This window comes from Myotis daubentonii, chromosome 16 (assembly GCF_963259705.1).
Source record: "Myotis daubentonii chromosome 16, mMyoDau2.1, whole genome shotgun sequence".
NCBI lineage: Eukaryota > Metazoa > Chordata > Mammalia > Chiroptera > Vespertilionidae > Myotis > Myotis daubentonii.
The window spans coordinates 52,898,958-53,021,411 of record NC_081855.1 but is presented as its reverse complement, the minus strand read 5'-3'; the positions used below and the strand labels follow the sequence as shown (position 1 = coordinate 53,021,411).

Sequence of the window (122,454 nt, the reverse complement as noted above, 5' to 3'; positions counted from 1 at the left end):
TTTTATGTAAACCCCTTATGCTTACGTATTAGCAACTAAAATATATATTTTTATATTTTATATTATATATGTATATATATACATATATATGGGGTGGGCAAAAGTAGGCCTACAGTTCATATGGAAGTAGACACGCAGGTTATGATCATTACAATAGCTTTATGAACCCAAAAGAATGTCACAGTGCAACTGTGGACCTACTTTTGGCCACACACCCCCCGTGTGCATGTGTGTCTGTGTGTATACGCACATATATATGTACACACACATGTATAAAGCACTGTTGTGGCAGATTGTATCTTGCAACAGCCATTGCAGCAGCCCCTCCCTCTCATGTGTTCTCCCATCGAAAGAGGGGCCATGCTCCCTCCTCCTTGAACCGGTGGGGCGGGACCTGTGACCACAGCACAGTGATGCTACGGGACTTTCTAGGCCAGGTCATAGTTATGGGTTGAATGGTGTCCTCACAAAAGATGTGGACATCCTGCCCTGGCCCGTTTGGCTCAGTGGATAGAGTGTCAGCCCGCAGACTGAAGGGCCGTGGGTTTGATTCCGGTCAAAGGCATGTGCCTCGGTTGCAGGCAACCAATCGATGTGTCTCTCTCACATGGATGTTTCTCTCTGTCTCTCCCCCTCCGTTCCACTCTCTCTAAAAATCATTGGAAAAATGTCTGCGTGAGGATTAAAATAAAAAACAAACCCAGATGACTTCCTAACTCCCAGCATCTGTGAATGGGACCTTATTTAAAAATAGTCTTGCTGGTGATTGAGTCAAGATGAGGTCATTTGGCTCTGATCCTTACAAAAGGGGAAATTTGGACACAGAAACAGATACGCAGGGGAAAGAGGGCTGAAGGCAGGGAGAAGGCCGCGTAAAGACAGAACATCAGGGCGCGCCACCGGGAGCGAGAGGGCGGCATGGAAAAGAGGCTCCCTCACAACCCCCAGCAGGGTCCAACCTGCCGTCAGCTTGATTTGGACCTTTTTGTTTTTTAATATATTTTTATTGATTTCAGAGAGGAAGGAAGAGGGAGAGAGAGATAGAAACATCCACGAGAGAGAATCATGAATCGGCTGCCTCCTGCAAGTCCCCCACTGGGGATCAAGCCCATAACCCAGGCATGTGCCTTTGACTGGAATCGAACCTGGGACCTTTCAGTTCGCACAGGATGATGCTCTATCCACTGAGCCAAACAGGCTAGGGCTTGATTTGGACCTTATAGCTCATCCGTGGGCAAACTACGGCCTGTGTGCCGGATCCGGCCCATTTGAAATGAATAAAACTAAAAAAAAAAAAAGACCGTACCCTTTTATGTAATGATGTTTACTTTGAATTTATATTAGTTCACACAAACACTCCATCCATGCTTTTGTTCCGGCCCTCTGGTCCAGTTTAAGAACCCATTGTGGCCCTCGAGTCAAAAAGTTTGCCCACCCCTGCTCTAGCTCCTGAACTGTAACTGTTAACTCCCTCAGCTGGTGGTACTTCATCGTGGCAGCCCTAGCCTTTCGGCCGGTTCTCCTGGGCATTTGATCTTGGCACATGGCTGCCGCCTCGAGCAGAAATCCACGCTGTTCCACGTGGAGAAGCCACACACAGGTGTGCTGGCTGCCGCCCAGCTGAGCATCCCACTGACGGGAGTGGAGGTTGCCCAGGTGACTCCAGCCCCCGGCCACTGAGTCACACCCACCCCACAGCCCGCCTTTAAGTCTTCTCAGCTGAGACCGCTTACATCATGGAGCCTGGACTTCACTTCTCAGAAACGCCTCTGACCTGGAGCAGGGGCCTGCTGCCTGACACAGACTCGTCGTTGTTAGCTGACCTGACATGTCTTTGCCTTCAACCACAACTGCTTCCTGGAGGGCATCCAGCTCGGGGAGGGGACAGAGGGCTTGGGGAGAGGAGAAAGCTAGCGTCAGTCCGGGAGGCATCAAGCATCAAGCTGGGGAAATGTAAATTAGCCTTGACAATGGGCTAGATGAGTTATTGTTATGACTCAAAGGCTTCCGCAGGGGCAGAGGAAGGGCACACACATACACACGCGCACACACGCACATACACACATACACACGTGCATACACACGCAAGCCAACAGGATACTGACCACTCTGGAGAAGAGAAAACTCTGATGATGAGCTTTGACAATGACACCCCGCTCGCAAACACGTGTATCTGCACCTCTTCTCCATTCTCTCCACGGTCAGAAGGGACACAGAGATGCCAGGCCCTTCTCCATTCGTGACAGCCATTGACTCAAGACACCATCCTGTAGGCTTGAATGTGGGAGCAGCAGTGTCCAGTCGGGGGGCAAGGCGGCTACCTTGCAGAGCCCTTCCTTGCGAGGAGGCTCCCACGGTGTGCCCAGGGGGCCGGGAAACTGTAGGGAGACCCCCGAGTCAGGCAGAAGTACACAACATCAGATGCTCAACCCAAGGGTCTGGGATTTGGGGGGACCCCGTGCAAAGGGAGGGAAGGCCTTGGGAACAAACACCTCAACAAAACGCACAGGCACAAGAACCCACTGACGGGAGGCACTGCTCCTTTAAGCACTGGGAACGTCTGGGCGATGTGTCACATCACATTGGGACGGACAGGATGCTGAGTGATGCCTTCAGCTCCAGTCACCATCCTCTCCCCCCTGGGCCATGTGCTGAACTCCAGGAAGGAATGTAATTGGGGTCTTTGGTGTGGATGTGGGCTGGGGAGGTGGGTGATGAAAACAGAGGGGGACATGACTGTGGCCTTGTAAGAACCGCCTTGAAGCAGGTGCATGGGGTCTCGGGGAAACAATGTAGGACCTTCCCAGGCAGGTAGGCATCTGTCTGCTCGGTAAGACGGTGCCCATCTCCTCTAGCGACCTCCCCTTGCCCGCCCTGGGGTTTTCTCATCTGAAAATGGGGACCACGTGGGTACCCACCTCATGTCTTTGGCGTGATCACTCATGTAGCGAGATCACTCACACTGCAGCCAGAATCTGCTTCCTTTCCTGCCGTCTCGTGGTTTTGTGGCTAAAACTGCAGGCTCTGGGCCTGCCTGCTTAGCAGTTTTCAGTCTAGGAACCGTATTTAGCTGTGCCATCTCGGGCAAGTTATTTAGCCTTTCCTGTGTTTAATCTGAAAAAAATGGGAGTGAGATGCGGAATCCGAGCCTACGGTGAAGTACTCAACGAGCCACAGTGGCCGGCCTCCTCCGGGCTCTTACTGAGGCCACACGTGCCTGCAAGCTGGCCTCTCGGGGAGAAGAGGAGCCTTCTCTGGGCACAGACAGACCCCCTTCCCTCACCCTCCCCTCACCCCCAGTCCCTGGTCTCACCTTCTCCCTGGGGGCCCAGGAGGCTGCCCTCCAGCGGAGAGGATGACAGAAAGTCCTGGAAAGCCGGGGGGCCTGGCAGACTCCTGTTTCAGGACCGGGACTGCGCCTGCAGATAACAGGCTCGTTTTTTCCCTCTTAGCTCAATTCTAGGAAACACTGCAGGGCGGGCCCACTCTGTGCCCGAAGATGCCCAGCAAAAACATGGTTCCAGAAGGTCACCTTGGGCCCTTAATTTGGAGACAGGCTGGTGGCCATGTGGGGAGCCCCCATGGGGTCCCAGCTTTATGCTGACCTCTGACCTGCATTATCTAACAACCTCACGCCAACTACAGGAGATGGGTACCCACACGGTCCCCGTCTACAGATGAGAAAACCCAGCCCCACGGAGCTCAGGTGACTGCTCTCAGGTCCTAGAGGGAGGCCGGGATTCGAGCCCAGGACTGTCTGACCCAGGGCCTGTGTCCTTGTCCCGATCTTCCGGCCCTCGGAGCACCAAGAGGAGACGTCCACTGAGGGGCCAGGTTTGGCTCTTCCACCTGTCACGGGGGCACTGGTGGGTGAAGCTCTGGGCTGGAGACGTCTGGGAACCACACACAACATTCCTTCCAGGGTCCCCGCTCCCGAGACTCCCTGCCTTTAGCTGAAGTTCACGCTATTTGGCTGCGGAGCCCAGAGCTCCGGTTACATGGTTCTCCCCCATCCTGTTCTCCCTCCCAGATAAACAGGACACTGGGTGTCATCTCCCACCTTTGGGATATGTCCCCGCTCAGGGTTCAGGGGCCGCGTGTTAATAACACGACGATGCACATGACAGACAGGTGGGGTGCGGGGGGCCTGTGCCACATGTCCTTCCCCTGGCAGAGGATGGAGGTGACACCACAGGACCCAGAAGCCTCAGTAGGACTTAGCAACAACAAACCAGTACCTGGTCCCTGGCATTGGACTTGGCAGTTCACAGAGCAAGGCCATGTGCTTCATCTCCCGCAATCCTCAGGTGACCTCCTGTGGGTCTGGACTGTTACCATCCCCCCCACAGACAGGACTCGGAGAGACAAGTGCATGCTCAGGGTCACACCACCCAGGTATTCTGACCCCACGCCTGAACCCCTTTCTAGTAACTCGTGGCTCTCTGCTCTGCTGCTGCCCCTTGACCCACATCATCACCTTCTCAGCCCTAACTCAGCCTGCTGATGCCTTCTGCCCACAGAGTCCCAGACTGCAGAGCGGCCCCTCTCCCTCTAGTCAGCGGCCCACTGACACAGCGCCTCCCTCACCCCAAGCCTGGGAACGCCATCCTGGGAATATGTGTGACCCTGTAGATGGCCCAGCAAGCTCATTTGGGGAGGTGGGGTGGGGAGTTACCAAATGTAGCTCAGTTTGGGGCTGGGGTTAGGCGGGAGAAGGGAGGGCTCTGGGGCTCAGGACACGGCTCATTCATCCATCCAGCCGACATTCTACATGGAGACTCCAGTCCACATGGAGATTCAAACACCAACCAGCCCTGGCCTGTGTGACTGGGTTGAGCATCATCCCATGCACCTAGAGCTCGAACATGCCTGGGTTGTGGGTTCGATCCCCAACAGGGGGCGAGCAGGAGGCAGCCAACTGATGTTTCTCTCTCCCTCTGTCTCTCTCTCCCCCTCTCCCTTCCTCTCTCTCTAAAATCAATAAAAATATATTAAAAAAACAAAAAACCAGCAACCGGACACCACACCGTCCTGACTCCAAGGAGCCGTGGGGGGACCTGCTGTTTTACTCTCGGGGTGCACTGGCCGCCCCAGAGCCCTGATGAACGTCAACCCCCTCACAGGCAGGTTCATGGCTGGGAGCCTGGGTGGTGGGGGGCCTTGTCCTGACCCCCAGGTCGGGGATCCTGGGGGATTTCCCAGGCTGCTCGGCGGAGGAGGCCCTGCCCACGAAGGGGCTCCAGGGGCTTCCCAGGAACAGGGAACCGAGGAGTGAAAGCCTCTGCCCAGCGGGTGGCAGTGAAAGGTCCGGGGCGGGCAGGGCCTAAGCTCACGGGGGCTCCACTCCAAACTATGCCAACAGCAGGCCCTGGGGACACCCTGAGGTGTCCATCCAGGAGGGACCATGTCTGACGACCTCAGTGCGGGGGAAGGTTGGGGGTGGGGGACTCGGATAGAGATGGGAAGTCGCAGAGCATTTGTGTGGGAGGGGCCTTAGAGATTAGCTCATTCCAGACAATGAAATGTCCTGCCAAGAGTCAGGCGTTATGGCAAGCGCCAGACTAGAGCGAGTGGGGCCTCCCGCTTTTCTATAAGGAAATAGGATGACCCCCTGGAACGGATCCTGGTGGGGCTGGGGCAGAACCATTCGAGCTCCAGTGCCCAGAACCCCGCGCTAACACACGCTGGGAGGTAGGAGGCCCCTGGGGTTGTAAGGATCACGTGTGCCCAAGTTCAAGGGCTGGCCGAGCACCTGGGGCAGGCAGAGACGTGTGCCCAGGCCTAAGGGCTTTATAGGTCAAATGACACCAAAGCTGCAGCTGAGAACTGAAATCCCTGTCCGGAGTCAGGGGCTTAGAGTTTGCCAGAAAGTGTCAAGGTGGGTGTTACTTATGCAAGTGGCAGGCTTTGTTGTTGCTGTTAATTTCCCCTGCTTACCCATAGAGAGCTCTAGTCTACAACTTCGCCTCAGTGGATGCCTAGGAGGTTCCCCAAATTCACAGGCCTGGGGTCCCAAATCCCAGAGAAAATGAGCACTTTTCTTCCAGTCAAGCCTCCCTCCGGCGTCCTAGCAGCGCAGGGAGGAGCAGCTTCTAGAAGCATCCGAGCTCCTTCCCTGGGCAGCCTGTGCCCACTGTGGGCCTGAGGTCTGGATCCGGCTTCCTACAACCACAGGCAAACCGCAACGAACGCTCAGTGTTGGTGGAAGGGGCCTCAGAGGCAGAAGCTCAGATCCAGGAAGGGCGGAAGGATCCCAGGGAGCGCGCAGGACTTGGTTCTGGGGAATCTGCTCAATTGACAGGTAATCTAACCGCGAGGGCCAACCCAGACACCTGTGGAAAGAACAGATTACCGTCAGCGAGCCCTAAGGACAAAACACTTTGTTTTAAATGTGGGGAAAGAGAAGGGCGGAAGTGCCTCCGAACCCGGGACCTGGGAGTTTTCTTGGGACAGATACGACTTGAGTTTCTAAGGGACCTGGGACCAGCGAATGGGGGAGGGGGACGGTGGGGCGGAGTGGGGGAGGGTTGACAACTAGCAGCGAAGAGGGGAAAGCACCAGCGGGAAGGGGCCCACTGAGGGTCCCATCCAAGGCCACGCGGGTAGGAGGGAGCCCGAAGCCTGCACTACCTCCACCCCCTCCCTTGAAACCCCAGTTGGGAGCGGCTAACAGCAAGGGAGCCTTGACGTGCTGTGCCCTCTCTCCTGGGCAATAGTCCACCACGGGCCTCGGGTGGTGGGTGTCCTTTACAAACGGAGACTATTTCTCTAAAAAGAACCAAACCCAAGGCCTGCTTTTCATAGGATGCGGACCCTGGGACTCAGAGTTCATCCCCTTAGTTTCACTTGGAGGCCCGGAGGCGTGGCTCAGTGGTTGCGCATGGACCTATGAACCAGGAGGTCACGGAAGGATCCCCGGTCAAGGGCACATGCCCGGGGTGCAGGCTCGATCCCCAGTAGGGGGCGTGCAGGAGGCAGCCTATCCATGATTCTCTCACCTCTCCCTTCCTCTCTGAAATCAATAATAAATTTATAAAGTTTCATTGGGAGAACTTGGCCTCCGCAGACAATCAGGCAAAGGGCAGTCGGAGAGGCAGGAAGATCAAAGACCGGCCACCTGCCGACAGCCTCCTCACGCCCGGCCCCTCCTCTTTCCAGGGTCTGGGGTGGAATCCAGGACCCAGACGGCGCCTCGGGCTCCCATCTCCGGTCTGTCCTGGGCCCAGGGGCGAGCAGGCGGGGTTGGGGGTGTCTGGTCGCTGCTCCGAAAGGGACGAGCCTCGTGAGTTCCACGTTGAGCCCCCCGGGGAGAGTCGCGCCCCAGGTGGTACTGGGTCCACGAACGCAGCGAGGCGGGGCCCCCGAACCCCTTTCCCCCACGGCCCAGGTCCCCGCCCGGGCCGCCCCACTCGAGCTCGGAAAGTCTCAGGCTCGCAGATTTGAACCGCGGAGGCCGAGCGGCTGCGCTGAGGTTCCCAAAGGCCATTGGCTGCGGCGGCGCCCGCGCGGAGGGTGCGGGGCGGAGGCGGGCGGAGCCTGGAAGGGGCGTGTCCCCGCGGCTACGGCCCTGGAAGCCGGGGAGGGAGCGAAACCGACGCGGGCGCGGACATGGGCTGGCTGTCCCCGCGCCTCGCGGAGCCCACCCAGCGGACAGCCCGGCGGAGCCCGCCCCGCGCTCGCTTCTCCGGGGACTCAGGTAGGCGACTGTGGCCGACACCTGCGCCCTGCGGGGTCCCGGTGCGTTCGGCGTGGGGGGCGCGCGCCTCCTGGGGGACAGAAAGGATCGAGAAAGCCGCGATAGGGGGCGTGGGGCGGGGACCAGGGCGCCGAGACCCCCTCCTCCGCGCCGCTGCGTCTCACCGCGCCCGTCCGTGGGCGGCTGGGCCGGGGCCGAGGCCGGGGCGGGAGTCTGGCTCCCTGTGTCCGAGGAGAGCGGGGTTTGGGGGGGAAGGCGGGGTGGCGGAGAGCCGGGCGATTTCCTCTCCCCAGATTGGGGCTCCCCGGCCCGGCCGGAGCGCTGCTGGGGTGGGGTGGGGATGGGGGTGCGGTGGGACGGGGGCCCGCGCGTTAAGGGCACCCCCTGCCCGGGCGCGGGGTGTGTGTTGGCACCAGCGTCGCCGCGCGCAGCCTGCGGTCTCCCCGAGGGGGGCGTGTGTGTGCGCCGAGTTCTCCATGAATAAAAAGCCGGATCATCCGCCGGCCGTGGCGGAGGCGTGCGCGCGCTCTAACCGTACACACACTGCAGCGCACGCCGGCCTGTGCCACCGGCCTGGGCAAGGGGGGAAGGAGCTGCCTGGAAGGGAATGGCCGAGACACTCTCCCGCCTCCCCCCGCCCCCGACGAGCCCTTCCTTCCCCGCCCGATGCGCCCCGCCAGCCTCCTCGGAAAAGCCGGGAAGCCTAGGCGGGAGAGGCCGGCGGGGTGGGGCTGGGCCGCGCGGGCGGCCCTCGGGAGCCTGGGAGGGCGCTCCGCGAGCGACCCGCACGCCGGCTGCTCCCGGGGCCCAGCGCTCCTGGCGAGGCCGCGGGCCCGGGGCGGGTGGCTAATGACTTAATCTCCGGCTGGGGGCGCAGGAGCTGCGAGGGGGCGTCTCTGGCTCCGCCCCCTCCCTGGAGCGCCCCCCGCCGGGGGGACAAAAAACGGTCCCCTGCCCTCGGGGCGCCCCCCACCGGCTGCCCTGCGTGCTGGGCCGCCGCCCGTGACTACCCCCGGCCCAGAGCGCCGGGTGGGAGCCGGGGGCGGGGGGCTGAGGCTGGGCGAGCTTCCTGGGAGAGGACCCAGCCGGAGCCTGGGGTGTGCGTGAGACCCGGCCGGGCCGGGGGGAGGGGTGCCCTCCGCTAACTCAAACCAGATTCCCTGTGTTTCCCGATGAGAGACGGCAGCGCGGGCTCTGGAACTTTTCTTTCTCTCCCTGGGAGAATGGAGGGGGAACACAATGCTTTTTCTTTTCTGGTTGTCACCGCTTGCAATCTGACCGGCTCCCACGGCCTCCGCTGGCGGCCACGGTGCCCATTCTTCGCCCTGGTGTCTGCGCCTTTGAATGGAGACAGGGTCCCTGAGCTGTGAAGCCCCTCTCCTCTCTAGGGGGTTTGGGGTGCTAGGGGAGACTGCCCCTCATCCTCGCCCCCGGCAGCCATCTGGACCAGAGCGAGCCCTCCCCATTCAGCCCCGTAAACAATGAGCGGCCGTTGCAGGAGGGCCTCCCGCAAAGCAACTTTGCACAGTCTGGGTTTCTAATAACTCCCCGCGCCTCCCTCCGCCCCTTTCTGAGGCTGGGGTGGAGGAGGGGACCACCGCCAGGGTGGACTGGATTTTAAGAGAACAAAGAACAGGGCACAAAGGAAGGGGGAGCTGCGCTGTGGATCCCCCCCAAAAGGGGAGTTTGTGGGGCCAGGGCAGGGCCCAGCCAGACCTCTCCCTGGTCTCAGGGTTCCTGAAACAATAAACGAGGCATCTGCAGGCCCCTGGTGAGGCTCTGTCCTCGTGGGGTAGCCAGGACCCCCGCTGTGAGTGTGCCCCGAGTCCGGGGGTGCCCTGGGGTTCCAGCTTTCATCCGCTGCCCTGTGAACAGCATGTGACCAGCAGATTAGAGTGGTTTATCTCCTCCCAACTTGGACTTCACCCCTGCCCTCCTCCTTGAGGGCAGCTGCTCCTTCCCACAACAGGGGTTCAGGACATCTTGGGAGGTACCCAAGCTCCTTCTCCTGTCTTTCGAGGGTTGGGGGCGGGGGTCAGTATGAAAAAATGAGCCTGCTCCCAGGAGGTGGCGGTTTGAGGGAGTCCCAGCCCCTCTGATACCTCTGAGTGTACAGGCCCTGGCCACTGACCGCCGTGTGCTCCTGTCCTCTGCTAGCTGCGGCCTCCCCTTGGAGCGTGCCTTCCGTTTTCTGAGATTTCCTCCCTTTTCTGGGATTTCCGCCCTTTTCCCCACATTCTCTCCCACACTCATTTACTGGTGCTGATGTCCAGACCCAGCCAGGAGGCCCACGCAGATGAGTCTTATCTACAAAACGGGGCAGAGGGAACACAGGCAGAAGTTGATCTGGGAGGAGAGGATCTAAGACCCTCTGGACACGTGTTGGGAGCTTTCCCAGAAGGGCCTGGGCTTGGCTCTGGCTCAGGGAGTCCTACCTCCTCCCTCCACTTTTGAGTGGTTGGCTGATTTCTGTGGCCGGGACAGGCTGTGCCTAGGTGTGGCAGGCAAGGTGTTAGCAGCCTCTCTCTCTCTCTCTCTCTCTCTCTCTCTCTCTCTCTCTCTCTCTCCCTCTCTCCCTCCCTCCCTCCCTCCCTCCCTCTCCCCCCCCCCTTGGGTTGGTTGGGACTGGAGGCTCCCAGGCCAGAGCGCCCAGGACTGCTGCTGGGCAGTGACTCCAGCTCCTTGGCCGGACTTCCCACGAGCGAGCTCCGAGGAGCTTGTCCCCGGTGGGGGAGGGAGGAGTCTGTCCCTTGGAAGAACAGGATCTGGGCTGATGCCAGAGATAAGGCTTGGGCGGAGGGAGGGAGGGACGGGGTTGAGCAACTGTGCCCTGGAAGCCGAGAACACTGACCCCACTCAGGTCTCCTGACCTGTGTACCGGAAGGCTCTTCTCTGACCTTGGGACGAGGAACCAGACCCTGAAGGCTAGATCCGGCCAGTTCTCCCCCCAGGCCCGCTCGGCACAGGGACTTGAGTGCGTGGTCGGATGTGTCCCTTCTCCGCTTGCAGCGCCTTCGGAAGGAAGCTTAGCCATTGGTCTCCCACATTCCCCGAGCCACAGCTTGAAAAACGCCTCTTGGGGAGCCTTGGGCCTCCTTCCGGTGAGGAGCACCGGAGGCTCCCCCAGACCCGGCCAGCTTGCACTCGGGGCTCCAGGCCCGGTAGCAGCCCTGGCATCCGAGCCCTCCTTTGCTGGGAATAGGGCCCTGGTGGTCTCCACCAGCCGTTCCCTAAAATGTTGCCCAGGGCCCTAGCTGGTTTGGCTCAGTGGATAGAGCATCGGCCTGCGGACTGGAAGGTCCTGGGTTCGATTATGGTCAAGGGCACATGCCCAGGTGGCGCGCGCGATCCCCAGTAGGGGCGTGCAAGAGGCAGCCCCTCAATGATTCTCATCGTTGGTGTTTCTATCTCTCCCTCTCCCTTCCTCTCTGAAATCAATAAAAATATATTTTAAAAATAAAAAAAATGTTGCGTAGGTCCTGCAGCATCCAAAGGGGACTGGTGTCCCCCTTCCCCATGGGGTTCATGCTCAAATGACGGGGGTAGAGAGGCTGAGAGCACAGAGAACCCCGAGGGCTGGCAGTACAACTTACGGGCACCTGTAGTGAGAACCTGGTTAGGTCCAGAGGACAAGGCTGTATTTTTTGGGGGGGGTTGAGCGTGCTGAGGTTTTGTGTATTATTTGTTGCTGGTAGTAGCACCCATGGGCCCCCCAAAATCCTGAGCTATGGAGGAGAACTCTTCTTCTCACCTCCACCTCATTTATCCGGGTCAAACTGAAGTCAGAGTTTCAGTCCTGCCTTTGAGAATGGGCCCCTGCATTGCCCTGCGTCCTGGCAGGTGACAGGTGAAGAGGGGGGGAGGGAAGCCAGAGGGGGCTGCAGTCTGCACCTGGGCTCCAGAAGCTTGGAGCACCCCTCTCCCCCACAGTGCATCCTAGGGACCCCCATGGATGTGGAAAGGGTCAGCCCTGGAGACTTTTGCTTAGTGTCCTCAGGCAGCAGTGGAAGTGTGTGACCCAGGTTAATAGCGTGTCCTTAGGGGAGTGACAATGGCCAGAGCGTCCCTGGAGATGCTGGAATTTTTCTCCTACTTTTCAAGGGGTAGACGCAGGGCAGCGGCGGAGAAAGTGCCGTCCAGCAGCATAGCCTTATGCACCGGGGTGCTGAGGGCTCGGCATACATTAGCTTATTTAATCCTCACACTAAGGCTCCGGCATTCATAATGTCACCAGTCACTTTGAAAGCTGGTGAGGAAACGGAGGCATCTTGCCCAAAGGGGCTGAGCCAGCTCCAGTAACCCGGGGAGTCTGGCTCCGGGGGTTCCTGCTCTTCAACCCCCAACCCCTGCCCCCTTGTATGCTCTGGCTGGACCAAGACCTGCCAGATTTGCTGCCCTCTCTGGAGAGAGTGCAGGTCGCCCAGCCCCCCTGGAGTCCCCAGAGTGTCCTTTTAGTCGCGACTCCTCAGCTGAGCCCTGAGAAGCGAAGTGAAACCAACCGGGCCTGGCAGATCCGATTTCAAGCCCAGCTGCTTCCTCCTGAGGCCCTGGGCAGGAGGGGGAGCCTGGCCACGCCCAGAGGAGGGAGACCCAGCTGCGAGGGGACTGGGAGGCAGTAGGCCTTCCCCTTTCCTGGCTGTCCCTCTGGTGGCCTGTGTTGGGGCGGGCTTGGTGGTGGTTGGGGGTGGGAGGGAAGGAAGGCGGGGAGAATGCCTCTCCAGGAAGAGCCTGTAAACAAGCAAAGTTGCAAATGTCCTTGAGTCACTGGCTCTTCATTGGCTTGACTTCTGATTTGTCGCTTCCTGTCACTCCTAGGTCACTGCTCACTCCTTTCCCTTCCCTTCCCTTCCCTTCCCTTCCGAGCCAGGGCTCTGGGGTGAGGAGGGAGGTGGATGCAGGGACAAGGGTGAAGGAACAGTGGGGGGAGAGGCCCATTCCCAGCCCTGGAGGGGTTCCCTGAGGGGGGAAGGGCGATCTGTATTTCCCAGGACTTATCTGTACTTTCCCTGGAATGGTGGGGGATGGGGTGACCAGACCAGAGAGATTTTAACCTGAAATTCTATGCAAAACTATGCGTCCTGTGGGTGTTCATGCATCCGTAACCTCCATCGGACCTCAGAGGCCTGGGCCCAATGCAGTGACCCTCCTGAATCAGGCAACCTGGACTCCTCCTGCTCTGCCCTCAGCAGCCCTGTGACGTGGGCAGATCCCTGAACGCTAAGCCTCAGTTTCCTTGTGTGCGTGTGCAGGATGGGAGTGATGGTAAGAACTCCGGGGGATTGTTTGGAAGACTGTATGAGCTGAAGTCTTTCCAATGCGAAGACAGGGTATCCCTTGCGAACTTTTTTAAGGCAGTCTATCATCATAAGGCGCAGAGTCAAAGCTCAGTGACTTCCTTCCCTTTCTCATACTTCCGCGGGGGGCGCGGGGAGCGCGTGTCCGCCCGGGGTCCACGGGAAGGGTCCAGGATGCCATTTCCCAGAGGGGGTTCCTCCGCACCCCGTCTGGGTAGCTATCAGAGCCCCTCCGGGAGGTGCTACTCCACAGCTCTCATTTCTCACGTTAAGAACTACCGACAGGGGAGGTTAACTTGAATGTGGTACTTAGCCGCGTGCATCCAAAGTATTGTCATTGCACCATGTAATCAGAAAAATATTAATGAGATAGTTTACATTATGTCTTCATACAAAGGCTTCCACATCCAGTGTGTATTTTATACCCATAGCGCGTCTCAATTTGGATGCTCAATTTCATAGGCAATCAGAACTTGGAGCTCCTAAAATGTACCGTTGAAAAAGTAGATTCACATACTCGAGCTGTTTTAGACATACTTGGGATTTCCATGTACTAAGTCAAGCATCAATTTTTACATTTAAAATAAGTAGAATTAAGTAATATAAACTATTGAGTTCCGTAGTCTCACTAGCTACACTTCAGGTACCCAACAGCCCGTGTGGCTCGTGGCTGCTGTCCTGAAGAATGAGGTTAGATTATCACGGCAAATGCCTGAACCTCTAGAGATGTCCCGAGTCAGTGGTATTATTCAACATTGTATTTGCAATTGTAGCAAATAGAACAATTTGCTGATGAGGAATGGAGGGGGCAGAGTTACTATTAGTTGCAGAGGATGCAAAGCCATCTAATCATCAAGTTGATTAGGGCCCTGGCTTGGGTGGCTAGGTTGGAGTGTCGTCCTGTTTGGTACACGGAAAGGTCACGGGTTCGATTCCCGGTCAGGGTGCGTGTGGGAGGCAGCCGATCAATGTTTCCCTTTCTCTCTCCCTCAACCTCCCTCCTCGGGGGAGGATTAAAAAGAAAGGTTGAAAGCTAAGGGGAGGATGCAAAACCCATTCACAACAAGAGACCATAAAATAACCCAGAATAAACATGACAAGAAACGTGTAAGACTCGGAGGAGAAAAACCCACAAAGTTTAATGGAGAATGTCTGAATAGATGGATATGAGGACTTGATGTTGTGCTAAGGCCTGTTCTTCCCAAGGTAATTTATTGTTTCCTTTCAATTCCAATGTAATCCCATCAGGATTCCTTTTGGAACTTAACATGTTTCTAAAGTCCATCTGGAATAGCAAAGCCCAGAAAATTTTAGGAAAACATTAAAGGTAGGATATTACCCTACTAGATAAAAGAATTTCACATCCGATACTTAACTCACGTAACAATTCAGTAAAGAATCGGTAACATTACTTTTTGTTACATTTTAATTTTTTTTATTTTAAAACCACCCACAATCTTACAAGCCACAGGCCTCTCTAGTTTGGTGTACTACATTCTAGATTTGTTTTTCTGAGTAGTTTTAAATTGCCTGACAGTTTTCGAAGTGAATATTTTCATAAAGTTGGGAGTGGGCATGTCTTTGCTTCAAGATATTAAAGCCAGAGACCATAAAACAGATTTGACTATGCAAACATTAATAAGCGCTCTCTGGGAACGAAAACAGCCACATCACCATCTGTGAGTGGGTGGGTGATAAATTTGCAACATCTTTGCAAAATATGACGGTCAAAATGGAAGTAGCTTGCCCTGGCCGGTGTGGCTCAGATGGTTGGAGCATCATCCTGTACACCAAAAGGTTGCAGGTTCGATCCCCGGTCAGGGCACATAGGGAGGCAACGTATCTATGTATCTCTCTCTCGGCGCGCGCGCGTAGATATTTTTCTCTCTCTCTAAAATCAATTTTTAAAGTGCTCATTACCCTCATTAGTAAACAAAGAAATGCAGATTACAAGTGAGGGTGGCGGTGATTGTGTTCATCCCCTGTTAGTGAGACTGTAGCTTGGTAAAACCTTCTGGAGAACAAGTCAGCAAGAAGAAGCCAAAGTAATTCTACTCACTTGGAAGTATGCACCCTCCGGAAATCGTTAAGGACTTGAGCAGACTTAGCTGGAAGGATTGTTGTTACAGAGTTCAAACAAAAACGAAACAGCCTGGCATTCACCCGGGGCCCACTGGATGTAAAATTTAGGCCATTAGGATTTAATTTCCAATACCGTAACATGATTTACTAACATGTTCATATTTTCACCCAAATGTAAACAATGGTTGGCTTTATTTATTCACCTACAGGGGGAAGCACTGCTTGTCCCATAAAAGGGGGAAATGTCTAAATCGCCACTCTGCAATAGAAGGATCGTGTGAGCCCCCTGGGGAGCTGACATTCTTAATAGCTACATAAAAAGTAAAACAAATTAGGTGACCAACATTTTATGTAACCCATTATAGTCCAAACTAGAGGCGCGACGCATGAAATTCGTGCAAGGGGGCTCGGCCCTCGCAGCCCCGGCTTCGCCCAGATGGTCGGCCACCTGGTCTAATTAGCATATTATACTTTTATTATTATAGATATTATCATCTTAACGTGTAATCAATATAAAAATGTGAATGAGCTGTTTCACATTCTCCTTTTAGTATAAGTCTGTGTGTACCCTTCGGCACGTGTCAATTTGGACCGGCCACCTTTCGAGTGCTCTTTAGCCACGTGAGGCTGGGGCTGCCATATCGGACAGAAGGAATAAATTATTTAATAACCTCTAGAGAGGCAGCAGAGAGTGGAAGTCGCTGAGAAGGTCTGGCCTGGACTGTTTCTTTCTTCCATGTGCAGTGCACCCTCGGAGCCCTGCCCGGCAAGAGCCTGGTGCCGTGATTACCTGGGACAGGCCACGCCCCTCCCCAGTCACACTCCTGTCTCCTGCCTCCCAGCAGCCCTGCCAGGGAATGAGTGTGAGCTGCAGTGGGAAGCAGGTAGTGAAACCAGGGCCTCGTTCACTTTCCTTTTCTTCCAGGAAGAGGGACCGACGGAGCAGAGAATGTTTATTTATCTCCAGGAAGTGGGATGTGCCAGAGTGTGTGACTCGCCAGTGGCACCCCTGTGCCAACGGGCCAGGTCTGGGTTGGCAGGCAGGCGGGGAGGGTGGAGCACGCATGGGGCCCCCGGGGTTGGGAGATTTTCGGGAGAGCGTTTGGGTTAGGGTTTTGGTCTTCTTGGCAGGTGGAAGTACCAAGGCTGGCAGCTGGAGCGGGACAGGCATGGAAAACATTGGAAGTGTGGCCTCGGGCCAAGCCCGCTCCTAACCATGTGGGGAAGCCCAGGCTGCTGCCTCAGGGCGGAGAGGCTCCTCAGAGCAGGAAGCTGGAATGAGATCCAGGCCAGGAGGGGCCCATCGGAGCCTGGAGCACCCCCTCCCTCTGTGTGCACGTTCTCAGCTGTGGCCAGAGCGGGGTGACCTCCTACAGAAAATGATGTGTTTCAAGGGCCAACAGAAATGGGTCCAAATTATTGTTTCGTAGCTGTGGGAACGAGTGACGGAAATCGCCCTGTCTGAGCCTCAGTTTCCCTTCCTGGAAAGTGGGGGCATGCATTTACGATGTCCCAGCACTGCCTGGTGGGCAGCTGCTTCTGCGCTCGGCCAGGTGGTCTGCAGCATGGGGGCGCTGGCTGTCCTGTGTGACCCCCGCCCTTTCTCCTTTCCTCTGCTCCCTGCAGCCGTCCGGAGGCCTGAGCTGAGGCTGTAGAAGCCGCAGAAGTAGAGCCTTCACCCACCCACAGCCTCTGGGATAGCATCCCACCTCGGGTTGCCTGTGGGGGAGGCTGGCCTCCAGCTTAGAGCTTCAGTGTCACTGGAAATGCGCCAGTCTCCGGGGTGGGGGTGGATAGTCATCTCATCTCCTGCTCCGTTGAGGCGGCTCAGGCATCAGGATGCAGTTGTTGGGCAGTGAGTTCTTTCGGCGGAGTCCTCGGCCCCCTGTTTTCCCCTGACACGGTGCATGCTGTAATGGACAGCCTTAGGGGTGTGCACGAAAATCCACTGGGATGCGGGCAGGAAACACCAGAACTCAAAAGACGTCGCCTTGCATGGGGTGGTCCTGAAAAGGGGGAGACTAAGCCGTATTCTCCGATGCGTGGCGTGACAATAGACACAAATAACCTGTAAAAACAAACGTATGCATGTGTACTTGTAGACGTATGTTTATACACGCGTGAATTACGTGTTCCAGGTTGTTTATATGCTGTGGCTATTTGCCTGGCTAGCGCCCTGGTGTGGGAACACAGTCCTGGCATCAGTCCATGACCTAGGGCAATGATGGCGAACCTTTTGAGCTCAGCATGTCAGCATTTTGAAAAACCCTCACTTAACTCTGGTGCCGTGTCACATATAGAAATTTTTTGATATTTGTAACCATAGTAAAACAAAGACTTATATTCTTGATATTTATTTTGTATATTTACATGCCATTTAACAAAGAAAAATCAACCAAAAAAAATGAGTTCGCGTGTCACCTCTGACACGCGTGTCATAGGTTCGCCATCACTGGCCTAGGGCAAGTCCCTTAGTTTCGTCTCTCCGTCTCTGAGCGTGTGGTCGCTCCGCACCCAGTGTTTTAAGGAGACACTGACACGGGTAGATGCACGGTGGCACGGGCTCGATAATAGTGGTGATCGTTTCCCGTCCTGAGCTTTTTTTTTTTAATTGTGGCTGTTTGGGCTCAAATGCAAACAGAAACTTTCAAACTCTAGGGTTTTGGGTGGAGCATGTGGAGGAGCTAAACATTCTGCAGAACACTAAAGTCCGCCAGAAGCTCAGCACAGCCCCACGGGGCCCCCGCGAGGGCGAGAGGTGGTTCTGTGGGCCAGGGCGTCACACCGCCTGCCGTTCCCGTCGGCCATCGGGCCTGTCACTGGTGGAATAAAACACTCTTCCGCCTGCCGGGGACTTCTTATCTTCGCAGGATAAGGCTGCTGAGCTTTCCAGGAAGCACCGGCTCTTCCCCTGGCGACAAGAGCCGAGTCCCTAGCCTCTTAGAGCCGTGGCGGGTGTCACCCAGTGTCTTGCACAACCCCCTTTTGTTCCAGCTGACAGACCTGGTAGCAGAGTGCCTCCCCGTTCTGGCAGAGTTAAGTTCCACCTGGTGGTGGCGTGTTGGTTGTCCCAGAGAGAAAGGTCCATGGCCCACCAGGCGAGACCCGCCCCTGGAAAAGGGCGCCGGGGTCCCCTTTGATTCTGTCCTTTCTCTCCTCCTCCATCTGGGCCCTCGCAGCTCCCGGTGTCTCTGCCTTCAAAAAGTACCCTGGCCCGGCTGCCGTGGCTCAGTGGCTGAGCGTCGACCTCTGAACCAGGAGGTCGCGGTTCGATTCCCGGTCAGGGCACATGCCCGGGGTGCAGGCTCGGTCCCCAGTGTGGGGCGTGCAGGAGGCAGCCAGTCAGTGATTCTCTCTCGTCACTGATGTTTCTGTTTCCCTCTCCCTCTCCCTTGCTCTCCGAAGCCAATAAAATATATGTAAAAAGAAGAAGCAGCAGCCTGGATGACCTGCCCGCTTAGAAACTGCTGCTGGTTACCAGCCGTGTGGCCCAGCCCTCCATCCAGGCGCCTACCTGGCTTACAGAAGGGCAGGCCCTGGGTCCCTGGGCCCTGGGTTTTCAGTCTGTTCCTCAAACGTCACCAGCTTGCTCCCACTCCGGAGCCTTTGCCTCTGCTGTTCCTCCCACCGAATGTTCTCGACGAGCCTCGGTTCCTCTCATCCTTCTGTTCTCAGCTCACAGGTGCCCCTTCATCAGAGGGGCCCCCAGCCCCCCAACTCTCACCCACGCTCCATCTCCTTGTTTCCGTCTGGACAGTGAGGACTGCGAGGTGCCGTTCTGTTTGCCTGTTTACAGCCTGGCTCTCTACCCCCCACCCCCCCACACACACACACACACACTCTGTTTGGGGAGGGCAGGGGTGTGGCCAACCCTGTTTCACTGCTGTGTCTGCAGGGCCCAGAGGAGTGTGGGAAAATGGATGGGTATGCAGTGAATGAGAGAGGGAGTGGGAAAGAGCGAGGCAGAGACAGAGTAATGAATGGCCCAGCCGGTGTGGCTTGACCTATGAGCCGGGAGGTCATGGTTCCATTCCCCGTCAGGGCACATTCGAGGGTTGTGGGCTCAATACCCAGTAGGGGGCGTGCAGGAGGCAGCCAATTGATGTTCCTCTCCCTTCCTCTCCCTCTCTGAAATCAATACAAACATCTTTTTTAAAAAAGAGAGAGAGAGAGTAATGAATGAAGCCTCCTGTGGTCATTCTGAGCCACGAATGACGCTGTGCCCGAGGCCCCTTCTGTCCAGCCACGCTGCCAGGTGCTGGTATCGGGTGGAGGGTTGGAACAGCCGGGAACCTGTGGAGGGGACTGGGCAGGCAGTGGGTGTGCAGCATGTGTCCTGTGTGTTCCGGGGTGAGCTGCGGGTCAGCTGGAGAGTGGGAGGCCTGCTTGGCGGCCCCAGGACTACCTCCTGCGCGGGCCAGGCTGCCAGGGACAGGCCCCTGCCCGGAACTTGGCCTGCTGTGTGCCTAGTGGCTGTAGGACAAGCTGATGGGAAGACCGGGGGGAGTCTCTGGCCCCAGGATGGGATTGGAGCGGAGCTGAGCCCAGGGTGTGGGCTGAGTGGACCAACCAGGGGGCCTGGCCTTCAGTTGCTTCTGCCTTGAAGGAATGTTCTGTGGTCAGTGGGGCCGAGGGTAGAGGAATCTGGTTCCACCAGAGGCCGGGAGAGGCGGAGAGCTGTGGTCACCGCCAGGAGAGTGGGATGTGGCTTCCGGGGTGGGTGGGGGTGTCCTGCCCAGGACCGGCCCTGGGGAGTGGCCGCCCTGGCCTCTGAGGCCCATTTCAGCCACTTCCCCAGAGCTGAGTCACAGCACTGAGCCACACCCCCTCCCGGAGCCACGGCTCCCTTGGCAGCGCCCCTTGTGGGGGCGGGAGGGCACCGGGCCTCCTGAACTTGGCCCCAGGCCTGGCCCGGGCCACCTGCTTATATTTGAACCTGTGTTCATCTCACCCTCACATCCTTCTGTTAGAGCAGTGGTTCTCAACCTTCTGGCCCTTTAAATACAGTTCCTCATGCTGTGACCCAACCATAACATTATTTTCGTTGCTACTTCATCACTGTAATGTTGCTACTGTTATGAATCGTCATGTAAATATCTGATAGGCAGGGTGGTCTTGGGCGGCCCCTATGAAAGGGTCATTTGACCGCCAAAGGGGTCGCGACCCACAGGTTGAGAACCGCTGTGTTAGAAGCTTAGGATGAAGTCGTCACTCGGGGGCCTAAAACAGCCCCATGAGTTCCCACCAGCCCTCAAGCCTGGCCTGTCCAGTCTGCTCTCCAGCTCTAGGGTCACAGAGCCCCAGCCCCTCCCTGGGACTAGTAGGTCCTGCAGCCCCTCCTCACTGGGCTGTGGGACCAGCTGGGCCCCACCTCTCGGGACCTTTTCATGCTGGATATGGAAGATGGCTGGTTTTGCACAAGTCGCAGGGCCTCGTGCCCGCCCCCAGAGAGGCCAGACCTGTCTCTGCCTTCTTGGGGTGTCGGGCCCTGCAGGGGCTGGTCTAGGGGTTTCCCTGCGGACCCGTCACTCCGCTGCATAGCCCTGCCGGGAGGGTGTGCTCCGAGGAGACCCCCTGTCCTGTGGCCGTGTGGCCGGGGCACCCGATCCCTGTGGGTGGCCACAGGGTCCGCGTCATCCCGCTGAGCCCTGGGCAGCTGGGCCTGCGGTTTCCCTTTTGTTCTCTAACAAGCACTTGAGATCGGAAACCACAGGCTGCAAGTTGCTTTCTGGGCCTGGGGATTCCTGCCCATATGTCGAAACCCTTGAGGGACTCTGGGCGTCATGTCCCTGTTCGCACCAGTCTGGCTCTTTATGTCCCCTCCCGCCCCTCCCCCTCTTTTTCTCTTCCTGTTTGTTCACCTTTGTTCACCGGCTTTTTTTTTTTCACCTGCGTGTCCTCACTTCCGGGCAGCAGTTCTTAGACCAGGGGTGATGCTGCCCCCCAGGGGACACCTGGCCTTTCTGGGGGCGTTTTGGTTGTCACGGCTGGGGAAGCGATGCAATTGGCATCTGATGGGTCTCGGCCTGGGATGTTGCTTAACATCCTACCACGTACAGGACAGCCCCGCCACAAGGAATGATGGGGCTCCACTGGCCAGATCTGCTCCAGGGTTAGACTAGAACTTTCTCCAGGGAGCAGCCGGGCCCCTCCCTTCTCCGGACTCCGCCCTCCCCAGCCGGAAGTGGGGAGGGCTGCTCCTTGGGTATTGGCAGATGACCAGGGACGCTACCTCCCGGAGGCCTGGAGCACGTGGGAAGAGCTCTGGGCCCGGAGCAGTGGTGAGGGGAGGAGCCCACGGCCAGTGCCCTTCATGTGTCTGATCTAGGGGGTCAGCCAACTATGGCCCACAGGCCAAATCCGGCCCGCCGCTTGTCTTGGGAAATGAAGTTTTATTGGGACGCAGCCACACCCGTTCGTTCACATGGAGTCCGATGCTGCTTTCCTACTGCAAAGACAGTGCATAGCTACGGCGAAGACGCTTTCAGGCGCAGAGCGGAAATCTCGACTGTCCGGCCCTCCGTAGAAAATGTCTGCCAGCCCCGCCAGTTTGGCTCAGTGGATAGAGCGTTGACCTGGGATCTGAAAGGTCCCAGGTCCGATTCCGGTCAAGGGTTATGGGCTCGATCCCCAGTGGGGGGCTTGCAGGAGGCAGCCCATCAATGACGCTCTCATCATTGATGTTTCTATCTCTCTCTCCCTCACCCTTCCTCTCTGGAATCAATAAAAATACATTAAAGGAAAAAAAAAGAGAATCCGTTTTGGGGTGGTTTTTAAAAAAAAGAAAGAAAGTGTCTGCCAGTCCCTGGTCTGGCTGCTCCCGGCTAATTGTTGAGAGGCCAGGTCCCAGGGCGCGGGCAGCAGGAGGGTGCAGGGTAGGGTAGGAGAAGCTGCTTTTCCTGGGGTTGGGTAGGAGGAAGAAGAGAGCGAGGAGGGAGAGCTGCCCGGCATGGTGGGTCATGCCAAGGCCTTCCGGCACGGTCCTCACCTGGCTCCGAGCCGGCCAGGTCCCCTGTGCTGGCGGCAGGGCTGCCCTGGGGCCTGGAGAACTTTGCTGGAGTGAGGAGCAGTGTGACTGCCTGTGGGGAGGAGGGGCACTTGCTGGAGGGGGGAGCCATGAGACTGGCCTCAGCAGCTGGGCCCGGAGGAGAGCGTGGGATAGGGTTAGAGGACACAGAGAGGTCAGGCCGGGAGCCTGGAGCCGGGCTGTCGGCGGAAGCGAAGCCAGCACTGTCCTTGGCCTCGAGAAGGCGAAAGGGAGACATTCGGGCTGGGGAGGGGAGGTGTTTGAGGCCAGCTGTGTCATGCACTGGAACAGCGGGCACCAGCCTTTCGGACCTCAAGGACCACCAGTGGCCCGTGGACCACCGGTTGGCGACCGCTGCACTGGAAGGTGGGATCCGGCGGTGAGCAGGCCTGTCGGAACCCTCTGGAAGCTCCCAGCCCAGGGGGGGGTTGCAGTCCGGCCGGCCAGCGGGTGGGACAGTGTAACGTGCCTGCTGCCGGGGAAGGGGGGATGGAAGGAGAGGAGGCGGGCAGGACTCTCTACCTGGCTAAGGGCGATCTCCCAGAAGGGGTGTCTTGGCGGAGCCCTGAAGGATGCTGGGTGAGCCCGGTGATGGTATCCCAGCGGGGACTGCGTGTGTCCAGTCCTGGAGCCCAGGAGAGGGCCGGGGCAGAGTGCGGGCATAGGGGAGCAGCGAGCGGTGGCATCGAGTAGGGATGCAGCGACGATGCTGGACCAGGGCATCTGCCCTGGGGAGTCCGATAGGGTTTTGTTTTAGCTAATGGACTAGAAAGGGACACGAGCAGCAGGGAGGCCTGCTGGGCTGATGTCGGGGCAGGTGGGATGCGGTGGCCCAGCTTGGGGGAAGTAGCGGGGGCTGGGAGGGAGGGAGAATTTCGGGTGGGCACCCACGGGTTGAACTTGGCACGGGGGAAGGATGGGCCTGCAATGAGGGTGCTGTTGAGAACGGTGCTCTTAGCAGGACTGGTGACCCAGAACCCCCTCTCACCCACATATTTTGCTAAGTCCCTGCGCCGATCTCTCCCCACCCTGCTCGGTCCTATGCTGTTGGGTTTAGCATTTGGGGCAGGTCCCTCCTGAGGGAAAGGGGTCCGTTTGGCTCCAACACTGAACTTGAACTTGACCCTTGCCAGGAGCTGCCTGGGTGATGCCTCATGCTTTCAGGCGGCCCTTTGCCATTCCACAAATCCCAGGGAGCTGGGTCATCTGAGGTCCCCACCTCCTTGCACCCCTAGTGATTAAAGAAATCGGGAGAGAGTCTCCCAGTCTTGATCTCCCCCAGGGGCAGAGGGTGGATCCTTGACAAAGAGCTTGGGCCCCACGATGGAGACATCGCAGGCGGGATCCTCCTCTGAGGGACACCCAGCAAGGACTGCAAGGCTGGGGAGCTGGTTCTGTGAATCCTGCAGCCAACCCCACCCCAATTCTGATTCAGAAAGTGAGCCGGGCCGCCCACGTGGGTTGAGGTGCCAGGCAGCAGCGCCCTGGGGCCTGTCCTGTCCTCTCCCTCCTCTGAGGACGGTGACTCAGGTTGAGGTGTCCACTGACTTCACAGGGATCGAGGTCAGGCAGCAGGAAGAACTTCCCGCGTGTCTCCAGACGCGCTGCTCAGAGGAGCCGAGTTTCCTTCACTGCTTTGTGACCTCGGGGCTGCACCTCCACCTCCTTAAATGCAGTCCTGTTGGCCCTGGCAGCATCCTGGCTGGGCCTGGGCGGAGGTGTGGAAGGCGGGGGCCAGTATAGTCCTTTGGAAGAAAGCTCTCTCTCTCTCTCTCTCTCTCTCTCTCTCTCCCTCTTTCTCTCTCTCTCTCTCAGGTTTCAGGGAATGTGTGTCTGCGGCTCCTTGAACTCCAAACAGCTTTGCAAACAGCAGTCCCCGCCCCTGAGAACCTGTGGGTGAAGAAAGAGGGCGGGGTTATAGCTTTGATTGCTGGCTCCTGTCCTATTGTTTCTTTTGGGTGGGAGCTGGGGTTTGAATAACAGCCCCGGGGCTGGCAGATGGGCTTTTGTGCAGGAGGCCAGCCCAGGTTAACCCTCTCCTGCTGTTCTCTTCTTGCAGCTCCATGAGCCCTTCCCCATCGCCCCCTCCACCCGCCGGACCTCACATCTGACGCCAGCCTCACCTGCAGCCTCGGAGGCCCTGCCTCCCCCCCTCGGGCACGATGCCCATCCTCAAGCAGCTGGTGTCCAGCTCCGTGCACTCCAAGCGCCGTTCCCGCGCGGACCTCACGGCCGAGATGATCAGCGCGCCGCTGGGCGACTTCCGCCACACGATGCACGTGGGCCGGGCGGGGGACGCCTTCGGGGACACCTCCTTCCTCAACAGCAAGGCTGGGGAGCTGGAGGGCGAGTCCCTGGACGAGCAGGCGTCCACCTCGTCCTCCAAACGCGGCCTCCTGTCCCGGAAGTTCCGGGGCAGCAAGCGGTCGCAGTCGGTGACCCGGGGGGACCGCGAGCAGAGGGACATGCTGGGCTCGCTGCGGGACTCGGCCCTGTTTGTCAAGAACGCCATGTCCCTGCCCCAGCTGAACGAGAAGGAGGCCGCGGAGAGGGGCGCCGGCAAGCTGCCCAAGAGCCTGTCGTCCAGCCCCGTGAAGAGGGCCAGCGTTGGGGAGGGTGACCCGGAGGCGGCCCGTGTGGAGGAGGTGCCCGGGCGGCCGAACGGGGCCACCTCCCCCCACTCCCTCGACCCCCTCCTGGACGAGCGGGCCTTCGGGGACCTGACGGACCTGCCCGTCATGCCCAAGGCCGGCTTCGGGCTGAAGCACGCGGAGTCCATCATGTCCTTCCACATTGACCTGGGGCCCTCCATGCTGGGCGACGTCCTGAGCATCATGAACAAGGAGGAGTGGGATCCGGAGGAAGAGGATGGCGGTTACCACGGCGACGAGGAGCCGGGCAGTCTCCCCAAGGTTCCCCTTTCTGGGTCGGGGGCCCCTCTCCCGGCCAGACGGGAAGGCAAGGCCAGCCAGGACTCGCCCCCGCAGCCCCAGGCTCTGCAGGACGAGGGGTGGGCGGCGGCCGCCCCCAGTCCCGGCTCCGCCCGCAGCATGGGCAGCCACACCACGCGGGACAGCAGCTCCCTGTCCAGCTGCACCTCGAGCGTCCTGGAGGAGCGCAGCCCCGCCTTCCGGGGGCCGGAGGGGGCCCGGGCCGCTCTCCCCAGGCAGCCCGACAAGGAGTTCTCCTTCATGGATGAGGAGGAGGAGGATGAGATCCGAGTGTGAGGCCGGCCGAGGTGGCTCCCCGCTCTTGGCCCCGTCTCCCTGCCTCCAGCCCACCCCCTTCCCGTCCAGGGGCAGCCAAGAGCCCGGCTCCTGCTACAGACCCTGGGCCTCAGGGATGAGGGGCGCTGGCCGAGCCTGGGGCCCGTGGAGGACTTGGGGAGCTGGCCCTGGTGCCTGACGTTGCCCCACAGCCCGGCCTCCCTGAGCTCCGTAGGAGGGGACGGGGCTGTGTTCTTACAGCAGGAATCCGTTTCCTTTCCTCCCCGTTGGCCTCAGATGACTGCCAGATGTCCACCTGAGTTCCCGCCTGCCGCCTGCAGCCGGGCAGGTCGGCTCAGCTGCGACCTTTGGCCAGGGCTAAGGACACAGCTCTCCTACCACCCCCCTCCCCCTCCCCCTCCCCCCCCCCCCAGCTCTGCTGTGGCCTGACAGTGACTTCCCCCGGTAAATGTGTGTCACGGGAGGCATGGGGTGGGCACGCGTCCCGGCCCCTCCCTCCCCCGCCTGCCCCAGCACAGGAAGCCCGGAGCCCTTGGAGTAAAGCCGGACTGACAGCCCTGAACACTAACCGCTGCCCCTTCCCGGGGAGGAGGACAGGGTGGGGAGCTGAAGCCCTGGGCTTCTTGAATTTGGGGGGCGGGGCCTTGCCCGAGGACAGACTGTGGCGGCCGCGCAGCTCCCTGGGTTTCTTGTTCGCTCTTCCTTGGTGGGTGCCGTCTCCCCGGAGCAGCTTCAGGAGCAGCGACAGATCTGCCATCAGAGGGAACATCCTTTCAGACACTTTACTCGGTGCTTCCGAACTTTACCTAGAACGGTATGGGGTGCGTGTCTGCGTGCAAGTCCCCCTCCACCCATAGCTGTTAACAGCGGAAGGCGTCCAGTGTGTTAGAATATTTCTGAAAAATGACTTTTTTTAAAGTAATATATCATTCCTGGGGGGGGGAGATAAATGCTTTTTTTTTTTGGACTGAGTTATTCCCTCTTCTCCCCCCTCCCCCCTGACGACTTCTTCCTTTCCCAGGCCTCTTGCCAGCTGCTGGGGCAAGGGCCCTGCGGGTAGAGGTAGCAGGGTGGCCAGATTTAGCAACAAAACAAAAGGATAGTTTTTCGGTATAAGCATGCCCCCTTGCCATACGGAACATGCTTATATTAAAAAGTTATTTGTTGTTCCTCTGAATTGCAGATGTCAGCCGATGTCCTCTAACCCTGCTCAAGGGGATTGCGTAGGAGCCTGGGTGTGAGTCCCAGGGTTAACTGATGATGGCTTTTCTGTCCTGGGAACAGGCTGACCCACCGCCTCTGTCCCCTGGCAGCCAGTGGGGGCGGGGCTGGCTGCCACGGGATCCAGCCGGGGCGGGTGGGCGTGGCCGCTCCAGCCTCCCATTTTCTGCCAGATCCTGACTCAGACACTAACTTGTTCCTGATCCCAGTGCCCTGTGGGTGCTTGGTTTCCAGTAGTGCAGCCCCCCTCCACTCCCCCGGCTGCCCCTGAGCCCCATCCAGATGGTGGTCCGTCCCAGATTCTGAACTGTATATTTTTTTCATGAAATTGTTAAAACAGCGAGGCAACAATAAAAAAGCCCTATAGCATGTCTGGTGTTCATCTCTGTTTCTGGGAGGGCTTATTTCAGGTTGTGGGTGGGTAGGGGTGAGGGAGGGGTCCTCGGGGGCCTGAGGTGGCTTCTCGCAGCGCCTTTGGGGCCTGGGCAGGCCTCAGGGGCTCTGGGCCTTTGGGGGCCCTTGGGCACTTCGCCGCTTTGTGCCCCAGTGTCCTCGCCTGTTACCGGGGGTCCTGCTGCTCCCACAGGGCGAGGCTGCAGACATGGTCCCCGGCCTGGTGTTGGCACGAGGGAGGCTGTGTTCTCGCAAGCCCCAGGGGCCCACACACATGGGATGTGTCGCCACCAGGACACAGCGGGTGCCCTTTACCCTTGGACCTGGAGAATCAACCTAGAGGCGGCGGGTTCTCCTTCAGCCTCTGGGCCCAGGAGGTAGACGCCGGTGCCCCCATTCTATGTGCTGAGAGCCCGGGCGGCCACGCTCTCCGATCACCACGTCATGGAGTCAGGACGTGGCTGGTTCAAAACGCGCGTGTGCGCCCGGCTGGCGTGGCCCAGTGGTTGAGCGCTGACCTATGAACCAGGAGGTCACGGTTCGGTTCCCGGTCGGGCCCATGCCCGGGTTGCAGGCTCTCTATCCCCAGTCGGGGGCGTGCAGGAGGCAGCCATCAGTGCTTCTCTCTCATCATTGATGTTTCTATCTCTCTGCCCTCTCCCTTCTTCCCTAAAATCAATAAAAATATATTCAATAAACACATTGGCCTCATCACTCAGGCGCCTGGAAGCTCCATCACTCGGGAAAGTGAGGTCAGGGGTGTGTCTGCCCTGGGTGGGGACCCGGTGACTCCCCCACCCACCTGCCTCACCACCTTCCCTTCCTGGCACTGGCACCCACCTTCCCCTCCGCCCTGGCACCTCTGAGAGGAGGAGTCAGCTTGGGCAGGGCTGGCTCTGCCAGCTGATGCCCCTCGCACGCCCCTCCATGTGGGGCCTGTGGGGCTGAGCCCCTGGAAACCCTGTCCCTCTCGCTGGCGTCCACAGAGAAACGGGCGGCACTCATCCTCGTCCTGGGAAGCGGTGAGAAGCACAATTAAAATGTTCCCATGTCCCTAGTCTGGCTCATTAGAGCTAATGAGGGACGCGGCTGAGACGGAGGCAGGAGTCAGGAGCGGACGTGTGGTGGCCCTGGGGGCGGGGGTACTGGGGCACATCCCCAGCCCAGCACATCCCCTGGGCGCTGCAGCCTAGCTCTAGGCCCTTGCAGAGGCGAATGCAGGGCCGAGGGGGCCCAGGCAGGTGAGGGGGGGCTGTGCTCCCAGACAGTGTAAACCCCCATTCCACCGGCAGCCACTGGCGCAGGGCTCCCGAGGGTCTGGGAGAAGCAAGCCAGTCGCCCCGAGCCCCAGGCCTGCTTACTGACTTGATGGAGAAATGCCAGCCACTCAGGGCGCCCCAGGGGCCTGGGGAGAGACCTCACTAGACCCACACCTTCAGCAGCACACACCCAGCCACCCCCTCCTCTTCACCAGGGTGGCCATGTCCCCAGAGAATGTGGACAAAAACGAATGGAGGATCAGCACACGAAGGTAGGGGGTTCTCAGCATCTTCAAACCTCAGGGTCAGGTTCAAAACCTCCGTTTTTTAAAAAATATTTTGTTATTGATCTCAGAGGAAAGGAGAAGGCGAGAGAGAGAGAGAGAAACATCAATGATGAGAGAGAATCTTTGATCAGCTGCCTCCTGCATGCTTCACACTAGGATCAAGCCTGCAACCCAGGCACATGCCCCGACCGGGAATCGAACGGGGAATCGAACCATGACCTCCTGGTTCATAGGTCGATGCTCAGCTCAGCCACTGAGTCTCGCTCACCAGGCCGGCCCCATCTCTGTTTTACAGAGATCGGGAGAAGAAGGCGCCGGCCGAAGTCCCATGAGTGAGCTGAGCGGAGATTGCGAAAGGGACCGGGCTGGCTTTGAGCCGGTGGATAGTATGGGGCGCAGCTGCTCACAGGGCCGGGCGTGTGGTAGTCGTGGGGGTGGCCAGGGGGGCGGGGTGGGTGGGGTGACCTTTTCAGGTGTTTGCTGCTCTCCCCACCCCTCCCTGGCTCACTCAGCCTTCACACACAGCTTCCCAAAGGGCCCGACTCCCACAGAAGGTGCAGGAGCGGACAGTGAGGAATAAAAACAGGGCCTTGTCTGTCTGCTTCCCCTGTGCAGTCTCCTCTGGGCCCCGGGGCCGCCTGCCAGCAGCCAGATGGGAGGCTGGAAGGAACATTTTGGGGAGAGGGAAGGTATTTGCAGGCAGATGGGTGTTGGTGGCGCTGCCTCTGAAACCTGTTGCTCTAACTCACTGAGCTGTTGTTCGAGATGAGACTCCCGGGAGGGGCCAGGAGGGGCCACGAGGGGCCTGGAGGGGCGGGGGTGGGGGGGGCGGCCGGAGAGCGGCCTTCCCTTCCAGCAGGGCTCCAACCCTGAAATGACTTTGGCAGCTTCAGACGTACCCTCAAGAGGTACCCTCAAGGCCACAGGGCTCCTCCGAAGCTTGTTTTGATTTGATGCCCCGCTTTGTTCCAGAAAGGATTAGAGGCGCTTACATAACGGGGTAAGTCACAATAGGATAAAAATAGATCAGGGGAGAACGAGGCTGCAGCCAACAAGCAGAGGACGAAGAGAACTGGTCCGGGGTGGGCCTCGACGATTCTCTGAGGCGAGCTGGAACTTGGGCTCGGAGCTTCCTGTCAGTCAAAGCGAAAAGGGAAACCCGCCTCTGGTGAGACTGGCGATGGCCCCAGAGGCAGCTCAGTGTTTTCTGACACTGGGTCTGCGAGAGCCGGGCTCCTGGGAGGCCCTTGGAGGGGGCAGGGCGGGGGCTCCAGGCGACAACCTGGACACCAGTGCCGTCGAAGAGACAGTCACCCGAACCCCAGAGGCTGCCTTTCCGCTCGGCGTGACGCGAAGGCTTGAGGCCAAGACACAGATCAATAAAACCGACTCTCCAGAGGGCCAGCCCCCAGCCCTCCCCCAGTCACTCGCCCGAGACACACAGTGTGGACGCTTCCGGAGCAGGGTTCCCCAGCCTCCGCGCTACCAGCCCTGGGAGCCCCGTCTCTCCTTTGTCGGGAACTGGCCTGTGCCCTGTGGGATGGTGAGCAGCATCCCTGGCCGCTTCCCACTCGACGCCAGCTGCTTCCTAGCAACCCGTCATGTCAATGCAACATGTCCCGGGACATTCCCAAGTGTCCTGTCGGCTGCTGAAAACCGCTGCTCTTACAGGAATGAGGAGCTGCCTATTTTTTTTTTTTTTTTTTACCATAAGGGCCAATTTAAGACAAAAATGTTTCCAGGTCACGGGTTTTGGGTTCAAAGCCAAAAAAAAAGGGGGGGGTCTTATGAAACATATATACTTGGGGAAGATGTGTATTGGTGCATCGTGGGGAAGATGTGTATTCGTGCATCTTAAATAACCTGCTTCATTGAGAAAACTGGCGCTTCTCTTCAGGCAATGACATTGTTACCTGAGGGTGCTCTTCGGAAATAGCCACACGGCGGCGCTTTCTATGTCTCGGCGGCGCTTTCTATGTCTCGTGCTGAGTCAGAGCAAGGGAAGTGCGGACAGGGCGGGCGGCCGGGGCCCTGGTCTGCTCTCTGTGGATGGAGGGCGGTGAGTGGCCCGTGTCATCCCCTGGCTGTCTTGGAAGATGCCGTAGCCTCTATGTCACTTCCTACAACCAAGGTTCCTCGCCCGCTCCCCCCGCCCCCCCCCCACCTCCCCCAGCCAAACCAGGGCTGAGGACAGAGAGCTTGAGGCTACATTCTCTGAAAACAGAAATTTACTGCACAGATTCATCAGATAGTCACTGCGCACCTACTCTGCGCCAAGCACTCTGAGAGGCTGGGGTGGGGGCGTGTGGGGGGTGGGGAGTACACAGGCGGCAGATGAGACAGACACGGCCCCGGGGGGCACTGTGCCTTTGTGGGCCCCCTCCCCCATGAAAGTCATTAAAATGACATTTTACAACCACGTTACTAAGAAAGGTGAGTGCAATCATGTCACATTTTAAAACTTTTCCTTTGACCTAAAGGTTCATGTGTTTTCTTCAGATATTTGTGTTGTTAACCCTCACCCGGGCATATTTTTTCCATTGGATTTTAGAGAGAGCGGAAGGGAGGGGGAGAGACAGAGAGAGAGAAGCCTCGATGTGAGAGAGACACATCGATTGGGTGCCTCCCCCACACCCCCTCCCAAGGAACGGAATCTGCCAGTGACTCAGGGCCCCGGAGCTGTGAGGCATGAGCGTCCGTGATTGAAACCCCTGGACTGTGCTGTTTGCTACTGTCCGCCCCCCCCCCCCCCCCAGCCTGAGACAGCGGGCACCTCCCCCTGTGTCTGCAGCCGCACAACTAGGTCGGAATCTGTGGCCGAGACTGAGTTCGAAGACAAGCCGGGAAGCGAGGCCCAGGGCAGCTCTCTGGTTTTGACGAACACAGGAGAGACAGTCAGGACTGGGAGCTTCCCCCTGCACCCCCCTGACTCTCCCCCCCCACCCCCGCCCTCGGCCCCAAGCTGGGGGTGGCTCATCCAGGCTGGGGCCCGGGAGGGGCTGCCCTCTGCTTGCCCGCCACGGCCCCTGGGCTTGGAACACAAAATGGGCCCCATCGACTGACCCCCTGTGATCGACTGACTCCCTGCGGACCGCCAAGGCCCGGAGGGTGTTTCCGTCCGCGTCCCTCCGCCCGGTGACCCAGCATCATTTAGCGATAACAGGCTGGAGGGCAGTCTGCGGTGATGGAATGAACTTTTCCTGCAGACTCCATTGACCTAAAGGCAGATCAAACCTGTGACCTCGGCCCTCGATCCATCAAAGTGAGCGCCCAGGCTGAGGCTGGAAGAATTCATCCGTGACCGTCCCCTGGCCAGGGGGCGGGTCCCGGTTCCATAGCAACCCTCCTCCCTCTCCTCCAGGGTCCACCGCTCCAGGAGGGACACAGCCCGTCCCTCCGGACCTAGGGACGGACATGAGAGCTTAGCTAATGATTGTGGCTTATCTGGACCTTCCACATTTTTCTATTTTACCGGCACAGACTCCTTCGGGGCCTTGGGGAATAGAGTGGGATCCTCTTTCCTGCGGCTGTTTTTCAGCCACGTGTGGATTCCGCACTTTTGTTCGCTGCTGGAGCCCCTTCTCCTGCCCTTCCGTGGAGAGTGGCCCCGGGTTTGCAGCCAGAGGGCTGTTTTTTGTTTTGTTTTCTATTGATTTCAGAGAGGAAGGGAGAGGGAGAGAGTGATAGAAACATCAATGATGAGAGAGAATCATTCATCGGCTGCCTCTTGCACGCCCCCTACGGGGGATCAAGCCGCCACCCAAGCATGTGCCCTGACCCGGAATCGACCTGTGACCTCCTAGTTCATAGGTCAATGCTCAACCACTGAGCCACACCAGCCGGGCTAGACGGCTCTTTCTAAAATGCAAATCAGACCCAAAGCTGAAAGGCTGCTCCTTCAGTGACTCCCAAGGCCTCGGGTTCAAGGCCCTTCCCTAGCCAGCTCCCAGCCCCATGCGCCTCTCTCAGCAGCGGACTTGCCCGAGAACCAGGAGTGGCCTCCCCCGGGGACCGGGCTGCTTCTGCTGGGAACAGGGTCCCCTACCGCCGTGGCAACGCTCTGCCTGTCCGCAGCTCTGCCTCACTCCGCCCTCCCAGGGACCTTTCCTTGACACCCAGGCCGGCGGGAGGGAGCGGAGTGGTCTGGTGGCAGCTCTGCACACACCTCCATCTCCCAGACTGTGTGGTGTAACTGCCCCTCGAACGGTTACTTTCTGCTACAAAGTTACTAGCTTCGAGCAGCAGGCATTTCTTATCTCCCGGTTCTGGGGGTCAGAAGGCCGGAATGGCTCTCACGGAGCCAGATCGGGGTGTCAGCGGGTCTGCCCTCCCGGTTCTAGGGCAGAGCTCGCGCCCTTACCCCTCCAGCTTTTAGAGGCCACTCGCTTTCCTTGGCTCATGGCCCCACCCTCCATCTTCAAAGCCAGGAGGGTAGCATATTGGAATCTTCAGGTTTCTCTCTCTCTCTCTCTCTTTCCCTCTGGGGCACCAAGAGCAATGGAGAGAGCAGGACACACTGGCTCATTGCTCCTGGGGCTGAGCGGCAGTAGCTGTGGGTCACTGGGGCTCCTCCTGCCCCACCCCCTCCCAACACCATGGTACCCAGCTGCCAGGCCCATCCCTAGTGGACGGAGGGCAGCCCCCTCAATAGCATCCCAACAGCCTGGAACCCCTGTCCACAGCTCCTTGGGAACAACCACCTTGAAGGAGGGGAGGCGTCAGGGACCTGGGGCAGGACACCTGGGGCCTTGAGCACAGGCCACACCCGGTCTGGGTGCCTCACAGCACGGTCCTCCTGGGAGGAAGGACTGCTCCCTGGTGTCCTACAGCCACTTAGCAACAGGATTTGAACCGGGCCTGGCCGATGCCACCCTTTCAGGGTGCCGGAGTGGGGAGTGAGGCGGACGCACAGAGACCGGAAAGGAGGGTGGGGCCCCATTCTGCCCAGCAAAGCACTGGCCGGGGTTGATGAAGGCCGGGTGGCTGGGCACAGTGGCCTCTGCCAGTTCCCGGCGGCCGGTGGATTCTAGGGCTCCCGCACCCCTGCTTTCCAGAGCAGCTCGTCTATGAAGGGAAGGGGGCCGGTGATGACTCAGGAAACCTGCAGCTGGAGGTGGATGTGAGGCTCATGATGATGGTGATTAAAACTGACACCACCGTGTGCACAGCGATCCACACCTGCACTCGGCAGCCACCAGGTCATTAATCAGCGCAGACACCGGGCGGGGATGAGCTCAGGGCTGGGATGAGCTCCGGGCTGGGATGAGCTCCGGGCACAGAAGAGCAGATTGTGAGGGTCCAGAGGGGATGCCCCGGAGCCCCCCTCCAGGGCATTGCCAGACAGTGGGCGCCGGCTCACCTGGGAGCCTGAGGTGGTCATATACTAGTAAACGGGGGGGGGGAGAAGGGGGTACAGCCCCCCAGGTCTGAGCAAGAACAGAGGGCCTGCGGGGTGGGAGACCAGGGCACCTCCCAGTGGACACCAATCAGCTGAGGGACCTTGGCAGGCACCCAGCTTCTCTGTGTCTATTTGCTGGTCTGTAAAAGGGGCCAGGTCCTCTGGAGCTGAGTCTAAGTGAAGACGAATTCGCTTCCCGGGGCTGCCCACAATGGTGGTGGCTCAAAACCACAGGCATTGATTGTCTCAGTTCTGCAGGCCCGAGGTCCGGGATCAGGGTGTGGGCAGGGTGCGTTCCTTCTGGAACCTCTGAGAGAGAAGCCGGCCCAGGCCGCCCTCCTGGCTTCCGCGCTGGCCGGCCTTCCTTGGCCTCCCTCGGTCAGCGGCTGACCCGCCTCCTCCTGGGTGTCTCACCTCTCCCTCTTGTCCTCCGTCTAGGACTCGCCCTAATTCCAGGGTGATCTCACCTGGAGATCCTTAACTACATCTGCAAAGACCCAACTGCCAAATAAGGTCACGTTCAGACGGGGGTGGGGATTGGACTCTCTCTCTTTTGGGGTGGGGGTGGAGGGTGGGGGTGGTGAGAACAATTCAACCCACGACAGAAGGCATTCATTTTGCAGAAGCAAAACCCAGGAATGTCATTCTCAGGACGCACCCTCGGGAGGAGGGCACCCATCATGAGGCTTCCTCCCCACACCTGGCCAGGCACAGAGGGAGGACGGAGGTCGGGCAGAGGCGAGACCTTGACCAGAGGAGGGAGGACGCTGCGGAGAGTCCCCCTCAGCCCTCACGGTGAAGGCTCCGGCCAGCAGGCTGGGAGGACCTCGGCTGCCTCGCCAGGGCTGGATGACTAGCTGTCACCCCCTAAGTACCCGCTGCCCCTGCCTCTGCCCACAGATCTTCCCCAGGGGGCTGAGTGCTGCTCTCCCAGCTTTTTCCAGTCCCTCCACTGGCTTCCTCCTTGATAAAAACCGAGTCCTCCAAGGCACTCCCGGCCCCGGTCCTGCTCACTTCTCCAGTCTCGTCCCCATCATGGCCTTTCTCTAAACCCTCGGTTGTCCCCTCAGCCTGTGTGTTGCTGCATGGCCCAGTGCCTGGTAGAGCGGGCCCCTGTTCTGGAATGTTCTCTCCCATTGTCACCAGACTCTCCCCCGAGAGCCCTCCCTGCCACCCCTCTCTGCCCCTGCTTGGTGGCCCCCCTTACCAGGATCACACTGTCGCCAACCACCCCCTTGTATAATTGTGCTGCTGAGTGTGCCCCCCTTGACTGGGTGGCCCCTGAGGGGCAGGGACACAGTCCTTTGTTGGGGGGGTCCCCGGTCCTGGTATAGAGAGAGGCTCCTCGGGTGTTCACAGAAGGAAATCATCAAGAGACGTGGATTTTGCCCGGCTGGCGTGGCTCGGTGGTTGAGCATCAACCTATGAACCAGGAGGTCACAGTTCAGTTCCCGGTCAGGGCGCATGCCCAGGCTGTGGGCTCGATCCCAGTGAGGGGCCGTGCAGGAGGCAGCCCACCAGTGATGCTCTCTCATCATTCATGTTTCTATTTCTCTCCCCCCCCTCTCCCTTCCTCTCTGAAATCAATAAGAATATATATTTTTAAAAAGAGATGTGATTTGAATTCCATTATTGCCACCCCCCAACCAGGTGCCCTTGGCTTTGCTGGGTCTCCGTTTCCTCCCCTGCCTGCCTGCCAGGTGGGCGCGCGGGCCTTAGAGGAGCCCGTGTTGACCGATGAGCGTCTTCCTGGACTAATCAGGGCCCACAAATAGGGCATCTCTCCAGGGACCCCCGCCCGCGGCCCCCAGCTCTGCCCTGGGCCGTCCTGGGAATGTGGCTGGAGGGAGGCCCACGCTTCCGGAAACTCTGGCTCCCCTCCCTGCCCTCCCGGCTCCCTGGCCTCGGGTGTACCTCTCCAGCTATTTTCCTTTCGGATCAGAGTTCCCAAGAACAACAAACCAGGAGCGCAGGCCCGGGAGCCAGGAGCCAGCAGGCTCCTTCTTGTTGGCCCAGCTGCGGGCCTGCAGGGGCTCGAAGGAGGGCATTGGGTTCTGTGGGCACGGGCTCCCCTGTGACTCAAACACCAGCTCCAGTTAGAGGGAAGCCAATGAGGGGGCCTGGGCCGGGGGAGGGGCGGGGGAGGCCTGTCCCAGTTAGAGCCCCACAAAGCTCCTTTGAAAGCAAGTTCAGATGTCCCCAGGCCAGGGGGCAGGGGAGGGGGGTGGTTAATAATAATAAAACAACATTTGCATAGAGATTTCGGGTACAAAGCACTTTCTCAGGGGCGGGGAGGCGCCGGGGTGGCCCCGCCGAGTGCTGGCGGGGAGGCCAATGGAGCCTGGATGGGCCCCACCCCCCGCCCAGCGTGCGGTCGTGCGCGAGGCAGCGAGGCAAACAAAGCGCCATTCATCCAACTTTTTCCGATTCCTCCGAGTTTCAGCGTCGCTTCCCGCTCTCCCAGGAAGAGCTCACCGGGGCCTGTCACTCAGGGCAGAAAGGGGGTGTCAGGAGTCCCGGAGGGAGGGGTTGGCTGGGGCCCGAGGGGAGGGAGGGGGAGGCAGGGGGGCCCCGTCGCTCTGCGCCCCCGCCCCGCCCCGCCCCCACACCCTCTGGCTCCCCAGCGCCTGCCAAGCCGAACAGCCTGGCTGTGGTTGGTTCGCGCAGCTCCTCTGGCCAACCTGGGCCGCGTCTTCATGTTGGAAGTATGAGCTCAGGTTTGGGAGGGTCGGTGCATATGCTGCGTGTGGGTTTGGGAACAAGCAGAGATGAGCGCGTGGGGCTCTGCGATCCCTCCCCCAGCTCACACAGTGTGGGGTGAGGGGCCCTGGGGCGGCTGCACCTGCAGGGCTGCAGGGCGGCGGGAGGGGGAGACAGCTGGGCCAGTCTGTAGCCTGGCAGCCACCTGGCCCCTGATCAGACCCTGGCCCTTTAAGGGCTCCAGAGCTTTATAGGGTCCACCTGCAGGGACTCGGGCAGTTGCTAGCAGCCCCAGCAGGGGATGGAAGATGGAAGAGGTCATTGCGGGGCTGGAGCGGTTCACCTTCACCTTGGAGAAGGATGTAGAGATGCAAAAGGGCATTGAACCCCTGCCTTTCCAGGGCATGGACAGTGAGTGAGGAGGGTGCCAGCCGTCCCTCCCCCTCCCCCTCCTCCTCCTCCCTGCTCCGCAGGCCTCTCTGCTCAGCATCTGCTGGGCAGCTCCTGCTCTGCTGCTCCCCAGGGGGCTGAACTGGGCCCACAGCCTGGGATTCCCAGCGTGGCCCCTCTCTTCCCAGGGGCTGGGGCCTCCCCTCCTACATCCTGCGTGGGGTTCCCTGGAAAATAGGGCTGGCTCCCCGGCTCCCCGGCTGGCCTCAGGCCCCTCCGTTGCAGACTCGGGGGCTCAGGTGTTGAGGTTCCGAGGCTGGTTCTAGGGGCCCGCATCCAAAGGCAGGACTGGGGGGGGGCTTTTGGGGAGGTTGCTGACGGAGGAAGGGCCCTCGGGGAAGCTGCCGCCTCTGTTTCCTCCCCCTTCTAGAGTCGAGCTCAGCTGTGTGCAACTTCTACGCGAAGGGGCTGTGTGAGAAAGGTGGGTCGGCAGGCGGGCTGCATCCAGGCCACTCTGGGCTCAGCGTAGCCTCAAGAGGGTGTTGAATTCGCACCTGCGGAGGGGAAGTCGGGATGGGGTAGAATATTTTTGTTTTTAATCCTCACCCAATGTTATTTTTACCATTGACTTTTTAAAAAAATATTTTATTGATTTTTTACAGAGAGGAAGGGAGAGAGATAGTGAGTTAGAAACATCGATGGGAGAGAAACATCGATCAGCCGCCTCCTGCACACCTCCCACTGGGGATGTGCCTGCAACCAAGGCACATGCCCCTGACCGGAATCGAACCTGGGACCTTTCAGTCCGCAGGCCGACGCTCTATCCACTGAGCCACACCGGTTAGGGCGACTTTTTTTTTTCTTTGAGAGTGGAAGGGAGAGAGAAAGGGGGAGGGGGGGAGAGAGAGAGAGAGAGAGAGAGAGAGAGAGACAGACAGATATGAGAGACACATCGGTTGGTTGCCTCCTGCATGGGCCTTACCACGCTTGTCCTCTGAACCCATGTGGGGCCGCCCAGCTGTTCCAGATGCAGGAGACCAGGCCCCTTAGAAATGTGGGGCCTGGGGTGTCCCTCCTGCTGATGGAACAGCGGCTGATGACGGCGATAGAGCTAAATCTCACATTCCCGCTTCCTCACGGAGCTGGCTCTGACGTCATCCTCACTCGTGGTCACGCTAGGCCTCAGGAGGCATAATTTTTTTTTTTTTTTTAACACATGAACCCAATAGGCCCTTAATGAGCACGGACTATGTGACAGGGACTGTGCTGTGGGGGGCGGGGGGCAGGCCTGGGGACCATGCCTCTGCTCTCTGGTGGGAGCCCCACTGTGAGCCTGGAGGAGAGGGGGTGTCCCGACAGCCGGGGGCTTCCTGGGGTTTGACGGGCACCACACCAGGCAGAGAGGAAAGTCCGGGCAAAGGTGTGGCCGTGGGCACAGCCATCTCTTCAGACCATAGCAGGTCCCCCCCTGTTGCCTCTGGCCCCCAGTTCTAGCCACTGCCAGGGTCCAGGGGAGGGGATTAGAGGGGGCAGCTGGGTCTGAGCCCAGGGGTGAGAGGGCCACGGCTGGGGGTGGCGGGGGCTCCCAGCTGGGCGCTCTGGTCCCCAGGGAGGCTGTGCCCGTTCCGGCACGACCACGGGGAGAAGACGGTGGTGTGCAAGCACTGGCTCCGCGGGCTGTGCAAGAAGGGCGACCAGTGCCGGTTCCTGCACCAGTACGACCTCTCCAGGATGCCTGAGTGCTACTTCTTCTCCAAGTTCGGTGAGGCCCCCTGGCTCCCGCCCGTTCCCCGGCGATGGCGGCAGCGGCTGCGGGATGGGATGCTTGGGAGGGACCCCAAAGGAGGCCTCACGTGTCTCAGGGGGGGCAGGTCAGGCCTGCCTGAGCCTCAGGCGCCTGCCTCTCCGACCGACGCCCTCGAGAAAGTGGAACTGAACTCTGGTCCTGGGTTATCTGCCCCTGCCAGGCTGGGGCACACACTCCCACCCAAGGGAAGGAGAGGGCGTGGCTGGATCAAAGGCCGAGCACTTTCCCTCCGCAGCCCTGGCCAAGTCACACCCAGACTCACTGTCCGGAAACGGCCTTGAATGGGCCATCTCTCGGTCCGGGGTTTGGGAGGGGGGGACCAGGCCAGTGGTTCCCCAGCAGCAGGCACGTGGGGGCCCCGTTCCCGTGCTCGCCACTCCCACCAAGCACTTGTCCCTTGACCTGCACCAGCGTATAATTTTCCAACTGCTTCGCTATTTTAAACTCGCACTTTAGAAGAAAACCGTATATTCGTCCATAAATGGAAAGCTACATCACTCGTTGGCAATAAAAGGTCACTGGAAAGAAACAACCCTGAGGCTCAGAAGGGGAGCCCCCGAAATGATCTTGTGTGGTCAGGTCTGGGCCTCAAGTCCTCCTGTTGTCATCCAAGGGCTGCGGGGGCAGGACCCACACCGCTTCCTGCCTCATGTAGGCGTGGACTCTGTGGATATTTCCTTCTCCCTAGAATTCTACAGCTCCGTGCTTTCCAGAACAGGAGCCTTAAGGATGGTCTAGTCCAGTGGTGTTGGAAGTGTGTTCTGAAGAGTGACCTGGAGGAGGGAGAGCTGGGACAGCCTCCGGGGGTGCCTCTGACGGTGGCGGTGGCGGTGGCTGTGGCTTTGAAACTGAGCCAGCATTGGGGGCAGGTGGGGAGGTCCTGCAAGAGCTCCTCCCAGGCCCAATCCATTTCCTGCCTGGTCCTCGGAGCTGAGAGCTGTGGCAGGTGACGAGGGCTGCCCGCACATGTCCCTTCAGGACAAAGTTGATCTGGGGCCTGGCTCCCCTCAGTCATCGCGTAAACCTCTTTCCTTTTGAAGTACCACTACTGACTACTTCAGTAACCCTGGTTTTCTTTTGGGGATACTGTGCTGGACATGGATGCAGGAACAGGACCAGGTCCCCTTCTGTGCGTGTAAACCCATGATTGCAATGCTACGACATAATGTGTGTTTTTGCTCTTGGAGTAAATGAATGAATGTCTCTTTCTAATCGCATGCCGAAGTAATTATCATTCTTGTAGGAAGTAAGTCGTTTTGTTTTTAAAGAGATTGTTGGGGCGTGTAGGAGTGGGGAGGGGTGAGGAAATCCGTGGTCTTTTGACCCTGTTCCTGGCTGTGCCCTTCAAAAAGGTACCCGGGTGTCTCTGGAGGGTGAGGTGCGGGCGCCACCTGCTGGCCATGAGAGGAATGCAGCGTCGTGCATCCAGGGCAGAAAGGCAACCCCAGGCAGGGCATAGGGTGACTTCCCGCTGTCCCCATCTATCCGGTGTTCCCCAGCCCCTGCAGGGGGTTGGGGGCGGGGGAAGATGTCCCTTGGATGCCTTAGAAGGCCCAGCGTCAGATGCACGCTGGCGATGAGACAGCGAACCCCCTTACGATGTGAGGAGCCTGTGAAAATGGACATCCCACCTGCCCTGTCTGGTCACTGGCGTCTTCGTTTGTGAAAGGAGAGGGCTGGGCAAGAACAGAGGCTCCGGCCTCTTAGGGGCCAGTGGGTTCTCCTGCAGGTGGGCCCTTGCTCTGCAGAAGCCCAGGGTACGAAACAGGTCTCTGAGCAGTTTGTAAACCAATGGCATTGGCACCTCGGAGCACCTTTCAGCGCCGAAAGGCACAGAGTTGTAGGCCTTTAAGGAGGATGAGATGGGAATCCCCTGCCCCCTGTTCCCTCCCCCCACCCCCTGTGGTGCCTTCAGAGTCCCTGGGTCACTAAGAGACATCTAAGAGGGTCCTCCCCGGTGACTCTTGAGTAGTGTGTCCCAGTCCGGGGAGCCAGGTGTGTGTGTGCGTGGGGGCGGGGGCAGAGGTAACCGTGACCATGAACCCGCTTGTTTAGAGAACGCTGGGGTTTTCAGGTGAGTGCAGCAACAAGGAATGCTACTTTCTTCACATGAAGACAGCTTCCGAGGCCCAGGCCTGTCCTTCGTACGACCAGGGTTTCTGCAAAGACGGTGAGGCCCCGACAGAGGGAGCAAAGGGGATGTGGGGGGCCAGGTGGGCGGTCGTCCGGCAGGGAGGTGGCATGTTGGGGTGAGGTCCACCCTGGGTTGGAATCCCAGCAGACGTCCTTTCCACGGTTCTCAGCTCGCTCCCAGGAGAACCGTCACACTGTGACGCGTGGGCTGGTGTGGGCTGGCGGGCTTCTTGGAGCAGGCGTGGGTGCAATCCCAATGGCTTCGGGGTGTGTCGGCTGCACAGCCTTGAACTGCTTGCTTCCTCACTTGTGGAAACAGGAGACGGCTCCATCCTAGGGTTGCCGGGCCACTCCCATGGGGGACCCCACGGGTAGCCCTTGGCATAGGGTCGGGCCTGTAGGGCACTCAGTTCACCCACCTGGGGGTATCCTGTCACTTAAGCACATTCCACCTGCCCCATTACAGTCAGCCACTGAGGGGACAGGGACCACAGCAGGGTCCCTGCTGAGCATCCTGTGTCTTCAGGTATGTTGCTGAGTTCTGGGCTTTTGTGGGGGGGAGGTTTGCAGAGAAGGGCCACCGATGGAGGGTTAGTGAGATGTGGGGTGAGCCTTGCCTCAGCTGTGCCTCCCATGGCTAAAGGAATACGAGACGGCAAATGACCATCTGCATCCTTCAAGACAGCGTGTTGGGGACACTTCCGACCCTACACCTTCCGGGGTCCCCTTCCCATCTGTCACGGGGCTAGGAGCAGGTGCTCAGGGCGGTACGGACAGGGCAGGCAGTTGTACACCTGTGGCGTGGACTGCGGTGACCATCCCTGGCCTGTGTTCCTCCTTTGCTAACACAGATGCTTCCGGCCGTGTCTCTGCCTGGCAGGTCCCCTGTGTAAATCCCGCCATGTCAAGAGGGTCATGTGCACGAACTACTTCGTTGGCTTCTGCCCGCTGGGACCCGAGTGCCAGTACGCACAGTGAGTGTGATCCCCGGTGCTGGGCCCGCCCTCTGGCTTCCGACCTGGATCCTTCCGTAGCTCCTGACCCAGGTGGGGAATGCAGTGCCCGGCAGCATCTGCCCAGTGTTTTCCCTGCATTGCTCCCTGGACACCCACCCCTCCCTCGGCCACACTGAACCCTGCCCCGGGCTGTTCATGTATGTGCATGCCGGGGACGGGCATGTGGCTCTTCACAGACTGTTCTAGAAACAAGGGTAGGAATGATGCTGGGAGGGCCTGAACTCTCTGCAGCCCTCCCTCCGTCCCCGGGAGGGTCTGGGCTCCTTCCTGGGTCCTCACACGGACGGTGCCTCACGTTAGAGCAGGCGATGGTGAGCGGCCCGGGTGTAACGCCTCTCTCTGCTTCCTCAGCCCCAAGATGGTCCCTTTATTCAACCCAACGCCCCGAGGTGAGTGCGGGCAGCAAGGGCTGTGTCTCACGCCGGCTACTCACTGTGCCCGGGGACCTTGAGTCCCCAGCACTGCCTGTCCCCACTGCCCTCGCTCACGCCATCCGCCGTCCCCGTCCTGGGGAAGGCACACACCTTTGCATGGGTGGTACATACGTGTGGCGGTTCCTCCCAGGCCCCTCCAGCTCTGTGACCTCTGCTTCAGGTGGGACTGGTCAGCTCTCAGCCCTGAGGCCTCCCCTCCCCCTTCCCCTTTGCTCCTCACACAGCGGGCGTGGTGTTAAAGAGCAGGGGCCAGTCACTGTGCTTCAGGCCCTGGTGGCGTGGGGTCCCTGTGGGAACAGCACTTCCTATGGACGCCAGGTGCGGTTGACGGCCTCCAGGAGGGTCAGTAAACCATGGCCCGCAGGCCAAGTCTGCTCCCCCTCCCCTTCCTGGTTTTTGGGCAGCCTGGACCGAGGAATGATTGCTGCTGAGCTCCTGTTCACTAGCTGGCCAGGCTGGGATGGCAGTGGGCGGGACGAGGGCGCCCTCTGCTGGTTCTGAGTGGCATCTCCCCTAGAAGGTGGGGAATTCATAAGCCCATTTCTAACTTTGGTCAAATGTTGTGTTTTCAGCAGTGAGAATGGTAAATAAAGGCATTTCAAAGCCTGGCTTATGCCTGAACGCCTGGACGGGGCCGCACCCTTGGTGAGAAGGGGCTGCGTCTGCACAGAGGAATGTCTGCAGGAGCTCTTTGTACCGTACTCTCCTGCGTCCCCTGTATCTGCAGCTCACCTGGCCGTGGGCTCAGCACCTCCTGCTTCTATCCGGCCACCTTGAAAGCCCCCTTTCCTAATGGGGTGCCTGCTTCTCCCTCTTCCATGGCACCTCAGGAGCAGCTGCTCTCCTACTGCCTGGGGGCCAGGGCGCAGGAGCAGGGCCCTTCAGCAGGAAGGGGGGGGGGTTGTTTTCTGTCCAGGGCTGAGGGCGGGTGATTAGCTGCATCATGTGTGACTCCTCTCCTGCCAGATAAGAAAGCCGCACCAGGGCTTGGGAGTGGGAGGGAAGGGAGGGGGACAATGGTACCCCAAAGGTATGACAGGGACGTGGCAACCACCTAATCTTGTTCTTGTTGCCAGACATATTTCTTTAAAAGGCTAGTAAGGCCCAGACTAGTTTGTCTCAGTTGACAGGATGTCAGCCCGTGGATCGAAGGGTCCCGGGTTCGATTCCGGCCAAGGGTATGTACCTTGGTTGCAGGCTCAATCCCCAGTAGGGATGTGCAGAAGGCAGCTGATCAGTTTCTCTCTCATCGATGTTTCTAACTCTGGATTCCTCTCCCTTCCTCTCTATAAAAATCAATACATTAAAAAAAAAAAAGGCTAGTAAGTTTCCATGTCTTATTTCGCTGCCTACGAGTCCTCTGGAGTTATTTGTGTACAGTGTCCGTAGGATTTGGGGGGCAGAGTGGGCAGGCAGCACCTGGGTTTCTCTTTCGCTGTCCTCTGGTTTATCAGGACATCATGCTTCCTCACACCTTCATGCGATGCCTCTAACTGTCCTGAACTCTGACCTCTCTGTTCTGCCAGTCAGTCCCGTCAGGGTGAGAGGTAAGGGCAGACCCTCGCCCTCCTCCCACATCCGACTTCCTGGCCTGAATCTCCAGGCCTGTTTGGGCCTGAAGTGGGGCTTCACTGACGAGCAGAAGCCACCAGGTCCGCGGAGCCAGCTTTCTCCTCTGGTTCCCTGGACAGCCTAGGGTTTTTCTTTTGGAGTCTGAATTGACAAAAACCAACGCCACTAACCTTTTCTCTTTCAGTGTGAAAAAATGGGCCACTCTGCCATCAGCTGCACAGACTGAACAGGTGAGAGCTCTCCGAACGCAGCCCCTGGGCTGTCTGGGGAGCATGGGGCCTGCCAGTGAGGACCCCGTGCCCATTCTGTGGGCTTCTGTTCCCAGCGTTCCGAGAGCCCGCCGTGGCCTGAACAGGGTGCGGCACTGAGGGGCCTGCTCAGGTCGGTTTACTTCCGCCCATCCTGCCAGTGGATGGGCTACGGAAGGTGCCACAGGACCGGAGGCAGTGACTGTGGCAGGAAACAGGTGTGCAAGAGCGGAAGCTCAAGTACCCGGGAGCCAGTCGGGGCTGCGCGGGCAGGTCCTGTGCACGGGCTTCCACGGCTGCTACCAACTGGCAATTCACACAAGCGGGGCTCCTTAGCACGCAGCTGCATCCCCGCGTGGCTCACGTCTAAGGCTATCTTCATGCCTGCCTGTGCGGGGAAGTGCCGAGAGGTAGATATATGAACAAGGCTTACCCTTGTACAGGGAGGCAGGACGTGACATGGAACTAAAGTTTAAGGCTGTAGATGCCGACACCAAGGCACTGAATCTGCTGGGAGGAATGGGGGCGCTAAGCTGTGCCTTTTGGGGAAATGGAGGAAAGAGCTATTCCCTCTGTCCCATAATAATAGTAGCAGTTGATGGATGTAATTTGTCCCATAATAATAGTAGCAAAAGAAAATAAATATAGAACGCAACATTTATTATCAAAAAACTAGATTAAATTAAACAATAAATTAAAAATAGTACTCCTAATTTTTATTTGAGTGTTCAGATAGCTTCTGGATTTTTTTTTTAAAATATATTTTATTGATTTTTTACAGAGAGGAAGGGAGAGAGATAGAGAGTTAGAAACATCGATGAGAGAGAAACATCGATCAGCTGCCTCCTGCACATCTCCCACTGGGGATATGCCCGCAACCCAGGCACATGCCCTTGACCGGAATCGAACCTGGGACCTTTCAGTCCGCAGGCCGACGCTCTATCCACTGAGCCAAACCGGTTTTGGCAGCTTCTGGATTTTTCAATAATTTCGTTACTGCATTTTAAACTTGTAGGTAGGATCCGCTGGCTGCGAGGCTTTGCTCTCCCTGTATGCGTGAGCTGGAAATTATTGGAGCCATCGTTCTTCATTGCTTCCAGCATAACTTGTTGAAGTGACAGAAACGTATTATCCAGTATTTTCGGGAGAAATATTATCAAAGGCTAATATGGTGCCTCTTCTGCTAAGAGGAATATGTCTAAGTTTTTCAAGTTTTTCTCCATAATCTTTGCATTTACGTCCAGTTTTGTTTTTTCAAAGAATCAGCATTAGCATAAGATTCTCCTTGACAATTATTTTCAGAAGCACGTTTCCAAATTCTTGGTATGGTCATTCTGTTGCACTTAAATTGTTTTGCAGCTAACGTAATTGCCCCTTTCTGCAACTTTTCCTTTTTCTTTTGATGCATCAAGAACTGGACAGTCGCAACTCGATCTTTGCTTGAAAACTTTTTTTTTCATCTTTTATAATGGGTTGATATTCAACTGAAATAAAACAATTGATTTCGATCAGCAGATGAAATTAGAATAGTTATAATTCGTAATTAGATTAACCTAAAAATTGAAAGATGCGTCAAAACAAATGACAGATGTCATGAAACATTGATTTTGATTGAAGGCTTCGCAATTTTGCACTACGACTTACAGCTGCATTCGCCAGTCATTCCCGTTTAAATACTCACTTGCTACTATTATGATGGGACAGAGGGAGTACAGTGTAGGGCGTGTGGCAGGACTCGGCCTGCCCGTGGCAGGTGGAGACAGCTCCCTGCCTGTCAGAGCCGGAGCGAAAGGGTGAGGCAGCCTGAGGGAATGCTAGCCCTGGGAATCGGGTCTGGGAGGTCCAATGGCCAGCTCCTCCAGGGCTGCTCTGTGACAAGTAGCACAGTTATGTAGGCACCTTACCCTCCCAAGTCTCATTCGGAAAATGAGCACCACAGCACCTGCCTCACGGGAGTGGAGGAAAGGAGCCTGCACAGCACTTGGCTCTGACAGGGCGAGCGCCCAATGGCAGCTGCACTTTTGTGTGGGTTATGGTGGGGTCTCTCTTGCTTGGTTCAAGCTCAGAATCCGAACAGAATACACCAGCAGAGGCTTTAGAGGAGCTGTTGTTTTCACTCCCACTGTCCAACCTTGCTGGAATTAACAGGTGCCAGACTTCTAATCTCTGTAAAGTAGGACTTTTCAGTCTAGACCAGTGGATCTCAACCTTCTGGCACTTTAAATACAGTTCCTCATGTTGTGACCTAACCATAAAATTATTTTCGTTGCTACTTCATAACTGTAATGTTGCTACTGTTATGAATCGTCATGTAAATATCTGATATGCAGGATGGTCTTAGGCGACCCCTATGAAAGGGTCGTTCGACCGCCAAAGGGGTCGTGACCCACAGGTTGAGAACCACTGGTTTAGACCAAGGAGGCTCCAAGAAGGAGGTAACTTGCCCAAGGACACAGGCGAGGGTCTGGAAGAGGCAAATAATCAGAAGAGGAGCATAGGGTGGAAGCAGGTATGGAGAGCAAGTAGGAAAATCTATAATTCAGGAAGAAATGGCAGACCAGGGGTCATACACATACACACACACACACACACACACACACACACACACACACACACATACTAGAGGCCCGGTGCACAAAATTCGTGCATGCACGGTTAGGGTCCCTAGGCCTGGCCAGCGATCAGGTTCCCCGCTTCCTTCTTCCCTCGCTCCCGCAGCGCCCGGCCAATGCTGGTTGCCTGCCATGTTTTGTGCCGCCCCCTGGTGGTCAGCATACATTATAGCAAGCAATCAAACTCCCAGTCTCCCAGTGGAACTCCCAAGGGGACACTGCATATTAGCCTTTCATATAAATATAGAAGATATATATATTTATACACACACACACATACTTTTTAGGTACAAGCATATCCATATGTGATATATAATCACCCCCCGTGCTAGAAAAGGGGCTGAAGAAAGTTATGTTTTGGATATTTATAGACACATTTTTCTATCTGTAAGTATCCAAGTTACTCTCTAGGGGCCAAAACAGAAGTCATAAAATTAGAAAACTGAATATTTTGATGGGGGAAGAGTCACGGAAAACCCATCAGCCCCAAACAACCCTAACAGAGTGAAAGGAATGTTCTTGAACAGGGACAGGGCAGGATTCATGTTTCCGGGACGAGAGGATAAACTGAAACTATTTGCTCACTGCTGTAGTCACTTAAGATGTACAAGAGGTGAGTCAACGTTCTTCTCAGTGCACTCTTTGCAGCAGCTTTACAAATACGTCAAGAACCTTTCACAGGCCCGCCAGCAACTCTGCACCCACCCTATCTGCTTTTGTTTCTCAAACCTGCCCAGATCTGAGGGCCAAACCATTCCCGAGGGGAAGGGCCAATGTATGCAGATTTTCTGCCAATGCAGCTATCTATACAGGCAGTCCTCGGGTTACCAAACTCGATGTACGTCGTTTCGTGGTTACATCGCCATCTCCCACTTATTTATAAAAAAAAAAGTTCTGTCATTTCAACGTATGTACATATGTGCTTTGTTTTTTATTATTTATGTACCACAAGTACAAGTCAGGAATCATTATCTGATTTCTTTTAATTTTTACTATTTCACTTCATTACTGCTGTGTATGTGCTCCATGTGAGTGATGTAGGTGCTTATGTAGGTGGGTTCCGACTTTCGGTGAAAATTGGGTTATGTTGCGCCGTAGGAACGAATCTCCGACGTAACCCGAGGACCTACTGTATATATAAAAGGCTAATATGCTAAGTGTCCAACTGTCCGGGTAATGATGTCACATAGCAACGCCCAGCTTCCTCTCCCTAGTGATGACTAGCCTCCTTGCAGTTTCGTCAGCCCAGAAACACAACTTGCTTTATAGGCAGGTGGAAACATTTCACACTTGAACCAAATGTCTGTGAAGCGTTTTCCCATGCCTCATCTCATTTGATCCTCACAGAAGTCCTGGAGTAGGTAGATATCAGAAAGCAGGACTAATTAAAGCAAGTTTATTTTATATATATAAAAGGCTAAGTTGACTCACGCATGAGCAATACATATAAAGCTCTCGCTGGCGCCAATTGCACGTGTATTTCCATCTGTCATTGATCGTGAATTTGGTCGACACTTCTATTATAGAGAAAGGGTGAATAGCGATATTAAAATATTTCTTTCAATTAATTTCCTTTCAATGTGCACGAATTCGTGCATTGGGCCACTAGTTATTCTATATCAGTATATATGTAGCTCAGTATCTAGTGTAGATGAATAGCAGTAATATGTCAAAGTGTAGAGAATTTTAGGCAGAGAGACTTAAAATGGAGATATTAGTCTTCACAGAAGATTGGGAAATCACTAAAAATTTAACGATAAACTTTGTCATCATCATGTCTCCTTGAATAACATCAGCCTTTATGAACAAACATACTGATTTTTCCCGGTAACTTCCAGTGACTTTTGAGAGCAAGCCAAAGAAATATCCAGACAGAACCAGATCTGTCCACATGTAAAAAAATACTCCTAAATGACCGTTTTCCATTCAATAATTTATTCTTTCCCTCCCTCTTATGCCCCGACACAACTTGAACTTGTGAACCGTGCCTGCAGTCGTCTCCAGAGTCCTCTCCAGTGCACTCTCGTGGAGCTCGGGTCAACGTTGCTTCCGCCAGCCAAGCTCTTTGGATAAACAGATAAATGTAAGGATCTGGGAGGCCACTTGAATTGACTCTTTATCTCTCCTCTCTACAGATCATGCTGTTAAACTGAGATGTTTGGGAATTCTATTGGCTATTCATGTTAATGGTTACTTTGTACTTTTACACCAAAAGTTTTCATCTGAAAGTCTTGGGCCTCTTTTTTTTTAAATTATGGGAAAAATACTGGGCTCTTTTAATATCTTTCCATGTTTTTTTAAACTTTTAACTAAAAACATGTTTTTATAAAATAATACATTAAAAAATGAGCAAAAGTCATCTTGAACTGAAAGAGAAATGAACCAAGCATTTGGCACAAGTGGAAGTGCCGACCCAGCGGGAAGTGCCTGTGACAGCTACAAGCTGGCAGACTGACAGCTGTATCCTGTTTCTCCTCTCTTTGGGGGCAGAAAGCTGGTTTCAATCCTAAAAAAAAGTTCTTAGGTAGGAAATAAAAAGGCACCCCTGAGAAGAACCCCATCTTCCAGGGGCAAACAGATCTCCATAACAACCTTAACCGAGCACAAAAGCAATTATGTAAATCTAGTCACAAAGGCCACTGTAACCCAAACCTTTCACTAGAAAGAACCCCAGCGCCTCAGGCACTAGCTCATCCAGCAGGGCACTCAGTGCCAAGCTGTAATGCTATAAAAAGCAGTCGGAGGATCCCTGGGAGGTCCCTGTAACGGGATGTGACCTGTAACTGAGGCTAAAAATATCGAAAGGCTTACTCAGCTGCTTGAAACTCCAGCTACAACAAAGAATGAAGTATCCAGTGAAGAGCATCGTGACGCCACCAACTCCACTCTTCACCGTGGTGCTGCACTTGATCCAGCCTGTAAGAAAGAAACAGGGGTGCCGGGACCTGTGCCTGAGGCTTACCTGCGAGCTCTCCATTAGCTGGGGCGATGGAACCATGACTCAAAGAATTTACATAGCACTCCTTATGTATGTAAACAGGTGAAAAGGCTAAAGTCTAGAAGACCTCAGTTTTAAAAAATTGTTACTCTTGCTTCTGGGATTTTGGTTAAAATCCTTACTGAGGAGGAGACTAATACCTCTGGTTGGTTAACATAGGTTTAGAGTCCTCCTGGTTTTGGGACAGTCAATGTGGGCAAGGGAGACATGGTGTAGGTGGCAGAGAGGCGGGGTAGGCATTAAAAACCGAAAGCTGTTCAATAAATGGCAGCTACTACTTTATTAACTTTGGTGCTTTTGATGATGTCAGACTCCAGAATGAAAGCAAACAGAGGAGCAGGAAGACAGCACATTTCTCTTTTCTTTAGCCGTGCATTACGTAACAGTCACGGCTGAAGTAGAAAAATTCTCCCAAAGCTTGGAACCAGCAACAGAACCCAACAAGTGATGACTGCGCCTCACCTTTGTGAACAGCTCCCAAGAGCCGCATTAGAGAGACGTTGGAGGTGGTAAGCCTGGCCGGGGGTTCCCAACTCCACAGAGCAGTCGAACTTCTTTCCAACAAAGGAACTGCGGTCCCAAACAGAAGTCACAGTGATAGTTCATCTGAATTCACCCTCTTCCCCAACACTCAGTACCCGAGGTTTCTGGGCTAGGCCTCCAGAAAAGCATGTCCTAAAGAGGTGCATGGGGCTGCAGCCACGCTAAGTGCTCCAAGTCAAGGCAGCCGCTCAGTCAGGAAAAGGCTCCCTTCGACCTGATGCATCTTCTGCCCAGATGACCTATGTTATGTGCTGAATGAAACAAATTGCTCTTATTTTCTATCTTCTGCCAAAACATCTGAGCAAAAAGCATGACTGTCTACACTCAGATTAACGACAGCTACTTGTCACTGTATCTGCAGTCAACAGTTCTGTTCCAGCAGCCCATCGCTACTGCTGACAGCAAACGTTTCTTATTTATGTTCAAAACACGGCTAACTAAAGGAGAACCCGCAAGGAGGGTTTATGCTATGCATTTACATTTTTCCTGTTCCTGTTTTTCTCTGTTTAATGACAGACAGGAAATCTCTTCTATCGTTGGTTCTCTGGTCTTGGTTTGGTTCATCAGGATAAAGGACAATTTAAGCATATATTTATGACCAATTTAGCAGGCGTGGTAAAAGTTGATGTGGATGTAAAACTACCTAAATGGTCATCCAAATATGTAAAAGGCTAATATGCTAAGTGTTCAACCATCCGGGTAATGACATCACATAGTAACGCCCGGCTTCCTCTCCCTAGCAACTAGCCTCCTTGCAGTTTCTTCAGCCCAGGAACAGGACTTGCTTTATAGGTAGGTGGAAACACTCTACACTGTAACCAAGTATCTGTGAAGCATTTTCCCGAGTCTCATCTCATTTGATCCTCACAGAAGTCCTGGAGTAGGTAGATAGGCGACTCAGTGGAATCCTATTTTCTTTTCATTAGGAAAATGGAGATTTAGAAAGTTTAGAAACTTGACCCGAATGAAAAGAAGAAATGGACCTTGAAAACGACTTCAGGTTTTCTCACTGTGCAGAATATAGTCAAACACGGCTGCAGTTAAATATTTTACCCTTTGTTCTCCCTGCGTGATCTACAATAATAATCTGCTTTGTGTTGATATTTACTGCTGTGTTGCTGACAATTAACCTGAAAGAGAAGTTGGGGTGCTTCACTGGGCTGGAAAAAGTTTAGCTACATCAGAAAGCAGGACTAATTAAGCAAGTTTATTCTATATATAAAAGGCTAAGTTGACTTGCACATGCACGATACATATAAAGCTCTTGCTGGTGCCAATCGCACACGTGTGTTTCCATCTGTCATTGTCAATCATGAATTTGGTTGATACTTCTATTATAGAGAAAGGGTGAATAGCGATATTAAAATATTTCTTCCAATTAATTTCCTTTCAATGTGCACAAATTCGTGCACGGGCCACTAGTCAATTAATATTAAGTAACCATGAAAAGAACAGAGCTATAGTGTCCAAGAAATGACACAGAAGATAACTCTCTTGTAAGGTGAAGACTAGGGTCTTTAAAAAAACAAAAAAAAAACGAAGCAGGGCATAACCCGTTCATCTTGGAAAAAATTTGAAAAGGTGAGGTGAAGCAACTTCATGAAATTGTAATTGTACAACTTCCTGAGTAGGTAAGGGTGGCTCCTCTACTTTGTTCTTTCTCCATTCAGCTGAGCCTACTGACTTCCTCGCAGGCTGCCAGACTTACGTGCAGGACATCAGCTCAGGCCCTGAGCTGGGATACCGAGCCCAGGAGAGGTCAGTTCAGAACCCACAGTCCTTTGACAGTTTTCGTCTATGTCTTCTTGCTGCCCAGCTACTCTGGGTCTGATTTCCATCCCTTTGGGCCTGGGGCTACGAAGATCCACTGCCTTGCCTTTGCCATCTCCTCTCCTAGACACTCTTTCACCTGCTGGTGTCCATGTCCTTACATTTAAACCCAATGACTATGGTGAACCTCTTAGTGACACTGGCCCCACTCTCTAATACAACCATGGAAAACCCTCAGCCACCCTCTAGACCTCTAACATTTCCCATCATCCCTCTGGAATCCCAGACCTAGGATTTGACTTGCCCCTTAAGTCTCTGGCTGTTGATTATTCACATGCTCCTTTACCTAAAACACCCCTTTTCATGGACTCCTCTGGCTAACAGGGGACCTAATCCTGGCTGTAAACAGGTACAGGTAAAAAGCATCTTTTCATATTCTTGCTCAGGTTCTGAGTCCTTCCCCACATGTGCCCCATTTCAGACATCTCGCACGGATACCCTATTGATGGAAATGCTGTTTGAAGATTAGAGAAGAGCCTCTATTTAGCTGTTACTTGCCTTTAAAAAACCCATGATCCTATCAGGTTTCCTCACTTTACCTCTGGTGCCCCCCTCAGCCAAGCTTTGCTTTTGGTAGTTATATGAACTATGTTTTTTTTCAAACTACCCTCCCCTCCCCCATCATCGGTTCGAGACAATTCCCTGCTGGGCCGGAGGCACCTGTTCTCATGCCATCTCCTACGTCAGCAGTTCTCTAACTTGGCTGCTCTTCACCACTTAGGAAATGTCTGGAAATATGATTTCTAGACCTTGACTGCAGACCCAGTCTCTGGGGATGATGCCTAGGGATCCTGAAGTACCTTGAATTCTGCAAAGGCTTGGCCAAGTGTACCCAAGGCCACGGGGACTCTGAAAGCTTTCCTTTGGACAATGGGAACCAGTTCCTTTTGCTGAGGACGCTCCGGCACTTACACTTGCTAAATCTCTTTGAGACTGAAATCCTGAACTTACAAATTCTATTTTCTTCAAGGCCAGGAAAACTAATTTTTGTAGTAAATCCATGAAAACCCTTCCTGAACCTCAAAAGATGGCTCCTGTTGTTGAATTCATAAGCCAAATTCTTACTCCTGACTTACTAAAACTCTATGGCATCCTCAGAACTACCAGTCTGCACTGGGACCTCCTAGCCTCGGCCACCAAAATATACCCATTTCCATCAGGTCTGAGAGCTTTAGGTTCCACCTGTGCCATCAAAATGACAAGGTAGTTTTTTATGCCTCTCAAGGCCCTGGTGGAATCATTTTACCTAGGTTCACTCACAGGTATCCTGTGTGGAAGGACTAACTGCTGGTACAGGTTTCCCTATGTAGGAAAGCTGATCTGACACCATTTCAAAGCCCAATGTCCAACAGAAGAAACACTGCCTGGAAAAGCTTGGCAAAGACCATCAACCGAAACTTGATGCTGGGCAAGTTATTTCCTCTCTGGAACTCAGTTTCCTTGTCTATAAAAGGGGTTAAGACCAGTCTCCCAGGACTGGTAGACATGCAGGCATTATAGCTGACATAGAGTAAACTCAGTAATTGTTAGCTCACTGGCCCCGCCTGTAGCAAAGAAATGAGTTGGCTTCCTGAGATCAAGGCCAAATGGTCTACCAAAGGTCTTGCCTGAGCAAGGGAATATAGTTCACACTGCTGCAAAGATTCCATGAAAATTCAATTTTAACTTGCAGTCACTGGAGGTAGCCAGTGTCTGGTAAAATAACAAAGCTGAGGAGCCACACTGCCTTTTACTTCTTGTAGATTTGGATGGCCTTGCTGAAGTCGTTGGCCAACTGAGGAATCAGGTCCTGACCTGACTGAGATCCTAGGGTCTCTTTCAGTGGCAGCATTAAACTCTGAACATTAGTTGTGAAATTAAATTCTAGTTTCTCAATTTATAACAGAACTAGAGGCCCTGGGATAGCCACACATTGTCTGATAGAAATCAAACTAATCACTTATAGAGTGGCACCAGTAAGAGAACAAAACAGTTCTAACCACATTGTGGAGGAACTCATTGTTGAAGGATTATATTTCTCCCCCATAGTTAATCTCACAAGCCTAGTGATTTGATGACGTGTTACTGTATCTCTTACCGTATTACTGTACTCTTGGGACCCATTCAAGTGAGTGTGTCATCTAATAACTTATATCAGCCATGACATCAACCACTAAGTGCCCCAAAGAGTAGCCTGAGGCAGTTTAAAGACCATGGATGTACAAGTGAGATGGACCTGGGTCTGAATTGACTGCCATTTACCATATGAAGATGTCGGGGGCTCAGATCCTTCACCTACTGAAGAGGGCGGGTCAGTGACATCACTTCAGAGTTCTTATGAGGTTATTAGGTGAGATAATAATGCACTGTACCTAACCTAGCACAATGACTGAAATGGTCACCACTGGACAAACACTGGTTCTTCCCTTTCTCTTCTTTTTTTTTTTTTAAATATATTTTATTGATTTTTTACAGAGAGGAAGGGAGAGATAGAGAGTTAGAAACATCGATGAGAGAGAAACATCGATCAGCTGCCTCCTGCATATCTCCTACTGGGGATGTGCCCACAACCCAGGTACATGCCCTTGACCGGAATCGAACCTGGGACCTTTCAGTCCGCAGGCCGACTCGCTATCCACTGAGCCAAACCAGTTTGGGCCCCTTTCTCTTCTTAAGTGAAAAGGGGATGTTTCAAGGAAACTCCTTAGTGCTATCAAAGGTAGAACAGAAGGAAACAAGTCCTACATGCTAGGAAGGGGCTTGAGACTACAACTTGGTGAAGAGAGCCTAGATGTTAGACTGCTTGTAGAAAAACCAGTCACTGCTGAGGCAGTTGAAGAAAATGGAGCTTTAGCTAACACTCCTTACCTAATGTTCTTCCATTTTAAAATCTTTAGAAAGGGATAATTTAAAATACAAAAGAAAATGCTTTTGAGACCAGATAAATTGGTGTTTAGTGAATATGTGGTCATTTATAGAATATACCAAAAAGAGTGGACGCTACAGTTAACTCTGCCTGTAGAAAACCTAAAAAAGGGCAAAAAACCCCAAAGCCTCCTGATGAGGAAAATGAGACTTTCTTGGGTCCTATATTCTCTGTGGACTACTTTTTCTAGTGCGTGGACTTCCACACCTTTTTTGCAACACCCTCTATTCCTGGTACTCTTCTCCCAACCCTCCACACTTCCCCGGTATCTGCCTAGACTGGCGTGCCTCCCTGAACAGTTAGTTTTAATCCCATCCTGCCCCCAAATCCAAAGATAGTGTCTGCTTGTACCTTCTTTGCTATTCTAGATTCTCAGATGTTGCATCTAACCATAAACCTGGAACCTATTTTGTGACTGAAATCTGAACAGTGCTGCTGCTTCTTAGGTGGACTCTAAAGTCTTTATGCTTGAGTCTGTTCGGCTTGAATACCCACCCAATTTCTTCTACTGGCCATGTCCCTCCCCCGTGTAGAAATTCAACTATCCACATCACCAGCCAGCCTGGCTTTCAACTACTGGTGGAGGGGAAGGGAGAGGGATAAACCACTGTTACCCTTGGAGCAAGAAGTATATGTATATTCAAAGAATATATTCAAAGCAACCCTAAGTCCAGTGCACTTAAATGCCCAGGTTAAAATAAGCTAACTGGGGGGAAATATTAGTATTGTGAATCTTATTACTTCAAAAGGCACACAGTAGTGTGTATGAGCGGGAAGGCCCTGGAAAATGAGCATATTTACCTTGTGACAGTCTTTCCCCCTGGGGACTGATGAGCTGAGGCTTCTGGGACATTGAATTCCAATACTGAGGCTTCCCTGGCAACACGCCTAGTCCAAGGTAGCCGGGATAGAGCTCTGGAAACCACTCCAGCCCCAAGGAGCCATGAAGGGTCTTCCGGTCGGCAATTTCCACCTGCCCGGTGACGAGGGTTTTGGAAGTACAATGCTGGGTTGAAGGTAAAGACGGCAGGCACTCAGGGTGTAAGGCTTGGGGCCCACAGCCAGATCTGGGCTCCAGAAAGGCTTGCCCCTCCCTTTCCATCAATGCCTTCCCATCAAGGACTCGATTAGGATCGCAGGCTGCTGCTTTCTCTTCTTGCAGAAATTTTATAGCCAGAGACGCAAGACTTTGATTATGTGGCTGTGATATAGAAAGAAATTCATTGCAAATCGTCTGCCTTGGCATGAACAAATCTAAACCGGGACCTTCGCCTCGAGATTTCTTCTCTGTGGCTGGTGCATCCATACTGAAGTCCTCAGAGCTGTGGTTCCTGGAAGGGCGCGCCTGCATTTCCGTCACAGATACAGTTTCCTTGGTGTGTCCTTTGCTCCCACATGCCTCTACTCCAAGGTCAAGTCCTTTTCCCGGGTTGTCCTGGACTTGGACTTTACCTAAGGGGCTGACTTGAAAACCTAAAATTTGTGATTCCGTGTTCTTTTTCTCCTTCTCAGAGTCTCTAACATCAACATACATTTCTGAGAGGTGGTCCTTGGCCTTGGGATCTCTCGCGTCACTTGAATACGACGTTCTTTCTCTTTCATCTCCATAATTGAGCTTCATGGGAGAACTATGATAATCACCAGTCGGCATATCTAGTAATTTTACTAGAAGCTTCTGTTTTGAGGGATCAATTGTGTCCAAGTTTAAGGCAGCAGGAGTGGCTTGTGCATCATTAGGTAAGGCTGAGGAATATTTTCTATCTTGATTTGACAAAGAAGGTTCCAGTGGGCCAAAAGGTAAAGATGCTTTCGTTTGTGACGGATAACTTCTACTCTCCCCTGATTGAGGCAAGTCTTTTGCCAGTTCCCTTTTAGGAGTAGCGTTCTTTAATGCATAACACTGAGCCTTAGCTTCTTCCTTGAAAGTAATCTTTGGTTCAGGATTTTTTGCCATTGTGAGGGAGAGTGGAGTTTGATTTTTGGTGTCATCATCACTTGCCTTTGAATCACCTGCTCTTTCCAGACCAATAGCTGGTAGTGGAAGGGGCTCAGCAGTCCATTCTGGTTTGTCCCTCATCGACTTACTATTTCTTTTCTCACTCTTTGTCCCCAACTCTCTCTCTTTAGTTTTAGTTAAGTCTTTGATTGGACTTTTCCTTTTCTTAGCATGTGGGAGTGTAGCCTGCTCAGACTGACAAACATTTTGATCGGCAGGTATAGTTAGTTTTATCATCTTACAGTGTGGCAAATGGGATTTTAATCGTTTAAAGGGCTTCTTACAGTAAGGACACACGTCCATTCTGGTGGAATCTCACTCTCCTCTACCTGAAAAAGGTACATATGAGATTATGAGGAGCACATAATTTGTAAATGCCAACATTTCATTTATTTCATACCTTTTAAATTCATTTGGTTAAAGATCATTTATCTAGGTTAAAGATAATTTTTTAAAGTTTGTTTCAATCTATTCTTTTTCTTATGAAGATAGAAAACAGAAGACACAGGTTGCTTTTTAGAAAAGCATCCCCAGTTCCACTTAATTTACATTAGGAAGTCTTCTAGGAAGCAATCCTTGCAGAAGACAATCAAATCCACATCCCTGACTAGGAGGTAAGGAAGACCGACTTCCATCGAATGAATTAATGGTTAGTGGAAGGAAAAGATGTTCAAATAACAGTCAGAATTAAAGGTTTGCTACTGAAGGGTGTAGCCAGTCCACTGGGTATCACATGAGTGTAAAAAGAAAAAATTGTCAAAAACCCTTAAACACATCATTCAAGCAAATAATGGTGAAGAATAAAAAACTCAGGCCAGGATATGAAGGTGGCTGATTATAGCAGTGGTTTCTAAAGTGAAATCTATGGAAGAACCACAGGTGCAAGGAGAAAATAATTATAACTCCCATTGTCTAAGCATGAGAATCGAAGCGCTAACAACATTTAACATATCAGTAAGTTCCAGGGGGCAAGGACATGTGTAGTCTGCGCACAGCTGTGTTCTCAAAACCTCGCACTGAGCCTGGATGTGATACTCGCTCAGTGAAAACTTTCTCTGCACACAAACACACAAGTATCAAGTGCTGTAAGTATGAGTATCTTCTAACCCCTGGGTCAAAGCGGGAGCTTCCGAAACCGCTTACAAAATAAGGAAGTATAACCTTGGCCACTGCGTGCATCATCCAAGTAACCAACCCACCAGATGCCACGTGAAGTCAGGCAAAGCTGTTTCCTGTCGACAGACTTACACAGTGGGAGGCAACCCCTTTGACAAGACGATAAAAGTTACGGGCCGTTTACTTACAAAAACACACAAGTGAGGCCAGTCCCTGCGCCCTACTCCACCCTCACCCTTAACGCCGCTAGAACAATCTCTTTATCCACAGATGGGAACGTCTTACCGCGAGTTTACAACTGCTTTCTTACCTGAGCTGCTTTCCGTACGCGGGTGCTAATTCTGCGGTGGTCTCTCCCGGATCCCCATGCTTCCCGCTCGCCGATCCCGAGTGTAGCAGAATCAAATTAGGTTTCCACGTCAGCCTGTGCAAGACACCATCAGAGAAGCCGGTCGGCTGAGCCGCAGGCAAACCCCCGGGTTATCAGTGGGGCAGTGCTCCTCCCGTGTTCGGGAAGCAGGGAGTTAAGCCTTCCCCCGCCTCCCGGGCACCGGGCCGATCTCAAGGTTACCCCAATCTTCGCCCTCACCGCCTGCGCTCTCCAGCGGACCTTTCCTTCCCCGTCCCGCCTCCCGGCTCCCTTACTCTTCGGAAAGCTGCCGGGCAGCTTCCAGCGGAGTGGGCGGGGACTGCCAGGCAGCTTCCAGGTCCGAGGCCGGCCTCCCCTGGCCCTGGCCCGAGGCGCCGGAGCCGCTGGGACGCCGAAGGGGGCTCATTCTGCGGCTCCGGAAAGCCCTCCATCTGTTCCGCCACCCGATCGACATCCCTCGAGGCTCAGGATAGTCGCCCTGACATAGGCACCCAGCCGTCGAGACTCCCCTAGACCAGTGTCCTCACCTCCCAAGACCTTAAAGTCCTGGAAGCCCCCGCGACAAGACCCCCAGAGCGTCCCACGAGCAGCTTCCCAACGCCCGGTCGCGTCTACATAACTGCCTGATGCTTCGCAGCTATTTTTAAAAAAATCATTACCTCACAGGGACCTAAACTCAAATACTTATTTCTTATTATTATGACATAAGTTGATTTCATTTAACTCTGGCTCGACTTTTACACTGCCCCCCCGCTAGGTTGCGACCAGGCGAAAGCTCCAGACACCTCGAGTGAGGTCCTTTTCTCACAGAGGTTCTCAGTAGCTCCTCCCCCTCCAAGCCCGCCTCTTCCCGTGGGCGGGGTTACCGGTCGGCGCGGCCCGGACGCGTCACTGCGCAGCCGCGAGAGGGCGGTACCACGGCGGCTGCGACATGGGGGGGCGCGGAGCAGACGCCGGAAGTAGCAGTGGTACGGGTCCCACCGAGGGGTACTTACCACCGGCCGAGTCCACCCGTGCCGCGACGAGAGCCAAGGCCCGACGGGGTGGGCGTGGCGGCCGCCAAAACACCACACCCTCGGCCCCCTCCTCTCGCGGAGCGCCTCCGCGTCGCTCCCCTCCACCGGCTGCCATGAGCGAGCGCCTCCGCCCCAGGTGAGACCAGAGGGACCCCCGTTCCTTCCCGGCGCCTCTCCGCTTTCTTGGAGGGTGGGGCGCTCGAAGCGGGGTCCGAGCCAGCGCGGGCCTGCGGGTGTTATTGTCAGGGGGAGGAGGGGAGCTGTGCGTGTCTCGGCACCTGACCCCCGCGGGTGCTGGTGGAGGGACTCCAGGGTCCAGGTCTCCCCACTCCCCCATCTCCCCCGCCCCATCTTTCTCTGTTTGGAATGAAGTCTGGTCGGTCCCGGAAGAGAGACGCCGGCCCTCCAGCGTCCCTGTCCTAAATTTAGGAGGGTGGGGGGAGGGGAGGAATGTCTGATCTTCGAGTGGGAGCTCCTAGTGCATCTTTGGGGCCGGGGGGGAGGGGGGGAGAACAGGGTGCGGGGCTGCCGGCTCCCCAAGGTCAGAAAGAAGGCCTGGGGTTGACCCTGCTGCCGGGAGGGGTGATGTTGACGGAAGAGTTTGGGCCCCGGGCGGCTGTGAACGCGGGCGGGCAGATGACCCGAGTGGCTGGTGGGCTCCCTCAGGCCGCCGCACGGAGGGAACTGACCGGGTTCTAAACTGTTTGGAGGCGGAGCCGTTTGACTCCGGAGGCGGAGGGAGGGAGGATGGTATGGCGACGCACTGCTGTTCCCCGGAGCCCGGCCTCGGGCCTGGGGCAGGGGGGTTGGGCTCGCTGGACGGGCTGGAGTCGAGTCCGGGCCCGGCTGCGATCCTTTCCTCTTCTGCCGAGTGACCCCTGTGACCGCGTGGAGAGGAGGGAGCTGGGGCTGGGCACCCCAGAACGAAGGGGATCCGCTTACAGCCTTCCCCGTGGACTTTGAAGTGAAGCACCTAGGGGTCACCCAGGCCGATTCTGACATCTTCCTGATGCGGATGGACCTGCGTCCTTCCAGGTCCACGGGGCTTCCCTTTGCTCCATAATAGCCTCTGGGGCAGTGGTTCTCAATCTTCCTAATGCCGCGACCCTTTAATACAGTCCCTCATGTTGTGGTGACCCCCCTCCCCCATTTCATCGTTACAAATTGAACATAATTAAAGCATGGTGATTAGTCACAAAAGCAATATGTAATTATATATGTGTTTTCCGATGGCCTTAGACGCCCAAAGGGGTCGCGACCCACAGGTTGAGAACCTCTGCGCGCGGGGGGGGGGGGGGAGCGTCTAAGGGAATAGGCTGGATCGCCCTGACCCATGATGCCGTTTATTCTCTCGTCCCACGTCTTCATGGGCTCTGGATGGAATCGACTGCCTTTCCCCCAGGACCCAGCCCTGGAGGATAGTCGGTGCTTCCTGAGGTCCTCTGGTCCCGGAGCGAGAAGATGTGGTTCCTCTCACTTGTGCGTGGGATTGCCGACTTGGGCCAGCCACGCAGGGAGTGAGGCATACAGAGCCTCTGTGTAGGGAATAAGACTAAATACATTTGACTTTAGGGGCCCAGTGACCCCTGACCTGGCGGGGTGGGGAACAGAGCCCTTCCGCGCCGGCTTGGTCTGACTGCCTTGTCTTTTCCTTCTCAAACCCAGTTGATGGTTTTTGGATCGTCTCTTGGGATGTCTCACGTGTCTGAGAAAGTCAAAATATTTCCTGCAAAAAGATTCCCTTTTATCCAACCCCGTGCACAAAGGACTGTTTACCCTGGTGGCAGATTTCCTTTCCTCTGGGACTCAAGTGATGCTGACATGTTTGTACTTACTGGTCACTTGTTTCTGTCAAAGAGGCCTCGATAGGGGTTTCCCCCCTACTTTTCTCTTCACCCCAAGTCCCACGGTGCCCGAGGGACCCGTTCTGCCAGCCCCAGCTCTCTTGGTGTCTCCGAGTTAGTTCACGCCCCTGGGTCTCTTTCCTCAGCTTCCAGGTGAAGCGTTGGTCAAAGATGGTGATGTACCTACTGGGATGGTGGTAGAGGAGTGGGTGTGTGGCAAGGAAGCCCTTTCTGTAACCAGTACCCATCCTTGATCCCACGTATTGAGGGATTTATTTGTGTAGTTATTTTTCTCAGTAGGAAGGACGGGTTCTGTTACTTCTGTGCCCAGTCTCTAGAAGATGACAGTGAGATTGGGGAGAAATGAAATGATGGAAAGTGATGGAACCAGCCATCCTTAGAAGGAGTAGTTGCTAAACAATAATCTGTTAACTAGTTGGCTAGGGAGGCTAGGATCAGTTACAGGGTGGCTGCTAAAATTATAACCTGGTCTGTGGCATTAATGTGGAAAGTTATAATCTGACTGATTGTGTGGATAGGCGTGGGCATGAAGCTGTAATCTTTCCAGTTATTGACGATATTGTTGAAAGAAGTATGTTTCAGGGACAGAATCTGCAGAGTCTAGAAAAAAAGTGAATTGAAGAACAAGTAGGGCTCATTCTTAACCCAGTTCCATCCAGAAGAGAGGGCCCCCTCCAGGTACAGAGAATTCTGGCACCTTGAGAAGTCAGCTGAAGATGAATGAGGCGGAGCTGTTTCATGCGACCTTCCCAGAGTTTAGTGAAGTTGGCGAAACCAGCCCATCCTCTGTTCTTACACTCTGTTGGCTCTTGACATTCACATTCTTGTCACTGGGAAGATATAGTCCCCATTATAAATGAGGAAATCGGAAAGTTTTGGTCAGGCTCCTAAGTTTGGTAAGAGTGACTCAGCCCAAAGCACAATCAGCTGTTGTCACACTGATAAAAGTAGAATTTGGGACCAACATACTGCTGTTTCATGAGTTTCTTGGGGTGTCCACTGGCTTCCATTGGACATTGCTCTGTAACTTCTTCATATTCCTGTGAACATCCTCTGGTCAGATGAGAATGAAAGTAGCAATTTCTTGGCTCAAATCTGTGCTAAAAACATCTTTAATGATTATTAAAACCTGGTATCCATCTACTTTTTAGCTTCTAAGTACTTCAAAATAATGTGTAGATCTGACCCAGACTCCTGGGAGAAAGGTAGGGAAGCAGAAGTGATGATCTTATTTTGCAAACAGCTGAGCCTTAGAATGAGATAAGTGGCGTAGCCCTCTTCCTGTTGGTTGGTTCATGCTTTATCAGAACCGCACACCCACTATCTACCCTAAACTGAATCCAAACTCATTCATGACGTTGGAGGGACTCAGAGTGCTGCAGAGTGCAGGAACTGAGTGCAGGATGGTAAGGTTTCTTCGCTGTCCAGACTTCAACTCAGAACTTTAGGATGAAGGGCCTGTCCCAATAAGCCGCCCTCCTCCCAATTCAGTACTTTCCAAAAAGCTGTTTTTTCCTCTAGCTCTAAAAATTTGGACCTTTAAGAGTTTGCGCTACAATAGATGCCGCTGCCCTGTGTAACTTGGCCTCCAGGCAGCACTGTCCGGTGGCATTGTCTGCAGCGATGGCAACCTGCTCTGTCTGTGCTGTTCAGTGCAGTTGCCGCTAGCTGGAATGTGGCTAGTGTGACTTAGGGACTGGATTTTTAATTGTATTTAATTGTCATGAATTAAAATTTAAATAACCACATGTGTTAGTGGCTACCTTATTGGACAGCACAGTTCCAGGCAATTTGACTTAAAATTATACCTCCCATAATTTATTTCTCTTGTCTAACTGGGGTTTGGAAGTTCTTCTGACAACATTTGGTTCTTGCATAGAAAACATACAAATTTTGTCTCTGTTGCACATCTTAGAACACACGGAACTGAGAAAGGTGTCTGATTTTTCTTTAAATTTGTACGTTTTAAGCAGCTTATGCCATAGTCTCAAAGAAACAATCTGGTCAAGTAATTTATACCATAATACTAGGTGCTATCGCCAGAATAATCAAGTCTGTGTTCAAGAACAGCTTTTCCAGGGTTTGTCCAGAAAAGTAATTTAATACTTTGGAGGGCATAGAGCTTTTGTTTAATGTGGCAATTGGGAGAAAATCAGGGATGAAGAAAAACGAAAGATTAGCGGCTACCATGAATCTCTATGGATATTCCTGGGTAGCACCATTTTCATATGGATTTTAAGGGTAAAATAGGCATTTTCACATGGAAGGGAGCAAAATGAAGTAACTTGGAATTAGAATTTCAGGAAATGTAGAAAGACCATAACCTTAATAAGGTGGAGTTTAAAAAGCTCAATCATTACTGTCTTCCTGCTCTTATTTATTCACAGTAGGCATTTAAAAAGCTTCTTTTGCAAAATCAGTCACACCAATTTCAGCCCCACCTTACTGCTGCTATTTCATGTTTTTGCTCTTAGTGTGCCTAGAGATGGTGTGCTTCCAATTTTAACCTATGGGGATATCGTAGGCTGAATTATATTTTTTCAGGCAAGAGGGCAAATTTATATGTTGTCATGGTTTACAATTTTAAGTGTCTGAAAGGTGAACGGTTGATTTTTTTTTTCTCCTCGTGATTTAATTTCAGGAAAAGGAGAAGGAATGGCAATGAAGAGGACCACCATCTCCCCCCACAGACCAAAAGGAGTAGCAGAAACCCTGTTTTTCACGATTCCTGGGACACAGAGGTAGGAATTGCAGCGTTTCAACCTTTTCTTGAGCCATGGCCCCTTTGAGGAAGCTTTGCACCTTCCCCAGCAAAACAGTCTATGTCTGCCCTAGTCAGGCATGCTCCCCCCCAAATCTGTTTTGTTAGAAGTTTCATGAGCCTTTGCAAACCCTTCTTTGAACCCTCTATTTATATTTCACAAACCAACCTATTTTCTAATAGTTTATGAACCATAATTGTCTTTAAGGTAAGCATATTTTGTTGCTTCAGTTCACATATCTGTAAGAATATATAATGTATATGTACGCAGAATCCTGTTTTTCAATGTTTTCACCCTTTCATTGTGCTGTCACAAAGCTGCTCCGGAGGCAGAGTAGCGTGAGAGGGAAAGAGAGCTCCCAGGGTTCTGGCTTCCAGAGGGTGCTACATATGCATGCCAGGAGATGTCCTCAGGAGGCTGAGCCACAGTGCAGAAGGGAAGCTCACATTGAAGTGATGCTGCTATTAAATTAGGCGCCTAACGATTTAGAACAGCGGTTCTCAACCTGTGGGTCGCGACCCCTTTGGGGGTCGAACTACCCTTTCACAGGGGTCGCCTAAGGAGTCACATATATAATTACATATTTTTTTGGTGATTAATCACTATGCTTTCAGTATGTTCAATTTGTTTTTTTTTTTTAATTAAATCTTTATTGTTCAGATTATTACATTTGTTCCTTTTTTTTCCCCCCCATAACTCCCCTCCTCCCAGTTCCCGCCCCACCCTCCGCCCTCACTCCCCACCCACTGTCCTCATCCATAGGTCCACGATTTTTGTCCAGTCTCTTCCCACATCTCCCACACCCCTTTCCCCCCCAAGAATAGTCAGTCCATTCCCTTTCTATGTCCCTGATTCTATTATAATCAACAGTTCATTCTGTTCATCAGATTATTTATTCACTTGATTCTTAGATTCACTTGTTGATAGATGCATATTTGTTGTTCAGTATGTTCAATTTGTAACAATGAAAATACATCCTGCATTTCAGATATTTACATTACGATTCATAACAGTAGCAACATTACAGTTATGAAGTAGCAACGAAAATAATTTTATAGTTGGGGGTCACCACAACATGAGGAACTGTATTAAAGGGTCATGGCATTCGGAAGGTTGAGAACCACTGATTTAGACCCTTGACAGGTACCACCTAACAGAAACTCCTCAATGGTAAACATTCCTAAGCCTCAGAACTTCAAGCAGAATTCTGTATATCACAATTCTTGCACAACCAGATAATTTGCATTTTAATTAGTTCTTGATAACAGGACTTGACTTATATCCAGTCTTTGCCAGAAATCCAAAGTAACTCCCCCAGGGTAGGGGTCTGTAACTGTCATGTGGGGAAGACTCATTCAGGAACAACTAATGAAAAGTGTAGCTTGGTCCTTCTACATCAAGCATGTCAAACTCATGCTCACAGGCCGCATGCCTTATTTATTTGGCCCGTGTTAGCCTTTGAGTTTGACATGCTTGTTCTTCTACATGGAGACGTGAGTTTCTATAGCTTTTATCTCTCTTTTGAAATTTTTCCTATTATACTTTTTCTTCCTTTTAAAAAAATGATGAATAGAAAAGTTATTGACCTTTGTTTAAAGTGGTAATTGGGGAATCTCAGAGATGAAAGAAACCATACTTTAGAGGCTACTGTGAGCATCTGATGATAAAATACTAACACTAATTGAGTCTCCATTTTTCTTTTTCTGTTTTTACTAATGGTAAGGGCCTGGGGGGGCAGTGGGAAAGGCAGGGGTGTGCTCCCGGGAGGGAGAGAACCCATTATTCTTTTGAATTATAAGACTGTTCCTTAAAAGAAGATGCAGTGATTACTTTCATGGTGTCGTCGTGAATATTTCTTTACTTGTATCTGTATGTAAATTCCGCTATATGATATTCACAGTCGTTTGAAGGTATAGTAGTAAGTCTAACTGTTTGTATTGGTCTTATTCCCTGATATCTACATTTTTGATGCCTGAGAACAGGAATGTAAATTGTTTAAAAAAAATTAAACATTTCTGATCTCTTATTTTTAGACACACTCCTTAGGATTCGTTTTCATTGCTGTTGGTAGAAAATGACCTGCACTCCCTTTCTAAAACCCGTGTATTGGTATGACAGAAGAAAACAGTGTGTTGTTACTCAACCTGTAGGTTACTATGTCTTGTTCTTACTTGTCCAAAGAAATCCAGTGGTTAAGCAGCTATGTAAATCATTAGGCTGGGGACGGACTACGTTGTCTTTGTTATAATTTACAGTCAGTGCAGGTACTTCTTATCTGTCATGGTATCTGCACTCACCAGTAGCCCTCTCGGGCTGTGGTAACTTGGACCCTCTGTCTAAGCTGTGCTGGCTGGACATCTACCAGCTCTCTGAGCGAGTGGTGCTGTGCTTCTCCAGCAGTGGCATTAACAAGTAATGAGGCATGCGAACCCAGGGAGAGCTAGAGAAGCAAAAGGCAGGGGAAAGTCTTCAAAGTGGAAAGTTAAGCCCTGAATAATTGAATCGTCACCCCTGGAATAGATCATTATGCTTGTAGCCATAAATAGCAAGTTTGGGGTTATTTGGCTGCTTTTTGACATAGAAAAGGGAAAGCAGTAAAAGGATTCCTTATAAATGGATTATTTTATTAATTTACATGACAAGTTATCTTATTGATGAAAATGTTACTTTTTAATTCTAAGGTAGGGCAGAGGTAAGTTTCCTTAAGACTAACTCAGTTGCCGAAACTGGTTTGGCTCCGTGGATAGAGCGTCGGCCTGCGGACTGAAGGGTCCCAGGTTCGATTCCGGTCAGGGGCATGTACCTGGGTTGCGGGCATATCCCCAGGGGGAGATGTTCAGGAGGCAGCTGATCGATGTTTCTCTCTCATCGATGTTTCTAACTCTCTATCCCTTTCCCTTCCTCTCTGTAAAAAATCAATAAAATATATATTTTTTTTTAAAAAAAAAGACTAACTCAGTTAAGAGAAACCGTTTCTTTTGTTGTTCCTGAAATAAATAATTTTAGAATTCCTTTTAAAAAAATACATTTTATTGATTTTTTACAGAGAGGAAGGGAGAGGGATAGAGAGTTAGAAACATTGCTGAGAGAGAAATATCGATCAGCTGCCTCCTGCCCACCCCCTACTGGGGATGTGCCTGCAACCAAGGTACATGCCCTTGACCGGAATCGAACCTGGGACCCTTCAAGTCTGCAGGTCGACGCTCTATCCACTGAGCCAAACCGGTTAGGGCTAGAATTCCTTTTTTCGTGACTTGAAGAACTTTCATTTGGAAGGAAAATTTAATTCTAAGATTTAAAATTCCCAAAAGTTATCTTTTTCTCCTAAATGTAATAATATTGGCAAGCACTGTGAAGATGTGAGGTCGTTTTTGTTATTTTTTTGTTTTTGAGGTGTTTGATTTCTGTTAAACTATTAAACTATGTCACAAGTAAATGATAATTGCCTGGAAATTGGAGCCAGTTCGGGCCTCTTTCTTCCTACACACCATGGAGCTAAGGAATGTGCACTGACTCGCCAGATGAGTGACGTAGAAAGAAACTTCCACTCTGCTTGTGCATTTCTTCCTGCCATTCTGGCAAGTATTATCATTTCTACTTGTCGGATGGAAATGTTGGGGCACAGAAAAACGTAAAGTCACTTGCCCAGAGATACACAGCTAGCAAGAGGCAGGATCAGTGAGCCTCAGGGCTTGACTGTTGAGCAGCTTGCTCCTCGCCATGGCGTGTGCCATCTCCTGGAAGAGCCAGTGGGGGTTCTGGGAAGCTGTGCTAACTATCCAGGGGCAGCAAGGTCCTTGACTTGGCAGACATCATAGAAACAAGAATAGCTGGAAAGTGTCCCCAAGTCAATGCTATAACATGGTATTAGCAAGAAACCATTTTTGATTTCTATCTATGTAGAATAAATACAAAAAAGACTTTGGGGTCTAGTATTTTTTTGTAGTTGTTTGTTTTTTCAAAATGTAATTGGTGTTTGAAGACCTTGAATTTGAACTCCAGTGACTTAGATTTAATGACATGTGAGCCTTGGGATGCTCTTTTTAAAATTGAGATATATATTATTACTATAGGAATAAAAATTTTTCTGTAAAGCCATTATGTATGAATCATGTTAGCAGTGGCTAAGTTAGGCTTGTTTTTTCTTGATGAGCAAGAAGTGAAATATTTATCACTTTGTGTCTTCCTCTTGAGTCCTATACAATGGTAGCAACATTCCCTTGAACAACACGGGTTTGAAATATGTGGGTCCATTTATGCGTTCTTTTTTTAAAGTAAATATGTACAGTACTGTAAATGTGTTTTCCTTATAATTTTTTAAATATCCTTTCTTTAGCTTACCCTATAGGATTACAGAATATAATACAGTAGGTCCTTGGGTTACGTCGGAGATCCGTTTTTACGGTGCGATGTAACGCGATTTTCACCATAAGTCGGAACCCACCTACGTAAGCACCTACGTCACTCACATGGAGCACATACACAGCAGGAATGAAGTGAAACAGTAAAAAAAGTTTAAAAGAAAGATAACAATTTCTAACCTTTACTTGTGGTAAATAAATAATAAAAAACATAGAGCACATGTACATACGTTGAAATGATGGAACTTTTTAAAAAATAAATACTGTAAATGGGAGATGGCAACGTAACCACAAAATGACGCATGTCGAGTCTGACGTAACCTGAGTCCGATGTAACCCGAGGACTGCCTGTATAATATAAAATAATCCTATACAATAAAAGGCTAATATGCAAATTGACCAAAAGGTGGAACGACCAGTCACTATAATGCGCACTGACCACCAGGGGCAGATGCTCAACGCAGGAGCTGCCCCCTGGTGGTCAATATGCTCCCACAGGAGGTGCGCAGCTCAGCCAGAAGCTGGGCTGATGGCTGGCTTAGCTGTCAGTCGGACATCCCCTGAGAGCTCCCGGAATACGAGAGGGTGCAGGCCAGCCTGAAGGATGGGCACCCACCCCTCCCCCCGCCCCCAGTGCACTAATTTCATGCACAAGGCCTCTAGTATAATTTAATATACAATATATATGTTAATTGGCTATTTATGTTATTTGTCTTCAGGTAAACAGTGGGCTATTAGTGGTTAGGTAGTTTTGGGGGAGTCAGAATTTATATGCAGATTTTTAACTGTTCAGGGGGTCAGCACCCCTAACCCTCATGTTCAAGGATCAACTGTATTTGGCAAGCATTGTCCCGAGTAGTTGGTGTCAACTTGGATGTCTCCATTTCCTTCCTGTGTCCCATCTCCCTCTGGGGTACGACACACATCCCTTCATTGACATTGCCACGGTCCTCATGCTGGCCTGCTCTCCTGCTTGATGTTCTAGAAAACTTCCCAGTTGGCCCCTGCTCGATCTCCATGACCTCGTTCGTCTTAATAGGTCCCTAGCTTCCTCACTCCTAAGTGCAGATCTGAAAACATCTTACATGCTTGGAAACTGTTCCCGCAGACTTGGGGCACCTATAACCTAGCCATGACCTCTCATGTATATTTTGTCTCACTAACTCTTCCTGGAGTGGTGCAGCCAACACCATCTTTAGCCTTTCCTCCCCAGAACACTCCTGATTTTGCTTATTCTCCCATTTTGTCACACCCTCCTTGTAAAAAGATTCTTCCTCCTCTGCTAGGCCCATTCAGACACCATCCATTTTAAGGAGCCTCTCTCCTCGCTCCCTCGTCCACACCTATGCTAGATTCCTGTCACCTCAGTGGCTGTGTACTGTCTTTATCAGTGGCTGTATTGTCACCACATTCTTGATGAAGTTCAGTAAATAAATGACCACGGAGCCCAGTGCACTGCTTCCCGAGCTGGGGCCCTGGCATGTTTTCAAAAGCCTACAGGTGATTCTAAAGTGGACTGCATTCTTCCGGGTCTTATCTGCAGTTACCAGGGTGCACAAGTAGGTTTCATTACTGCCTACGCCAACAGAATCCTCCCCTTTCACACAGTGCTTCGCCACAGGGTTCTTGGGAGCTGCCTTTGTGTATTTAGAAAGAGACTCTCGATCAGAATCTTCATAAACTTAACTTTGTGCTTGTGTACCTGGATTTGCAAGGGTTTTTATTTCACAGATCATGACCTTACTGTCTTTTGATTTGTAATACAAAGTTGTCATTGAAAATAACCTGGTCAGAGTCAGCACTCAGCCCAAATTGAAAAGTCAGAGGAAAGAAATGCTCTTTGTAACCTCGGATTTGGATAAATGGTCTGTAAGGAGTCAGGAGCCTGGGGACAGGGATCCTAGTTGATGAATCTTTCTCAGTCCCAAAGTTTCTGGACTCTTTCAGTACAGAGCGTGTTCAAGTCTTTCAGAGCAGGAATAGTAACAAGGTACAGACTGTACCAGTTCTCGAGTAGTGCCCCCCGCCCTCCTACCCCAAGGATTTGATATGAAAAGGTGCCACTCAGTGGGGGAAATACAATTTTTTTTTCCTATTTCAAGTGTGTGTGTATCTTTTTGTTTTTTAAATATATTTCATTGATTTTTTACAGAGAGAAGGGGAGAAGGATAGAGCTAGAAACATGGATGAGAGAGAAACATCGATCAGCTGCCTCCTGCACACCCCCTACTGGGGATGTGCCTGCAACCAAGGTACATGCCCTTGACCAGAATCGAACTTGGGACCCTTCAGTCCGCAGGCCGATGCTCTCTATCCACTGAGCCAAACGGGTTAAGGCGTGTGTTTTTTTATAAGCCGATTTATCTCTGTATATCTTAAAACACTGATAGAGTTAAAATTTGATATTATGCCTTTAGGGTTAAAAGTAAATGGTCTTGATCCCATCAAGTAGAACACTTTGCTGGCCGAGTGCTAATAAGACCGCTTACAATGACTTTCAAACATTTTTGACCCTGTCCCATAGGAATGTTTTATTTTATGGCCCAGTACATACCACATATATTTGTGAATAATTGAAAAAAGTGTCACAGTTGCCCTCACCCTGTTGCACTGTTTTCTTTTCTGTGCTGCTTGCTCCCTGCCGGGGTCCAACCCCAGCAGGTCCAGGGGTCCCCAAAGGTGTGGACGGAGTCGGCGAAGAAGGAATGACACCGAGACAGCGTTCAGTTGATCAGCAGCCTATCCAGGATCTCTAGCCAGGATCTCCAGCCAAGTTCTGGTCTGGATCTCCAGAGAGGGTCTGCTTCGGATCTCCAGCGAGGTTCTGTAGCCATGTTCCCTCGCTAGGTTCTCCAGCCAGGTTCTGTCCAGGCTCTCCAGTCAGGTTCAGTGTCCAGGTTCCAGTCAGGTTCTCCTGCCAATCTCTGTAGTCAGGTTCAGTCCAGGATCCCTTGCCATGTTCTCCCGCTAGGCTCTGTCTCTAGGCTCCGAGGCCAGTCCCTCTCCAGGATCCTCCGGCATGCTCTCTCCAGCGAAGTTCTTCTGTCTCTAGGCTCCGTGTAGGTTCTGTCTTCTTGATTCTGTTCTAAGTTCTGAGTTCTGAGTTCTGTCTTATAAGTTCTGTCTTTTTCTGTCTTGTTACAACTGTATTTATACCAGTTGATTCAATCCTATCAATCTCTATTACAAAGGTTAGGGCGTTTCTTATCTCCATTCCAGGGAGAAAAGATTATGTAGTTTAAGCATGATTGTTCATAGTTAAAGGGATTAATTATCCGCCTGGCACTTAGTTGAGGGGTTTTATTCCCTCCCTAACTTCAGGGGAAAATCCCTACCTGGGGATTCAACCTTTCTAGGAGAGGTGACCTTGGTTAAAACACAGCGCCAAGAAGGTGAGAAAACATATAAAGAACAGTATGCCATATATGCCAGGTCCCTTGAAACAGCAAGCATGGACCGGCTCCCGGCAAATTCCCCCTTTTTTATTTTTTAAAAGCAGGCATTAAAAAGAAAAACCTCAAATGCTCTCTTATATCCATTTTAAGAGTAGGATTGGCACTTTCCGCTATTACCTGAGTCCTGATCTATCATCCCAGGGAGAGCTTGCCAATCCTGCACTTTCCCAGGGTGGAAAGGCTGCAGTGGGGTTAAGGATAAGGCTCCTTGGGCCTACCTTCTCCCATGCCATTACATTTACCTTTCCTTCCTCAGAAAAGCATGGACATATTTCTTGTATGAAACGTTCTGTCTGACTGGGAGTAATCTTAATTCCTCTGCTAGCAAGCATATATGTTAAAAGATCAATACAGGGTCTTTTTTCTTTTGACTCAGTATGGCACATCTTCTTAATCTAAAGATCAATACAGAGTCTTCTTTCTTTGGACTCAGTATGGCACATTTTCTCAAACTAAGAATCAATACAGAGTCTTCTTTCTTTGGACTCAGTATGGCACATCTTCTCAATCTAAGTTCTGTACTATCCACCTTCTTACCCTATTTATCCTCTATAGGGGGGTCTGTAGCACCCTGGTGGAGTCCTATCCGTCCCGAGTGTGGGGGTTCTCAATGGGGGGGGCTTACCTAGGGGAATCCTGTTCCAGGGGTTCCCAAAGGTGTGGACGGAGTCGGCGAAGACTATCCACCCTCTTCCTACAGTGGAGTCTGATCCGTCCCGAGTGTGGAGGTTCTCAATGGGGCGGCTTACCTAAGGGAATCCTGTTCCAGGGGTTCCCAAAGGTGTGGACGGAGTCGGCGAAGACTATCCACCCTCTTCCTACGGTGGAGTCCGATCCGTCCCGAGTGTGGGGCGCTTACCTAGGGGTCCCTGTTCGGGCGCCATATGCCAGGGTCCAACCCCAGCAGGTCCAGGGGTCCCCAAAGGTGTGGACGGAGTCGGCAAAGAAGGAAGGACACGAAGACTGAGTTCAGTTGATCATCATAGCCGGGTTCTCTTGTCAGGGTCTGGTCAGGATCTCTAGCGAAGTTCTGGTTAGGATCTCCAGTCAATCTCTATTACAAAGGTTAGGGCGTTTCTTATCTCCATTCCAGGGAGAAAAGATTATGTAGTTTAAGCATGATTGTTCATAGTTAAAGGGATTAATTATCCGCCTGGCACTTAGTTGAGGGGTTTTATTCCCTCCCTAACTTCAGGGGAAAATCCCTACCTGGGGATTCAACCTTTCTAGGAGAGGTGACCTTGGTTAAAACACAGCGCCAAGAAGGTGAGAAAACATATAAAGAACAGTATGCCATATATGCCAGGTCCCTTGAAACAGCAAGCATGGACCGGCTCCCGGCAGCTCCCCACCAATGGGTTTCACCATCCATTTGAAAAACACTCGTCAGTCTGTGAGGTACTTGCGAGAGCCTCTTGGAGAGCGAGAAGACTTGAATTGGCAGACAGTAGAGCCAAAGGATCTTGAAAGAGATGCATTATTTTTACCTTGGATGACAGGAGTCTGTATCTGATACTTCAGGACTCTATCCTGGTTCTATGTGGGCCGTCTCTTATTAGTTTGAAGGTATCATTGCCCTCCTCAATGCAAGTGAATACAAATGAGGCTGTTGTCAAGGTTCTTAAGTAGCTCAGGGAGGCCAACAGTCTTTCTGAAATCCTATGAACAGAATCTATCTATCCATCTATCCATCTATATCAGTGGTTCCCAGCGCGGGGCACGTGCCCCACAGGGGGCAATTTGAGGATGAGTTATTAGTGAATTTTTTGCATTTCTTATGGTTTTAGGGACTTCATATACAGTATATAAATATATAGTGACATTTATGCATTACAGTTCTCTATTAGATGTTTTGAAACTTTATTTGCTAATTTTTTGTATCATTTCATATTATTATTTTTTAACAATTTCTTAGTAATTTCTTCCTCAGTACTTCAGCTGTCCTTTCGTTGTTTTATTTTGCTCTTTCATGGATGCCGTGTTCTTTGGAAGCTTGTTTAGACCAAGCTAATAATCTTTTAGGCTTCCTCCACATGACCAGGAGTTCACTTTTTGAATAAGAATTATGTGTCACGGGCAGGGGGGCGCCATCAGGATTTTAGAGATGTTCAGGTGGGGCATGGCCAAAAAAAGGTTGGGAACTACTGATCTATATATTTAAGTCTTAGAATTAAGTTGGGAACTACTGATCTATATATTTAAGTCTTAGAATTAACTAAAGACCTCTATTTTGTAGCAATATTCTCACTCATGATCATTTTTCCCACAAAAGAAATCTCTTTTTGTAGAAGCTATAGAATATATAGTAAAAAAAAAAAAAAAATAGAAGGTCCAGATTCTAAATATTTTGGCATATATATCCTTTCAGACTATTTTTAGGATATATGTATATTTACATTAAAGAAAATCATTTTAAAACCAGCTGACATACTATATATACTGTTTTGTAACCTGTAAAAAAGATGTTGAAGGTCTCTATCTTGGTGTGTGTGTGTGTGTGTGTGTGTGTGTGTGTATGTAATTTTTAATAGCTGAATACAATTTCATTGTTATGAATTACAATTCATGTATTGTACTTTATATACATACCAGAAGCCCAGTGCATGGATCCGTTCAGGACATGTCCGGCCCATCTCAGTCCTGATTGGTGGGGCCAGGGAGGGACTGTGGGAGGGCTCCAAGGCATGTCCAGCCCATCTTGCCCAGTCCTGATCAGCTGGACCCCAGCAGCAAGCTAACCTACCGGTCGGAGTGTCTGCCCCCTGGTGGTCAGTGCACGTCATAGTGACTGGTCAAACGGTCAAACTAACAGTCGGACACTTAGCATATTAGGCTTTTATTATATAGGATATTATAAATTAATCAATTTCTCTATTATCCATTTTGGTTTGTAGACTTTAGCTGTTTAAACAAGGCCACACTAAACATTTTTTAAAAAATATATTTTTATTAATTTCAGAGAGGAAGGGAGAGGGAGAGACAGATAGAAACATCAATGATGAGAGAGAATTATTGATTGGCTGCCCCCTGCATGCCTTACACCGGGGATCAAACCCGCAATCTGGGCATGTGCTCTGACCTGGAATTGAGCTGTGACCTCCTGGTTCATGAGTCGATGCTCAGCCACTGAGCCATGCAGGCCAGGCACACTAAACATTTTTATATGTGTCTTTATAAAGTTACGTTACAAAAATTTTTAAATGGACTAGGAATTGCTGGTGTATTTGTGTCCCCCTCCCCCCTTTTAATGGTCATTTCTAACCTGTTTAAAGAACTTTTACCTTTTCTCAAAATAGTGTCACCTTTGCTGTTAAGTTGTGAAATAAATATAATTTGAAACAGAAACTTGACTTACTAGAAACTGATTCTAGTTCTTGCCTTAATTTTCAGACACTACCTGTAACGAAAAACAAAGAAAACAGACTAAGAGGAAACAAAGTTTTCTGCGCGGTGGGTTTCTTACCTGTGCAGTACCTTACCTGCTCGTTAAATATTCATGGCCTTGTGAGGTGTGCCAGCGGCAATTCTAGGTTGTTACACTCTAGGTCAGGAGAGGCTGCTATGGAAAGCACGTTTGCTTTTTTTATTATTATTTAAATTGGCTTTGACTTCTTAAGTCTTCAAGTAAATGTAATTGTTGCTGTTAACACTGCCATCTGATGCCACTCAGCCCATTTATGTTTTCATGATTTTTTTTTAATTGTGGAAAGAAAGCTAGGTTGTCTCCTACTACCTGTAGGCAATGATATGTGACCTATGCTCAGTAGCTCCAGGTGACCCATGGACCATGACAGCTTTGGTTTAAGCCTTATTAATGATGGATGCATTTGGTGAACATGCTTTCTTTGCTGTTTCAGGCATGTTTATATATGGGTATATTTTTAAGTTCAGTGGGGCCTTGACTTACGAGTGTCCCGACTAACGAGTTTTTTGAGATACCAGCTGTCTCTCAGCCGATTTTTTGCTTTGAGTTGACAGACTAATTTGAGTTAATGAGCTCCTTAATGAGCTTGGTCTCAGAACGAATTAAACTCGTAAGTCAAGGCCCCACTGTAATAGAATCAAAGTTACTTAGACCTCAACCCAATGTCCCTTCATCAGTTACAATTTCTCTAAAAGGACACATGTGATTCCTATATACCCATGTGGATTATAATATACTAGAGGCCCTATGCACGAAATTCGTGCAACAGTAGGCCTTCCTTTTCCTGGCTGCCAGCACCAGCTTCCCTCTGGCACCCGGTCACAGGCAGGCATCTGGGACCTGGGCTTTCCTCGCAGCCTCAGCTTCATCCAGAAGATCCTCCGAATGATGTCCGGAAGGACGTCCGGTCTAATTAGCATATTACACTTTTATTATTGTAGATGTATTGTTAGGTGTAACTTCTGGTATTTTAAAAATCACTTTTAAAGTATCTATCTTGAAACAACATTTTATTTATACATTTATTTTGGTAATGTAAAATATGTAATTACCACATTGCAAAAAATTCATAGTAAAGGGTTGAAAAAATAAGATCTGTAACCCCTCTAATTTTAACATTAGTACTATGGACTATTTCTTTCCAGGCTTTTTTCTTGTGTGTAGATTTTACATTGTTGTAAGCAGACATTTCAAAACCAATATCTTTAAGGGAATATAAATTTAGATGTATCAAAAGGCTAATGAGAAAAAATTGTATACCAAATCATTAATTACTAGAATTCTAACTTTTTCATGTATTATTCCTTCTAGTACAATATTGTATTGAGTTGTAAATAGAGGAGATTGCTAATTAAATGATTGCCGTTGTCATTTATTAGAAATGCAGTATTTAAATTGTGTAATACCGTAGTTCTCAAGGATCCTTACCATTGCCTTCTCTGAGACCCCTACTAGTGGAAGAAAGGAGATTTCTGAGTGACTCTTGGTTAGGAATCTCTGAGTAGCTTCTTCAGGATGACTAAGACACCCAGTCATGTTAGTTACATTAAAATATTAGACAGGTTTGTGCACATGCACATATACACACATCGAACTGCAAAAATGCTAATATCACTTTACAAGAAGTATATTAAAATCTCAGGGTGTGTTCTGCATTCAGAGAACACCATTCGCGTCCTTGAGATAACCACAGATTGTCACAGGTTTTTATTTTTTATTCTTGTTCCCAGAAGCCATTTTATCTGTTATGAGGATACTTTTTTTACACTCTGTACCAATGAGTGATACTTACCCTTAGAGTAGGGGTGGGGAACCTTTTTTCTGCCAACGGCCATTTGGATTTTTATAACATCATTTGAGGGCCATACAGAATCCGCCTGCTACGTTTGTTCAAACATTTAATTAACTCACCTCTAATGCCGTGGCAGGGCCAAGACCGAATGACTTCCCAGGCCTTATTTGGCCTCCGGGCTGGGCATTCCCCACCCCTGCCTTACAGGCTGAGAACTTGTTCCCTTGACTATTAGAAATTATTGGAATGAATGACAAGATAGAGAAGACATGTAAAGGAGTTAAGATGTAGTTGAAGGGATTTGCGGTAGAAGGCCTGTGCTTCAGTCTGGACCCTGCCACTTAGGGATGTGTAATGGGGACAGCAATCCCACTTGACATTACAGGGTAGCTGTGAGGATAGAATGAAATATCTGAGGTCTGTGGTTGGCAAACTGCGGCTCGCGAGCCACATGCGGCTTTTTGGCCCCTTGAGTGTGGCTCTTCCTAAGCCTGAGGAGTACCCTAATTACGTTAATAATAATGTACCTACCTACATAGTTTAACTTTAAAAAATTTGGCTCTCAAAAGAAATTCCAATTGTTGTACTGTTGATATTTGGCTCTGTTGACTAATGAGTTTGCTGACCACTGTCTTAGGTGAATGTAACTTCTAAACTGTAAAGCCCAGTATATGTTATTGTTACTATTAATCCTCACCCAAGGATATTTTTTTCTATTAATTTTTTTAGAGAGAGTGGAAGGGAGGGAGAGACAGAGACACACACACACACACACACACACACACACACACATTGACACACACACATTGATTGGTTGTCTCCCCTATGCACCCAGACTGGGGCCTGGGTTCAAGCCTGCAACCAAGGTATGTGTCCTTGAACAGAATCAAACCTGTGACCTTTCAGTCTGTGGGCCGATGCTCTGACCACAGCCAAACTGGCTAGGGCAAGCCCAGTATATATTTTTTTAAATATTTATTTTAAAATATATTTTTAGTGATTTCAGAGGGAAAGAGAGAGGGAGAGTGAGAAACATCAATGATGAATCTTGGTTATTTGCCTCCTGCATGCACCCTACTGGGGATTGAGCCTGCAACCCAGGCATGTGCTCTGACTGGGAATCGAACTGTGACCTCCTGGTCCATAGGTTGACACTCAACTACTGAGCCACACCAACCAGGCTAGCTCAGTATATGTTTTGATGCTAGTTCTTCTCAGACGAGGTAGGAAGAATATTCTTAAGTTAAACCACAGTAAAGGTCTTAAGAAACAAGTAGCCTAGTTGTGAAACTGTTCCTTTTTCTTTCCAGTCTTCAAGCAGTGACAGTGGCGGGAGCAGCAGCAGCAGCAGCAGCAGCATCAACAGCCCGGACAGGGCCAGTGGGCCAGAAAGTAGCTTGAACCACATCGTCACCGGGTCCAGCCCCAACACCCCTCAGCCCGCACCTGAGCAGTCTGCACTATGCCAAGGCCTTTACTTCCACATCAACCAGACCCTGAAGGAGGCCCACTTTCATAGCCTACAGCACCGAGGCCGGCCTCCGACATGATGGGCTGGTGGTTTCTTGCCTTCTGTGAAGGGACAGCGCTGTGCAGATTTGATATTTCATCTTACGATGTTTTAAAAAATTGCACAAAAAATGCCTGTTGGCTTTCCACTCTATATTTGAAATAACAGGTTAACAGGCAGTTGTTTACTTGTGGTTTTGCTGCACTATTGCAATTTTAAAGGGGCTTTGAAGCAATTTTTTATAGGATTCTTTGAGGGTGGGTATCAAATCCATGTCAAGGTAATGGTATGAGGAAATCTCATCTGCGTGTTGAGTCCATAGTTTGTCCAATTCAGACTGATTTCCAAATCTGTCAATTAGAAATTCTACTTTATGTAAAAAGGCCTTTTAAAAATGCGGGATCTTCAATTTTTTAAATTCAATAAACTAGTAAAGAGTATGTAGTTTCCATGAAGAAACATACATTTTTTCCAAAATATAGACCTTGATTCAGTCTTGCACTGAAATTGCCATACTACCTCTTAGTATGTAGCTGTGCGGTTGGAAATGCTCTCCTTTGTAACAGAGTGTCAGGTCCAGGTGGGGCTGTGTATGCGAAGCACCCTCCCCAGTGACCGTCTCCTCTCTGTTGTGTATTTGTATTTCCAAGAGAATGTCATTCAGGTTCTTGTATATGCAGATAATTGTCACCTTATTGCTCAGAGCCTACATCTCCGATTGGGTAGAAAACATTGCAGTTCCGACAGTCAAGAAATATGTAATGATTTTTTGTCTTACATACTTGTTCTCTCGGCAGCTTATGTGATCTCACTGATAATTCTACCCTGTAGCGTCGAGAATTGCAGCGTTGTTGAATGCTGACAGTGTAAGCTATCGGAACTGATGTCTGAAGTCACAGTGCTGTGAGACTGTTGGCCAAGGATTCCCTTTAGAATTGAAGTGACCCCGTTAACAGTAACTAGGGGCCGCATTCCACCACTGAGACTGGACAGACTAGTGTGGCTTAGAAACAGATGAGCAGAGGCACCGTTAGTAGAAATGATGCAGTAGTATTTATTTAGAGAGTGATGGCCATGTCCCATGTTACTTAGTCATACTAGAGAGCCAACCAAGTTTGAATAAGGAAGGTGTAGAGTCTTCGTCCTCACTGACAAACTGTCTGAATAAGGAGCCGGGATGCGTCGGGTCATCTGCTCGGGAGAGTGCCGGGGGGACAACCTGCCATGGCATGGAGAGGAAAGTGCCTTAGAGTCCACCCAGATCCTCCTGCCTGCTCACCCTCCGCCACGCCCCCACCCCACCCCACTCCGAGTGCACACAGCACACAGACCTGAGAAGCATGGGCAGCTCTAGTTCAGGGGATTGAAGAGGACATGGGGACAACTAAACTTTGCAGATGGAACTACTGTAGGAAAGGGTAAATCTACACCTTTCCGTGGTGGTTCCTCTACTATGGACAGAATGTAAAGGTCAGTTACTTGAAGCAGGAATTTAGAATTGGGGAGGGAAGTTACTGCACAGGCCACTGCTTATGGAGTAGATGGTTTGTGCAAGAATTTTTTTTTTTTTACTACCATCTCTCAAGTTTTAAAACCAGATGTTTGACAAGGATTTTGGATCTTAATGGGTTTGTGGCAGGGAATGTGGAAAGGATTCATTGCTATTGTTTTGTCTAGCAATAAAGTAAACAACTAAATGCTATAAGAAGCCAGCATTTGAGCTCTCAAACACACATGTATACAACACAATGCAGAAATACCCAGGACTCCTCCTGCAGGCTAATGGATGGCAACCTCCTGAAACAAAACGTGTATTAACAAGAAAATGTAAAACTCAAGGCAAATTTCCTTTTATTTACCACCCAAGTAAAAGAAATGGAAGATGAAACCATCACCAAAACCAACCTTTTTTTCCCAAACAAGTATAACGATAGTGCTGGGTTAGCAGTTCACTCTCTTATCCTACAAAACCCAAGAACAACCTCCTTCCTGTCCTGCAGCTCTCCAGCCTCGGCAGCCTGAGGTCTGTTTCTAGATGAGGCTACTTGATAGTGTAAATGAGCACCTTTTAAACCTCGCAGCTCAAGCTAGTAAAGCCTGTACTTCTATATTGCGCCGCCATTAAAAGCAGCATTAGTGCATTTTGTCATCCAGTTCTTTATCGATTCTTTAAGGGGAGCCGATTGGGTGGTTTGGTGGGAAATGGGACAGGATCCATAGGGATGAACCTTTTGATTTCTGCACTAACCTGGGCTTTGGATTCGATGCTTCTGCTGGTTGATTTGGCCTTTCGAGTGCTTGTCATGCTGAGTGGAAGAAGTCCAAACCTTCAAGACAAGATGAAGGCATTTCAGTGGCATGAACAGGAAGCTGGGGGCCAGCAGAAGCCTGGTGGGATTGTTACCTGATCTGACTCGATGCCAGCGGCAGTATGTTATGGGGTTCTTGCGAGTTGAATGTGCTGCTCCTGGGGGTGAACTGATTCTCTGTACCAGTAACCAGTCCAAATAGAACCTGACAGACAAGAAGGGGGTACAAAAACACAGTGGGTTTATTGGCCAGTTTAAGCTGCTGCTGTCAGTAGTCAGTCATTTTGTGATCACCATCATTTTGGGGAACGTTCTTTTCAGTGTGTGAATGCTTAAAAATTACCACCTGTCAGAATCTCAGTCACATGGCTCTTTTATTCCTTTCTGAGGCCTGGATAAAACCTGAATAATCCTTATCTACCATGAATGGGGTCAGATCTCAGCAGTGAGATCTTACCTAATCCTCTTTCAGTCTTAATAACTAACCTCAGCTTGCGTCCTGCCCCGCCCCCCACCCCCTCCTCCCCAGCACTGCCTCCAGGAGCGATAGCACTAGAACGGGTTTATCTTTCACAGGGACTGGCTTACAGAAGTTCGCTGCACCAGGCGTGTGAGGTTGCTGTTGAGGTGTGGTGTGAACACATCCAGGTCAAAGGGATCAATGAGTGCTTCCAAGTAGTCAGTCACTTTCTCAATTCTGAAAAAAAGGATAAGGATTAGGATGATGAGTCTCCAGATTTTAGGACAAAAACCCATTTTCTGGTACTTGAATGCTATGGAAATCCTGGAGCTGGATTTATTCTTAATTGCTGGCTCAGCACCACTTGTTACTAATTGTTGTGCTTAATAATCCTCAAGAGTTTTGAGCTGATGGGACGTCTAAGACAAGTCCATTTTTCCCATGCTGTGTTTAGGGAGGGCACTGGAGGCTCCAATTATACCCAGCAGTTGGTAGGCTGTCTGGAGAAGAGGAATGAGATCCCACTCACTCCGCCTGGCCGTGGAATGTACCCAGCAGCTGGTCAGTATTTATCTTGCTGGCAACAGGAGCTTCCTGTGTAAAACAAGCACAGCTCCTGTGCAGCGCGGCTGGCTGGTGGCTCCCCGGGAAAGGGGCTTCTTGCATTGGGCAGGGGCTGTACTGGGAGAGCTGGGGTGAGGCTACCTGGAGTCATGTTTGCTGCGGCCACTTTTCACCTCTTCACCCTTGGCTGTGAGCACAGTGCTGAGGTACCGCAGGTCGTAAAGCAGCTGCAGCGCCCGGTTCTGGGTCATTGGAAATGCACCTTCTCTCTGCAAACCAATGCCCCGCCCATTAAAGGAGATGACTTCTCTGCACATAATAAACAGCGTCACGGGTTGGTTGAGTCCCAGCTTATTTCAGAAGCAGATGTTTTTTCCATTCATACCACTTTAATCTCACAACAAAACAGGTTAGAAACTTGGTCTTAAAACCCAACCGCAGGGTTTTAAAGGGAAAACGCCCCTTGCATGAAGGAGAGGCCTTGTGAGCAAGCTCAGGAGAGAAGGCTTACCTGAATTCTTCCCCAACTGGGAGGTGGGCCTGTCTTAAAAGTGTTACTAATGAAGTGGGCATATGCCACGAGGGCAGAATGCTTCCCAGACCATGGGTGAGAGGGGAGGGGGGGGGCAGGGACTCAAATACCTCGTGTGCCACGGCTGTGCTTTGTAATCCTCCCAGCTTCCTCCCAGCCCCAGAGAAGTTTAAGAGGCCACATTTGATCCCGAGATGTAAATGATTCGCCCCAAACCCCGGTGTGTGACCGTGCCTGGTCAGGAGGGGTCTTTGTTACTTGGAGGCCTTCCTCCTCCCACTGTACTGACTGCCTTTTTATGAAGACCTGCCTGACCCCTGAGGACGGTGTAATTAAACTCGCAGCCATTACGAACTCGATAGCCTGGGCTCAGTGACCCTCAGCACCCAGAGTCCTTGCTGTGCGCTGCCTAGAGCCCAGAGAAAGCTCAGGTTTATTTCAGTGTTTAATGGAGAAAACTTCAAACACCTACCTTCATCTCTTTTCCTTCTGAGAGTTTCTCATAGGCAGCTACTACTTGAGCCACACAGTTTTTCAGCATCTCCTGCAGCGTCACCTTGGGCAAGGCATGGCCTCCAACCCGATTAATTTCCTGGCACAAGCTGAACAGGAAGGACTGCACATACCAGGACGGCTGAAAGAACAAAGGAGCACCCAGTCGCCAACTTGCACCGATTAAATGAGGCGCAGTAAATATGGGTCCATCTTGCACCGATTAAATGAGAGGCAGTAAATACAGGTCCATCTATCCTGTCTTCACACCAAGACCTTGACCTCTCCAATCAGCCCCTCTCACAGCCCAGCTAACAGATCCGAGTGACACTGGCTGTCATTCCCTCGGTGGCACCTTTTTACGCTGCTGTTTTCACTAAAGGGTAAGTGGTTCATGAGCAGGGCCCGTGCTACAAAAGGGAAGAATCATAACAGACTCTGGAGCAGTCTATCTACTTGGCCCCATGGCCACTTGGCCTCCCCCACCCCCAGCAGAAAGTTGTAACTATTACTTGCAGCTCACCCTGAGCAGCTGACCATGAGTGATTTTCTAAGCTCTTTCCTTTCCTCAGAGCGGTCTCAGTCCGGCTCTGACAGGGGCCCTGGCTTACCTGGATAGGGAGTCGGATCTTGGATGTGATGCTGCTGCCAGACTCCGCTTCCTCCTGAATTTCGAGTTCATCCCAGCTGGTGGCCGTGGCCAGGACCGAGCCAGCATCATCTAAAAGTAATGACTGGGCAAATCCATGAGCTAAAACCTGGTAATAAAAGGCAGATGCCCAGAGAGGCCACTCAGATCCTGCAGAGTTTGTTTCAGATTCTAGAGCTTCTGCTGCTTAGGTCACGTGGGGTGGCGAGTGGCAAACGTCACTCTTCTCTTGGCTAATTACTGGTATCGGCAAAGGGAATGTTGTTGCTAACTACTCTGAGAGTGTCAGCTCTTAAGACAACAGCAGAGACTATAGGGAACATATTTAGGGTGCAGAGCAGGAAGTACAGATCCATATCCAGAGAGAGGGTCTTTCTCATTAGATGGAAGGGAAAAATCACCAGGGTTTCTGTCTAAGTCCAGACTAAAAATGAATGGAAGAGGTTTGACATTTGCTCTGTGTGGCAGAGAAAAGTGAAAGTAAGTAACTGTATGGAATACGAATTGTTATTCCCTTTCTGTTAAAAGATCAAGGTTGGCAAGACTGGACTATAGTGAAAGGGAGACGATGAGGATGAGTGGGGAGTGAGACAAGTACGTGGCTGCGCTACTCACTTGCACCACCGCTGAGCTCCAGACCCGGTAGCTCATCACACTCTGCTGCAGGAGGAGCTCCTTAACTTCCTGCCACTGGGCCTGCGTAGGTAGGACTTTCTCCGTTTTCCCCTTTCCTTGTTTTTTCAGAGCCCTGGAATCCCTTGCTGGTTTCTCAGAGCTCCCAGACTTTCCCAGGATGCACTGCTTCAGGTGAGGACACAGTTCTCCCAGGGACTGGCAGAGCCTGGCCATGAAAAGGACCGCATGCAGCTTGTCACGGCCCAGGGCATTCTGCGGGCTGTGCACAGCTTCCTCGATGCCCTGCAGCTCGGCCCGGACGCAGTCCGTGATGTGCTTGATGCAGGCCACCGAGTGCGTCCGCAGCATCTCCTGCACAGTCCCGGCGTCTGCGTACCTGTCAAAGGCACAGTTCTTGGCTGGCACGGGGGTGACCTCCTTGGGCAGTGACGAGTCGTCAGAGGGAAGGTAAGCCAGGAGGTCATCCAGTTTCACCTTCAGTTTAGCATCTAGAGCAGCGCAGAAGTTTTGGACACAAGGGCTGACACCTTGAGCTTTCATGGAGAGCCCACTGCCGCCAAGCGGGCCCCGGCTCGCCACGCTGACCCAGGCGGCGTCGGGAGGCAGGTCACCGGGACTCTCGGACCACAGGAAGAGAGACATGTTGTGCTCAAAGTGGATGTGCTTGTTGGAAGCGGACTTGCTGGTGCTGCTCTCGAGCTCCTGCAAGGCGGAGGTGAGGAGCTGCCTGGAGCTCATGGAGATGGAGTCAAAGCCCTCTTTTGTCAGCGTCTAAAACAGAATGAGAAAAGCAATTCCTTTCAGAAATCTCAAAACAAGAGGACCACGTGGCAGTCCATCCAGCGTTCCGAATGTTCTCCACCAGGCTCCGATGACATGACGCTGGCAGAGGACAAAGTCATCGCTGATGGACACAGACACGTTCCCGACCGCCTGACAGAGGCCTGGGCTCTTCCAGCACCGAGGTGGGATCTCTGTGCGGATGTAGAAGAGACCCCGCTTCCCCCCCAGAAGCCATGCTGGGACTCCCTGGAGTAAGTCCGCAGGGAAAGAACACACTGAGGTCACGTCAGGACTCAACCCAGACAGTCACAAATCACACTAGGACTGGCTTAAAACCGACTGCCCACGGGACTGCCACAGGACTGCCCACGGTACCTGTAATCGGTCAAGGAACAGCTGCTGCATCAAATCCTCCCACAACGAGAGGGGCTTCTCCAGAAGCCGCCGGCACACCACGTCCCAGCTGCGACTGGTGGACTCGTTGGTCAGTAGTTCCCACACGGCGTCCCGGATCCCCGCCAGGCCTTTCATGCTCTTCACGAACATGAGCAGGCTGGTGATCCCGTTTTTAATGTCTTCCTTGCACCTGCAACACAATCATTTTCCTTAGGCCTCATTGGATTTGTGATTCCACACCTTTATTAAGAGCAAGAGCAGGCCTCCGTTTGAAAACCTCCAATTACATAAATGTACTTCTCTCAGAGCAGTTACAAATACACATGAACACAGCGTTTCGGGCTGGATGGGGGGAGAGCCTGCGGCCCTTTCACCAGGCCTACCCTTGCTTCTCTGAGGCATCTGGAAGGAAGTCGAGAGCCCTACAGAGTGTCTTCAAAAACTAAATAGTTTAGGGTGACAGGACTCGTACATAAAGAGGATTTAAAATCCTCTACGTAGTATTTTGAAAGACAGATTCCTTCTTGGTTCCCCACAGTAGGGGGTATCCTTTCATGAAGCTGGCGACAGGTGGCTGAGTGAGGCGCCGACATGACCTAGTGAGCAGTGTGGAGAGCATCATCCAGGTCAGGCTGGTCCCTCACTCATCACTGGCCCTATGGCCACACACGAGGCTGCCAGGGTGGTGCCTGCCGGCCTCGGGAAAGCCTGGCTACTCACATGTGGATCCATTTCTGCAGCGTGTCGGTTAGGTACTCCTGGCTGATGGGATGTGCGAGGGTCCGCAGAGCCGGCCGGAACTCGACAATGGATGCCGGCAGGTGCTTGAACCAGCTGCAGAGCTTCATTTCTCCTTGGAGGACGCCGATGCCCTTTTCTAAAGAGAAGGCCAAGTGAGAAGGAACCGGGCCATCCTCTGAACCGCATATTAAAAAATGGACCTAGAAGGAATTTCCACAGACCATCTAGTCTTCCTCTGGGCAGGGCAGACGGAGCCCTGGAAAAGGCGGGGAAAGGGAAGTAAAGAGTACGTCCAGGGCTTCCCTCCAGCTCCGGTCATCCTATTGGCTGAGAAGGCAAGGAAAGCGAGGAATGGAATGGGGAAGAGAGAGAAGTACTGGGTGCTGTGCAGCCCTCAACATTTGCAAAGTAGAATTTAAGTTGTCAAAAAGGTGTGTTTCCTGTTTCTCACCATCCTCCAACCTCCCTTGAAGATCTGAGGGAAGAACTGATGGCCACTCATCCTGATCAGTGAGTTGCAGCTCTTCAGAGGTGACCGCTCCCTCCAGCAGGGCAGAGGCCCACGCTGTGCAACTCCGGGAGGCCCACTCGTGCCTTAGGGCCTTTGCACATCCTCTTCCCTTTGCCTGGCACTCTTTTCCTTGCCTTCTTCACCTGACTAAGTCTTACTCAGCTTTTAGGTTTCAGTTTAAATATCACTTCTCCAGTGCAAGTGACATTGGTGAGGTCCCTCATGTCAGTGCTCCCAAGCTAACTTGTACTTCACCTTCACCTTCAGAGCAAAGACCAATACTGATATGAAACAGGTATGTGTGTATTTGGGTTCAAAATCTGCCTCTACCACTAGACTGTTACCTCTACAAAGGTGGGTTCCATATTTGTCCAGTTCACTGCTGTATCCCCAGAGCCTAGCATAGTAGATGGCAGATGATCAATAAACATTATTTGAATGAGCCAGAAGATAAAAAAAGGCTGGCTACGAGCTTACCAGTAGGATGCTGGCCTGTGATGGTCTCCAGAGTTGAGAAGAGCAAGCCACATGGCAGGGATGGGTCTGGCAGCAGCCCTTCCGGTAAAGTGTAGAAAAGAGCATGCGCTTGGTTCAAAGTGGTGGCCAGCAACTCCACTAATGAGCAAATCTGAGCCTTGACACCAGCACCTATGAGAAGAAACCATCCTCTTCAACCCTCTCCTTTAGTTGAGTAACAGAAAATGCTCTGGATGCTTCAGTCTCCCTCAGCTCATCCTTCCCCATTCCCGTGGTACCCACCATGGTGCGGCTGGTTGAGAAGTTTCTGAATAGCTGCCTTTCTGGCCAACAGGAAGTCTGCCAGGGCTTGGCGAGGAGAACTCTCTTCTAGGAGCATTATAGAGCACAGGGCCTCCGCCACTGCTTGGTCCGACCCAGCCTGGCATTTGAGCAGCATCTTGCTTTCATGCAGAATGGTTGACCTAGAAAGATGACAGAGGTCACCAGGGGACTTTTCACATCTTGAGACAAGAGCCTCGGTGCCCCAGGAAAGAAGACGTCCTCCACAAAGCTGTAGCGGTGAAGCGCAGCCCTCACCAGAGATCATCATGCGGGACCCACCTACCGGAAGTGGCTGGCCGCTGCCACCTGCCGGATGAGTATGGGGAAGCGGGAGAGGACAGGGCTGTATCGGGAGCCGGAAGAATCCAGCTGGAGCAGGCTGTGCAGGTGGCAGCAGAGCAGGTACAGCTGTGTGGCGTGGAGGTACTGGGAGGCTTCCATCGAGCTCCAGATCTTCTCAGGGATTTCTAAGAGGAGCTTGATCTGGGCAGCCATGCTGTAGAACTTCTCCCGGGCCGGCTGAGGCTACAGGGAAAGGCACAGGGTCAGAGGAACAAATGAAAGCAGGGGCGGTGTTTGGCAGGCTGCAGTGTGGGGACACTTTAGGGTTCACAGCTTTCAACGAGCCTGATGCAGCGCCCTTCAGCAAGGCATCAAAGCGCAGTGCGGTGGAATCCTGGAGTGGGGAGTGCTGTGCAACCCCACCGGTTTCTCCTACCTGTGGCGTGCCACTTTGCTCAGGCCCAGGGAGAGGGACACTGACTCTGGTCATCTCACAGTCTGGTTACCCTGCTCCCGTGATGTCTCAATAGCACGGAGCCCTATGGACCCCTCTAGAGTGCACTTCTCCTTCCCTTTTCAGATGTTCAGCCTTCCTACACCTCCTGCTTCTTCAAGTGCATCATGGACTTCCTTGCTGGCTGTTCGATTCACCAGCCCTCCACCAAATCTTCACTTGTCTCGGTCCTCATGCCTCCACTCCTGTCAGTCTTGTCCTTTTACTTCAGCAGACTCTTCCCTCAAGCATCACCTCTAAGCAGATCACTACTGCCACATCTTTATCTTTAGTCCTCTCACTCCTCTGAAGCCCAGTCCAGCCTTTTGTGCTGCTGCCTGGTAGGTGTCACCACCCTTCCATTGTCAGTATCCTTAAAACTAAATTCATCTCCCTAACCACCATCTTGGCCATCTCCTCCTTATCTATCTTAGCACACATCACACTCTACTGCTAACTTCCCAGGAAGTTCATGTCCTTCTGATGGGCTCTCTTGATATCTTGACCATGGAAGTTTCTGTTACACTTCCACGACTCTAGTGCAGGTCATCATCGTGTCACCTCACACTCAGATTAACCCAAAAACATTTAGCCTGTGCTGTGTTCATTCACTACTCCTCCAATCTACCTTTTTCCTTTGCTGTCAAGTTTACCTTCTTCAGCAGCTGCTTAGATATTATCTTTGCTTGGTTCTAAAGGCTCCTCACTGCTTCGTATCAGCCTGGTGGTCAAGGGTTCCCATCCTCCACTACTTTCTTCCAGGGGCCCTGGAGTCCGTTGGTTTGCACGTGTGGGGCAGAGGGGCAATTTCATCTCCCAGGGAACATCTGGCAGTATCTGGAGACATCTGTGATGATCACAGTTGGGGGAGAGGGAGGGTGCTACCGGCATCTAACAGATGGAGGCCAGGAATGCGTCCACACATCTCCAGGACAGCCACTCCCACAAAGAATGACCCGGCCCCAAATGTCAACAGCACAAGGGTGAGGAACCCTGCCTTCATTCAATTCATTAGCAGCTTTAATTGTCTTTACACATTTCAGACCCACAGTCCAAGCCTCCTCTTTGCTGAGGAGGAAGGACCGAGTCTGAAACACTTCCTTCGGAAGTCTTATGGTAAATGTGCACCATTATTTTGGGAACCGATCACCATAATGCTAAAATGTTTTCTACTGCGACTGAACATTGTTTACATTTTTCTTATAGATTGTAAGCTCTGTCAGAGCAGGACCTGGGGGACTTCCATTTCTTTGTGCCTTAAAGAAAGGCAACGTTTGGTGGGTTTAAGTCAGATACAGCAACTATAAAAATAAATACATTTCTAAAAGCAAGCAAGAGTACATTAATTTACTAATAAACCTTGAAGCATGACTCAGTTGTAACAAAGGCTGGCCACGTAGGGAGGGACATGTACTCTGTGTACAGCTTACAGAGGAATGAGGTCACTCATTTCAAAAATCAGCTATTTCCAACCCATTTTCTTAACATTTTTATTATTATTATTGATTTCAGAGAGAGGAAGGGAGAGAGGGATAGAAACATCAATGATGAGAAAGAATCATTGATCAGCAGCCTCCTGCATGCCTCTACTGCGGGTTGAGCCTGCAACCCAGGCATGTGCCCTGACTCAGAATTAAACAGAATCCCATGGTGATCTCCTGGTTCATGGGTCGGCGCTCAACCACTGAACTACACCGGCCCGCCCCAGCCTTCTATTGTGTGAGCCCAGCCTCCTGACCTGACCTGACTTCCTCTAAAACCCGGGTTATATTAAAAACTTCCAACATGGAGCTCCACGGTACTTTTGCAGTTTCTCCTTGCATGTCGCTGTAAGGTTCTCCTCCCAGGTTTTTAAGGACAAATTCCTCGTTTACCTTTCTCGCCCTCGCGCCCTTTTCTTTTCAAGCTGTCGCTGTCCCTAAGTCCGCACTGTCCTCCGAACACAGAACACAACAGGCTGCTCCAACCTGAGGGTGTGCTGGGGGCTGCGTCCTTCCACCGCAGGTCTAACTGGCGGTGGGAGGAGGGAGCGCTGGGGCTCACCGGCTGGGAATGACCTGAGCGCACCGACGGGGATGTGCCGCCCTTACAGGGGGCGGCCTGATGCTGGAGTCCGGTGCGGCCCTCCAGCCACGGGTGGCCTCGCTACTTGGGGACGGGGTGGGGAAGGCTGGTATGAGCAATGAACAGCAATGAACGGCTGGCGGGACGATGTCAACGTGAGAAACCTGTGCTAAGAAGAACGTCAGGAAACGTCAGGGAGAAAGCCGCGCTGTCAGGCGAGGGAGACCCCTGGCGTTTCCCGCTAACGTCGGGCTGGGAGCCCGTGGAACCCACGAGGGGGCGAGGGCTTCCCGGTCGGAAGTCGGGGAGGCTCCCGCAGGAGCCAAATGGCCTGGCGGGTGGGTCAGCGGCCAGCGGGAGGCCTGCCGGCCGCGCCCCCGAGCAGAGGAGCCCCCGAAGTGGCGCACGCTCCCCCCGAGAGCAGGTGAGGCTGCGCGCGGGCGGGTCCGCGGGAGTCCGCGCGCGGGGGTGGCGGGGCTCGGGACTGACCTGCGGGTCCCGCGGCGGCCGGGGCGCGGCCGAGCCCGCCTGGCGGAGACGCGCGCAGTACTGGTCGGTGGCCTTCACGGCGTCCACCAGCCCCTCGGCGCAGCGGCGCATCTGGCCGATGGTGTCGGCCGCCTCGATCAGGTCGCGGTACCGCTCGCCCACCATCTGCCGCAGCTCCTCTTTCTTGTGCTCGATCTCGGCCCGAACCTGGCGCTCCAGCCCTCGGATCTCCTCCGCTCCGTGGGTCTCGAAAAGCGCCGCGGGGTCACGCAGATCCAGCCGCTTGAACGCGGCGGAGGTGGCCGTGGCCGCCATGATGGACCCGTCAGCCGCCCCGCAGGTCACTTCCGTCCGGCGGCCCCGCCGCGGGCGCCATCTTGGTTGGGGGCGGAAGTACTTCCGCCCCGCTGCCAGCAAGGCCTGTTTCCGGCGGGTGCTGAACGGCTTATGCCCAGCGCGGCGTTTTTAAAAAGGGAGACCACGTGGTTAGGTTAGATCGCCAAGGCTGACAGGCTGTGTGTGGGCCCAGCCTCACCGGGATCTGAAGCCCTTCCCAGCGCAAGGGGGAGCCTTTCCTCGTCGGAGTTCATGATCGGTAATCAAACACCCGGCGTCTGGTTGTGAAGTCTCTGGATGCTCCCGTCCCTCCCTGGGCCTATCAGGACCCCGGTCAGTGGTCGTTCCCCGGCGGCGAGGGGCTGGCGCTCTCGGTCGGTCCCTTTCCCTGGGAACCCCACAGGCTCCCGGCGTCCTGGGCCACCCGGAGCCGGGTGGACGCCAGAGCCGGCCGCTGGTACTGGACTGCGGCTGGCGTGCAGCTCGAACACTGCTCCCTGCTGCGCCGTCTTTGCGGCTCATTTCCCGTGGTCCCGAGCCTAATGCTGTGGTAGGAAAAGAGACGTGTGAGTCCGCGTTTGTTCTTTGGAAAGAGTGACCTCACGGGTGCTCTGAACCGGGACGGAGCGCAGGGACAGGCTGCCCTCCTCCAGGGGCTGTGTGCGCACTGGTTTTGCTTGTTTTTCTATTGTTGATGAATACGTTGGTTAGTTCTTTGGGGGTTTTCGTTTCAAACTAGTGTTTTGCCACCGAAGGGGTTTCCCTGATACAGGCTTCCCTTGGCACCGCCAGTCCGGGAGGAGGGGATGGGAGGGAGGGAAGACCACAGTCCTGAGAAAACAGTGCCCAGGAGGGTGGTGATGGTGGAGGCATCCGTCACCTGACACCAACTCAATAATAAAATTTGGAGAGTGTGGCCTGTTTCTTCTAGGTATTTCTGTGGCACTTCATTAAAACACACACACACAAACATTTATTGAAGGTTTCTATACTGATGTAGAGAGAATGCTATAATGTGCCTACCAGCTAGGTATACTTAGTAATAACTCAAGGTCAGTCTTATATTGCTGCCCACTTCCTCTCTCACCCACCACCTCCATTATCTTGATGCAAACCCCAAACATAAAATAATTTCAATCTGTAAACAAGCCATCCTATATAATAAAGAGGTAACATGCAAATTAACCCTTACGCTGTCACAAGATGGCTGCACCCACAGCAGAGGCGGGGTTCCCGTAATGAGCGATCAGGGACCTGAGGCTGCATGGCACCAGGCTGGGTCGGGGGACCTGAGGCTGCGCCCCCCACCTGGCAGGGCTTGAGAGGGATGGGGCCGGCTGGGTCTGGATCTCGCCCAGTGGGGGTGGGGCCGGCCAGGTCTGGATCTTGCGCGATTTCAAGGTGCACGCAGGTGGGCAGGGACTTGACTCTGGGTCCCACGGTGTGCCCCAGACTCTGACAGGAGGAAGATTTTCATATACATTTTACTAATTTTCTTTCATCTCTGACACTTCTATTATAGAGAAAGGGCAAATAGCAATATTAAAATATTTCCTCTAATTAATTCCCTTTTAATGTGCATGAATTTTGTGCACTGGGCCCCTAGTTCATTTATAATATTCAACTTTAGCTCACAGTAGCCCTACAATGTAGGGAACATTCTCATGTTACAAATGGATAACCTGGGACCCTCAGAGGCAAATGGATTTACTCAGTAATAGTATAATTTTCAAAGCCTGTTCAACAAAATGATCTCATGTACCAGGTTGGTATGAATAATTATTCTATGCATGACAAAAACCCAGAAAGCTCATTTATACCTGCCCAAGTTACGTAGCTAATAAGTGACAGAATCAGCCCTTGGACCTAGGCCTTTGAATTCCTGGCTCCTTCCTTTCCCACTTTGTCACACAACTTCTCACAAACTCAAAAAACACTCCCCAGTGATGGATCTGCAATTTGCTGTCACTGCATCCCATTCTGTAGGGGACCCTTGTCTGTGCTTGGCTGCCCAGCATCTGCAGAAAATCTCTTCTGTGTCTGGGGAAGTCGCCTCTGTATGGCAAGATCTTTTCCCCTTACAGCTACTCTGTTATCGGCCAATCAGACACAACCACCTAGGACAGAGATGGCGAACCTGTGACACACGTGTCAGAGGTGACATGCGAACTCATTGTTTTGGTTGATTTTTCTTTGTTAAATGGCATTTAAATATATAAAATAAATATCAAAAATATAAGTCTTTGTTTTACTATGGTTGCAAATGTCAAAAACTTCTATATGTGACACGGCACCAGAGTTAAGTTAGGGTTTTTCAAATGCTGACACACCGAGCTCAAAAGGTTCACCATCACTGACCTAGGACTTTAAATGGAGAGCTAGTGGTGCCACGAAGCAGGGACGATGGAGATCTCACTGTTGGCAGAGGAAGCAGCCATTCTCTGAGACATCCAGCTGCCGGGCCCAGCCCCCAGTGCCGGTGCAGCGGTGGGTGACCGTAGTGATAGCCTCCCGGGTTCTGAATGTTTAGCTCCCTTTGTTCCTCTCTGCCCCCTGAGCCCAGTTCCCTACCTTCCCCAGAGATTCTATGACTTGTCTAATATCTTAATGACAGATTTCATTTCTTTGAAAAATCAGTTTTGGTTGCCAGCCCTAGAGACTGTGCTGACACGCTCCCCAAGTTTCCAGCTCCATGAGTTTGTCTGATGTCTTTTATAAAAAATGTTTTGTTGTTTTGTTTTTTAGAGACAGAGGAAGGGAGAGGGATAGAGAAATAGAAACATTGATGAGAGACTGGGAATGGAACCAGTGACCTCTTGGTTCATGGGTTGATGCTCAACCACTGAGCCACACTGGGTGGGCTGCCTGATGAGTTTCTAACAGCCAGAGCAAGGAATGTCAACATAGCAGTTAGGGCGTGGGGACCTACGGGCTTGTTTACGGTGGCTTGCACTTGTGCACACACCTGTCTTTACAGGTGTATAGAGAAGAGGCGAGCTCTGCAGCTGATGCCTCCTCTGTGGGGGTGTGTTCTGAAGGCAGTGCTTTCCCTAACCTTCCTCTCTGCTTCCCCGGCCAAGTTCATCTGCTGCCCTGTAGATGCCACTGTTGCTCTTCTGCCTGCAGGACCCAGCATCTAACAGCCTCGAAGGAACGGGCTTTGACTTTATACTCTCCGGTCTCCTTTCTAAGTTAGAGGCAGTAGCCCTGTCCTCTGCCTTCTGCCTTCTCGCCCTGTCAGAGCCAGGATTGGGCAGAGACCCCAGCTTCAGCGGCCGGACTGGGTGCTGTGCTAGGGACAGACGGGCAGAGATGAGAACTGAAGTCTTTTTTTTCCCTCTTGGAGATATATGAGTAAAGCTCCCCCCCTCCCCCTATTTTATTGCCATCGATTGTTTTGCTTTCAGGATGAGTGTGTGTGTGTGTGTGTGTGTGTGTGTGTGTGTGTGTGTGTGTGTGTGTATTGTGCAGTGACTCTTAATATCACGTTTTCTTCTTTTCATCTTAAATCTTTAAGGGCAGAATTTTAAACATCCAATGTGTGAATTCAAAAGATTATATTTAGATTCTCCTGGGCCCCTGAAATCCAACCTAGTCATTCCACCAATTATAACAGCTGTAATTTGGGGCTCCATCTAGGCACTTTGCATATATCATCTTTAATTCTCACAATAATCCTGCAGCTGAGGTGGTCTTACACTCACTCGATGGGTAAAACAGGTTCAGGAGGACCAAGGAACCTGTCACAGTTGAGTCTGTCCTCAGGCCCTGGTCAATCTGACTCTAAAGTCCTTGATCTTTCTGCCTCGTCACCTTCTTAGCTTCAAAGAAAACTTTAGGACATCAAGAGACCATCGGATGAGCCAAACAATTCTGAGCAACATTGAGATGGTTCCCACACTGCTTCCTACCCTTTGCCTGAAGGTGGGTCTCTGCTGCCCAGCTGGCGTGGCTCAGTAGTTGAGCATCGACCTATGAACCAGGAGGTTATGGTTCGATTCCCAGTCAGAACACATGCCCGGGTTTTGGGCTTCATCCCCAGTAGGGGGCATGCAGGAGGCAGCTGATCAGTGATTGTCATCATTGATGTTTCTATCTTTCCCTCTTTGAAATAAATATATATAAAAATAAAGGCATGGAAGTTTGGGGACTCAAGCTGGGGTGGCTCTCCAGAGGCCTGGGGGCAGAGGGCACATGGGGTGGCCATGCCTGGTAGGCGAGTGTCTGCATATTGGAGGGCTGTCTTTCAATCGTGGGGACATATTCTGACATTCTTACTATTTTTTTTCTGGGCTCATTGGAACTCTTCTCTCATTCTGAACGTTGAGGGGCTGGGCTTCTTACTTTTTAATAGAAATAGAAAAACCACACCAGCATGATGCCTGAAATTAGAAGGATTTTTCACAGATTTTTTTTTTTTTTTTTCAGACACCACCTGCTCTCTTTCCTTTATGCGAAATGCAGTCTAGCATCTGGGAAAGGGCCCCACAGACCTTGGTTCCCAAACTCAGTGATTCCACAAATATTTGCCAAGTGAGTGAATGGTGTCATGCATACAGGAAGGGCCAAGGGGTCTTTGGCTAGCAGTTGCCTAACCGTTGGAATACTGACCGCAGGAGGACGGTTCCCAGTCCCACCACACTCGTTGCAATGCCTGGTTTCCGATCAGGCGGCTGCGCTCACGGCGCCTCCCTGTTCACGCTGTACCGTGAACCTGCTGAATCTTATCCCTGTGCCCCGACGATGCGGAGGGAGGCCTGTGTTCTCATAGTGTGAGGATGGAATGAGGACGGGGAGCCGCTAACACGGGGAAAGGCAGAATGACCCAGGGACAGGGAAAGAGGAAATGGAACTCTCCTGAGCTGGAGAAATGGCAAGGGAGAAAGCAGAATGGAAGAAAAAAAGAAAAGGAGAGGAATCAGACAGCAAGTGAACAGAGAGTGAAGAAAAGGAAGGGAGATTCGATCTGGCAAAGGGCAGGCTGTGTCCATAAATGAGTGGACAGAGGGGCTGGACAGAAGGTTGAATTCCACATTGCTGCCCGGTGGGATTCAGACATTTGGTGTTTGCTCTTGGCCGAGATGCCGATGGGATAGAGAGGCTAACGCAGTCGTCTTGACAGCTCATCTTTATGGCAGTGTTTATCAGCCTGTGTCCACTGGAGGTGACATTTGCAGAAAGAGGTGGTGGCTATTTTACTTACCTGTTTGCAGATACCCTGAGCCTCTGCCTTCAACAAATAGCCAGGCAGGCGTCACAGCTGATGGAGGGGACCTGGGCGTCAGTCAACACCTTGACTGACAGAGGCGATCACGAAGCTCACACTCCAAACTTAATGTCCTTGACTGGCGTGTGACTGAGTCCTTAATATGTTAACCAGTCCTGTGTTGGATGCTCAGGAGGCTACGAAAGACATTCGATTGAAAGCCAATGGTTCTGGCCCAGCCAGTGTAGCTCAGCGGTTGAGCATCAACCCAGGAACCAAAAGGCTGCCAGTTCAGTTCCAGGTCAGGGCACATGCCCAGGTTGCGGGCTCGATCCCCTGTGGGGCATGTGCAGGAGGCAACTGATGGATGATGTTTCTCTCTCATCAGTGTTTCTATCTCTCTAACCCTTTCCCTTTCTCTCTCTAAAATCAATAAAAACATTTAAAAAAAAGAAGTGCTATGTAGCAAAGGTGTGGGTTCTTGGCAAGAGACACACATATGATCCATCAGCCGCAGTTTCCTCATCTGTAGAATGGGCATCGCAGCGGTACCTCCTTCATAGAGGTCCTGTGGGAATTGAAATGAGAGGATGCGTGTATAAAGTGCTTCCAGCAGCTTGGTACACCCTGAGCACTCAAACAGTGTGCTCATTCTCTTTTTGGATTTTAGCAGTCGAGTTTGTGGTTAAGACTCCATTTTAAGCAGTTGGACATTTCTGTTATGTTTTGATTTTGAGTGAAAGGAAAATGAGAAGATGATTTTAAAAAATAGCTGTTTTCTTTGACCTAATTTTAAAACTCTTGACATTTTTCTCCGACCGGTTTTGCTGTCAGCCAGACCTGGCAGGTCTCTGTGGCCTTTTCAGAGCACCTGTTTCGTCGTCTGCTTTACAGTGACTTAGCCATGCTATTTTTTCAAGGTTACAAAAGCGGGAAGACATCAGACAGGGCCGTTAAAAATTGGGCTGCGACCCTAGCCGGCTTGGTCATGGTTGAGTGTTGACCATGAACCAGAAGGTCACGGTTTGATTCCAGGTCAGGGCATGTGCAGGCTCAGTCCCCAGTAGGGGGCGTGCAGGAGACAGCCGATCAATGACTCTCATCCTTGATGTTTCTATCTCTCTCTCCCTGTCCCTTCTCTGAACTCAATACAAAAATATTTTTAATAAAGAGATAAATTTTAGCCGAAACCGGTTTGGCTCAGTGGATAGAGCGTCGGCCTGCGGACTGAAGGGTCCCGGGTTCGATTCCGGTCAAGGGCATGTACCTGGGTTGCGGGCATTTCCCCAGTGGGGGATGTGCAGGAGGCAGCTGATCGATATTTCTCTCTCATTGATGTTTCTGGCTCTCTATCTCTCTCCCTTCCTCTCTGTAAAAAATCAATAAAATATATATATTTTTTTAAGAGATAAATTTTAAAAAATCGCTCTGTGGACAAAATGGAGCTCACCAGTGGTTGTCAGTTCTTAAGCTTATAATTATTATTTTTGCTACCAAACCAGTGATTGCTAAGACATCTGGAAGACATTTCGTAGGGCTTAGATTTTAAAACAAATTGTAAAATTCTTAAGTTTCCAGGCCAGTGTTTGAGGAAACCTGGAAAGGGTGGGCTATGTCACCTCGGACTCCCCCATTTTCCCGAACACGAGGGGTCTTTTCACAGGTGAGTTCGCGGAGCGGGCCTAAGGAGCAGGCCGTAGTCTGAGTCCCTCCCGTGGAGTGCAGGTGGTTTATAAAACAAGGAAAAAGTCGCTGAAAAGAAATGTTTGCTTTTTGCTTCCAAGTACATACAGTCAGAACAGCAAAGGTACAATGGCTGACAGAGAAGCAAACAGACTCAACGTCAGTTGCAGCTTATTTGAAAGCAAAGGCAGTTTTAGCGATTGTTCCCTAAGCGCGGGACACGCAGGAATGCCGTGTTAACAAGTACCGTGAGGATAACAGGAACATCGAGTTATGTGCACACCTATTCCTGACATATTAAAGCCATCCATCACGTCACGTAATTGACACTGGTTTTGCAGATGGGGCTGCTGACGGCTTTTACTGGATGTCCCAGGCGTCCTGGTGTCCACGGGGGGTGGGAGGAGAAAGATGACTCCGCCAAGCCTTCAGAGGCGGGGGGGGGGCAGAGCGCCCGAAGGCGCCCATGCCGTGACCCCCACCACCTTCAGAAAGGGGCAGGGGTGGGCATGGGGGGGCGGGTGAAATGCCACGGGAGGGAGAAGGGAGTTTTTAGTCTCCTTGGATAATGATTGATGTACTGTTTGTAAAAACCCGCTGTTGTTTATCGGTGACTGACAGCCGGAGAGTGATGGGGAGGCTATGAAATCAGGAGTGAGTGTTCTTTAGCAAAAATGCACCGTGCACATTAAACTGTCCCTAAACAGGGTTCCCAAAGACACCTGTGCACACGCGCATCTGACCTTTCCAGCCGGGCCGGGTCTCAGGCCCTGGACACTCGCTGGAGACTTTCCCGGGGAAGAGGTTTCTGCACGGCTCTGGGAGTGACTTGTCCACTGGCACCTGGCTCACCAGGAGCAGGCGAGCGGGGCGGCTCTGGGGCGCCTCTCTGTGTGGCTGGCCGCTGATTTCCTCCTGCAGCCCCGGCAGCCAGGCTTCCCGAGCGGCCTGTTCCAGCTGGGAGCCTCTCCCCGAGCCGCAGGGACCCGCAGGGGGGAGGGGCGGAGGGAGAGAGGGAGGCCTGGCTCGGGGTCACCCCCACAGGACTCTGGGCCTCTGCCAGCGGCCGTGTCCTTCACCATCGGTTCCCATCCAGACTTTACGAAAACCACGTGTCCCTTTTCACTGTGGACTTCTCACAAAGGGAAGAGATTGTTTTAAATTGCAGATGCTAACTGTAGATATGAGAGAACCTGTTTTGAAAGCTAGATCGAATCCAGCTAGCAAGGCTCAGTGGTTGAGCATCGACCTATGAACCAGGAGGTCACGGCTCCATTCCCGGTCGGGGCGTGCCAGAGGCAGCCAATCAATGATGCTCTCTCATCATTGATGTTTCTCTCTCTCCCTCTCTCTCTCTCTTTCCCTCTCCCTTCTCTGAAATCAAACATGGGCTCTGTTGCCTCACACGTGTGCCTTGCATCATGTGTGCGTGTGTTTGAGGGCGCCAGCTGCGGTGCAGATGAAGGATAACTTGAGAGATTCAGACACCCGGCCCGTTCTCCTGAATGGGATGCTGATTAATGTTAAAAAAGCAACCAAGCCTGTGTTATGTCCTACGAGAACCATTTGGGTTTCTTGTTAGAAAATAATACCCATGAGAAAAAATGCCAGCTCACTCAGTACTGACCATATGCCCTCGCCTGGGGACAGGAACCCTCCCAGGTCCGGCCACCACCTGCCAGGCAGGGGGCATGGCCCAGGAGTGGCCCGCTGCTCCGAGGTGGTACCTGGTGATGTCACAGGGAGTCCTGTGGAGCTGAGCACTGGTCTTCCCCTTTTGAGACGGGCAGTTTCCCCTCAGGCCCCCCTCACCCCCCCCCGCTACTGGCCACTTTGTAATCTCTTCTTTGTCAGGACCTGGGGCACCTGTGTCTCCTGTTCCAGGGCTGACCCAGTCTTACTTGGGGGTCCATAGTGTGCCCCCTTTCTCTGTGCAGGGACCGTCACTGCAAAGAGACCTTCTCACTGCTTAGGCCACTGGAGGCCCCGGGCATCGAGTAACGGGAGTGGCCAGGGTGGGAAGCCATGGCAGATTTCTTCTAAGTGGGCCTGATGCTCACTCAACAGGCTTTTCTCGAAGGACAGGGCAACTCGATCTTTAAGCAGCGCAGCTCTCCCGCCCCAGCCCTGGAACAGGCTTCGGACTGCGGATCCTGAGCTGAACTTGTCGCTGGCTTTCCTTCAGCAACGGTGTGGGATTTTACTGCATGAAATTTATGTAACAAGTTCCCCCTGTAGTCTCATCTCATAATGATCTCTTTTTATTTTTACATGGATTTATCTCTCATCAGTCTTAGTGAACATGTTTTTCCAGGCCACAGCGAGCACTTCTGGGAAGGAGGTGGTGTGAGTAATGTGGAAGCTGGAACGGAGGCAGCGCGTGAGCAGCTGTGGCCACAGAGGGGCTCTCCGTCACCCTCACAGCCAAGCAGCCCTGGCGGGGAGAGGACGGCTCCTTTTTACCTGGGGCGCCATCTGGGCGTGCGGCTCCACGAGGGAGGGGTTCATAGAGGCCCCGAGATGATGGAGTCGTGACAAACACCCAACTGTATGTTTCTTCACACCCTGGCAATTGGGACCAGCCCATGAAGTGGGCATTGTTTCATTTCTTGTCACTGGTACATGAGCCCAGCGACAATTTCAACCTCCCCTCCCCACCCCCCCAAAAAGCCACTGATGGTGCGAAGTGCCTATGCAGTGCTTTGAGGACTAGCTGAGTCTGTGACAGTGAAGGCCAGGTGCTTTTTGTGGGGGCGGTGGGTGTGGAGGGGGCATGGCCATACCTGTGAGGACGGGCTCCCTCCAGCCCTCGCACCTGCAATGCTGCCTGTTAGTTGGCTGGCGCCTGGGTTCCTGTCTGGGAAACAGTGTCCTCAGGCCTTTCGCCGGCACTGGGATTTCCTGTGCCCAGCTTCGTATCGCGTTCCTAAAAAAACTGCTTGGAGGAGATGGTGAATTGCATTTCTATTTTCTTTTATTAGGAAGCCACGTCCGGCATAAAAACAGCAACAAACAAACCCCACAATTTCTTGGTTTCTCATAAAGATGTGGTCTTGTTTCATTCTTATTCATTTGTTTTCATGGTAGAGAGACTAAAACCGTTTCCCCATAAGAATTATAGTCTATTTGTTGCCTTTCATGTTAGTGATCCCCACCCCTCCTTTTCCTTGGCTCCCTAAGAAAAACGTCAGCGCCAGCCAATGCGGCTCAGTGGTTGAGCATTGATCCAGGAACCAAGAGGTCGCGGGTTCGATTCCCTGTCAGGGCACATGCCTGGATTGCAGCTTGATCACCAGAAGAGGGCGTGCAGGAGGCAGCCGATTAATGATGTTCCTCTCTTATCCATGTTTCTATCTCTCTATCCCTTTCCTTCCTCTCTAAAAAGCAATAAAAGCATATTTTTTTAAAAAAGGAAAACTATAAGCGATTTGACAAAAAATGCAATCTTATAACAAAGCAGGCCTTGTCTATAAATGCAGTACCTGATGACCATAATCATTGAAGTCCTTTTGGGTCAATGAATAATTCTTTGATTATATCTAAGAGGAAGAAACATATGACTTTATGTTTTGGGTCCTCAGATACCTTCTCCCTTTCCCTTCTTACTTGGATCTAAGACAGAGGAAATGAATGAAGCAATTGCCCACGGGCAGGGCAAGTTTTGTGAGGCTGGAGGCTTAAGGAGCCATTTAAGAACAAGAATACAAAAATATCTTCCTTGATAACTTTTAATAAAAACATATGGTCATGTGAACATACCACCCAAGCCAGCGAGATCCCTGACGCTTAAACTTTATTGGCTTCGTAGATAGCCCATGGCTGCGGGTTCCAGGTTGTAGTAAGTGTCCATCTGTACTGTACACGTGTGGATTTGCTACTCGCGTATATGAACACAGGAAATACAGGTCACGATTGTACAGGAACCAGATGGGAATATACAGGTATAAATGTGAGAACACACGATTACATTTTGGGTCTCAAACACACAAACACACAGATACAGTTTTCTATCTTTTTTTGAGCTTCCACATCTCAAAGGCCTGCTCATATCTTTTCTAGACTTTGAATTGTCTGTTTGCATTGAAATGTTCCCTTTAAGAGGGAGTCAATCAATTTAATACAAATCATTCATTCAGACAAGCTGACTCAAGCACTGCTCTCTGAATTGGACTCATGCTAAACAATTCCCTATTCTAGAAGCCAGGTGTGATGGGCGGCAGAAAGGAAGTGGGTAGGGGGAGGGAGCCCAGCGCCAGTGGGCAGAGCTTGGCCATACATTTATTTTTCTGGCGGTTCAGATACTGGTCTGGAGGTCTCCATTGAGGAGGGTTCTCTGGGTCTCCGTGGTCTCATTCAGTCGGGATTTGTCCTGCTTACTGTCACTCCGTTCCCCATCGTCTGTGCCACTCACCTTGACCAAGCAGAGGACGTTCTGGAAGCTCTTCTTGAAGTTGTCAGACAGGAAGGCGTACAGGATGGGATTGGCACAGCTGTTGGCATAGGTGAGGATCACAACGAAGTCAAACATGCCTTTGAGGGCCGGCGTGGGATCGATGGCCACGGAGACGGAGGAGACGTTGAATATGTAGAAAGGGAGCCAGCAGAAAATGAAGACGGCCACCACCACGGACACCATCCGGGTCACCTTCTTCTCCGACTTTTTCCTCTTGGAGGAGCCCACGCGGATTCCCGAGGACTTCACCTTGATGATGATGAACAGGTAGCAAAGACAAATGATGGTGAGGGGCGCCAGGAACCCCAGGATGAAGGCGTAGATAATGAACCCTGTGTACCACGCCCCAGATTCACCCGGCCAGTTAATGGTGCAGCTGCTCTTTCCCCACTGGTTGCTCCGAAGCCCCGCATAGATCATGATGGGCAAGATGACCAGCAAAGAGAGCCCCCAGACGGCCACATTGATCATCTTGGCCGTCCGGGGTCTCCTCCACTTGGCCGACTTGATGGGGTGGACGACAGCCAGGTACCGGTCGATGCTCATGACCGTCAAGCAGAAGATGCTGGTGAACTGATTGATGCCATCCACAGTCATGACCACCCGGCAGATGGCCTTGCCGAAGGGCCAGTGGACCAGCGCCACCTGCATGGCCAGGAAGGGCAGACCCAGCATGAAGAGCTCATCCGCGATGGCCAGGTTGAGGATATAAATGTTGGTGATGGTCTTCATCTTGGCATAGCGGAGGATGACATAAATGACCAGCGTGTTGCCACACAAGCCCACAATGCAGACCACGAAATAGATGAACGTGAGGACTGCATTGCTGGTCAGGTCGTAGTACGGCTCTGTCTGGTTCGAGCTGTTGGCTGCCGCCACGGAGCCGTTGAGGTCGAATTGAGAGGAAAGCAGTGGTTGGCTGCTGTTGAGTAGGTCATAGGCCACATCCATGGCTGCCTTGCAGTCTTTGGCTCGTCCCAACCAACCAGAGATCTTATTCTCACCTTAATGGGTCCTGGAGGCAAAGGGTCCACTGTGACATCTGCAGGGGAGAAAGGAAGATTGGCTCATCAGTCAGGGGCCACGTAAACTCTCAACAGCTTCCCAAGTTCTGGGTTACCCTCGCAGACACACCCTTCAGCTGAAAGGCGCATTATCTTTCCACATTGATGCAGAGCTACCAGCGCAGTCTCTTCGGTGTGCAGAATGTTTGAGTTTTTCAATAGTGACGAAGAGTTCAGGTTAAGCCATCATAGTTTATCTTGTCATCTTTGGTGACGCACATGTGGGGGATGGCTGTGGCTGCAAAAAAATGTACTTTGATCCCTAAGAAAAGTTAACTGGTCCAAAGTGGGAGAAGGCAGAGAGGTCAGACACTGGAGCTCTTGGCCTTTTCCTACAACGAAATCTACACGGACCTGCCGACTTATTTGGAGTTTTTCCATTCTGAAAACCCAGTGTGGAAAAATCCCAGACTTTGGAGGTGAAACAAACCAGGGTTCCACCACGGAGCCCACGTGACCCCTGCCCTGTACTTAACTGCTCGAACTCTCATTTGTTAAAATGGGGGTGCCATGAAGGTTAAATGATGAAATGTATGTGAAAACGCCTAGCATTGTGCCGGGCTTATAATCAGAGCTCTGTAACTGTTATCTCCCCCCCCTCCCCCCATTTTCCCTCTATCATCTCATTTATCTCTAATGTATTGAAATCTGCCTCCATCATGAACCGATGTATAGTCTTAAGTGTTAAAATAAATATCTGGCTTGCTTTTATTTTAAAAATGTATGCTTTAGTTTATTTTTGTTTCTCCAATACCCTATACTTGAGCTCCGTATGCCTAGGAGAACTCTTTTCTAAAGTCCCTCCATGGAATGTTCCAGAATGCTTGTCTTCTCTTCCCCCAGAGAATTTGCCAAAACACAGGAGCCAGGTTCATTCTCAGACTTGAAGGGAAGGTTCCGAACACTGATGTCGCTCGTCCACACCCTCTTGATCTTCCCAGCCGCCCTTGGAGTGGGCTGTTTGTTCCATTTTACAGATGAGGGAACTGGACTTAGAGAGTGTAAGCGACTTGCTCCCATAATCGGTTGGGGCTGGGATTTGAACACAGGATACCCACATCTTCTGCACTTTTACTCCTCTTTTCCCTCTCCAAGCTGAGAAAATGTAACCATTGGCTTGGCCTAAGGTCTAAAACAATAGCTCATCACATAATTAAACGATCTACCCGCAGGCATTCAAAAACCACCGCTGGGGGCTTCTTTATTCTGGACACCAGGGTTGAACAAGACATGGCTGGTGCCTCTAGGTAGGAGGTGATCATTTAGGAGGGGAGACAGGGAAAGAAGCCAACTCATACAGGGTGAGACCTGAATTGAGATGGGAACAGAGGATTGAAGAATGCCTTCTGCTCCTGGGGGGTTCCGAGGCGGCTTTGTAAGGGGAATGCTTGACTTGGGTCTTGAGTATATGAAGAGGGAGGGGAGGTGGTAAAAGGATGGTATTGTTTAGCAACTAAGGGGAATAGTTCGCTTGTTGGACACATGTCCACTGAGCAGGGCAATTTCCTGCCTGAGTGAAGATTGAAGATTTCTCCTTTGCCCTGCTGGCGTGACTCAGTGGCTGAGCGTTGACCTATGAACCAGGAGGTTACTGTGGCATTCCCTGTCGGGGCACATGCCTGGGTTGTGGGACATGCAGGAGGCAGCTGATCAGTGATTCTCTCTCATCATTGATGTTTCTATCTCTCCTCTCCCTTCCTCGCTGAAATAAAAAAATATATACTTAAGAAAAAGCTTACTCCTTTATGCTTGGAGAGACTCCTGATGAGTTAAAGGGGACTTAGCCAGCCACAGGTAGTTGGGGGCCCTTGTCCACTTCTGCCTCTGACTCGCTGTGCAATCCTGGCGCCTTGCTTCTCCGTTCTGTGCTGATTTCCCTACCACCCAGCTCTCTATACACTGTGGTCTGGGCTTCGTGGCTGACCGTTCTGCAAAGTACTTGGGGGGACAACCTTGGATTTAGTGTCTGCATTGGGTTAAAAGCATCAATTGGCAGCTATTAAAAACAGAAGCTGTGAAGAACCCATTTTTCTATCCCTAGATAAACGTGGGTTATTTCCACTGTCATTTCTACTTGTCAGGTATTTTAATTCTACAGGCCCAGACACCTGTGTACGCGGCCGGCATTGGAGCGTAATTAATTAATCACTAACATTTCCAGGGTCCCGTCTGTGTAATGTGCCAGGTCACACTCCGATGTCTGGGTCGCACTGAAGGCCTCTGGGTTGCAGAAACTGCCTGGTGCTTTGGGACAGGGGTGCTGATGGTGCAGACATGCGAGGGAGGGGGGTGCTGCTCTCCAGCCCTGGCTGCCTTTTTGGTGGAGTCTCACTCAGTATGGGGGAAGTTTTTTTTTTTTCTGAAATAGGCTGAGGAGTAGCCTTTCTCCACCTGTGAGAGAGCGCAGTGGGCAGGGTTCGGAGCTTGGAGAGGTGGCAGAGATGGTGAGCTGGGAGCCAGCCTGGAGCAGGAGGGCTCCTTCAAAGAAGACATGGGTTTAAATCACAGTGACTCTCACTTCACCGACAGTAAAGGCACTGCCTGCGGCCTCCGAGTGGCGTCTGCGTCACTGAAGGTGGAGTCCAGGGCCAGGCAGGCCGTGCGGGCAACTGTGCTTCACTGAAATGCACAGGAAGTTTGATTTTGTGCTTTTGGATGTCTCCAGCCTGAGTCGTGAGGCACTGTAAATGGCTGGCTGTTGGTTTCCTCTGACAGGAGTCCTGGCTCTGCTGGGGAGGAGGTTAGATTGGCCTCGGGCCTCTCCTCCCCTTCCCAGGGGGGCTGTGGTTACCAGCCTAGGAACTGGCCAGTGGGAGGGAGCCCAGCGTGTGTGTGTGTGTGTGTGTGTGTGTGTGTGTGTGTGTGTGTGTGTGTGAGAGAGAGAGAGAGAGAGAGAGAGAGACACCCCCAATTCTACTGTGCTTCAGTTTTTCCTTTCTCACCAATATCGTTTCTTCACTCAGCCCCACCCCAGTTCCCTCGGGCCTGTTAAACCCAGTGGATCCCCAGTCGGCTGGGGCCTGAGCCTCACAGGAGGGAAGACTCACCAAGTGCCAAGTGCGTGCTGCCCTGCCACGCTAGGGCGCCCAGGAAGAGCAGGCGGCGCTGGCCGAAGGGCTGGGGGAGAGGCGCGTCTAGGGACAGCCCGGTTGGTTCCGGCGCTAAGAAAATCATCCGCCTAGCCATCCCTCCCCCCCTCCCCGCGCTGACCCTCGGACCCACGGGGTTCCTAAAGGACCCCCTGCTGTTTCCAGGGGGACAAGGAGGGAGGGAGGGGGGAGTCCGAAGACGGTCATGCTAGAGCCCCCAGGGTCTGTCTGTGAAGAGGCGGCGAGAAGGCTGCCCTGTCGGCCTGAGGGCCAGGGAAGGGGTCCTCGACCATCAGGGACGCGTCGGCCAGGCCGGGAGAGGAGCCACAGAGAGAAGCCCCTCTTTGCTCTGCCAACTGTCCTCACGGGCTCAGATCTCAGGTGCACGCCCACAGGAGCCCCGGCAGTGCCCCCACCCCCCGCCGCTAGCTTGCCCGCCTCCCTTCCGACCCTTTTAAAGGCGGCCGGTAGGGAAGTTGTCCCCGTCGCACCCACCACCTGGACGCTCGGCTGGGGGACGGAGACTGGACAAGGGCGCACGCCACCCTCACGGCATGCGCTGTGCAGCACGTCGGTCCCAGCACTCGGTCCACAGTCCCGCACTCATGCCGGGGACACGCGCAGCCGCTCACTCCCACCCAGACCGCCCCTAAGTGGCACCAGGACGGGGAGCTACGCGCTGGGACCCGCACTCCAGCCCTCCAGGTGCGCACTACCGTGCAGCGCAGATGCGCCCTGCTGCCCCAGTGCTAGCGTCTCTCTCTCTCTCTCTCTCTCTCTCTCTCTCTCTCTCTCTCTCTCTCTCTCTCTCTCACATACACACACACACACACACACACACAGGAAAACACCTCACCTTTGCTTTCCCGCTGCAATCCTGCAATCCGCCAGCTCGGCTTGCTGGCACCTAGCGGCTGTCCCCAGCTCGGCCGGCGCCCCGCGCTGGCGGCCCCACCTGCAGGTCCAGCTCCCGCCTTGTTCCGCCTCGCTCCGGGGAGAGCCGGCGGGCGCAGAGCGGGAGTGCTGATCCGCGAGCCGATCCGCTCTGGGCGCTGGTGGCTGTGTCGCCGGGACTGGCCCTGCGGAGCCCGAGCCCCTCGGCACATTTCCCCACGCCCCCCTCCTGACGTCATGGCAGCTTCGCTCCGCCCGGGTCCTGTGGGAGGACGGGGGTGAGCCGAGTGGAGGATCCTGCCGGTGGCGGTGGCGGGCACAGCTCATAGGCGTGGAGCACGGGCTGGGGAGGGGGGCAGCGGGGGCTTCATGCAGGTGAGAGGGGAAGGTCAAGCGACTTCAGTCTTCCTCCCCACGGCTCGGGACACGCACTGCCTACCCTCCGATTTCACAGAATCTGTGCTGTGTCACCCAGCGTGTTCCAGGCAGCTGGGGTGGCGCCTGGGTAACCCAGGGGCGCCTGGGCACCTCTCAGTGGGACAGGTTTGCAGAGCTGTGTCTACTGTGGGCCATCCCTGGGCCCTGGGCGCCAGGCCCGGGAAGGGCAGCGAGGCCATGGTTCCAGGGGGAAGCTCTTCTTCCTGCAACGGGCGGGCGGTGTGCAAGGCACTCAGGCTCCCAAGTTGCAGGCGGAGGCTTAGGCTCATCCGGACTGTCCCGCCTTCGCACACACTGTCCCGGCTTCAGGCTTCACACAGCCTGGAGGCGGTGGCTGCGGGCGAGTCCCCTGAGCAGGCACCTGCTGGTCCCAGCCAGCAAGGCCCCTGCTCCTTCCCGCTGCGAGGGAGCAAAGGGAAACCAGCAAGAAGTGGGAGTTATGGCGCATCCAATTGCAGCTGTTTATTTTTTTGACTGTGATGATTCAGCCTCTGTTCCAATAGTTTAATAAGTCATAATCAATCCCGCAGCCTCTCCGTTCTCACCGTCTTCCACGGACACACACACACACACACACACACACACACGCGTGCGCGCGCACACACACGCACACACGCATGCACTCCTGAGGACACTTGGAGAGAAAGCAAACACCAGCTGGTTTTCTCCGTGGGCTGAGTGGCCTTTGCCTGGCCATCCTATTCCCTGATTTCCAATTCGCCAGTGAAAAGTCCCGGTCCCAGGCTTTTCAGCAGGTAGGGTGAGCCCTACAGATGGGCAAGAGACTGGGAGAGGGGACCTCTGGGGAAGGGGGCAGTCAGCTGGGCCAGACTGCGTCCTGGGGTCCCCATGCGAGGGTGGACATCAGGGGTTTTCATGGGCGGAATCTCTGAGGTGTTGGTTCGCAACCTCAGGAGTCCCCCGGTGAAATTGGAAACCCCTCCCCCAACCCCCGCCCACCATACTTGAAGGACAAGGAGAGACCGAAGGAAGGGCAGAGGGCTCTGATTGGGGCAGACGGCTCTGATTGGTGGGTGGCAGCTCTCATGAGCCGGGGAGCCTTCACAGGAAGCTTGTGTTGGGCGGCCAGAAGACCAGTAGATCTCTACCCCTACCGGTCGGCATCTTAAACCTTTATATAGAGTTCTTCACGGGGCCCTGTGATGTAGACCATCCAGGGGAGGGGGAAGGATATGCTCTCTCGAGGCTGAGTCCTTGAAGCGGCTGCGAGTGTGGGAACAGTGTGTGGAACGTACATTCCGAGGACAAGAGAGCAGGGGTGGGGGGTGGGGAGGCTCTGACCTCTGGATCCAGCTCTCAGGTCACCGGGTGGTCACGTCTTCTCAGTGACCAACATAGCTCTTTACCCTGGATGAACGGATACAGTGAAGCCCCCCTTCAAAGCCTTTCTCTGTGATGTCATCCCTTTACCCCCCGCCCCCCGCCCCCAGGAGTCAGGGTGAGTGGCCCACCCTGGAAAAAGTGCTGGCCCGAGCCACCTCACACTCACCATCCCTGCTGCAGGGCTGGATGAATGGGGTCTGAACAGCCTTGACCTTGATGGCAGAAAGGGGGTAATGAGAACAACTGTTGATTTTGTACAGATAATATAGGCCTCCCCTCCCCCCGAATGCCTTAAAGGTCTGACTTTGCCACCCCCTGCACCCAGCAGCCACCCTCGGTCCAGTTCCCACTCGACTCTGAATGGCTCTTCTTGTGACTTGCCCTCCACCTGCTGAATGAAGTCTGCGCGGTCACACCAACACGGCCACGGCCTCTCCTTCCCTTCCGCTCAGCTAGTAACTAAGTAACCAAACCTTGAGCCAGAAAAATGGAGGGGTTGCGGAGCAGATAACCTCCGCACTGGCTTGTTCGCTATCTTTGAAGCAATTAAATAGCACCCTTCCCTCTTCCAGCGGTTATCAGAGAGGCAATAGACGGCAGGAAATTAAGAACAGGAGCAGGACAAAGGGCCAGGCTGGTGCTCAGCCCGGAGCGTGGGAGACGCTGCTCCCAGGTCGTCGGGGTGAGGAGTTCACGGCCGAGGAGCGAGGAGCGCCGAGGCAGTGCCCAGTCCCAGTGGGTCAGTGGGTAATCGGGTAGATGGGGGAGGTTACACTGCCGCCAGTTTTCTGGGAGTGAGCCTGGCCACGACGCCTGGAGGAAACTGGAGAGCCAGGCGTGGGTTGGACCGGGTTGGGACTGCGAGCACCAAATCCCAGCAGCCAGTGTGGCTTGCTGGCACGTCGTCTCCTGGGGGATGCCAGGGATGGCGTTGGCCATGGCAGTGGGAAGAGTGTACAGATGTGCAGAGGAAGAGAAGGTCCCTGGCATCACGGACACGTCCCCTGGCCTTCCTGGGACACTCCTGTGCCCACCCACAAACCATCTGCATTTTACCAACACGGAGAGGTCAGCTCCCATGTGCTGTCTCCGAGACTAGGTCTAGAAGCTGGTGGCATGCAGAATCCTTTCTGACATCGTGGGTCCTGATGTTTAGTTTGGAAAATATGGAATATGGTCATTTGACATTTAAAAAAGAATTTGGCCATTAGGCATAGTGGATTTGATGGTCTCTTCAGAGGCAGAAGGGGTTAATGTGGGACCTTCCTTTGCTTCTCTCTCCCCCGCCACAGCAGGTAGGAGTCTGGCTGGACACGTCACCATTTTCCTGTTAGCATCCTTGGTCCCCGGGAAACACACTGGCTAAGAGAGTGAGCAGCCTTAGACTCTCTCCGGAAACCGCCCCAAACAAGTCTAGCATCAGGGCTCATGGTCAGAAGACACCAGGGCTTAGATGTTATTCCCTTTTCTCTTCCCCATTTTTGCAGAAATGCCCATAAACATAGAATCCGGGAGCCGGTAATTCTCAGGTTGGTGGCCCCATCCCATCAGTTTACAGGCGAAGACACCAGACGCAGAGAGGCCTGGTAGGCTGCCCAGGGTCACCCCGCTGGAGGGAGGGAAAGCCTGGAGGTTGAATCAGCTCTTCTGGGCCGCAGACACCTGCCCCTTCCGCAGGGACAGCCCCCCGGGGAGTGCGAAGCCTGGTGGCCAATGGCTCTCATCCTGGCCTTCGTCCTGTTTCTCAGCCCTTGACAAGGAATCGGAAAACTCGTGGCCACCCCTCGATTTTTTCCAGGGTGTGCTTCCTGGAGCACTGACCACAGCCGCTCTGTAGAGGAGTCTGGGGACTCGGCCCGCTCCCTCCTGCCCCGGGAGGTCCCCCAGGCTTACTAATGACACTGGCAGGTGGCATTTACGTATCCGCTCTGGGCGCGGGGCGCTGGTTGTTTCGTACATCCCTTACCTTGCGGAGTCCTCTCAGCCTTTGCCATGCATACCGTTATTATTACTAATATTGTTATTTTGGGAAGCCTTACAGTGAAGAAACTGATTTATCTGGACTCTTCCCCATGAACAGCCTTTTAATTGTTTTAAGCTCTTTCCTCGCTCTCTTTTCAGTTTATCCCAGCCGCCTGGGACCTTGGTGAGGAGTCCCACCCGTCCTTTCTCTACCGACAACTCCTCCCGGCTCAGGACATCCTCCTCGGCCTCTTCCTGCCCTAGTGGCCGCAGCGATGGCTCATCTTTAACGAGACATAGAATAGTTACATTGTGAAAGGACCTGGGGAGGCATGCGCCGTAGGAGAGGATCTCCAGTGGCGATGCCGGCCTGATGTTGGCACAGGGGGTCAGGAATTTCCGCTGCTAAAGGGCCTCTGTCCCCCAAGAAACCAAAGCCGGGGTTCATCCAGAAGCTCCAGCTGATTTACAGGGTTCCAAAGAGGCTGCAGTTCCTTTGCTGGCCCCAGGGTGGGGTGAGCGCACAGAACTCACCACCCAGTCAGGCCTTGCCGCCTGGGCCACCAGGCCTAGCAGGACGGGGCCCAGCAGCCCAGGGTTGGGCCTTTCTTTTCTCCTTCTTCCCTCCCCATCCTCCCGCCACTCTGGGGGTGGGATGCAGCCCCGATAGAATCAACTTGATCACAGCGCCTGGGACCCTGTCATTTGCAGCTGACTCGGAAGTCTTCAGGAAGAGGCAGTCAGCCTGTCCTCCCTTCCGTAGCTGTGTCCCCTCTGGCATCACTTTTTCCTGGGCCCCTCGGGGAGATCAGGGTGGTCTTACTGGGAACGAGTCAGCCGCAGCGTCTCGCAGCTTTTCCTGGGCTGAGATGAAGGGGGTGCTGAGGGCAGATGCGAATTCTGCAAAGGGGTTTTTTCAGCCAGATGGACTGTGAAAGTGTTCAGTATCAGTCTGTGCGTGGAGAGCTGGTTGTTCCGCATCCCTTATCTCACTGAGTCCTCGCAACCTTTGCCGTGCGTCCCGTTATTATTACTAATATTGCTGTTTGGGGGCCTTGAAGAGCTGTCTCGGAGCTTGTGCCTGGTCTTGGGCTGCGTGCTGGATCCTAGTGAGGCTGTCGCTGAGCGGGACAGAGTGTCTGGAGGGTGAAGAGGACAGAGTTCTCTTTCCTGTGAGAGGAGACCCGTGGCCGTTGATACAGGTTTCACTGCAGCGCCAGGAGGGGCTTCATGGAGCCAGGCGAGGCCCCAGCGATGAGAATGGCCACTTTCCAACCGTGGGAGCAGAGGGGGGCCTTCTGCCTTCTCCCTTGTGGGGGAGCCAGCCTGTTGGCTTTGTTTGCTGGGTCGGCTGCCAGTCCCCAAGCTTGGCAATGCCTGCCCACCCGCCCCAGAGCAGGCGGGTGGACGGGGGAGGGGGAGCGGAGGCCTCCAGGCCCCACAGACACTCATGTGTCTCCCCTTGTTCTCAGAGCCCACAGTGCTGCTGCTGCTGCTCCTCCTCCTCCTCTTCCTCCTCCTCCCTCCCGCCCACCCCTCTCTCCTGCAGCCTGACCTCTTCCCCGACACATTGGCCCCACGGCTGTTCTCTCGGCCACTTCAGATCATGCAGTCTCTCTCCCTGGCACGACCCTGGGCTTGGTTCCAGCCTGCTGGAACGTAGAACCCTTCTGAATAATTGGACTCGGGGCTTAGGAGGTATGTTTGCTCCTAGTAGGATTGGGGAAGACCGGACGGAGCCGGGACGGGAGGCGGGTCTGGACATTGCAGGAAAACTCACTTTAGGCTCTTTTAAGGATAAACTCATTTAAGCAGAACTCAATTTTTTTTCATGCAACTTTTCATGCATATACACATTTTAAACTACTCACTAGAATATGGCTTGTTCTGAAAAACAGACTCATCCCTGAAAAACGATGATTTGGCACCGACGAGTCTATTCTAAACATTCTGCTTTGGACTCCAAAGTGAAATTTTCAAAGAGGCGTTCTAAAAATGAGCTGGCACCGGCGATACGGAGTGCATATTTAGGGTTCCAAGATGAGCACGTTTGAGCGCTGTGAGAAATCTGTGAGGCTATTTAGAAACAGCCCAAACTCACTTTGATGTAAAGTTCCGATGTTATTGGCACAAAGAAACAAGCCAGAAATGGACAACAGGCACCTGGCAATGGGCCCGTGCTTCTGAAGATTATGTGTGTACCCGTCTGTCCGTCCATCCACCCATCCATCCAGTAAACGAAAAGAGGGTGTCAGAGAAAACTTCTGACCGTGTCCTCTCAGGGGGCGGGACCTCAGATTGCCCACCTCCGGTCCTAAATCCTTAGCAAGGGCTCCGAAAGCGTGCAGGGCAGGACTCGCATCCGCTGCCTCTGTGGACCTGGCGGATGTGAGATGTTCTTTCATAGCCTCTCATGGCCCACACCACAAAGAGGCTCCGAAGGGTTGTCAGCTCTAAAACGGTCTGTGTCCCTGTTTTTGGTGTCTTGCCACAAAGCTGGCATCCCATCAAAAAGCAGTGAGTGGTGCCCGACTTTCCAGGCACTTGGTGCGTTTCTTTAGTGGGAAAGGGGGCAGCCCTGGGCAGACAGAAGCTGCCTGGTGGGCTCCAGTCACTCAGCCTGGTAAATGCCCTCCAACTTGGTACCACTCTCTGTCATTTGAAGTTCAGATAGTAAACTAGGTGCCGATAATACATGCTGATCTTTATTTAGTACAAGCTGCTAGAAGGATGTTTGGCCAGTGAAATCTTTTCATTTTTAATTTAATTTTTGTCTAGTGATATATATACACACACACACACACACACACACACACACACACACACCTCACTAGTGATATATATATAGCCAAATAGTAGGACTCAACTTCTAATGAAAAATAGCAAAATACACCCTTCTCCATTTCTTTCTTTCTTTCTTTCTTTTTTTGTTAGCCCTCAAGGATATTTTTCTGTTGATTTTTAGAGCTAGTGGAAGGGAAGGGAATGACAGAAGGAGAGAAACATCGATGTGAGAGAAACACATCTATTGGTTGCCTTCGGCATGCGCCCCAACCAGGGCTGGGGATTGACCCTGCGATGGAGATAAGTGCTCTTGACCGGAACCAAACCTGTGGCCCATCAGTCCGTGGGCTGATGCTCTATCCACTGAGCCAAACCAGCGAGGGCGCACCCTCCTCCATTTCTGGTACATTCCGTAAGGGCAAACACTCCCGTTCCTGTTGCCGTTTTTTCTACTTATTTAACCTCCCATGTTTATAATGACACACTTATTCTAGTTCTTGATTTTTCTGTTTAGGTTCTTTGTACTTCCTACTAGAACAAATTCCCAACTCACCATTTGCACAGTGACCCTCCCTGCCCCGTTCCCTCTCCATGTAGTTACCATCCTTTTTGGTCGGGTCAGTGGCCAGTGTTGCATTATTATAACTGTGTAAATAGCACGTAGAGCTGAGCCCAGCACTATTCTCTGCTGGCCTCTTCTTCTGGTAGAGCCTTTTGTTTTCACTGGAGTTAATGATTACCTCTTTTTTAAAAAAATGATTTGAGAGAGAGGGTGAGAGGGACATTGATTTGTTATTTTACTTATTTATGCATTCATGGCTTGATTCTTGTATGTGCCCTGGCTGGGGATCAAACCTGAAACCTTGCCTCGGCTGGCGTGGCTCAGTGGTTGAGCATCGACCTATGAACCTGGAGGGTATGGTTCAATTTCCGGTCAGGGCATATATATGCCCGGGTTGCAGGCTCAGTTCCAGTGTGGGGCATGCAGGAGGCAGCCGATCAATGATTCTCTCTCATCATTGATGTTTCTGTCTCTCCCTCTCCCTTCCTCTCTGAAATCAATAAAAATATTTAAAAAACAGAACAAATAAACAAAAAAACCCCAAAACCTCGGCCTATCTGGACAACACTCTAACCAACTGAGCTACCTGGCGAAGGTCAATGATTATGTCTTAAGAAAACACTAACTTGCTTACTTTTCTATGTGACTATCAAAAATCCATTCCCAAATTCGGATGGAGTTGAAGATCTCTAGGGGAGGAACCAAGGTTGCGGCATAGGAAAATGCGGTACTCGCACCCTCCCACAAGCACGTCAACGTTACAACTAAAAGATAGAACAAAAAAAATAATAAAAAGAAACAACAACAGCAGAACAACCATCATTCAGAGCCGCCTGGACGGAAGTCCTACAGCTGGAGGACTAAAGGAGAAAGAAGAAAGCGCGCTGAGACTGGGCGCAGGGGCGGAGGCGAGGGGTGGTTTTAACCAGGAGGATAACTGGCTGAGGAGGCCTCCCGGGAGGAAAAGGGGGCCCAGCCCCACACCAGGCCCCCAGCCCAGGGTTCCAGTGCCGGGGAGAGAAGTCCCCATAACCTCGGGCTGTAAGAACCCGCGGGGATTGTGGCTGATTGCTGTCTTGGGTGGCTAGAGCTAGTCTCCCCGGGAGGGAGGGCTGGGAAGGAGGGTCAGGGAAGAGGGGACTAGAAGGTGAGTGTTGGATTTCACATCCAGGAAGTCATGGTGCACGGGATGTGGGATGTGGTGTGGGCAGAAGGCAGGGCGTTCGAGGGAGGCAGTGAGGCGGGAGAGGGGTGGAGGTGGCAAGGGCAGGCAGCTCTTCCAGCAGCCCAGTGAGGAGAGGAGGAAGCAGTGGGTAAGAGGAAAGCAGATGGCCGCAAAGAGGTTTCTCCAAAAAGCTGGTACACGTCACATACATGTAACAGGAGAGAGAGGGAGCAGGAGATCGAAGAGATGGGAAGGAAGATGGACTGGGACACGTTAGGGCTTCATTCGCATGGTGGGTGGAGAGGCTTTTAGGTTGGAAGTGATGGCAGCCTTTAGTGTGGGTGCGGGTGTGGGTGCGGGTGCGGGTGTGGGTGCGGGTGCGGGTGCGGGTGCATATGGAAGAAGCAGGAATTTCAGAGAATTTTTTTGGTCCAAAAGTCATCCATATAACCAACACTTTTGACTATTGACTCAGTTCTAGACACCAGATTCCTGGCCGGGGACAAGGAGATGAAAAACACACCGGGCCTTTGCCAGCTCCCTCTCCAGTGGGGCAGCCAGACAGTCATAGGCAAAGTGTGAAATGTTATCGGGATCCTGCCTTCGCCGGAGTGGCTGGTCAGGGGCCTTTACCGGGGGCCTGGCGCCCACCTGAGCGAGTCTGAAAGGATGGGAAGATTTCTCTATCCCTCTCCCTCCCACTCTCTCTAAAAGGGAACTTTAAATAATTTAAAAAAGGAGTGACAGGGACCCAGGAAGCTGGGCAGCGTGGTTTATATACCAGAATGCGAGGCAGAATTACAGCCTCCTTGCTTTTTCCACGTAGTGGGCAAAGCCGCATTTTAAAGCCCCATGTCTAACAGTCCTGCCAGAGCCGGCAGGTGGGTGCGGGCGAGGACACATATGCGTGCTCTGTGCTCTCTCTGCACCTCGCCCAGCGATGCTGCTTTCCGTGCAGCATCCCGCCCAGCCCTCAACAGCCCAGGACGCAGTGATCTTCCAGGGAAACGACCCCCAGCCCCACTCAGCGCTGCCGGTGGCTTCCTTCAGGCCTCTCAGCCAGTTAACCCAGTGCTGGAGCCACTTGGACTCAGAGACCCGAGTCTGGTTCTGGGCTCCGGCCGCAACCCTTTCCCCAGTTGCGGAGGGAGCCCACGTGGAGAGACTCCGGTTCTCCCAGGAGCCCAGGGCGATGGTGGTTGTCGCGAAGCAATTGGACAGACCCCCAGACAGGCATAGGGCCTGGAAGCAGACAAAGAGGACCTGACCTCCCCGCCTGCGCCACCCCCAGGGCCTCGGAGAGTCCAGAGGTGGTTTGGAGGAGGGGTCCCGGGAAGAGGAGGGCGGTGCTCTGGGGGGGGCGGGTGGCTGTAACAGATGGTCCAGGAGCCATTTCAGTCTTCCTGCCCAGCTGTCACCAGGAACATGTGCCCCAGGCTGGAAAGGAGCCAAAGAACGGAGGGGAGAAAACTCAGGCATCCAGAGCTTTGAATTTATTTTTATTAGTATTTTTTAAATCCTACTTGAGGATACGTATTGATTTTAGAGAGAGAGGGATGGAGAGAAACATTAATGCGAGAGAGGAACATTGATTAGTGGCCTCCCCAATGCACCCAACCAGGGATCAAACCCTTATCCTAGGTATGTGCCCTGACTGGGGATCGAACCTGCAGCCTTTCTGGTGTATGGGACGCTGCTCCAACCAACTGAGCCACCCGGCTGGGGCCAGAGTTTTGTTTAATTTTTCATTCTTCTTCCCCCCTCCTCCGCCCCCCACCCCCATTTCCAGACAAGGATGGTCTTCCTGGAGCACAGACAGCAAACAAGAGCGTCCCAAGCCACCCATGTGTCAGCTCGCTGGGCTCGGGTGCGCATCTCCCGTAGGTGATTCGTCTGCATCACCGCTGCCCCACCCATCAGTCATCCCCACCCATCTGTGCCAGGCCCGTGTTTGCAGAGCTCCTGCTGGGCAGGTGGCCAGCTGGCAGGACCCACAGGGGCAGCCTGCTTGATGGCCGCATTGCTGGGCAACGCTGGAGGAGTTTCCCACAGATCTGACGTCAGCCTTAAGCTCCTCGCACAGCCAGGCTGTGCCCAGCGCGCTTCCAGCATTTTCTATGTCAGGTCAATGTCAGGGCCTCCGCAATTTGAGCGGGAGAGACGGTCAAAAACCCTTGGGTGTAGAGGACAGTTATTTTTGTGGTTTTAAAAAATATATATTTTTATTGATTTCAGCGGGGAAGGGAGAAGGAGAGATAGAAACACCAATGATGAGAAAGAATCATTGATTGGCTGCCTCCGGCACGCCCCCTACTGGGGATCGAGCCTGCAACCGGGGAATGTGCCCTGACTGGGAATCGAACCCTAACCTCCTGGTTCATAGGTCGATGCTCAACCACTGAGCCATACCGGCTGGGCCAACCATTGTGTTTGTGATATACATGGTACCTGTTTGAATTGAAAGTTCTTGTGGACCATCCATAATAATAAAAGCATAATATGCTAATTAGACCGGACGTCCTTCTGGACGGCCTTCCGGATGAAGCCGGGCCTGCAAGGGAAGTCCCAGTCCTGGGTGCCTGCCGGCGGCCGGAGGGAAGCCTGAGTCCTGGGTGCCAGAGGGAAGCCGGTGCCGGCAGCCGGGGGAAGGAAGGCCTCCTCTTGCACGAATTTCGTGCATTGGGCCTCTAGTTTCACAATATTTTACAAACATTTTGAAAAAGGATTTTTGTTTTTCAGGTTTTTTTTCCTTTTGATGACTTCCTCCCTATTTAAAAATTTCTGTGTTTTTTTTGTTGTTGTTTGTTTGTTTTGCAAATAATTCCTGCTGTGTACTCCTGGCAGTCGTTACACTTGGAGACCCCCCCTGGGTTTGATGTAACATTTTTCTAAAAATAACTAGACCCATGCACGGACAAAGATCTAAATAACAGCCAGTGTTTCAGCGCTCAGTTATACCAGGTGTCTGCTCAAGGCTGGTTTCATGTAGCCCATGCATAGCCCTAGGAGGGAAAGGACCTTAACATCCTCTCTTTACAAATGCGAGAGCGGAGGCTAGAGAGGCCAAGGAATTTGAGGAAGGTCCTGGGGGTTGGAGCTCGGACAGTTTAAACCCAGAGTCGGAGCTTACAGCCACTGTCCTGGTCTGGCACTAACCGTGAGGTTCCCGGTGTTTTTATATTCATCTTATTGTCTGTATTTTCTTACTTTTAACATGTACACAATGCTTTTGCAATGGGGTGGGGGACACCCCAAACTATATAAAGATAGAGAAAAAAATCAGATCAAAGTCTGAAGTTTTTTTTTTAGAATGCAGAGAGTTTTAAAAATTTCCAACCCGCTTTCATCTCATTATTCCTGCTTCACAGTTGGGCCGTGCTTTGCCAATGTAAAACATTGGCCAAGTCGTTACCATTGCCAAGTATGTATTCATGTCTTATGTTGGTATCTGTTACTCTGTAATGCGCCCTAATTCATTTTAATGAGTCGATGGGCCTCACGGCTGCTTCTGACTTGCACAGAGCTGGAAATAGTTGATTGACAAAAATCAGAAGTAAAAACCACAAATTAGAACAGAGTGAAATCAACAGACAGAATCAAGTGTTATACAACCACCCAGGATGTTCCAGAACGACTATTGCCCGGGGAAAGCACTGGGACAGTCGTCGGGATCAGATTGTCATCCCGAGAGAATGATATTCAAACAAATCGCCTTGCGTTGGATGCTCCTCTCTGTGGTTGCCCACCTGGGAGCCAGCTTCTGTGCGGGGGATTTCCCCTTATGAGACAAAGCTCATGTCTGGAATAACCAGGTATGGGGCTTCCTAGCCTCCATTAAAACTGGGCGTGGGAGCCATACTCCTACTGTGCGCCCACACATGGCTTTGGATGAGAAGCCAGTGACAGACAGAAGCAGGGAGCATGCTGAGTCCATTCTTATGAGGGTGACAGCTACAGCGATGATTATGTCCATGTTCCAGAAGGTTCTGTGGCTGTGGTGACGGAAATGATGTCCAGGAGCCCGGGGTGCTGGTGAGGCAGCTTGCAGCAGCACCCCGATCCTCACTGGGCTGGTTCTGTGGTGTAATGATAGGGTGGTACCTGGCTGTTTTCCCTCTGTCTCCTGAGTGTTCTGCGAGTGACTCAATAACCATTTAAGAAATTGTATTTCTATTTAAATAAATCAGAGTTAGCTTCTATTACATGCAACTAAAACCTGATGGATGCACATGCGGTACCATTTATTTCCATATATTTACCGTGTATATCTTTAATCCAATAATTCCTTTAAACAATAAAAGGATAACAGGGCCAGGAAATGCATTAAAGATCAAAAGAGATTTTCAGAGTTTCGGGGCTTTAAAAATTAATACAAGATATTTGCATGATTTATAATTTATGAGTGATTTAAGATTAAATTTTATGGAACTCACTGAACAATATTCTAGAGGGATCTTTTTTATTTTTTTTACTTTTTGAGCTAATAAATTGGGTCATATATCTAAAGTTTTCAAGGGCCTTGAAGGTTGGGATGAAAACATTACTTATAATGAATTTCATACTTAGTCATTTTCCCAAGTGGTGGCTCATTTACATAATTGTAGGAGTTTTGTGCTGAAGTCTTTTGATTTTCTATGTCGCTGCAATTCTAACCCATTTAGTCCAATATTACTTTATTAATAACTTATCCTTGCACACTATTGAAATCTCAGTGTTTGGGGACTATCCAAAGAAAAAGAAAATACTCTTTTTCCAGCCATCTTTCCCTTCGCCACAAAGTATCAAATGACATATAGATGCACTTAGGTCAAGGATTTTGTGATTTTCTTGGCCATGTATGTTAATTGGGGTTTTGTATGAGGTTAATGAGGGAGGTTTACAGGTTATAATCTAGAATGCAGGGACTTGTTCACCTATGCAGCAAGGATCCTTTTTTTTTTTTTTAAATTAAATCTTTATTGTTCAGATTATTACATTTGTTCCTTTTTTTCCCCCCCCATAACTCCCCTCCTCCCAGTTCCCGCCCCACCCTCTGCCCTCACTCCCCACCCACTGTCCTCATCCATAGGTGCACGATTTTTGTCCAATCTCTTCCCACATCTCCCACTCCCCTTTCCCCCCCAAGAATAGTCAGTCCATTCCCTTTCTATGTCCCTGATTCTATTATAATCACCAGTTCATTCTGTTCATCAGATTATTTATTCACTTGATTCTTAGATTCACTTGTTGATAGATGCATATTTGTTGTTCATAATTTGTATCTTTACCTTTTTCTTCCTCTTCCTCTTCCTCTTCTTAAAGGATACCTTTCAGCATTTCATATAATCCTGGTTTGGTGGTGATGAACTCCTTTAGCTTTTCCTTATCTGTGAAGCTCTTTATCTGACCTTCAATTCTGAATGATAGCTTTGCTGGATAAAGTAATCTTGGTTGTAGGTTCTTGGTATTCATCACTTTGAATATTTCTTGCCACTCCCTTCTGGCCTGCAAAGTTTCTGTTGAGAAATCAGCTGACAGTCGTATGGGTATTCCCTTGTAGGTAACTGAGTTTCTTTCTCTTGCTGTTTTTAAGATTCTCTCTTTATCTTTTGCTCTTGGCATTTTAATGATGATGTGTCTTGGTGTGGTCCTCTTTGGATTCCTTTTGTTTGGGGTTCTCCGCGCTTCTTGGACCTGTAAGTCCATTTCTTTCACCAGGTGGGGGAAGTTTTCTGTCATTATTTCTTCAAATAGGTTTTCAATATCTTGCTCTCTCTCATCTTCTGGCACCCCTATAATTCTGATGTTGGTACGCTTGAAACTGTCCCAGAGGCTCCTTACACTATCCTCGCATTTTTGGATTCTTTTTTCATTTTACTTTTCCGGTTGGATGTTTTTTGCTTCCTCGCATTTCAAATCATTGACTTGATTCTTGCGCTCCTCTGGTCTGCTGTCGGGCGTCTGTATAATATTCGTTATTTCAGTCCGTGTGTGCTTAATTTCTAGTTGGTTCCCCAATATAAGATCGAGGGTCTTATTAGTTTTCGTGTAGATCTCATTAAGTTTATCGGCAGCTTCTAAACAGTTCTTGAGAGACCTTAAAAGTGTAGTTCTGAACTCTATTTCTTCCATTGACAATTTTGTCCTGTTTCTTTGTTTCCGCATTTTGTTATGCTTCCTTGGTGCACCCTCTAGTGGTCTTTGTTCGCAGTCTTATAGATAAATCTTGATTGTTGTAGCTAATTCCAGGGAGGGTTTGACCTCCAGGCCAAGTGGCTATCAGCAAAGTTTCCCTGAATCCTTCTGAAGTGCAGCCTCACTGCTCTAGGTGCTGAGGCCATGAATTACTTACAATTAAGTTAAACTCCAACAGAAAACCCAAAAGAACAGTGGCTTAAATTAGGTAGAAAAAGCCTATAAGAAGTCCAGAGCTGGTATTGTGTTCCATAGTGTTAGTGACCCAGGTTCTCCTGTCTTGTTGCTCTTCAGCTCCGAGGTCCATTGTGGTCCAAGAGGGTTGCTACAGGGACAGCCATTGCATAGCATTCTTGCCC

The 122,454-nt window shown here is 52.2% G+C and overlaps 6 protein-coding genes and 2 long non-coding RNA genes across 18 annotated transcripts; 4 read left to right on the top strand and 4 right to left on the bottom strand.

Annotated features, from left to right (window-relative positions):
• Positions 1-1,643: 1,643 nt before the first annotated feature.
• On the bottom strand, positions 1,644-6,383 carry LOC132217882 (uncharacterized). The gene is made up of 3 exons (XR_009449028.1): positions 5,938-6,383; positions 2,919-3,114; positions 1,644-2,378 (listed from the first exon to the last, which is right to left on the bottom strand). It is a non-coding gene; the product is annotated as an uncharacterized LOC132217882 (long non-coding RNA).
• A 1,157-nt stretch (positions 6,384-7,540) lies between these two features.
• On the top strand, positions 7,541-26,916 carry CDC42EP4 (CDC42 effector protein 4). Its single transcript, XM_059671069.1, has 2 exons — positions 7,541-7,696; positions 24,159-26,916. The coding sequence occupies exon 2, from the start codon at positions 24,262-24,264 to the stop codon at positions 25,324-25,326; it is 1,065 nt and encodes a 354-aa protein (XP_059527052.1). The 5' UTR covers positions 7,541-7,696; positions 24,159-24,261; the 3' UTR covers positions 25,327-26,916.
• A 9,977-nt stretch (positions 26,917-36,893) lies between these two features.
• Positions 36,894-49,042, top strand: CPSF4L (cleavage and polyadenylation specific factor 4 like). 2 transcript variants are annotated; one of them, XM_059671066.1, is made up of 7 exons: positions 36,894-36,995; positions 37,405-37,455; positions 38,584-38,736; positions 40,856-40,951; positions 41,795-41,888; positions 44,121-44,166; positions 48,791-49,042. In XM_059671066.1, exons 1-7 carry the CDS (start codon positions 36,953-36,955, stop codon positions 48,875-48,877), a joined length of 570 nt encoding a protein of 189 aa, XP_059527049.1. In that variant the 5' UTR covers positions 36,894-36,952; the 3' UTR covers positions 48,878-49,042. The 2 variants fall into 2 exon arrangements, with proteins under 2 accessions (XP_059527049.1, XP_059527050.1); XM_059671067.1 differs by lacking the exons at positions 44,121-44,166; positions 48,791-49,042 and adding an exon at positions 42,937-43,200.
• On the bottom strand, positions 48,528-59,324 carry C16H17orf80 (chromosome 16 C17orf80 homolog). Of its 7 annotated transcripts, XM_059671061.1 has the most exons (7): positions 59,082-59,187; positions 58,495-58,608; positions 58,010-58,123; positions 55,874-57,397; positions 50,257-50,364; positions 49,608-49,712; positions 48,528-48,859 (listed from the first exon to the last, which is right to left on the bottom strand). In XM_059671061.1, exons 4-7 carry the CDS (start codon positions 57,369-57,371, stop codon positions 48,834-48,836), a joined length of 1,737 nt encoding a protein of 578 aa, XP_059527044.1. In that variant the 5' UTR covers positions 57,372-57,397; positions 58,010-58,123; positions 58,495-58,608; positions 59,082-59,187; the 3' UTR covers positions 48,528-48,833. The 7 variants fall into 7 exon arrangements, with proteins under 7 accessions (XP_059527044.1, XP_059527040.1, XP_059527039.1 ...); XM_059671057.1 differs by lacking the exons at positions 58,010-58,123; positions 59,082-59,187 and adding an exon at positions 59,214-59,324; XM_059671056.1 differs by lacking the exon at positions 58,010-58,123.
• Positions 59,325-59,429: 105 nt separating this feature from the next.
• Positions 59,430-79,179, top strand: VCF1 (VCP nuclear cofactor family member 1). 2 transcript variants are annotated; one of them, XM_059671064.1, is made up of 4 exons: positions 59,430-59,706; positions 64,077-64,176; positions 75,404-75,463; positions 78,540-79,179. In XM_059671064.1, exons 1-4 carry the CDS (start codon positions 59,486-59,488, stop codon positions 78,777-78,779), a joined length of 621 nt encoding a protein of 206 aa, XP_059527047.1. In that variant the 5' UTR covers positions 59,430-59,485; the 3' UTR covers positions 78,780-79,179. The 2 variants fall into 2 exon arrangements, with proteins under 2 accessions (XP_059527047.1, XP_059527048.1); XM_059671065.1 differs by lacking the exon at positions 75,404-75,463 and having other exon boundaries at positions 59,435-59,706.
• A 590-nt stretch (positions 79,180-79,769) lies between these two features.
• Positions 79,770-91,318, bottom strand: COG1 (component of oligomeric golgi complex 1). 2 transcript variants are annotated; one of them, XM_059671055.1, is made up of 14 exons: positions 90,942-91,318; positions 87,897-88,138; positions 87,572-87,753; positions 87,290-87,460; positions 86,281-86,437; positions 85,540-85,750; positions 84,361-85,152; positions 83,708-83,854; positions 83,077-83,238; positions 82,214-82,341; positions 81,637-81,745; positions 81,144-81,253; positions 80,988-81,066; positions 79,770-80,536 (listed from the first exon to the last, which is right to left on the bottom strand). In XM_059671055.1, exons 1-14 carry the CDS (start codon positions 91,254-91,256, stop codon positions 80,519-80,521), a joined length of 2,823 nt encoding a protein of 940 aa, XP_059527038.1. In that variant the 5' UTR covers positions 91,257-91,318; the 3' UTR covers positions 79,770-80,518. The 2 variants fall into 2 exon arrangements, with proteins under 2 accessions (XP_059527038.1, XP_059527037.1); XM_059671054.1 differs by having other exon boundaries at positions 79,770-79,958; positions 90,942-91,317.
• Positions 90,535-97,426, top strand: LOC132219046 (uncharacterized). The gene is made up of 3 exons (XR_009449358.1): positions 90,535-90,876; positions 95,099-95,201; positions 95,706-97,426. It is a non-coding gene; the product is annotated as an uncharacterized LOC132219046 (long non-coding RNA).
• Positions 97,427-101,880: 4,454 nt separating this feature from the next.
• SSTR2 (somatostatin receptor 2) lies at positions 101,881-107,885 on the bottom strand. Of its 2 annotated transcripts, XM_059671053.1 has the most exons (3): positions 107,629-107,885; positions 103,754-103,921; positions 101,881-103,661 (listed from the first exon to the last, which is right to left on the bottom strand). In XM_059671053.1, exon 3 carries the CDS (start codon positions 103,568-103,570, stop codon positions 102,461-102,463), a length of 1,110 nt encoding a protein of 369 aa, XP_059527036.1. In that variant the 5' UTR covers positions 103,571-103,661; positions 103,754-103,921; positions 107,629-107,885; the 3' UTR covers positions 101,881-102,460. The 2 variants fall into 2 exon arrangements, with proteins under 2 accessions (XP_059527036.1, XP_059527035.1); XM_059671052.1 differs by lacking the exon at positions 103,754-103,921.
• Positions 107,886-122,454: the final 14,569 nt, after the last annotated feature.

Coding starts and splice junctions, on each gene's coding strand:
- CDC42EP4 (XM_059671069.1), top strand. CDS start 24,262: ATGCCCATCCTCAAGCAGCTGGTGTCCAGCTCCGTGCACTCCAAGCGC.
- CPSF4L (XM_059671066.1), top strand. CDS start 36,953: ATGCAAAAGGGCATTGAACCCCTGCCTTTCCAGGGCATGGACA. Junction 38,737..40,855: donor CTACTTCTTCTCCAAGTTCG/GTGAGGCCCCCT, acceptor TGGGGTTTTCAG/GTGAGTGCAGCAACAAGGAA. Junction 40,952..41,794: donor CCAGGGTTTCTGCAAAGACG/GTGAGGCCCCGA, acceptor TCTGCCTGGCAG/GTCCCCTGTGTAAATCCCGC.
- C16H17orf80 (XM_059671057.1), bottom strand. CDS start 57,371: ATGGACGTGTGTCCTTACTGTAAGAAGCCCTTTAAACGATTAAAATCC. Junction 50,365..55,873: donor GGGGGAAAGACTGTCACAAG/GTAAATATGCTC, acceptor TTGGGACCGCAG/TTCCTTTGTTGGAAAGAAGT. Junction 49,713..50,256: donor CTTGGGAGCTGTTCACAAAG/GTGAGGCGCAGT, acceptor TCTTTCTTACAG/GCTGGATCAAGTGCAGCACC.
- VCF1 (XM_059671064.1), top strand. CDS start 59,486: ATGGGGGGGCGCGGAGCAGACGCCGGAAGTAGCAGTGGTACGGGTCCC. Junction 59,707..64,076: donor AGCGAGCGCCTCCGCCCCAG/GTGAGACCAGAG, acceptor ATTTAATTTCAG/GAAAAGGAGAAGGAATGGCA. Junction 75,464..78,539: donor GAAACAAAGTTTTCTGCGCG/GTGGGTTTCTTA, acceptor TTTTCTTTCCAG/TCTTCAAGCAGTGACAGTGG.
- COG1 (XM_059671054.1), bottom strand. CDS start 91,256: ATGGCGGCCACGGCCACCTCCGCCGCGTTCAAGCGGCTGGATCTGCGT. Junction 86,438..87,289: donor CACAGGCCAGCATCCTACTG/GTAAGCTCGTAG, acceptor CCTTCTCTTTAG/AAAAGGGCATCGGCGTCCTC. Junction 85,751..86,280: donor CTGCAGAAATGGATCCACAT/GTGAGTAGCCAG, acceptor ATTGTGTTGCAG/GTGCAAGGAAGACATTAAAA.
- SSTR2 (XM_059671053.1), bottom strand. CDS start 103,570: ATGGATGTGGCCTATGACCTACTCAACAGCAGCCAACCACTGCTTTCC.